General features: G+C 41.3%; 5 protein-coding genes and 1 long non-coding RNA gene across 11 annotated transcripts; 2 read left to right on the forward strand and 4 right to left on the reverse strand.

Annotated features, from left to right (window-relative positions):
- Positions 1 to 974: 974 nt before the first annotated feature.
- LOC122642739 (protein MIZU-KUSSEI 1-like) lies at positions 975 to 1,913 on the reverse strand. The gene has a single exon (XM_043836315.1). The coding sequence runs from the start codon at positions 1,730 to 1,732 to the stop codon at positions 992 to 994; it is 741 nt and encodes a 246-aa protein (XP_043692250.1). The 5' UTR covers positions 1,733 to 1,913; the 3' UTR covers positions 975 to 991.
- Positions 1,914 to 29,877: 27,964 nt separating this feature from the next.
- LOC122644071 lies at positions 29,878 to 36,990 on the reverse strand. The gene is made up of 3 exons (XR_006330226.1): positions 36,959 to 36,990; positions 35,135 to 35,138; positions 29,878 to 29,887 (listed from the first exon to the last, which is right to left on the reverse strand). It is a non-coding gene; the product is annotated as an uncharacterized LOC122644071 (long non-coding RNA).
- LOC122644070 (F-box protein At2g32560-like) lies at positions 30,300 to 34,354 on the forward strand. 2 transcript variants are annotated; one of them, XM_043837674.1, is made up of 5 exons: positions 30,300 to 31,063; positions 31,350 to 31,432; positions 31,640 to 31,818; positions 32,051 to 32,125; positions 33,767 to 34,354. In XM_043837674.1, the coding sequence occupies exons 1-5, from the start codon at positions 30,398 to 30,400 to the stop codon at positions 33,952 to 33,954; spliced, it is 1,191 nt and encodes a 396-aa protein (XP_043693609.1). In that variant the 5' UTR covers positions 30,300 to 30,397; the 3' UTR covers positions 33,955 to 34,354. The 2 variants fall into 2 exon arrangements, with proteins under 2 accessions (XP_043693609.1, XP_043693610.1); XM_043837675.1 differs by having other exon boundaries at positions 31,353 to 31,432.
- Positions 36,991 to 39,890: 2,900 nt separating the features above from the next.
- LOC122642413 (rhomboid-like protein 20) lies at positions 39,891 to 95,206 on the reverse strand. 2 transcript variants are annotated; one of them, XM_043835870.1, is made up of 10 exons: positions 95,201 to 95,206; positions 93,973 to 93,974; positions 73,665 to 73,720; positions 73,417 to 73,517; positions 69,248 to 69,388; positions 57,102 to 57,168; positions 54,504 to 54,652; positions 54,294 to 54,395; positions 49,229 to 49,354; positions 39,891 to 40,523 (listed from the first exon to the last, which is right to left on the reverse strand). In XM_043835870.1, exons 3-10 carry the CDS (start codon positions 73,687 to 73,689, stop codon positions 40,353 to 40,355), a joined length of 882 nt encoding a protein of 293 aa, XP_043691805.1. In that variant the 5' UTR covers positions 73,690 to 73,720; positions 93,973 to 93,974; positions 95,201 to 95,206; the 3' UTR covers positions 39,891 to 40,352. The 2 variants fall into 2 exon arrangements, with proteins under 2 accessions (XP_043691805.1, XP_043691804.1); XM_043835869.1 differs by lacking the exons at positions 93,973 to 93,974; positions 95,201 to 95,206 and having other exon boundaries at positions 73,665 to 73,794.
- LOC122642411 (protein LNK3-like) lies at positions 88,103 to 93,090 on the reverse strand. Of its 4 annotated transcripts, none has more exons than XM_043835867.1 (6): positions 92,979 to 93,090; positions 91,604 to 92,010; positions 91,130 to 91,415; positions 90,470 to 90,595; positions 90,083 to 90,231; positions 88,103 to 88,456 (listed from the first exon to the last, which is right to left on the reverse strand). In XM_043835867.1, the coding sequence occupies exons 2-6, from the start codon at positions 91,999 to 92,001 to the stop codon at positions 88,186 to 88,188; spliced, it is 1,230 nt and encodes a 409-aa protein (XP_043691802.1). In that variant the 5' UTR covers positions 92,002 to 92,010; positions 92,979 to 93,090; the 3' UTR covers positions 88,103 to 88,185. The 4 variants fall into 4 exon arrangements, with proteins under 4 accessions (XP_043691802.1, XP_043691800.1, XP_043691801.1 ...); XM_043835865.1 differs by having other exon boundaries at positions 90,464 to 90,595; positions 92,979 to 93,089; XM_043835866.1 differs by lacking the exon at positions 92,979 to 93,090 and adding an exon at positions 92,806 to 92,892 and having other exon boundaries at positions 90,464 to 90,595; positions 91,604 to 92,006.
- A 17,028-nt stretch (positions 95,207 to 112,234) lies between the features above and the next one.
- On the forward strand, positions 112,235 to 112,945 carry LOC122643309. Its single transcript, XM_043836943.1, has one exon. The coding sequence runs from the start codon at positions 112,235 to 112,237 to the stop codon at positions 112,943 to 112,945; it is 711 nt and encodes a 236-aa protein (XP_043692878.1).
- Positions 112,946 to 121,881: the final 8,936 nt, after the last annotated feature.

A 121,881-nucleotide genomic window follows, 5' to 3' on the forward strand; every position in this document is an offset into this window, starting at 1 on the left:
ATTGCTGTGGGATAACAAAAAGAATACTCCTAGCGAAGAGGTATGTGTTAGAATTTGCATATTGCTCATTTTAAACCATGATATATGATTCATTAAGTTGTGTTTTAAGTATCATTTACTCCCTCATTGGGATTTGTCACTGTTTTCAAATCAAGAATGTTAGGTACTTGACCAATACGCCAAATGCTCCAAAGCTAATGGAACACGTTAAATCAAACACTTTAATCTATCTCATATTAGGCTGGACCAATCTAGCGTCCATACACTAGAATGGGCGCCATTAGGCACATAACAGACCATCATGCTTTCGTAGCCATAATCCTGGACGGCTTTCACTATAGGCAGCTCTCACTTTGGTGGTAAGTGGCCCTTTCCAAGGGGCTCCACTCTGCTCCAGGATTTTTGTCTGGTGATAGATAGCCCTTTCTTGATGGCTTTCACTCTACTCTAGATAGCCCTTCTCTTAGATAGTCATTTTCGTGACTCAAACCAAGATGTGGTGACTGACTCTGATACCAAATGTTAGGTACTTGACCGATGCGTCAAAAACTCCAAAACTGATGAAACACGTTAAATCAAACCCTTTAACCTATTATATATTAGGCTAACCCAATCTAATATTCATTAACTAGAGTAAACCCCATTAGACACATATCAGAGAACGACAAGAGAAATTCAACAAACTCATGGTAATTAATGCTTCTTTTCTTTCTTTTACTTCTGATGGTCAGAGATGTTTACAACAGATGGTAAAATATCTACATTGGTTTTTTTTTTTTGAATGACAAGTTTAAGAATTTCTCAACACCTACTAACCCCTATTGAGTCTAAGGTTGCCTTGGTACCTATGGCCGATTGTAGGGTGTAAAGGGCGATTTGAAGCTGCAGCACAAACCCAAAAACAGGGAAGTGGCCTTCTCCAAGCAGATAAACAGATAGAATTGGAGCTGGGTCTCTAGTCCTCTTCCCTTCGAAATTTGGGAGAAAAATGTCAGAACCTCACAAAAAATATGCTAAGTTCAGGCCCACTATTACCATCTGGGTTCATCATGTAGAAAGTCTCAGAGTCTTTAGAGCCTATCACTCGTTCGAAGAAAGCTCGCATATAAGTCATCTCCCCATCAGGCATTTCCTTTTTCAAAGTAGGTAGAACACCTGCACCCATTGAAACAGCATGGAGCAGCTGCATAACATTCAAGTCTTCATCACTTGGTTCCTTCTTCATGCCATACCCAACCTTTCGGCCATTCAAGAACATATTCCATAGAGGTTCTTCAATGAGCTTTGTCTTCTCAACTGCTTGTTTCTCGCATTCGAGTGCTATTCTCATAAGGCCTGAACCCATTTCTTGTAGTAGCTTGCCAGTAGGGACCCCTAGCTCAAGTATCAACATGGGAAGACACCTTTGGTTTTCTTGGATGGCAAGGGTAGCCCTTGCCTTGCGGCAGCCGTAGAGGGTACCTGTCAATCGAGTTCCTCCATGTATAAGTCCATCCTGGTACTTGTTACCATATAGAGGAAGAGGCATCATCATACATGGGTGGATTATAGGGAATGATCTGAAGAGGGAACGAATTTGATTGTAAAACTTTCCTGATTTAGATCCCTTAGATCTGTTTGAAGGTTGTTGAAGAGAGATTGAAAGCCGGGAGGGTGATTGTGTTGGTGTTGAGAATGGACTTATTTGCTGTGGCTTTGGTTGCTCCAGAGCCTTAGCTACTGAATTTGGCATTCTGGAAGTGCTGGTTTCAGCAGGGATTCCTCTCTTGTTGGAGCAGAAGCTTTGTGATTATGGGAATGATTTGTGAAGGTGGTGTGTGTTTTTGAAGAGGTTTTTTGTGGGCTGCACGTTTGGCTGGTTAGTTATAATATTAGGCTATCTCCTTCCATTATTTTAAGAAGGGAAAAGAAAGGGTTGAAAATAATAACTTCTCTTTTTTATGAAGGTTTTTCCCCAGTGCCTCTAATAAGAAGGAGGTGGACCCCTCGTGGGCAGAGTGTTTGGACAGAGGTAGGGTGGTCATTGCGCCCCCTTGTTAGGTGGATTGGGGAACTGGCCGGGCAGGGAACTGAAGGGGATAAGGGGAGGGGGTTTGGTTTTAGCCCTACTTGTATGTGAGGGTGCAGCCTTCTTTTGGTCTTCAATTTTGCTGCTACTCGGGTTGTAGGAATGTTTCTGTTACCCGACTCACAGCCAAAGAAACAGAATCGAAAAGGGAATTCTGGAAAATACTAAAACTTAGGAGGGTATATGTGAACCTATAGGGGAATATTCCATTTCTTTGGCTGCAAGCCCGGGTAGCAGGAACATTCCTGCAACCTGGGTAGCAGAATTTTTATTTATTTATTTATTTTTTCAATCTGTTATTATATTATTCTGTTCCAAGCACGTCTTCTTGAAATTCCATGAATAATATTATGGTATGGTTTGGCAGCTGTTTCCATAGTTCTTGAGGTTTAAAAGAGACAAGTTGTTGTTTAAATGATTTCTTAGGTCAACACAGGAAACTAGAGGTCATTACATCTTGGTACTTGGTCTGTCCTTACTGTTTTGTTCTCTTATTCTCCTTCTATTTGTTCCTTTGTGTCAAGACATCTCAACTAATATCCTTTCCCTGGTTGTCTACTGTCTTTCCAAAAGAAAGGTTTGTGGCCATCAACTGAAACAGAATTGTTTTATGTATTGGAGTTGGATGATTAAGGTTGTGTTTTGCCTGAAAGCTTGAGTTTTTGTTTTTTTCAGGTTTTGGGGGGGGGGGGGGGGGTTAAAATGTTGGGAAACTGTTCTCTGTCCAGAAGCGTGGCATATGTCAGTGCTCCCCTTTGTCTATCTCTCTCTTCCCCATGAAATGATATCTATGCCCCCTATTAGAGGAGAGAGAGAGAGAGATCCGGGGAGCACTGGTGTAAGCCACACTCTCAGATAGATATTTCATCCAATATAATATATCTTACCTATTCCCCGCTAATTAAAAAAGAGCATCTGTATACATACATCGAAGTATATAAAATTTTCGGCTTCATTGAGCTGAAAATAAAGAGGGGAAGTATTTCCTTTGTTTGAAACATTGATGATTTTAAACTCAGAATGATGCAACTAAATAGATATAAGCTAAGTTTGGAAAAAAGAACACTGTTTGGTTGTGTTCCCTTGGTGTACACACAAGTGGATGTGAAATAACCACCCTGTCCCTCTTGTTGGATTCCCTTGTGAGACCCTTGTTGGCTCCACGCTGATGCAGGGACAGCAAACCCTTTCTCATGAGGAATTTAGGTGTTCCCACTCTTAAAGTCTGGATTACCTATAAAAAAAGGCTGAATTTGATAATTGAAAGAAAATAAGGGCCTGCATGATAACACTTTTGTTTCTGAGCCCTACTTCTATTCTTGAAATAATTTTTTTTGTATTTCTATTACTGGGCCAAATTTCTTGACAAAATAATGTTTTTGATAACGCATAGTAAATTCTATTTCTAGGCCAGAAAAGAAATAGAAACGTGTTTGTTATGTGCAGTAATTTCTGTTTTTGGATTTCGATAATTTTTTAAAAATGCCATTGAATACCAAAAAAATTGGAGGTATTGGTAGTGGTGATGGTGGTGGTGTGGTGGCGGTGGTGGTAGAGGAAGTGATGGTGGTGGTGGCAGTGGTGGTGCTGGTGGAGGAGGTGGTGGCAAAATGGTGGAGGTCAAGGTGGTGGAGGAGATGCTGGTGGTGGTGGAGGTGATGGTGGCGGTAGTGGTGGTGACGGTTATGGTGGTGGTGGCGGTGGTGGTGGAGGCAGCAACGGTGGTGGCGGTGGAGGTGGTGATGTTGTGTCAGAGGAGGAGAAGATGGTGGTGGTTGCGGTTGAGTCTCGTAGAGATGAGAGTCATGGAGATAAGTCGAACATCCCTACTCCCTTATTTTTGGAATTTCTGTTTTACTATTTTCTAACTATTTTTTTGTTCTGGTTCATTCCCATGAACAAAAAAAATGAACCGGTGTTAACAAACAAATTTTTACTATTTTTTTTCCCTCAAAAACCAAAAAACAAAGAACAGAGAATGGAAGAGTTATCAAGCAAGCCTAAATGCTGATATTTTAAGTATACACAAACATGGGGATATAAGTACTACACTTTAGTAAACACTCAGTCATCCGATCTTATATTTCATAGAAAATTGAAAAGAAGATCATTTGAGAGCGGTTAGGTGAGACTTCATGTGATAGTGGGCAGCAAGTCCATGCAGGCTGTATATAGCCGGCTATCAAATATCTCTCCTTTAAATATGCCAATGGAACATTGATTAGAATTTTGTTAGCATTATCAGCTTTGGCAAGTCAAAAGCCTTTTGGGAATTCATAATTTTCCTCTCTTTTAATGAATATTTTCTTGACACCCACCTAAAAAAAAAAAAGATGAGAGGGATTTTTTAAATAATCTCATTTTAAGCTATTTAATAATATCAGGAGTTTGTTTATTTGATTTTTCCTTTTCTTTTAATGAATATTTTCTTGAAATCCCCTAAAAAAGAGAAGAGAGGGAACTTTTAAATAATCTCATTTTAAGCTATTTAATAATATCATGTTAGTTTATTTGAATATGGGTACTAGGCTTTTACCAAAAAAAATATACATATGGGTACTAGGCTGGTATGGCTGATCGTTGTATTTGTCAACACTACTACGAAAAAAATCTTCTTCAATTCTCAAAAGTGCAGTGTGGTGCTCTTCAGGGTTGAGAACTCGATACCTGGCAAGCGTGACATCCAATGGTGTTGAGCTTGAGAAGAAAGAAAAAAAAAAAATCGATTCACTCGACCTTGGACCATTGGATATCGTGCCTGCCAAGTGTCAACCTCTCAACCCCGAAGTACATCACACTCGACGATCAAGAAATTGAAAAGGATTTTAATTCACACTACTATTAGTCTTATTTATTTATTTTGAATAACTGTTAGCAATCTAAAAGATATTGACCAATATAATTTTTAGGATTTTCTTTTGGGACTAACAAATTGAGAGATTATTATTATTATTATTATTATTAGGCAATAAATCTACCACTGAATTAGACAACAAAATAAATTATCAGGAGTTAGATTTGTTAGATATTGGCTTGGTCCTAAAATTCAAATCCATCTTTCAAAGTTAGTGTCATGTCAGTATTCTATTTTGTAAAGCAAAGAATAGAAATGAGAGAAATGAAATCGAAATTTCATATCCACCTACACGGTGGAGTTAAAGAGGAGTGTTCCAGATTGTTTTGCAAAGTAAAATAAAATTAAAGGAGAGAAGTAAAAGTAAACATAATTTCAGAAATAAAAACTTTACAGGAAATATTTTGAATTAAAGACCATGTTTTCCTTCAACCACGTTTAAAGGAGAATCTCTTGACCAAGACTTTCGGATGTTGTCCATTTAGGTATAGGAGAACAATAGAGAATATTATCAACCATTCGTAAATAAAGGACAAATTTTGACAACCATTATTGGTTGAACGGTTCCTTTACCGTATGGTGAAAGAAAATTTTCTCCTTGTATTAAAGGTTACCTTTGGTACAAACTTTTGGAACTTTTGAAATTCCTTTATTTACAAACTCTGTTCTTCAAAATCTTTTGAAAAGAAGGTGTCCCAAACTCTCAAGAAAGTATTCTTAACAAAGGTGAGCAAAGGAGAAAGGTTTAGGTTCTGTTTGTTTTTTGTTCTCTTGCTTGTTTCTCAAGGATTTATAGTGACTCAATGCTTAGTTTTTTTTTTTCCTTGCTTCTCTTGCTTTAATGTTTTGTCTTGTCCTTGCTTCTCTTCTCCTTTTATAGGCAAAGTGGATGGCTTGTTGCTGACATGAATATTCCTTGGTAGGATGTCACATATTGATTTGATAGACCACCACTTGATTGGCCACATGTCTCATTTCACCATCAAACTCAAATATAACTAGCGTTGGAGGAGTTTGGGAGGTTTATGAATGAAGCTGCTTTGATTGATGCTAGCTTTTTGGGAAATGCATGTACTTGGACAAATAATCAAGAAGGTAGGGACAGGTTAATGGCTCGTCTGGATAGGGTACTTTATAATTGTCTCTGGCTATCACACTTCCTTGTTACTTGGGTTCACCATTTGAACATGATGTGTTCTGATCACGCGCCTATCTGGATTGACTGCCCTGTGGATTCTGGCGTTAAATACTCTTCTTTTAAATTTCAACAAATGTAGTTGTCCCACCTGGATTTTTATTCATTTGTGAAAGAGAAATGGGCCTTCCCCTGTTTTAGATCCCCTCTCCATATTCTGTTTTTAAAATTAAAGTTCCTTCGTAGTCAGCTCCAAATATGGAATAGAGAGGTGTTTGGGGATGTACATCAAAATGTAAGGAATGCGAAGTGTGAGTAGGGTGGAAGTGGATTATGACCGAAATCCCAGTGTAGAGATTTTGGAGGGATTGAAGGCCCTCAGGAACCAGCTGCACAAATGTGCAACTCCAGGAGAAAGTTTTTTGTAGACAGAAATCTAGAGTGAAATGGCTAAAAGAAGGTGAAAGAAATACAAAATTTTTTCACACAACGGTGAATGTTCGGAGGAAAAATCCAAGTGTGGAGAAAATAAAATATTTTGATGGGCAATGGATTAGTGGTTCGGAGGGAATGAGTGCGGAGGTAGTCCGATATTTTTTAAATATTTTCTCTGCTCAGGGCTGTGCACAGGATTTAGATCTCCTTGGGAACATTCCGCGACTTGTTTCCAATGAGGATAATAAGATGCTTCTTGCCTATCCTTCGTTGGAGGATGTTAAAAATACAATGTTTGATTTGTCGGTGGACAGTGCCCCTGGTCTTGATGGTTTTTTGGTCACTTTTTTACTACGTGTTGGGAGGTGGTAGGTCATGATGTTTGGGCAGCAGTCAAAGATTTTTTCGATGGTGGACTTTTGCCAAGAAGTTTAACTTCAACTCATCTTATTCTCATACCAAAAAAGGAGAATCCAAAGATAATGTCAGACTTAATTTAGACCTATTAGCCTGTGCAATTTTGCCTATAAGAATATTGCAAAAATTATCTCTTCTAAATTGGCGATTATTCTCCTTAGCTTGATATCAGAGGAACATGGAGCTTTGTACAAGGTAGATGCATGTGTGACAACATTGCCTTAGTCCAAGAGATGGCTCAAGACCTTCACAAAAAAGTCAGAGGTGGTAATGTGATTTTGAAGTTGGACATGGCCAAGGCTTACGATCATATGGAGTGGAACTTTCTTTATGAGGTGTTGCACAGGATTGCTGTAATCAAAAAAACAATTGAGAATTGTTGGTTTTCAATTGTTTTACATGATGGTCCCTCTGGTTTTTTAAAATCTTCTAAAGGACTTCGGCAAGGGGATCCGTTGTTGCCTAGTCTGTTTATCTTAGCTGAAGAGGTGTTAAGTAGGGGGTTGAAGGATTACAGAAGGAAGGGTGGCATTCTATCAGCTTCCTAGAGGATGTCCAAGCATCTCGTATAGCTTTTTTGCTGATGATACGATTATTTTTACTAGGGGGTTGAAAATTTCTTTGAAGCAAACTTTGGAGTTTATTAAGCGGTCTGAGTTTGCTTCATGCCAGATGGTTAACAAACAAAAGAGTTGCTATATCTTAAGCTCCAAGGTTTCGGAGGCACGAAATCGTATGGTGGGAGAGGTAATAGGCTTCTCTAGGAAAGCTTTGCCTATTATTTATTTGGGTTCTCCTATTTACTCTGGCAGGTTGAAGGTGTGCTATTTTGAAGATATTTTGGCGAAAGTCAGAAATAAAGTATCGGGCTGGAAAGGAAAACTTCTCTCTTCAGAGAGTCGTTTAGTGCTTCTCAAGCATGTGCTTTGCTCTTTGCCCATTCATATTCTCTCCACTTTGAATGTTCCCAAGTTAATCATGGTTAAATTTTACAGGTTGTGTGCTGATTTTCTGTGGGGCGATTCGGAATGGGGGAAACGACATCACTGGGTAAATTGGCACCAGATTGCAAGCCATTGTTGGAGGGAGGACTTGGTGTTAAACGGTTCGAAGACATCAGCCTATCCCTGAGATTAAAGGGGTTGTGGAAAATCATGTCTGATTAGAACCTGTGGAGTGATTATTTCAAAGCAAAATTTTTAAAGGGGAATCATATTATTATTATTATTTTTTTTTATGGAAACATACTTATATTACCATTAGAGTGAGAAAAACATGTTTACATCATACAGTAAGGGGGGCATAACATTTCTGTTCGTTATAGAGAAAGTAGCTAGAGAACGTAGTCTGCTAGTCCATATGTTAGTTTTATGTTTAAACTGTACATTTGTATAGTTTGAGGTTTGTTCAGCTAGTTAAAAAAAAGAAGGAATCATATTATTCTAGCTGGGTCAAGAGCAGTTGGGTCGAAATCATGGAGAAGGGCGTTGGATCAGAAGAATCTCATGCTTAATAGATCAAAATGGCTTATTGGGGAAGGTAACGTTAATTTTTGGCTGGACAATTGGCTAGGCATGGGTCCCCTGATTGATTTTGTGGATGGCACCCATCGGTTGAATATCTCTCTCAGAGTTAGGGACATTCTTAATATTAGCGGGGAATGGGATCAAAAGATTTTGAACTTCATTGACTCTACTGATGTTCAAAATGGTATATTCCAAAGCAACATTGCTCTCTCATGTAGGGCGGATAGGCTTATTTGGATGTCGACTATTGATGGAAAATTTACAACGAAATCGGCTTGGAACGAAATTCGGGTACAAACTCCTTTAGTGACATATGCTAAATGGATTTGGAACAGCTCGATTCCCCCTAAAATTGATTTCTTTGCTTGGCAACTCATGAATGGGCGAATTCCAACGGATGACGCTTTGATGAGAATCGGTATTCCCTTGGTCTCTAAGTGTGTGTGTTGTGGAAGTCCTTCAAGGGAGACGGCGGTACACTGTTTAGTCATGGGAGGGACTGCCTTGATAGTCTGGGGCTTTTTTGCACAATTAATGGATGTGGAACTAGTTCCTACACATGACGTCCGTAGTACGGTATTGTCCTGGCAGTCTCATGCCAATGGAAAGAGGCTATGTGCTTTCATTATAGGTTTGTTACCTACCCTCATCATGTGAGAATTTAGGGGAGAAAGGAACAATAGGAGGCATAGAGAAAATCGACGATCGGCGTCAGCCATTATTGAGAAAATTAAAGGTTGGGTTTGCAAAATTCCTTATCCTTCCAAGCTTCAGGTAAGGCCCTCGATGAGAGAGACTTTGATTCTACAGATTTTTAACATTAATCAGCTTAGGCCAAATGTGATGCCTCCCCACCCTATTTATTGGTGTCTGCCTTTTAATTCAGTGAAATTAAACGTTGATGGTACTTGCAAAGGAAATCCTGGCTTGGGTGGAGGAGGTGGAATGGTTAGAGATAGTAAAGGTAGGGTGCTGGCAGCATTCTCAAATTTTTATGGTGTTTGCACCAACTCTGTGGCCGAGCTTAGAGCCCTAAGGGATGACCTTCGATTCTGTGAGGAGTTGGGTGTTTCGGATTTTTATATTAATTCTGACTCCACCATGATTGTGAATTTTATTGTCAAAAAAAAATGCAGTCTGTGGAGTTACTGGTATTGGTTTCAAGAGGTTAGCTCCCTTTGCAATTCTTTAAGAGCGGTTATATGTTTTTCGTATAGGGAGAGTAATCAGGCAGTAGACTGGTTAGCTAACTTGGCCTGCGCAGAGACTAATAATAAAAATTATTTTTCTGAGCAGAATTTATCGGTAGATCTTTGATGCATTATTTGTGAGGATAAAACTGGCTTGCCAGTGTTTAGAATGTAATTAATTCTTGTTTTTGGTCTTGATTGTATGGATTTTCCAAGGTGTCTTGTGTGAGAGAATTATATTATTCTTCTTGTGGGTTTGGGGTTAGGCGGGTTATGTTCCCCCCGTGTAATCGATTTTTCTGCTATTTTTTTATAAAATTTCTAGGGGTTGGCCCGGGTCCTAGTGAATATTCAGGTTTAAAAAAAAAAAAAAAAACTATACTTTCCTTCTGTATTTTGAACCATTGAATTGTTATGCTCCATTTCACTCCTCAAATTAGTTTTTAGCAAAATTTTAACCAAGACTTTTGTCATTTGCAAATGTCGATTTATACTGAAATTCTAGAATAATCTATATAATAAAAATATTTACACACATGCATAGGTATTGGTGGATCCTACTAAAATTTGAACACCACATATGCTGCAATAACAGAATAAATATTATGCTACTTATTTCCATATTTTATTACTCCAAAATTATTTTTACTATTTCTTCTTGCTTTATTTTGTCATGTGGTGAATTCAGATCAAACTCAACTTAGCACTTGATTTCTTTTTTGGATATACCTGCACTATAATTAGGGCTCCATAAAACCTACTGATTAAAGATGATAGTCCATGTTACCGTTGGAATCGGGTTGTATAGAAGAGACCTGGAGCGAACTCCGAGGGGGGACTCTTCGATGCCTAAGTTGGTCCGGCAGAACAGTCAATGAAGAGAGTACGAAAGGAGTCATAGCTGGAGGGTAAAAATGAATACCTCCCTGGGTCCCCTCCCTTTTTCTATATGTAATGGGGTCGGTTACCGAGGCGGCTACGTAATCCTCCTGGCGCTTAGCACCCTTCCTGACACGTGCCTGAGTGGATCGTCTGAGAGGGGATCGTGTCTCCCTGATTCGGGGAAGAATCCCTAGAATGGGGCGTGTCAGTTATTGGAGTTGGCTCACGTGTAGGAATGGGTTGTTCGGGATTGTGACGCCCAAGTAACCCTTTCCACATGTCACATACTCATTGGTGGTTTTTTTTTTTTTATACAATAGTCCATTTGTCTAGTGTGCGTATATTATTGGCTCAGGTATTGATACATGAACCTGGCTGGGTTTTCATTCTCTTAAGTGTGGTGCATTGTCTAGTGCATCTTTAAAGTGCATCTGATGGTGACCATTGCACTTAAGAGGATAAAAAATCAAGTCTCAAGTGCGATGCGTCGTTCAATGCATTTTAAAGGTGCACTGAGATAAATGTACACTACACTTGTACACTTGAGAGGATAAAAATGCAAACATGACTGACTGCCATCCTTATCCTTATCCAGTTGTCCTTTCACTCCCAAATTGCCAAAACATAGCCCCCTCTCTGGTTGTTTCATCTTAATCAATACTCAGGACTGCCATTTGATTTCCATTCCCACCTGAATATTCATATGACTTGTAACCCACCTATGATTTTGAGAGAGAGAGAGATGACATGAGTGTCTAGGTGCATTGAATGCAAATTGTGACAGGGAGAGATGGGGAGACAAGCATTCATGAGTTTTTTTTTCTTTTCTTGGTTTGAGCATTCATGAGTTGAAGTGAAGCACATGCTACATGACTACATCATTGTAGATTCTTTGTATGTTATCTTTATACTATTACCCAGGGCTCCCTTTGGTTGCAAGGAAAGTGGGGTAAGGAAAGTGAGGAGAAGGGAAGAATTTCACTTCTTCAGAGTGAGATTTAAAGCAATTTCTTTTTGTTTACAGAGACATCCATATGGGCTTTGAGTGAGACTGAGATCTACTCTTTCCTGATAAAAAGCTAAACTAAATCTAATTGGATCAGATTCTTAGACTTCACAACTATCCATGTTATCTACTTATCCCATCAGAGAAAGTAATTTCATTTGAAGGGTCCATGTCTATTAATTAGTGCCAGATGCCAATCTCTAAAGTTTCTCTCTATCATTCCCTTAATGAAGTGGAACTTTAACTGAAAAAGCACAGAAACTGCCAATTATAACTTGAATGACTCTCTCTCTCTTACAATCCCTCCGAGAGTGGAGAAAAGCCTTTGCTCAGTTGTGGGGGTCGGTGACACCATTGCGGCTCGTCCAGCCACGTAACCTCCCACTATGGCGACCAAAAGCAAGGTGTCATGCTTTCAAGTCTACACTCAAGCTTCCGAGTGCACAAGCCCCTACCCACCACATCAACTGTTTGACAAAAGTCCTAATCCAAAAACCCAATCTGACTCCCATGAAACCAACCAAGATGAAAGGTTTAAAAGGAAAGAATAGCCAAATGCATTGTCAGTGGTGGTGACCCATTTGACCTCTAGACTTTGAATCTTTTATCTTTAGCCCAACTTGGTTGGCTTAAGAAAACCCAAACACTTCTTTTGTTGGACCCTAGCTTTATGGATTGCCTTTACTTTTAGGGATTCCAAGTTAGTAAAGTTATTACATCAAACCAATCATAATGCACAATATTGGTGGGGTTTGCTTGATGAGGTGGTGTTTTTTTACTTGAGATTGTTGTTTAAGCACCACAAGCTAGTGCATAAAGATTTAGAAGATCATATATAGAACTTTTGTGATAATATTCCATTCAAACCTTGGCCACAGTAATGTAATCCTAAGAATCATATCATGCATATATTTCTTTTTGGATGCAGCAACCACTTTCAGCATAGTTTCAGACTATGTGTTTGGGCTATAAACATGTGTCAGAGAGGGAATATAAATAAGTATTTAGCACTTATGTAGTGAAACAGAAGAATAGCATATATATGACAATGTTCCATGACAGGTGGATTCCTTTTTTTTGTCTCAATCTTTCTTCCCCTCTCCCAAACATGGGTTTGATTTTTTTGGTAATAAAACATGGGTTTGATTGAAGCTACATATTAGTGTCTCTAAAATCAGAATGCAATGGAGGCTTATGTGCCCATCAAGAAATTAAGAAGAAACCTTTTTTTTTTTTTAACCTTTTTCCTCTGAGAAGAGAAGTTGGTGGTTCTAAAAGTGGTAACAAAAGGGTGGGTGATAATTTTGCTAATAGTATATAAATTGCTTTAGTTTTATAGGTGGGTGGAGTGGATTTTTCATCTTTTACATTATCCCCAAGTCCTCATTATCAATTCTTTTTAGAGATGAAATATTCTATTATACACGGGTGTATTTTGTTATCATCAAGTTGGTAAACTAAGAAGTTGTAACCTTATTTTTTTTTTTATCCCTTGTCTTATTCTCAGAAGTTATTTAATGCAGGTGTAATCTTGTTATTTCACATTGACAAATTGACATAATGATAAGTTACTTTTAACTCATTTTGAAAATCATTTTTTATCATGACCAAAATAAGTTATAAGAATAAAACAAGGGACAAAAGAGTAAGATTACAATCTTATTGTTACTAATTATGATTTTACAACAAAATTTTCCAAGCTTATAGAAAAGGCAATTAAGGGATTTTATGGTTGTTAGTTTTTTTTTGGTAAAATACTTTATTAATGAAAACCACAAGGGAAAGATAGAAGACATGCAAGAGTCTAGAAATAAAGCATCATAAATAAAAGGAGGGGGATGGGTGCTCCAAAAAAGTTGTTATTGAGTTGATGCACAATGAGAAACAATCAACATTAATCAACAATGATGAATTGTATTCACCAAGGTATGTTTTGGGCCCTCCCATTCAAAATAGAGATGAGTAGTAGGCTATCACTCTCTATAATAGTTGTGCGAATCCCATGGTCCTTTGCAATGCATAGAGCTCAAAATATGGCAAGTGCTTCTGCTACACAGGCATAATTTGAACCACACCCACCCGCGAAACAAAATAGGAATCTAGTTCAAAGAGCCACGTTTAAGTGAAGCCTGTACATTTGGACTATACTGGACTCTAGTTTTTGAAATGTTCAAGCTCTGCCCGGACATTTGACAATATTTATTAATGATCATTGTCAAATTCCTAACTTCAGCCCCAGACGCATGCCCAAAGAGTATAAAATCATCAGCAAACGCCACGTGTGTAATGCACTCCCCCCCTAATCCAATCAATCCACCACGGATGAAACCCGTAGTTGAACAATGCCTCTCTGAGAAATCTCCACTCAAGGCGATCATATGGCGTGCTCATTTCTAGTTGAATCGTTATCAATCCATGTCTTCCTCGCCTCATTGATTTGATGTGATGGATCATGACATATAAGTGTATTATCTTGTATATGCTTGCCTCGAATGAATCCATTCTGATTGAAGAAAATGATCTTGTAAAGCAGAGGCCTTAACCACTTAATCAAGATGAAAGTGATGATTTTATAACTAAAGTTACACAGAATTAAAGGTCTATCAACATGCTACAAATAATATGCCTGTTGCGTCAAGAAATCGTTGAGCGGTCCTGCGAGTGCCGTCACCTGCAAGTGGACCAAGGGGTCAACAGAGAGAACCGGTGTGGTTCTGGCCTGGGGCTCTCCGATGCCAAAGTTAGATCTCCTGAGCAAATAGATGAATAGTGATTATTCAATATGAGTTCAGATGTCCCCCAATGGGGTTGTGTACCTTGCCTTTTATAGTAGTGTATGGCAGTGTGGAGAGTCCCAGTTTGATGGCGATTGTGCCGTTGAGTGGATAAAGGCCCTGGGTAACGGGGCTCTATCCTGATTGGCCATCTCCCCACGGGAGGGAGTGTCCTAGTGGTTTCAAGATCCTTGGTGGATAGATACCCGTGTGTGATGATAACGTCATTAGTGCTTGAATCCGTCTGGGTGACGTGACTTCTAAACGGTGGCCTAGAGTCCTGGTGGTGACATGAGTCTGTAGTGACACGATTGGGTCATAGACGAGTAGCCCCGATGTCCGTGTACATCACGTCTGCGTCCACGATGCTGCGCCTGGGTGCAGGCCGCTCCTGGGTGAGGCGGCGCCTGGGTGCTGACCGTGCCCGGGTGGGACCCCCGGTTGGTTCTCCTTGGTTCTGGAGCAGGTCGCTCGGTGACACGTGGTAGCCACTGATTGGTCCGGTGAATCTTGGATGTATCATTTGCCCCTACTCTCTTGAGATGGGATGTCCAAGAGAGTAGATGCCTTTACATAGTGAGGGGTCCGATGCGAATAAACTTTCTTTGCGGGGCTTGCCTGTAAATCTATTAGTGAGGTAGGAGAGGTTGGGGGTTCAAACCTTTCCTCCTACACTTTTTTTTCTTTTGTTTTTTGTAGATACATGTTCCTCTCCTTCACTTTCTTTTCTTTCACTTCTCATTTCTCTTTCTTACTTTTTGTCTCCCATTTTGCTCTTCTTTAATTTCTCCTTTGCATTCCAATTTTTGGCTTTTGTCCTCTTTTTGGTGCCCACCATGTGCTTGTCTTTGGGTCACCTAGACTAGTATCCATTTTGCTTGATTTTGGATCCTTATGTTTGCTTTGTGCTCACTTGGTGCCTTGTTTACTTGGAGGGCTTGAGTGGTGCTTGGCTTGAGTGCCTTGCCTCTGGTGGTCTCTGTCACTTGATCGTGCCAGTGGTGTGACCACGTCATCGTGTGCCTGCCTCCCCGTGCAATCGCCTTCCCCCTGAGGTAAGTTCGACCCCTTCTCTTTCTTTTTCTTTTTTTATTTATTTATTTTTCATTTATTTTTTATGCAGGGCTGCGCCTAGGTGAGGCCACGCTTGCGGGTGGCTGTGCCTGTGGGGCATGAGGCCGTGCCTGTGGGGCGTGAGGCCGTGCCTGGGTCACCGTGCCTGTGGGGCATGAGGCCACGCCTGGGTCACCGCGCTTGTGGGGCGTGAGGCCGCACCTGGGTGGCAGCACCTATGGAGCGTGAGGCCGAGCCTGGGTCACTGCGCCTGTGGGACGTGAGGTCGTGCCTGTGGTGGCCGTAGCGTGGGTGTGATGGACCCTCATGCTTCTCCACTTTTCTTCTTCTTGTTTGTGATGGATCTGCTATTTATACTTTGCAGGTGGCCTTCATTTCATTTTTCTTGCTAGCTTCTCGTCTGGGAGATCGCTTTCTTGAGTAAGTAGTCCATTCCTCTCTTGTCGTTCATGTCTTTTCTGGGTGACCTTGGCCCTGCTTCAGTCGGGGTTGGATCTTCAGAGGAGCGTTCCCCAGGATCGCCTTCTTCTGTGGGTACTCCATCCTCTATACCCTCCCCTAGTGCTATTGATGGAGGTATGAGACCTTTTAGTGTCTCTGGTCCCAGTAGGGATCGTAGGCCCTCTGGGGCCGCGTCCTCAGTCGCCGGTCCTGCTGATAGGTTGGGCCATGTTGCTAGCATCTTGTCCCCTTCTGACTTGGTCTCCCTCCGTGAGGAGTTCCATATTCCCACTGAGGTCGTGTTGCATACTCCTGGACTTGGCGAGTATGCCTTCTCTCATCGTGCGGATGAGATCTGTCTCTACCGTTCCTTTTTTCTCCAGGGCCTTCGCCTTCCTATCCCTCGCTTTGTCGAATTGGTGTTAGAGCATTGGCACCTCACCCCTGGGCAGGTGTTGCCCAATTCTTGGAGGGTGATCTTGGGTTTCTATGTCTTTTTCGCCCGCCTGGGGTGTGCCGCCACTGTTCTCCTGTTCTCCCACTTTTATCTGTTGAAGAAAGGGAATCATGGATGTTATCACTTTGCTCGCCGCATGCTCAAGGGGCCCTATGCCTCTATGGAGCTTCTCACGAGGATCATTAGCAATGTGAAGTATTGGAGGGATCGCTTCTTTTTTGCCATGGTCCCCCGATGCTCACTACGGACTGTTAGGGAAGTCATTGACCTCAAGAGAGTCAACCAGGGGCTTGAGCTGAGTGATTTTGAGGGTGACTCCCTCAAGCTATGCCTGGGTCGCGATCCATTCCACGTCCAGGAGTTGGACTTGGAGGCCTTCCTATCCCTCTAGAAGCTGAGTCCTGGTAAGAGCACTGTCTTTTGTACTTGATTGGCATGTTTGTATTAGAATATATATGTCATCTGACTGGTTGGGTGGTCTATGCAGTGGATATGCGTCCGGACTTCAGTTTGCTCCATGGTAATCTGAGGAGGAAGGCCGCTTCTCAGGGTGGTCCATCTGCTGAAGTGACAGATGTTGGTGGTCCTTCTGCGCCTGTGGCTATTGGAGCGAAGCGGAAGGGTGGTCCAGGACATGCCCATGTGACAAGCTCTGGTGTGCGTGTCCTCCTTCCCTGTACTTCTCCTGATGATGATGGTGTTTCGGGCTCTGTGCCTCTGCCTCCATCTGTTGCCCCTTCCGAGTCTTCTGCAATGCCCCTCTCCAAGGGGAAAGGGGTGAGTTCCTCTGGTGGTACTGCCACTGATCTTCCCATGATGGATGAGTCCCTGGTGATCACCTTAGGCATGCCGGAGGGCTCGACCTTGGCTGGAGCCAACGAGTCGTGGGAGTGGGTGGACAAGGGTAGGCTCCCTACCGCGAGGGTGGCCTTGCAGAGGCTTAGCGATGCGTATCTGGCCCAGACTCTCTACCATGATATGGCTTCGGTGAGTTATCCCTTTTTTGTCTCGTTATGTTCGCTGCTCCACTTATACTTAGAGTGTTTTATCGCTTACCATGTTGATTGCAGGTCCATCACCGTGTTGCTGAGGTGGTGCTTCGATTGGAGAGTCACGCTTCTCGCGAGGTACAGATACAGTGCACCCTGCGTGAGGTGGAGAGGGAGCTCCAGGGACAGATCGATGCCCGTGAGAAGGCCGACGCTCAGAGGGCGTCGGAGGAGCTCGCGGTGGCGTCCGGGAAGCTCCTGGAGGTGTCTGAGGAGCTTTGTGTGACCTCTGCTGGTGCGACCGAGAGCTCGGCCAGGGTTCTTGCCTTGGAGGAGGAGCTTCATTCATTAAGGGGGAGTCATGAGGCAGAGCTGGCATTTGCAGGCGAGCGAGCTGTGGCTGAGTTCCAGGCGTCCTCGACGTTCTCGATGTTGTATCAGGCGCAGCTTCAGCCTGCCTATGAGGGAGGGGTCTGGGACTTAGCCGCTTGTGTCCTGGAGGTGACCTCCGATTATGACTTCTCTATCTTGGGGTTCTCTGAGTTTGCTGCGGCACTTCTTGGTGTAGCAGTGGTGGAGAGCTTTCCAGTGTCAGAGGTGGAGGCTGTCCTGCCTGAGGGGGGTGCTGCTATGCGCCTTCTCGAGGTGGACATGATGCCTCCTGCTGGGTCGGAGGTGACCCACCCCTCTGTGGTCCCTTGACCCTATGGTCGTACCGATCTTGTAGACGTCTTGAACTTTTTTTTTTTTGAACTTGAGCTGTAACTATTATGACTTCTCTATGTGATCGCTGTTGCTTTTCTTTGATCGCATTGTCTCTTGGTGATTGATTGCGCATTGGTGCCCTATGACCCTTGATAGTTGTGGGATTTTGGTAGTGGAGTTGCGCCTTGGTGGTCATCGGACCTTGGTGGCCTTGTGCCTCGGCGGTCATCAGACCTTGGTGGCATGACGCCTTAGGTGTAGAGCCTCAGTGGTGGCATGACGCCTTAGGCATAAAGCCTCAGTGGTGGCATGACGCCTTAGGCATGAACCCTCAGTGGTGGCATAACACCTTAGGCATGAAGCCTCAGTGGTGGTATAGCGCCTTAGTGGCACAGCGCCTTAGGCATAAAGCCTCGATGGTGGCATGGCGCCTTAGGCATAAAGTCTCGATGGTGGCATGCCGCCTTAGGCATAAAGCCTCAGTGGTGGCATGTTGCCTTAGGTATAAAGTCTCAGTGGTGGCATAGCGCCTTAGTGGCATAGCGCCTTAGGCATAAAGCCTCGATGGTGGCATGACGCTTTAGGCATAAAGCCTCAATGGTGGCATGACGCCTTAGGCATAAAGCCTCAGTGGTGGCATGTTGCCTTAGGCATAAAGCCTCAGTGGTGGCATGTTGCCTTAGGGATAAAGCTTCGATGGTGGCATGACGCCTTAGGCATAAAGCCTCAGTGGTGGCATGTTGCCTTAGGCATAAAGCCTCGATGGTGGCATGACGCCTTAGGCATAAAGCCTCAGTGGTGGCATGACGCCTTAGGCATAAAGCCTCAATGGTGGCATGTTGCCTTAGGCATAAAGCCTCGATGGTGGCATGACGCCTTAGGCCTAAAGCCTCCGTGGTGGCGTAACGCCTTGGTGTAGTGACAGTGATTCGATTGAGTGGTAGAAGAAGACAAGTACTCCTGAAACACCTCTTTATTTTGAATGAAAATTTTTAAATTGCCTTTGAAACAGTGATGTCGTCTACTGCTACTGCTACTGCTACTACTTGACTGCTACTATTGATGGAGCTATTTGCTTCTACTGGTAATACTTCTTCAGGTGTTCTGAGTTCCAGGTACGGTCTACCTTCTTGCCCCTCGGAGTCTTCAAGTGGTAGGTCCCTGGACGTATCTGCTTGGAGACTATGTGGGGTCCTTCCCAGTTGGCTGACAGCTTCCCTGCCTTCTGTGGCTGTGATGCACTTGCCCTCCGTAGGACTAGATCTCCTTGGTGGAATAGCTTTTCCTTGACCCTGACATTATAGTACCTGGCAGTACATTGTTGGTAGGCGACGTTCCTTAGTAGTGCTCTCTCACGGACCTCATCTATAAAGTCTAGGTTCGCCTGTAGTCTGTCGATATAGGTACGTTCGTTGAAGTGCAGAACCCTATGGGACATGGCGCAGACCTCTACTAGCACCAATGCTTCAGTGCCATATGCTAGGCGGAATGGGCTCCCTCTTGTGGGTGTCTGTACTATACTTCGGTACGCCCACAGGACGCTTGGTAGCTCTTCGATCCATTTTCCTTTGGCTCCCTCTAGCCTTTTCTTGACTCCTTCCAGTAGTGTTCTGTTGGTGACCTTCACCTCACCATTGGCCTGTGGGTATGCTACCGATACAGGCCGATAGTCGATGTTGTAGCTGTGACAGAATGCTTGGAATTTGGGGTTGTTGAATTGTTTGCCGTTGTCTAAGAAGAGGATCTGTGGTACCCCAAACCTGTAGATGACGTCGTTGCGGACGAACTTCTCCATTTCTGTCTCTGTTATTTTGGCCAAGGGTTTAGCTTCAACCCACTTGGTGAAGTAGTCAATCACGATGACCAGGTACTTTCTGTTTCCCGATGCTGCGGTGAAGTTGCCTAAGATGTCTAGTCCCCACATGGCAAAAGGTATGGGGTTGAGGATTGATGTCAGCTCGGTGGCGGGTAGATGGGGTATTGGGGTGAACAACTGACATTGCTCGTATTTCTTGGCATATTGGATGGCCTCCTCTTGCATTCGTGGCCAATATAGTCCCTGGCAGAGGATTTTGTAGGCTAGCGTCTCCCCTTGTGACTTCCACATATCCCCTCATGGACTTCCGCTAGGGCGTACTCTGCCCCCTTGGGTCCTAGGCACCGGAGTAGTGGTGTTGTTGCCCCCCGCTTGTACAGTACTCCGCCTAGGACGGTGTACTTTGCAGCTCTCATCCTGAGCTTCCTTACCTCAGCCTTGTCTTCTGGTAAGACGTTGTTCTGGAGGTAGTTGAGTAGAGGGTTCATCCAGCTAGGTCCCTCCTCGATTTCGTTAACCTGCTTTTTCTTATACGTTGGCTCATGCAGGACCTCAACATAGACTGCACTTGCCAAATTTTGGAGTTCCTCATTGGCTAGCCTGGATAGGGCATCGGCGGCGGCGTTCTCGTCCCTGGGAACTCGAACCATCTCAAACTTTACGAAACCCTCGATCAATGCTTGAGCACATGCTAGATATGATGCCATCCTATCATCTTTCGTCTCGTACTCCCCATTCACCTGATTCAACACAAGCTGGGAGTCGGTCCGGGTGGATAGGTGTGTGACTTGGATGGCTCTGGCCACCCGGAGTCCAGCTAGTAGTGCTTTGTATTCTGCTTCATTATTGGATGCTTGGAAGGTGAATCGGAGAGCATATTGGATACGGAATCCTTCGGGGCTGGTTAATATGAGGCCAGCGCCGCTTCCCGCCGCATTACTCGACCCATCCACGAATATGTCCCACAATCCGTGATCCTTCTCCTTGGGCTCCCCTATCTCTGGTTCGATCTCAGACAGGGTACATTCTGCAATAAAATCTGCAAGAGCCTGCCCTTTGATGGTTGTCCTTGGTTGGAACCTGATGTCATGCTCACTTAACTCCACCGCCCATGCTATTAATCGTCCGGAGACGTCTGGCTTATGGAGTATCTTCTTCAGAGGTAGGTCTGTGAGGACCGTGATGGTATGAGCTTGGAAGTATGGTCGTAGCTTCCTAGCTGCGATTACCAATGCATAGGCTACCTTCTCGATCCTAGTGTACCTAGTCTCTGCATCGATCAGAACATGGCTAACATAGTAGATAGGCCTCTGGACTTTGTCCTCTTCCTTCAGCAGTACTGCACTGACCACAACAGGGGTGGCGGCTAGGTAGAGCTGCAACTCTTCGTTAGGTTCTGGTCGCCCAAGCAGTGGTGGGCTCTCTAGGTACTCCTTCAATTCTTTTAACGCCTTCTGGCACTCTTCTGTCCATATGAAATCTTTAGGGCTTCGGAGGTTCTTCAATGTTTTGAAGAATGGTAAGTACTTATCACCTGATCGTGACACGAACCTGGAAAGGGCGGCGACCCTTCCATTCAACCTCTGCACTTCCCTGACCGTCCGAGGAGGTGCCATCTCTTGGATGGCCTTGATCTTGGATGGGTTGGCTTCTATTCTACGTACTGAGACCATAAACCCCAGGAATTTTCCTGACGTTACACCAAAGGCGCACTTTGCAGGGTTTAGCTTCATCTGGTTCCTCCTCAGTACTGTGAATGCTTCCTCTAAGTCGGTCAGGTGTTGGTTGGCGTGGATGCTTTTCACGAGCATGTCATCCACATATACCTCCATGTTGCGCCCGATCTACTCCTTGAACATCTTGTTGACACTCCTCTGATAGGTGGCCCCTGCATTCTTCAACCCGAACGGCATGACGTTGTAGCAGTAGTTCTCTTTGTCCATCCGAAATGCGGTGTAGGACTCATCACCCTCATGCATGAGGATCTGGTTGTACCCGGAGTAGGCATCCATGAAACTCAACATCTCATGGCCGACGGTGGCGTCGATCAGTAGGTCGATCCTGGGCAGTGGGTACTCATCTTTTGGGCATGCCTTGTTCAGGTCGGTGTAGTCGACACACATCCTCCACTTCCCACTGGGATTTGGTACCATGACTACGTTTGCGAGCCAGGTTGGGAACTTCTCCTTTCTGATGAACCCTGACTGCCTTAACTTCTCGACCTCTTCCTTGATTGCTGCTTGTCGATCGAGGGCGAAGTTACGCCGCTTCTGTTGAATGGGCTTCCTGGTTGGGTTGACATGTAGTCGATGCTCTGCTATGGAACGTGGTATTCCCGACATGTCGGAGGTCGACCATGCAAAGACATCCATGTTCTCTTGGAGGAGGTGTCCAAGCCCTTCTTTCTGTTCCTTGCTTAGTAGCGAGCCAGCCTGTACGACCTTGGAGGGGTCGCCCCGGCTGAGGGGCCATGGGATGAGGTCTTCCACTGGTCTTCCTCTTCTCTCTGGTCACTGACCATGTTCTCTAGGCAGAGTGCCATTCCACGGGTGTTACCATTGTTTTTTTTCATGAAGGTGGCGTAGCACTCCCTTGCTTTCTTCTGATCTCCTCAGACTTCACCTACCCCATTCTCGATGGGGAACTTCATCTTCAGGTGAAGTGGCGATATGACTCCTCTAAGGGCTGTCAAAGATGGTCGCCCTAGGAGGCCGTTGAAGGACACCACAGACTTGACGACCATGAAATTCACCATGATAGTCACTTGTCGAGGGTGTACCCCGAAGGTGACGGGTAGTTCTATGGTACCTCTGATGGAGGCGATGGCACCTGAGAATCCATGGAGATAAGTGGGCTCTGGCTTGAGCTGATCGTCCTCGAACCTGAACTGTCGATAGGCGTCCAAGGAGAATACGTCAACAGACGCCCCCGTGTCTATCAGTACCCTATGTACAGGTCGGTTGGCTACCTCCACCTGTACTACCAGGGCATCCTCATGTGGGAAGTTTAGTCCTTCCAGGTCTTCATCTGAGAAGGAGATCACCGCCTCGGTCTTGGCTATCTTGCTTGGCTTCTCTGCCACTCCCACAAACCTGGCATGGGCTTTAGCTTTTCTGGTGGACTCTTGCCTCGGTCCTCCAAGTATGGTGAGGATAGGAGGTCCCTTGGTGCCACTAGGTTCTGTTGCATCTCTCCGCTCTTCTGGGTGGTCTCTCTCTCGATCTGTTCTTCTTTCTTCTCGTCTTGATTCCACTCTGTCTCCATCGCGACCTCTGTCTCCTTGGCCTGAGCGGTTGTCACGTCTCCCCTTCACATACTTGTTCAAGCTTCCTGCTCTTACAAGTTGTTCTATCTCTCTCTTCAATTGATAGCACTCCTCTGTGTCGTACCCGTTCTCTTTGTGGAAGAGACAGTACTTGTTAGGGTTTCGCTTCTCTGGTCCTGCTAACATGGGTCGTGGCCAATGGAGTAGGTCACGGTCTTGGATCTATATGAGTATCTGGGACCTGGTGGTGTTTAGTGGTGTGAACTCAAGGGTGCTTGCCCTCTCACTTCTCTCTGGGCGACGGTCTGTCCTCCCAGATGGGCGGTCGCCCTTCTCTTGTCAACGCTCTGTCCTCGACCTCTTACCTTCTTTGGGGTCATTAGGTGCTGACCTCTTGTTATCCTGCGGCTTGGCCTCGATTATTTTCGTTCTAGCTTGTAGTACCTTGGCCATATTTGTAAACTCGTTGCACAGCTCCAGGAGCTCTTTCATAGTCCTGGTCTCATGACGTGCCAGGTCCTTGATCAGGTCCAGGTCCCTAATGCCTCTTGCTAGGGCTGCATGCTATGTCTAGTCGTCCAAGTCTCGAACCTCCAGGGACTCCTTGAAGAACCTGCTAATGTACTCCCTGAGAGATTCCCCAGGGTTATGTACCACGTTCAGTAGATTGATGGTGGTCTTCTTCTGCTTGACACTGCTTTAGAAGCGGGTGACGAACTGTTCGTATAGCTCTACGAACGAGCATATAGATCTCGGTCGTAGCCTGGAGAACCATGATGTGGCTGCTCCCTTGAGGGATGCAGGGAATGCCCGACAGGAGACCACGTCCGTCCCACCATACAACGTCATCATGCCATTAAAGTAGTTGATGTGGTCATTAGGGTCAGTGGTACCACTATAAAGTTCAAAGGTGGGTAGTCGGAACCTGGAAGGTAGCGTGGCTGACATGATCTCTGTCGAAAATGGGTGTTGTCCAAGTATGGAATGTGTCTCGCCTTTGGTTTGCTTCTTCAACCCTTCCAGCTTCTCATCCAGATCACGGAGTCTTCGATCGAGCTCCTCGTCCCGTGTCTGTTCCTCACTCCTGGCAGGACGTTTGCTACGACCCCGTTCACGGTCTCTGCTGGATGTCCCCTCCCGCCTTGAGTGTTGGCGGGATGGTGAATGGTCATGCCGTGATGAACCCTATCGTGAAGGTGAGGGGCTTTCCTCTCTGTAGGTCCGGCTTCATTATGGTATGTGACCTTCTTCAAGTCATCCATCGAACACAGACCTCCAGACTGATCTTTGCGGGCTAGACACCCTCGCCCTGGGTGTTGGCGTCCTCCCACGTTCTGACCTTGGCGAGAGGTCTCTTGTTCTCCTGGGATGCTGGGAAGGCTCCCCCCGCTGCGGAGTGGGGGTTGCCCATTGCGCAAGCCTCTCTGATCCCACACCCTTGGGAGATGATCTCCTAGGGTTCGGCTCTTGTCGAGGTACGGACTCCACCCTTACTGATGGAGACGTCCTACGACGGTGAGACGTCGCACTCTGTGTCAAGTATTCTCAAAAGAGTCGTTGTTCATCAAGGATCTGTCGTTGCAGGTCGTTGATCTGACCCACAGTGGTTGGAGCGTTGGGGTCAGGTATCACCTCCACCACCACATTGTCTGCCTCGTCATTGTTGGGCTCGTCGACCACAAACTGGTCATTAAGGGGGATCTCTTCCTCCAGAGGGACATGGTCCTGGTCATTGGCTCTGTGGCGAGAGCACTCTGGGGGTGGTGATCCATTCCTTGCTCCGTTGTTGGTGGTGGTAGTCTTCCTTCGTGCCATTGAATGAATATGGAAGCGAGCTAGTAGCTGTAATGGCTAGCATCGTTCCCACAGACGGCGCCAATCTGTTGTGTCAAGAAATCGTCGAGCGGTCCTACGAGTGCCTTCACCTGCAAGTGGACCAAGGGGTCAACAGAGAGAACCGGTGTGGTTCCGGCCTGGGGCTCTCCGATGCCAAAGTTAGATCTCCTGAGCAAATAGATGAATAGTGATTATTCAATATGAGTTCAGATGTCCCCCAATGGGGTTGTGTACCTTGCCTTTTATACTAGTGTATGGCGGTGTGGAGAGTCCCAGTTTGATGGCGATTGTGCTTTTGAGTGGATAGAGGCCCTGGGTAACGGGGCTCCATCCTGATTGGCCATCTCCCCGCGGGAGGGAGTGTCCTGGTGGTATCAAGATCCTTGGTGGATAGATACCCGCGTGTGGTGATAACGTCATTGGTGCTTCAATCCGTCTGGGTGACGTGACTTCTAAGCGGTGGCCTAGAGTCCTGGTGGTGACATGAGTCTGTAGTGACACGATTGGGTCATAGACGAGTAGCCCCGATGTCCGTGTACATCACGTCTGCGTCCATGATGCCACGCTTGGGTACAGGCCGCTCCTGAGTGAGAGGCTGCTCCTAGGTGAGAGGCTGCGCCTGGGTGCAGGCTGCGCTTGGGTGAGAGGCCGCGCCTGGGTGTGGCCGCGCCTAGGTGAGGCCATGCCTGAGTGCAGGCCGCGCCTGGGTGAGGCCGCACCCGGGTGGGACCCCCGTTTGGTTCTCTTTGGTTCTGGAGCGGGTCGCTCGGTGACACGTGGCGGCCACTGATTGGTCCGGTGAATCTTGGATGTATCAATGCCTTTTCTTACCCTTTTTTATTTTGGTATTGTTTATCCTATGGTAATCATCCTTTATCCTATGGTAATCATCCTTTATCCAAAATAGAATGCTTTTAATATAAAAAAAGGTCTCTAAAGGGGACCCATCATCATCTATATAACTTTCTACGAACCATGAAAAAGATGTAATTTAAAAAGGAAAGTGTGTTAGCTAGTAAAACACATTTTCCTTTGCACTTTGAGCTCCTACAAATAAGAAAAAAGGGTATGACAAAATCTGATTGTCTTTAGTACCCAACTAATGAAGAATAGATTTCAATACAAGATATCCAAATTAATAAAATGATGCCCCAATTAGTGCATTAATTAAATGCATGCACACTAACCCTGTCATCCCTATGGCACTTGTTATTTGTTAAGATGATTTTTTTAAATAAAAAAAACCACTTGATATTCTTTCTTTCTTTCTTTTGAGTTTTAATACTTGATGATGCTTAGAAAGATAAAGAGAAAAGGCCTGGAAAGATAAAGGTTTAAATTAAGGGTAAATTACATGTCACCTCCTGGTTTTCAAACGAAACTCAGATCACTCCCTGATTTTTGAAAAAACTAAAATTATCCCCTCTACAGTAACATCGTTAGTCTGCTGTTAGTTATTGGTGTGAAAGAACTATTTTACTCTTGTACTAACATTAGAATTAAATTTACAATACTACCCTTTCTTCATCTTCAACATTGGTCAAGGGTAGTTTAGAGATTTAAATTTATTTAATTGACTGACATCATCACTTAACAGCATAAAACTAACGGTAGAGACTATTTTGTCATATTGGGGTCTAAACCAGGGGTGATTTGAGTTTTTTCAAAAATCAGGGGTTGAGTTGAGTTTCGTTTAAAAACCAGGGGGTGAATTGTAATTTATCCTTTAATTTAATTTAAGGTTTTGATAAAAAGTCTCACTAGAAATTACCAATTATTAATGGTTGTGACAAATGAATGCACAAGCATGTTAACAATTTTTTAAGAGATCATATGCTTGTGTTTATATGATTGGAAACAGTTTTTTTCCACTCCTATTTTTAATAGTTCAATTGCAAGATTCTGATTGAGAACTTTTGTACCAACTCAACTAAAAGAGAATATTAGGCCTGAAACTATTCAATAAATGGTGGACATAGACATTCCCCATATAAGCTCTTCTTATCTTTCTTGCATTAAACTAGAATTAATCACTCAAAAGCAAGATTCTTATTTGCTTGATCAGTTCTTTCACCCTTTTCCCTTAAGTAGGTCAAGATCCACCATTCAATTAGGCCCATCTTTACTATAATGAGGCTCAATTAAAACTGAATCTATTTACTTCTTTTGAATGGTTGCCCAAAATAAACAAATAATCAAAAGGTCAAGATCTTCAGTTGTTGATTGAGGGGATGACTTCATACGTACCCATCAAATCAAATGGAGAATTAACAAACAAGTTATGGTAAGACAGTCTTTGCACGCCTCACTGTGTTTGGCGTTGCACATGCAATACGGGCAGGGTGCTGCACAGGAGCCTTTTCACTAATTACTGGTAAAATGCTTACTTTAAAGAACCTTTAACTGGCACTCTAAAAGCCAGTTCAGACTCTATATCTATTTCTTGTTTCTATCTTATTTCTGAGAAATTCTTGTTGAGAACAACTTAAGGGTAGAAAGTTTCCATTTGGTAACTAATAAATAAAATAAAACATGTTTATGTGCAGAATTAATATTGTAACCCTAATATTAACATGAACATTTGTATGTCTCGTTTTGTCACCCGAAGGGTGTTCTGATGAGAAATGTTGATTCTTGCAAACTAAGCTATCCCCTTGGTATTAATAATCAAATTTGAAAATATTCACTATCTTTCCCTCTTACTTTTTTCTTAAATTTTCAATGTGGGATTAAAAATGTGTGCATTCTCTTGGTCCTTTCTCTTCCTTTGAAACACAAAGAAGTTTTTTCTTTCTTTCTTTGATTCGTATTGAAAACTTAAGAGAATACATGGAGTATGTGAAGCCTATAAATAAAGTTAAATACCCTAAGCCATAAATATAGAAGAAAGAATGCCACCCAGTTGCGCAACTTGGTGTGTACCTATGCCCACACACATGTCATGCGTGAAATGACTAGCGTACTCCCTAGAAAGGCGAAAAGGACCAAGGGTGTGCTGGTCATTTCGCATGCGACTATGTCAGAGCACATATACATGCCACATTGGGCAACCAGGTGGCGTTCTTTATCCATATATATAAGCTAGAGATAAGCGGATTTGAACCGTTGACATCCGCCATTGGGTAAACCACTGCTTCTCAGGCCTCCCCGATTGATTCTACCATAGAGGTCAATGATAGACAATAACTCCCACACACACACCCCCAACACAACTTACAACTTTCATTGTAGTATGCTCTCCAAAGAGCTACTCTTCTCAAAATCTCAAAAAGATGTCCAATTGTAATCTCATTCTAAAGATTCTTGTTCTAGAGAATCCAGCTACAGGAGAACCAGGAATGGAGAGCTTTTCCCCTTTTCCGTCAAACTCTTTGGATGAGTTTGGGTTGGGTCAGATTGGGCCGAGCTGGGCAGGGCTCAAATCGAGCCTAACCCGGGCATAGGGATGTAAACGAATCGGATTCGGCTCGGATAGTGCTATATCCGCATCCGCATCCGCATCCGATTAGCTTTCGGACGGATTCGGATAGTATTAAACGGATACGGACACGGATACGGATCGGATATTTTATCCGTTTACATGTAAATATAGCTTTTCAGATAGCTATAGCCTATCCATATCCGTATCCGTTTAGTTTTCGGATGGATTCGGATAGTGCTAAACAAATACGGATACGAATGCGAAAATGAATTTTGGCTATTCATTTACATCCTTACCGGGCGTAGGATTCTCAACCCTGAGTTGTCCTACCGACTGAAATGGCCATTCCAGGACCTTCTGGGCTCGGGCATGTCGGGCCAAACTTGCACCTATAATCAAAACCACGTAAGGATACAAGAAGTAGAAGATTGGTTGGAGGATAATTCCCAAATTTCAGAAAGGTATTGATGTGATGTATAGCATGATAGCAAAAAGAAAATTCCAATCCAGAGGTAAAAAATTAAAAATTATTTTAAAGGTATTTAAAAAAAAAAAAATTACATGATTAGCTACTTTTGGATTTTCATTTATAAAAGTGTCCACCTTATGTTTGAGTTAACAAAAATAAACAAAAACAAGTTAAGGTTTACAAAACTGGACAAAATAATCTCTCTCCCTCCCACACTTATTTTTTTAGACTTTTTTACCCCTGTCATTGCCTTCTCTCCCAAGCATCCTCCGTTCCCTGCAATCCTACCTTTATCCCAGCCACCGCCTTTCTCTGCTACCCCAAGTAACAAGGGAAAAAAAAAGAGATTTTTTCAGAAGGGAACTGCCAAGGAACGGAGGAAGAAAGAAGAGTCACTGTTTTGTTTAGTTTTATAAAACTAAATTTGTTTTTATCTATTTTTGTTAACTCAAACATAGGGTGGACAGTTTTGTAAATGAAAACCCAAAAATAACTAATCATGTAATTTTTCATACTTTAAAACTAGCGTTGGGGTCAATCCACTGTGTGTGGGGTGCAAACCTGTTGTGAACAGAGGTAGCATCCTAAATTCCAATAATCAGGTTGGGTTGGGTGGGTTTTGAGGGGATCATAGCTGTCTTGATTCAAAGTTCAAACTCAAAACTTTTAACTGTAAATGCACACTCTGTCAGATAATAGTCGTTTTCAGTACCTTTTGTTTTGTATTCCAGAGGAAGAAAAAGAGAGAACAGAGAGTGAGGAGTGGAGGACAGAGAAGAGCAAAGCAAGAGAGGTTGGTTTTGATGAAGATATAGATGAACTGAAGGAGGACCCACCTCACGTTCATCTTCATTTTCATCAATCTCAGATCTCTCTTTACCTTGAATTTCCTGTCATATTTTATTATCTTTTTTTTTTTTTGATTGGTTTATACTTTATAAAGGTGTTCGTTGCAACTACTTGAGGCCCATCTGCAACTACTCAGATCTGGTCTTCCCCTTCTTTTACCCCCTTTATCTTTATAGTTCTATAGTTCTGTGCTGTTCTTCCTTAAAAAAACAGTGATTTGGAAATTTTTGGTGTTTGTATCTGTATCTAAATCTCCATCTCTGTCAGATTTTCATGTTCTTCAAAAACCCCTTACACATCTGATCTTCACAATTTTTTTTGTCATTGCAGGATTGCATCTAATTTCCTCTCCTTCTCCTTCTCTTGTTAGATTTTCTTTATTTACTGACAGTTGTCTTGGCTCTTTAGTGTGGTTCAATTCTCTGGATTGAGGACCACTGCAAGTAGATGCTTCTTTGATCAAATAAAAAAGCTCTTTTGATTGGTTTGGATTTGATGTTGGTTAACCTTAGCTACCAACAATCAAAGGTTCAAAGCTTGTCGCTTGGACAGCTTCTCTGTTAAGTCTTTGACAAGGCCCACTTGTACAGTCTAGTGGGCTTTGTCGAGCGAATTTAACTTATTCATCCACAGGTATCTTGCGAGGGAGGAGATTCTTGTTTTTCTTTTCCTTTTTTTCCCCTTATATATGGTTGCCATTGCTTCTTAGCAATTGGTCCTTCTTTCAGCTTCTATATTTTTTGTGCAACATTATTTGAAACTGCCCATCTGAGAACTCCTCATATCTGATGCTTTTCTTCTTGATATCTTGCCTTTCATTTGTTCTCCTCTCTAAGTCCTTCCCTCTCAAGCCTCTCCCACCATGGGCAAGTGAGATGAGATTGATGTCTCTCTGTTTCTGGAAGGAGTTATCTTGTTTCTTTTTGTCTTGGTTGAGAAAGAGTTGGCTCATTGGTTTTTACTTTGAAAACCCATCAGCTATCTCCATGAAAAGGAAGAGTTTTTCTGCAAAAGTGGAAAATGTGGAGGAGTCAGAGGACACATCTGTATTAGATTTGCCTGAATTGGCCTTGGAATGCATTCTTGGGAAGCTTCTCCCTGAAGGATTGTGTAATATGTCAGGGGTCTGCAGTTCTTTGAGGGATAGGTGTAGAAGTGATTACCTCTGGGAGAGGCACATGAAGGAGAAATGGGGAAGACTAATTGGTCGTGCAGCTTCTCGTGAATGGCAATGGGAGATTGCTTCTAAAAAGGATTCATGTGTCTTGGAAAGATGCGGTCGGAAGCGCTTGATCAGGTCCCTGTCTTGTGCTTGGCTTTTTTCATGGTTCAAATCCAAGGTGGAGAGTAGTAATAAGCAAAAGAGTTCCTTGCCTGCTGATTCATTGATGTCTAGGTATCTCTCTCTTGAGAGTGGCAAGTTCTGGTTCCCAGGCCAGGTCTACAACCGTGAGGTATTGAATTTAGATCCACAAACGTTTGTGATTTGTCTGTCTTCCGTACTCAATTGAAATTTCAGTTCCTTTTCTTTTCTATAGCTTTCCTTCTGTTTATAGTAATCTATGGTTTGCTTCAATTCAACAAAAGTCATAGGATCTTAGCTCTAAATGATATGTAAGAACTTCCTTTCCCTTTAATCTGTTTGCCTGTAGTTTAAGCCTCTCAATGAAGTGGATTTAGTTTAAAATGGCTTTCTTTTCTGTTGGACATATAACTGATAATTCTGTGCTTCTCTTTTAGCAGAATGGGCATGTTGGGTTTATGTTATCATGTTATGATGCAGAACTAAGCTATGATTCCTGCACAGATACCTTTCGTGCAAGGTAATAAAAGTGAGATGGTCTTCTCAATGCCCGAATTCTGAAATAACATTTCTGATTCTTCATCTCCTTTCACTCTTTCAGTTTATATGCAAAGGGGAAAACATGTATTTTCAAGTGGTTTTCTTGTGGATATCAGCACTTTTGTAGTGGCATTAGTGCCTTTAGTGGTGTATGTCATGGATTAGCTTCATTTTTGTTGTCTTGTAGATACCCACCACATGGACAGAGGACCATTGTGATAGAGGATGGTGTGCAATGGCACAGATTAAGGGCACCACCTGTTGATACTCCTCCTCATGATCTTTATGTCTCTGACTGTTTGCCTGATTTACGCCCAGGTGATCATATTGAGATTCAGTGGAGAAGAAACAAAGAATTCCCATATGGTGCGTTCAATAAGACCTCACATCATCTACACTTCCAGCATTTTGTAATTTATTATCATCATCACAGTGCTAGATTCAGTTTGCTTTCAACAAACTTTCGAACTTTTGCCTTGTTCAAGCATCTTAATATTCCTTAATCAAATATGGTTTTCTCTAATGATTTATAGATGAATTTAATATCTTTATATAGGTAACTAAATACATGACCTAATAATTTGTGCTCTCTTTCCAGGTTGGTGGTATGGGGTTGTTGGTCACTTGGAAACATGCAGCAGGAATGAGAATCACTGCAATTGTTACTCTAGTGGTAAGAAAACTGAAGATTTATTATCTTTCCTTTTTCTGCCCCACCCCCCCCCCCCTCCACACTTAAAGATTTCTGCTAGCTGATCTGAAAACTTCTCTATGTGATGAGATTAGTAGATAATTCATTAATGTGTTTTGGATCAGACCCAAATGTTGGGTACTTTTCTTTCTTGAAACCTCTCTAGCCTCTAGACAGATGTCTCTTTCCTCGAAAGTTACAACCAAGGTTCAAGTAATTGGAATCAGAGACGGGATCGTCCTCCACCGATTTCGATCCAGCCGGAATTTGCCTGAACATTAGAAATTTACATCAGATCTGCTGAATTGGATCGGGCTCGGCCAATTCTGATATGAAACGGTCGATCCTCTCCCAATTCCTTGAACTGTGGTGCTACAATCTCCCTCGACAACTCTTTAAGCTGTTTGAATAGACTCCATACACTCTAATCAGAGTATACCCTTCTGACTTTCCCTCATCAATAGCAATACCATATGACTAAACCAATCAAGGCTCCTCAGTACTATCCTTTATTGTTTGGCTTTAATCAGTGTTAACTGCACCCAATTTTAGCAGAAAAAATCACAAAGAACAAGTTCATGTTTTATATAAAATACCTGATAAATGGTTTAGATGCATTACTCTTAAACTTGCAGATTCTTTGCAGAGACAGCTTCTACATCTACTTGGTACTTGCAGCTTGAAATCTTTATTGTGCTGGAGACCCATCTGGACATGGACCTTGGTCCACTCAGTGAAATCTGTGAAAGAACATATAGTTACTTTTCTTTTCAATTCTAGCACCCTAGGCATGTAAACTTCGCCCTTTCGTGGATATGGCCATGTTTAAATCTTTGGGCTAACAAAAAAAGAACCCATGTTACTCCAATTTTTGATTTTCTTTACATGTTTCATTGCTGTCAACAAAGCAGTTTTCTACAGCTGTTGATTATTCTGGCCTAGCTGTTTGATTGTAGGGTTTACTAATACAAGTTGCTTATAAACCTGACACTGTAGAGTCAACACCAAATCAATGGTTCCTTTCTTGTGTGAGTTCTCCACAGGACAGTCTTCAATCCTTGGACCAAACCCAAGTTGACAAACAGATTCCAATTTTAGATTTTCTCCTCTATTTAGTTGAAAGTTGAATCTAGACATGGGTTGACCAAATGTAGGGATCAGCACCACACCTAAAGCATCTGTCTCAGTGATGCTAAATTTCCAATGACTGCTAAAGGAGATTAAATTTTCCAGCTGATTTGTTTGCTCTATGTTTTCTTTAGATCCGTTAGGTACCGAGATACCCTGTATCCATTGGAATTCTCATGGACCATTCTTCACATCTTTTTTTGGGTGGATTATTGCATAGGATAGGATATCCCTTGGTGGATCCGGAAAATGATGGGTCCTTACTGTCTTACCAGTATGTCACTGTTGGATGTTAGAACCACTTTATGGACTATCAGCAGGGGCCTTATCTCAGAAGAGATACATCCCCCTAGTTAGACACAATTTTTTCTCGTATTGACTTTCTATGGTGCAATACTTTGATGACATTCTGCAACTTCGTATTTTCCACTTAAAGTGTTTATACTGTGATCTCGGTTAATTGTTTATTAAATCTTACACAACTCATGCTGACAGATACTGTCGTCTTGGAGTTCAACCATTACACTCCAGGATCACGATGGAGGCGAGCGTCAATCAGCAGGAAGGATCATCGGGAAGAAGGAAATGAAGCAGATGGGTTTTATGGAGGAATTAGAAAACTTTACAACAAGGAGGATATCTCAATGTGGAAGCGGCTCTGGCCAACCGAAGTCTTAGAATAGGTTCCCATAGCTTAGAGAAAATTAACTATATATCCGAGCCTATTTGATTGAACCGCAGTAAAAGAATTTAATAACTCAATATATTGTTTCTTAGAAGATGGATAGGCTTTGGTTTTAGATGGATGGATGCGGAGGCCATGTTTTTTGATGCGACTGTGGGAATTCGTAGCCATTTGATGCGACTCCTATCCATGCTTGAGGCCTCCTTGTCCTTAGTCTTAGTGTCATTGCAAATACTACTGTACCATATTGACACATTATAGAAATCTAGTGTAACCTGTACAAAACTTATTCCACCAGTCCACTCAATTTATAACCTAACCTTCTTCTCCTAATTTTAAGCATTCATGCATTACTTGATTGTAGTCTTCTTGAAGGGAAGGAAACATCTTTTCTGACATGTTGGAGTCCTGGAGTGTAGGTTTATGCTGTTTAATCTAAGAGGCCTAGAAGCCTGATTACCTTGTACTTTACACATGCCTACTTGGGTGATCTATGTTTATTTTGAACTGGGCTTAATTGAGGGCAGGGCTAGTCAAGATATGTTGAACTCAGTGCAGTACATCTAGTTATTTAGGATTGGTACTAATGTGACTCCTGAAAACCTGAATTGGTGGACAATCTGGTGCTCATGGCAGGCTTTGAAAGTCATAGCTACAGAAACAGATTATATTTACCTAATAAATTTTAGCTCTAGTTTTTTAGAGCCCTGGTTTGTCAATGGAGAAATATGTCATTTTTAAATTCATTTTTGATCAAAATATAAAACTAAATGAAAGTTACACGAAGTAACTGGAGTATTGGAACATTTCAACCGTGATCCTTGTAAAATTGAGTATGAAAACCAAATCAGAATATCCAGTATGCAGTAGAAAAGGGAAGAGAGGGAAATGTGGTACACAGTCATTGCCCTTGGCATCAACCTGACTTGTTGAATCCATTGCATCCACTGCTTATATGGGGGCTGTTTTGGTTTCAGCTGTGTTTATCTGAAACAATGTGAACAGTTATAGAAGATGTGGGTCATTGCATTGGAAAGAAAGAAGATTCCTAACTCTTATCTTTGCCCCTGTTTTAGCTGCAGATATTTTTACAAGTATTCCTAGAGAGTTGCTATTTTAAGATTGGAGGAAGATTACTTACTCCTGTCTAGGTTTTGATGATAATGGGATTTCAAAACCCCACTAACAGATGTTGACAACTTAAATTTTGAAGGATGCTACTTGAGCAATTCAAGCTGGGGATATTGTTGTAGATTTGTGTGTTGTTATGTGGGACTTCGGCGTCCTGTTTGATTGAGTATGAGGGCTGATAATTGGAAATTCATACTCAATTGTAGGATATATGACATTGGACTGCAAGAGCCCCTGAATGTTAAATAATCTAACTAGGAAGGAAGATCCATCTCTTTCTTACTCTGTCCAGCATGATATCCTCATTCCAATGCAGACCAAAGGCTTGCAACTTGGGCAGGGTTTAATCCTGCCTAGGGCTTCCATTGCTGTAGTGAGTGATTCTTGGTTCATATGAAAATTACTTGTTTGATTAGTATCACTTTTGTGCCAACCCAAACATGGCCACAACATAACCGAAATTAGGATTTAGCAGCTCATGTTTGTGTTGGGTTGGTTGGTCAATTCAGATATTGCCACCCTTAGCTGTGCTACAAATAGCCAAAAGTGATATATGATTAAAAGTGGATTAGCAGGTTCTTCTGTAATACAAGCAAAGTAGCATTCTATAATAGCAGTGGAAACTGACTTTCATGCAGCTCACTTTGGCACACCTTGGTAAAATGGATCCAAGAAGATCTTGAGAAGTAAACATTGTTTTAGGAAGAAACCAAGGAAGAGTTCAACTGAAACAGTATGTGTTGTGCCACCTTTAACAATAAAAAATGATCATTGACATTTTTTTTTTTTCTAAGTAGAGCCTATTTTTAGGATCCAAAATGGCCCACCAAAGATTAAAATTATGAAAAATATATATTAAACAGAAGATGGGTTTTTTTTTTTTTTCCTTTTTCTTTTTGATAATAAGAAAAAAATAAAATAAAAGAAACTAAAGAAAAGATAAAATGTCAGTACAAATCCATAGAGAAAAGACTTCCACCTTGGTTGGTGCTTTACTTTGATGGCAAGCTTATCACAAAATAGTGAAATCCGGATATCCCCAATATTACAAAATATGATTGTTTTACAGAAGAAGAGTTTTATTCAATCATCTAGTGACAAAATCAATGGGTAAGCACATTTGTTCTACCACATGGAAGAGTGATGTAGCAATTTACACCTTTAACCTCCTCAAAATTCTGTGCAGCTCTGGTTGATTTGTTTTGCCACGTGACCAACTTCGATATGACTGAAATTTAATATTTGAATCAGGAACCTTAGGGTTTGCATGTTCTTAAAATTATAATCCCATCTAATCTGCCACATAATGGATCCAAGCGCTTAGCAAAAAAATTTCCAATAGATTTCATGTGTGGTGATATCGCGGGGAATAGAAGTGACTGCAACAGCTATCTGATTAGGGAACATGGTAGAGATTAGATTAGCATTCCATTCCCTATTAATGAGGAGATCACTAACCAACTTATATATTTAGTGTGGAGTTACAAAACAGGGAATTTTCATTCCCTCAAATTTTGGCAACCAATTGGTGTTCCAAATGTTAATAGATTGGCCATTTTCAACACTCCAATAGATGATTGTTGCAATTCTGGTATGATTTTTCATATTCCAAAATGCAAGATCCTTTGGGTAAAGCAATATTATGGCTGAGCAGAGAATGGGATCTGAAGTGTTTTGACTTGAGAATTCTGGCCCAAAGGGTATTCGGTTGAGAAATAAAGACGTCATCCCAGATTGTGGCAGTGTTTGGTATGCAATCTTGGAATGCATTCTAAGTCGATTTCGCATTCTTGGATGATAAAATAGTTGTTTTTATTGTCCGAGAATGCGAAATCAACCTAGAATACATTCCAAGAATGCATATCAAACACAGCATATATATGAGTGCTTTGTTGTGAATATGGGATAAGCGCATGCCTAATCCCTTGCTGATTTAGGGGTGTGAATTCAATTCCAAGAGATGAGGTTTAACTTGTTTTTTTTAATAGGTTTGTGTCCCTTCCAAAATTTTGCATTGATTGAATTCATTGTTAGTAGATAGATTTGAGAAGAAAAAGGTAGACATGAGATAAGTAGGGATGGAACAAAGAACAGACTGAATGAGGATAATTATGAACATTCATACTTGTAATTTGGAATTATAATAATCATACACACACCCATACAATGCAGCAACAATATTGATAGTGTTTAGCTCTGTTGCTAGTTGCAACCTCTTTCAACAAAAACATGTTTAAAATGGAAAAACAGAGTTTTGAATGTGTTCTCGATTTTTACTGTTTTAAACACATGTTGTCGTATGTTTCTCAAACATACGGGAAAACCGGAAAAACGATAAGCATTCCTATTTTAAATGCGTTTAAAACATGTTCCTATTTTTTTGGCCTTTTTTAAGACCTTGGACTTGTTGAACAATGGCTTACTTAACTGACCATATCTCTCTCCCGAACTCTGATCGACCTGATTCTTTCACCGACGTAAAGATGACTCGAAGGGCTACATTTCTCATGATATCACCTTCAAATCAAGGTCAATGCATGGACACCGAAATTAGAAGCATGTATTTTAAATAAAAAGTCCTCAATTTATATGAGAATAGTGCTGGGTTTTTTTTCCCTTTTTTTTTGAAATATAAACGTTTAAAACTCGTACCGTTTGCTCTCCGCTTTTTACCGTTCTCATTTTTACCACTTTATTTGACTGTTCGTTTGCAAGTTTTTACCGTTAAACCCAATACCGTAAGACTGTATTTTTTGTCATTCCTGTTTTTGTTAACAAAGGTTGCAACTACTTAAGGCACAACATTGGAACAATCAAATGTTCAATTAAATCAATGTAAATTAATTTTTAGGACAAGAGAACGATGTCTAGGTCTCTAGCGCTTGCATGTACGTGCTGGTCAAATGGGAGCGCACATTGAAGCATTGACCTGGATGGGTTTTCTGCCTTTCCATGGGGTCAGGGTGGTTTTGTGTCTAAGCGCAGGAGCCACGTTGGCCATGCACCCAGATAGCATTCTTTTCCCCTAATTTTTATTAGGTTTAGAGATCGCTATCTGGGCTTATGCGGTGTGCTGCCCCTGCGCCCAAACACATTGACGGGCGAAATGACCGTTGTATCTATAAGAAATTCTGCCTTTCCATGGGGGCATGGCGTTCATTTTGCCCTCTCTTGTGTCTGGGCACAAAGGCAGCACACCGCATGTACCCAAATAACTTTCTTTCTCCCTTTTTATTATTAAGCTATTTAAATTGGATTTCTGGACACATAACATTGCAGCCAAAAGACTCGACTCAAATTGCTCCCCTTGTTTGTTTGATTTTGTGGTTACTTGCGCTAGCTGATCCAAGCATGATAATTCTTAGCAGAGTTACCACCTAATCTGGCCAGCTCATTTTTTAAAAGTGGGTTCTTTGGACCTTCTTGAACTAGGTCAAGTTGAGATTAGCCCAAATTAAGGATGACCTATGGTTGATGACCCATTCCAGCCCAACCCAAGGTGCACCCCCCCTACTCTGATTGGGTTATTTATTCAGTTATTTCTTCTGGGTTAGGGTTGGTTATTTTGTCCCAACCCCACTTGGCCTACATGGACCAGTTGGTTGGTACCCTGTCAGTAGCATGCGGCCTCCTAGGAATTCCACTTCATTGCATTGAAACTTTTAGCAAATGATATTTTGAACTGAAACGAAAACAAGGAACAAAAATAGGGATTCTCTCTCTCTCTTTTTTCTTTAAGATTTGAACAATGTATAGTCACCATTTCCCTCCCACAGGGTTTTATGTATCGGGATCAGATCGGCTGTTACAGCCAATTCGTATAGGTATTCACCATGGCCGATACCAATATCTTATCAGTGGTATCAGACCAGGGGCAAAATGATAAAATAAAAAAAAACCGTATCAGTATTTTTGATGCAGCAAAATGGTCCAATCCGGCTCGGTACTGCTGGTCCATATTAGTATCGGCAGCAACCGATACCATTGCCCAGTACCAATACTGTGCACTAAAACCCTGCCATCCCATGGGAAACAGACGAAGAAACACTCATAAAATTTGATTGTAACTAGATCTGTGAATTTACTGTTGAAGATACCACAGGTTATTCAAACAATTGGTTCTTAGATTCCAAACCTGGTCAAAGCAACAAACCCAAATCGTTATCACCTCCAATTCCTGCCCGCTCCAATTCTCTCCAATCCCTCACATAAGAGTGAAAATGACCATCTTACCCACTGCCTGAACACACTGCCCAAGGTGGGGTAGGGTGGTCATTTCTACTCCTATGCGAGGGATTGGAGGGAATTGGAGCGGGCAGCGAATTGGAAGTGATAAAAATTCCAACAAAACAAACCCCCCCCCACCTTTTTTTTCTTTTTCTCCTCCTTTGAGACAAAGTGCTCCCTTATTATTACCAATTATTTGATTAATTTCAGTAAATGTTTTTTCATTACCCCTATCCACGCCCCAGAGGAGGCTACAAGAGAGGGAAGAGGGAATGCAAAGGATACTGCAAAGAGGGTAAGCAGGATTTGTCTACAACTATCACAAGACCTTACCCACTAAGCTAGCCAGCAACTTCACCCTTATTTCAGTTATTTTGTACAATTTTTTTTTTTGAGTCATGTAGTCATTTCTTCTTAAGATGAAAATTCCAAATCTAGTGGGTCAGTGCACATTCAGGAATGACGGTTATTATCCATTTAAGAATTCATAGGGCAGTTAAAAGAAATGAGTTTCTAACTTCTAAGACAGTGAACTGTATAATGACTCTTTTGTTTTTTTCATGGGGGGTGGCTGTGGGAGCTTTGAAGATTAACTTTATATCCAATGGTTCAGTCATGAGCGAACTCGAACAATGTTAAAAATGTCAAACCATATCGGCACAAGTGAACCACACTAGTACAGCTGCACATTTTTAGGCTTCAACTATACAAAGCTTCAGTGCATTTGAAGTAATGTGCAAAGCAAGTACACTATAAGCAAATTGTACAAGGCTCGTATTCTAAGAGTTACACTAGTGTATAATTAGATTATATTGAAACTAAGAGCTCAGAATAAGGAATTGACAGAAAAATAAGAAAATAATAATGGTACCATGAGTGCCTTGTCAGCTTCCAGATAGCAGATTGATCTGGGTCTTAGCAGATGGTTAGTCTTCTCTGATGTTTTTTTCGCCTAGATGGATATACTGTGATTACTCTTCACAACCCAACTTCCTTTTCTTCATCTGTTTGCAAGCAAAAATTTTCACCAGGCTTCAATCAATGGCCCTGAGCTTCGAGGAGTATGTTTGTTGCAATGTTCATGTCATTTCTAGCCTGTACGAGAGCCTGTCTGGCTGCATGTCTGTCAAAGCCCATTGAGACCAGAGTAGCAATGGAGTCCTCAAGTGGCTCCATAGTGAATGCAACAGGAACAGAATGGTAGTTTCCCTGAAGAGTGAAAGAGGGAGGGAGAAGTTACTTTGAAGGCAATTATTAATACTTTAAGAAACTACAAAATCCACAAGGAAACACAACTTTCAACTTTCAATTATTAATAAGGTTTTATAAATGCATAAGTCTGTACCTAGATATTCAAGTTGTAAATTTCCTCATCCGAACGATGAAAATGTGTGAAGTAAAACACAACTTTCAACTTTCCAACCATATTAATAAGATTTTCTAAACAAATCCATAAATCTGCACCTTGAGTTCAAATTCAGATTTCCCCATAAGAACGATGAAAATGTGTGAAGCCAAAATTACTTAAAAGATTAATGTTTTTGAATTGCAAGTAAAACACTTTTACTTCTTTTCTCTTTCCTTACTAAGGTAATATTTGTTAAGAGTAAAAACAAGGTGCAACACCTTAACAAATTGTCAATATCAGCTGGTCATTAAAGCACTTGAAAGACTACAAGAATCTTCATGTCAGAAAGGCAGAGGCAACCCTGTCTATCGTTGACAGTGGCCAGCAGCCTTGAGGCCTAGGTAAAGCCAAAGCACCCAAGCCAAGCCTAAAGTGCCCATATTTTAGCCACTTCCAAATATTTATGCCAATTATGGGAATGTTTTCTTCTTTTTCTTCTTCCTCTTTCACTTTTCTTTAAATTATTCTTCTTATTCCTCCTTCCCCCCCGGGGTCTGATCTGGTATCTGGCCATCCCTGGTCACCTTGTGGCCAAGGCATATGGCCTGGTGAGGCCCTGAAAAGTATGATTCCGTCATAAAAATCTCAAAAGAAGATAATCATGTCCTGTTAGATTCTCAAGGACTGAAAACTAAAATAATAACAAACACTTCAACCAAGCCGATCTTGCCTTGGAAACAGTCCACTGGTTTTGCTTTTTCCTGATATTGTAGGACAAAGCAAGTAGTGAGAAAATCCATACGATACAACCACATAAGAATAGAATCAAAGGGAACTACATCCTAAAGTAACACATACTTTTAGGCAATGAGAACTGAGAATTTTTTTTTGGGAGGGATGTATTGCAACCCCAGGTCAGAAAACCCTGCTTTTGGGTCACTATGGTCCCATCCTGAATGATAGAAACTCAAATAAAAGGGATGTACTGCAACCCCGGGTCAGAAAACCCTGCTTTTGGGTCACTATGGGCCCATCCTGAATGATAGAAACTCAAATGACAGTGATAGTGGCAATTTTGTAAATTCAAAAACAGTTTAGACCCTAATGAGTAAAGTACAAGTAATAGGACCAAACTTTACAATATGAAAAAAAAAGCTGTTCTGAATTTATAAATGAGTGGGTGATAAGACAACAAAATTTATAACCGATTGGGTTATAAGACAACAAACTTTGAAAAGGAGGGATTTTATGGTAATAAGCAAGAACTGTTTGCATTAGCAAATAAGAAGAATAGTCTTCTTCAACCCATGATAGGAACAGTAAACCAGCAGTAATCTCTACTGCCTTTGATCGATAGAACTCAGTCAATATGAATCCAATGTAGTTCAAACTTAGGGTTAGATTCCACAATCTTGGATCTCCCGAATACAACATGTAGCAACTTGAAAGATCAAACAGCAAGAAAATAAAATTGTTTTGAAACAAAGGTCTGGCAGTACAGTAGCAACCAGCTGTAGTTGCTGGTTTGCAACCCACAGCACAGGAATTGGTTCGAGATAAAACTTTAGGGTTTAGGTCTCCCTAAGGTAAGCATTTAACTCTCAAAATCTTAGGAAGAAATGGAAAGGGGAGGAGATCAAAATCCCACACTTGAGAGACTTCCAGAATGACCAGAAACAGAAAAATAGCAAAGAACGGACAAGAAGAAGAAGAGGAAAGGAGAAGGTAGAAGGAGAACTAAGAAAGAAACTTACCTGAACGAAGGAGGGGGTCTGAAATGAACTAGGGAGAAGAGAGAGAGGAGAGGGTCATCACACACTACTCACAACCTGTGAGGAAAATCTCAAATTTCATTCAATTCAACTGCATATCGAATCGATAGCTACAGCATACATAGACTCTTAAAAACTGAAGTTGACCCAAAGAAGGAAACTGAAACAAACTCTCCTACATATCTAGTTCCATAAAATAAAACAGAATAAAATAAAATAAAAAATTACAAGAACGACCAATACAAATAATTAAATTCCTAAAAGCTCCTATTGGAACAAAATCCAGGTTTGGACTTGGTTCTTCTCGGTCTGGTTTTCAGATTGGGCCATGTAGGAACAAGTGACCAACCACGATAATGCTACTGCATCAATTCTCCCCCTCTGAAAAGAACTCAACCCCATCGATTTCAGGTGAGGACCAAGGATGCCCTTTGATTCAACTTGCTGGAGGATAAACGATCTTGCTGTCCGCTTGAGCTCAAGTGTTGGAAGGTCCTTAGCAGGAAGAAGCTTCATCTCTAACCCTCTGTGCTTGATAGACCATGTAGTATGTATCTTCATACCCATAATGCTGCACCTTTTTGTCGATTAGCCATGGCTGCCCAAGAAAAATGTGACAAACCTTCAAAGGTAGAATGTTACACTGCACTGTATCTACCCACCAAAAGAATATATGAGCAAACAGCTATCATGGATTTTGACAATTGGTGTTCACCCAAGAAACCATGCCTGGGTTGGGATGTGGCTCCGTCTTCAACTCAAGCTATGAATGGTGACTTCTGAAACGAGTTGGTATAACTGTCTCCATCAATCACCATAGTACACAAAACGATCATTGCACTAAACCCTAGTCTGAAAAATATTGTTACGACGCCAATCTTCCTCTTCAGAGATCTTATGTGTGGCAAAAAAATGATGAAGAACGTAGCTATATCGTTCCCCATTAGTGTCACTAACGCTACCTTTAATAGCTCACATTCTACCTCCAAATAAATTGTCTCGTTCCCCCGTTGCTCTTCCGAAACAGTGGATATGAGTATAGCATCCTTATCGGTAAAAACAACCAAACGATTAGGACATTAAGCAAAAAATAAATAAATGCATAAAAAAACCTTGTACCCTTGTCTACAAAGCACTGTATCTCAGCCTTGGTGTTTGAAGTAGCTCTATCAAAACTACACCCACAATGAGTACAAGTGTGGTTTGGCTGTGAAGATGCCACAAAAGACCCACTGACCTATGTTTAACTAAATGGCTTCTGAGCTTCTCCGGTCGAAAAGGTTGCTTACTTGCACTATCACTCCTAGAGAAATTGTTTGGGAAGCTTCTCTGATTGCAAGGCTTATTCAGACTCTCCTCTACCAGATAAGCTACTTGTACCGCATCGTCCATCGTAGGCAGCCTATTGTAAGCCAATCCAGCACTGATTGTTCACAAGATGCTTCACTAATACCTCTCCGACCCACTCAAAGTCAAACCTACTGGCTAAGTAGTAGAACTTTGCCACATATTCCTCAACAGTCTCACTGCCTTGCCTCAACTATGAGAACTAAAGGTGCATACTCTGCTTGTAGTCTGCAGGCAAAATCTGGTTCAGAGCCTCCATTTTAGCCCAAGTGTAGCCAACCAGATACCTCAAGTCTGATTCAACTTTTGACACTTGATCACCAAACTCGAACCGTACCGTGCAGCTTGATTTCAGAAAATAGGAGTTTCCTATTCTCACTAATTCCGTACCATTGGAAGAATATCTCCAGGCTATGGGTCCAGTCAAGGTACTATTCCGGATTGTAATCCCCATAGAAATTGAGGACATCTAACTTGGCCCCCTTTCAGCTCCATAAAGAGGATCGTCAAGAAGTCAACCAGACCCACATGATGGTGGTGCAAAGAGTGACGTGGTGGCGGCGGGGCTACGTGAGATCTCAGTTTGGTACGAAACAATGGGTCGATAACAAAATGTTACTGATTTCGACCGAGACCTGGTTGGACCATGCTTATATAATACCTCAACTCGATCAAAACTTGTTTATTTCGACAAGTTTCAACCGACAGCTCTCTGGTTTCGCAAGTTTTGACTACAGTGACCATTTTTTGCAAGAAAACTGTATTTTTTTTGGCATCAATTCAACATCTAACACATATTTCTTGCATTCTCCAAGTCAATCAACCTTGCTAGACACTCGGTGCTTCAAGCTTAAAGTTAATAGTATTTTTTTCCCCAAATTCAAATTTTTTTGTACAATATATACAATACATAGTAGATTTCTTTCAAGTTTCTATATGTTAGCTAGAATAGCCTGATCTACAACTCTACGGAGTCGGATAATTTTTGGGTAGTTAATTTTTTTATTTTTTATTTTTTTCTGTTTTAAAAAATCCATTTTCCAACAAGCAGTTTTTGAAAAACATAAGGGTTAAATATGATGGATGGACACCTATTTAATATATGTTAGACACTATTGTCTGATCTACGGCGTGACAGTGTCGGAATTTTTTTACTATAGTTACTCTTTTATTTAAATTTTAGGATTTTTGAAAAACAATTGCTGAAATGCAAATAAAATGAAAATAAATCAGAGAAATATTCTATTTTAATTTGAAAAATGAAGAAAATTAATGAAAGTATACGGAATATGTTTTCAGCTGTATTTGATTAGTAGGTGATGTTCTTATTAAATAATTTAAAAATATATTTTTAAAAAGGCAAAAAATATCATATTTATGGAGAAATTTAGAATATGCATTATTTTTGTTTAGAAGCCATATTTGAAGTGTACATGTTAATAATCTGTGTTCTTGACTTCTTGTTGCAGCTGTGTACCAACTAGTATTGCATGGCCAAGTTGGGGGGGGGGGTCATTGCATGGCTGTATGGGAGACCCCTTTCAGCCAAGGTTCTAAATCTTGGTTTCGAGGCCGGTTCGGCCAGCCCCAAACCGAGATATACCAGGTTTCAACCATATCTCGGTCAAAACCTAGTACTTTCTCCAACCCAATTCGAAAACTTAGTTTTGAGTCCCAAAAGTTGCTCTTTTGCCCTGATTTTTGCTGTGCTACCTATTTTTGACATTTTGAATCCAATCCATGCATTAGTTTCACATAAAGAACACTCAAAATGGTACTTGTGGTTTTGACCCAAGTTTGATAGTGCATAATACTATAATGTTCTTGGAAATGGTATCGAACCAGAATTATCCCTTAATTTATGCCAATTACTCGAGATGAAAATATATTTTTAGGTATCGAATGATGCTATCAAAATTGCTCTGGATGAAAATATTTTTTTAGGTATCAAAACAAATGATTATTTTACCACCCCGTTGGTTTTTAGCAATGTTTTACCATATTAAGATTTATGAAATTTTTAGATTTGAGAAAAACCCTAGAATTAGAAAGTTGAAAATTTCACATACCGACGAAACTCCAGTTTTTGTTCTTGAACTGGGGGGGTTGACTTTAATCTTTTTGGAATTTGATTTTCTAACTACTTTATTGGACTCAAATGGGGGAATTTGCTTATTTATGAATAATCTCTTAAGTAAATGAAATAACAAATATAAAACCATTTACTTAAATAATATTTGGCATAAATAAGGTGGTTCAACCAGATTCAGGTCGAAACTCCCAGGTTTCGTCAAGTTTTTATGGGGATAAGTGAATTTATATTGATGATTCAAGTCAAAACTTGCAAAACTACTGAAATATGGCCGAAACATGTCAAAACCAGTTACAAATTGGCACTGCATATGGTTTCGTATTGGTTTCTTACGAAACCAAGATTTAGAACCATGCTTTCAACTGACAAGAAGAAATTTGTAAGAAATAAGAAAAGAATTGGGGGAGGTGGGGCCACTAGACTGAAGTGATATATTGTTGGTGGTGACAGGAATATCACCAGCTGCCCTTGTGTGCCAAGTAAGATAAAAAGGGCTATGACAACGCATTTGAGGGCGGGGTAGAAGCTAGGAGAGAGAAGAGGGAAGCCAGGGACGAGGTTAATGATGCATATCTACAGAGGATGCCTGAGTTAGAGGAGGATAATGACAGTGAGGAGCCAGACTGGGATGCACGAACACCGGCAGAGGCTGCACAATTGAGGAGGGCAAGGTTAGAGAGCAGAGAGACCTTTAGGATGAACCAGGAGAGATTGATACAGATGGCCAGGGGAACTGGTTCATCTAGACATGCTAGAGATGAGCCAGAGCCACAGCTACACTGGAGGAGGTGGTTGAAACACCAAGAGCCAGAGATTCCATTCAAGAGGAGCCAGAGTGTGAGGGCCTCAGCCCCACCCCCAGCCCATGACCCAACTGTAGAGGTCCTTCAGTCGGATCCTGCCCTCTTTCCAAGACATATTTCCAATCATTAAAGTTCAAAGCCTAGAGTATTTATTACATATTTTCTCTCCAATTTGATCAACAATGATTTCACCCCCCACAAATATTCTTGAATCTCTCAGGCCAAATGTACCAGCGTACAGCTGCAGGAGAAAGACTCCCCCATCCCTCAAAGCCAAAGCTTCTCCAAGTCGGGATCTATGGAATGTTTGCAATTCGACTAGCACCATTAAGTTTATATCCTCTCATGATTCTTGAATTAGATGGCCTTATTTTAATTTGCCTTTCCTCTTGTGACTAATTACTCATCAATAAATTTAGATAATTTATTACTATAAATATTTAGTGAGGGCGGGCCTTGGTGCAACGGAAAAGGTTGCTCCATTGTGACCAAGTGGCCACGGGTTTGAGTCTGGAAACAGCCTCTCTGCGAAAGCAGGGGTAAGGCTACATACATTATGACCCTCGCCAGACCCTGCAGTGGTGGGAGCCTCGTGCACTGGGTACACCACCCCTTTTTTTATTACTATAAATATTTAATGATTACACTAACCTGTGCCATCCACAATTTATTTAGCAATGTCTATACGGAAAGGAGATATTCAGCAAAATGATGATTAGGTTCTCGCATAGTTCTACGCTCCTTGTCACATCTATGGATGCATATTAAGGAGAAAACAGGGGAATATTTGACAATAAATTTCACAACTTTCCAAAAGTCTACATAGCGATTAAACTGGTTACCGTATGATGGTCAATACAAGGATGACTTAGAATCAAACAGGAGCCCTTAATTCTAAAAAGACAATTAAGACATCCCGGGGCAATTCGAATATTCTTTTGACACTTGTAGAGTCGGACCCTTTTCTGTTTTGTTTGTGTAATAGAATGCCTTCATCTTCACAATTTTATACTCAATACTTCATAATGAAATACAACTTAAGAAGCTTTATATCTTTCATTCGCTTTTTGGTTTACGAGAAAAACTAGAGAAGCACTTAACAAACAAAGAAAGAAGAGGGGGCAAGAGGCCCCCAAAGAAAAAGCATCCACATAAGACCACAGGCGCTGGGGAACAATACAAAATGTACAGGAACAGCGGTCTAAAATCAGAACATCAATATTCCTTTATGAAATCCTGATGCAGATCAAAGGTACTCACAGAAATACCAATGCAGGAGAAGAACCAGACCAGCAAAACTACTGGCCGTTCTGGTGCCAGTCATTTAAAATTGAAAAAGAAAAGAAGATGGAAGCATCCCCTAGGAACTGGTTGAGTTCCCCAAATCAAAAACTAGAACAATTGAAAAATAGGACAGAATAAACTTGACAAAATAGCAGTTAATTTTCTCACCACTTGTGATAAGTATGCCCAACTGTTATGCTTAAACACCATATAGATAAAAAAAAGTAAATACAATTACACATATAGATGAAAAGCAAGTACAAATATTGGAAACCTACAACACAGAAATGGGTAAAATAAGGTTGTGGATATTAAGACAAAAGTTTCTATGGACAACCATCAATATAAGGTGTTGAAGTACTGTTCACGTAACACTGTTCATGTGACACTGTTCGCGTGAACAGTGACATGAACAGTGATTTAAACTCCTAGTTCTATTTTAAGTTATTTACTTCCCTTGTTTTTAGTTTCCTATTTTCCTTTTGTTTCCTATTTTACTTTTGAGTTTGAGATGTGGATTCCTATTTGTTCTAGGAGTCTGCATTCCTAGCTCTTCCATGTAATTATGTTATTATAAATAGAGTGGTGTGTGAGAGCCTGGATATTGATTCTATCCCAGTTTTCCTCTCTTTTCTTTTCTTCATTCTCTTCTTCTCTTCTTCTCTTCTGGTCGACCTTCTTTTAAGTTCTGCTACATAAGGATTCTATGGAGAGCACACCTATTATATGTGCCACATGGAAGAATGATCTGGTAATTCCGATCATTGGATAGCTAGGAATTGTCTAGATTCACCACATACCAAATTTCAGATTCAAATTTAATTATATACCCTCACACGTTGTGGCATTACCCTCATTTATAATCATCCACCCTCTCCACAGTCCTAGACTTTTCAGTGATTTATATTGCCACTTGGAAAACTTTGTTGAGGCCAAAACTTGATATATGAGTATAGGATCTTTGGGTCCACCCGTCAGCATAATTTCAGTGCCATCTGACTGGCCATGTGGCTGAACTAGATGCTCATCTATAGATATCTTATATGGAAGGCCATTTAGAAAACCGTTCCCAGAATCCAAATGAACAGATACCAGAGGGTATAAACATGGAATTTTTATTTTTATATTTATTTTTATTTTTATTTTATTTTTTTTAAAGGGGGAAATACAATAACTAGCCACCAAAAGGAGAAAAAAAATCGAAGCAAACATCAGAAAATTCTTCACAAATGATAAGCAACCCTAAAGCAACAAATAAAGATACTTGCCTCCACTGGGCGGCCTGTGTAAGAAGGCATGTTTCCAATAATATTTCCACTTGATGCTGTAGGAGATGAACCTCCAGCAGAGGGCCATGGAAGGCTCGAAAAGAATGAAGTGACAAATTCAGGGAACTGCATAGAGCCAAAGATGCAAAGTCCCACTTATCAGGAAATACCAAAATCAGATCTAGGAATTACAACATATGAATCTACTATTAGCAATTTAACATTGCAAACGTCATGGTACTCAATTCTGCCCGAAAGAAGACCCTCCAGAAGATAAGTTCTTTGCAGCTAAAGTTAAAAGCCTCAATACTTACACCTACTCATAGGTAGGAATTATTGGTGCCAACCTGCCTTGTTTGTTCCAGGTTATGTGTTGCCTGATCCCAACCCAAGTTTTAATTGGTCTGCTTACCAGATACACAAAGCCAATTGGTACGAACTAGATCCAGATTGGAATAGCAGGTTAACAACTAAGTCATTTCCAGAATTTTGTCTAAAAAAACAACGGGACTTGTGTCCAGGTTGGATTAGGGTTGGCCATCCTATGACAAGACCCAAACCCATCATGGGCCTGATGCAACGCGGTTTTCATACACTTGTACCACACAATCCACACATTTCTTCTAGGTTATGGATGTCTAATCCCAGTCCAGGTTTAACTTATTTCACCCTCATTCTGCAGTCGGCTCTAAATCACCAGCACAACCAAACTTAACACATTGGAACTTTTTTATGATAATGTGATAATTGAAGCATAGCCAGTCACACTTTAAAATCAGTAAACCAATTAGTTTTTCAACCATTAACCTTACAAACCCATTCAATTTGAGACTTCTAATCTTCCAACCTTCAAATAATCATTTTCAGGCAGTCCTTGGAGTACGACATCTTCAATGGTCATTCCTTATCTTTTGAACATGTAACACATGGAAATTACAGTTGCCCTGCATGTAGACAAGTACTACAGAAAAAAGCACTATCGCAAACCCAGAAGAACCAGGCCCATACTTAGGTCCATGGTTCTTCAACTGGTCTTTTGGACCAGGCCACACCAAGCCCATGGTCTCTGGGTGTTAGTGAGTTCACTCAAAACCAGACTCGTGGGGGTACTATATGTAGTTTAATTTGAGTTCTATTTAGATACTTCTTAGTTTGAAGTTATTTCTTTTCTTTTTATTAATGTAACTTATTGACAAGATTCCACCATGCGTGAGACTCCTTTTAGACTTTCCATATTTTGTTTCTAGTGCTACAGCACTCTATTTAATTTTAAGAGCCTTAGAGCTCCAACCCACAATTTATTGATGAATGAAAATCTTGGTTTAATAGCCAATAATGCTGTGAAAGGTGAAAAGCCTTAGGGTTAGTGAGAAACTGACCAAGGCCATAGGTGAGAGGCCTTGGTCATATCCCCTTTCTCTTCTATCCTTATTCCCGCTAGTTACTATTTATTAAACCTGCAACCAGCATCAACTGAGAGGTACCGAGACCATCTCCTTTTCTCTATTATTGTTGCTGTTTGTGTATGCGAACAAAACCCAGTGTAAGTTGATACACAGCCCTTGGGGTTCCAACTTGTAATAGCCTCTGTACGATATGAGGAAAAGTCGCTTAGACATCGAGTAGGCATCAAATAAGATGCGCTCAACATCGAATCAAGCTTATCGCTCATCGAATTAAGTCCATTCTTAGTCGAACTTAACTTTTGCCATGAGGGCTCTTAAGCTGTTGGTTCTGTTTTGGACCGGGTTGGGCATGACCCGGCCTATATTTGTTTAAAATTTTAAATGCTAATATCTTGGGCTCTGGAAGTCAATTGAGAAATTCCAAAAGACATTTTAAAACATTTTTCAAATACGTTGACTTGGTATGAATTTCAGCCTTTCAAGGACTATTCTAGTCAATAAGGATCATCTCCAATATGGGTCCCACACTCCCACATGGCTAAAGTAGAATCTTTTTCCCAATTAAGGGTAAATGAGTTTATGTATAATGAAATAAAATGTAAAATCTATTTTATTTGGAAATTAGGTGGATGTTGGGCTCAATTTCACCATGACTTATCTACATCACTCCTTTATTTCTCCTTTACTTATGATTGAACTTAGGTACCTAAAATTTTCCCAAAATATCTCCCAAAAGATGGAGTCTTGAAGAATTATTATCAATGTGTATGATAAGAATTATTATCAATGTGTGTGATACAAGTTTCATAAGCAGACGGACTCCATATAAATCGGTCTTAAAAGATACATCTTTATCAGTTGTCAACAACTTGGTGACTGGTAAGCTCACAGGAAGATTAAGAATTATCTGTTTGTGGGGAGAAAAAAAGGCTTTTAGGAGCACCATGTGGAGGTGCAGACATGAGCAAAATGATAATGGATGTCAGGATCAGGCACTGTTAGAACTAGATGGAAGTTCAAGCCAATGAATTTACAGACACCATATAATGTCAGTATTCCCCAACTCTACCATAAGACGGAAGCAAAGATAATTCTTCCAAATTGAGATAAGAACTTGGTAGGACACACTTATGACATGACAACAATACTGGCATTCTGGGAACACAAAAAAAGCTTTGGTTGAATGAGCATAGGGATAGAAATGGCTATCCACTATGAAATAAGAGATACTTCAGAAAAAGAAAGTTTTCTTTTCTTTACTCCAAGCACATGGAATACAGGACAATTTGAGATGACCTCAATTATTTCCCTAAGAAATATCCCTCATTATTAAAACTAGGGAAAATAAAAGTTATGACATGACATGACAAACTTGGTAGGACACACTTATGACATGACAACAATACTGGCATTCTGGGAACACAAAATAAGCTTTGGTTGAATGAGCATACGGATAGAAATGGCTATCCACTATGAAATAAGAGATACTTCAGAAAAAGAAAGTTTTCTTTTCTTTACTCCAAGCACATGGAATACAGGACATTTTGTGATGACCTCAATTATTTCCCCAAGAAATATCCCTCATTATTAAAACTAGGGAAAATAAAAGTTAGCAAACAAATAACTCAAAGAAAGGAAGTGCGTAAGTAAGGGCTGAGGATATTGTGAAGAGATGGGACGAGTATATCTGTGACCTACTAAATTGAGATGAGTAGAGTAGAACTGACCCAGACGAGTACTCTATTCAACATGATACCACACATCATAGTTATGTAAGAAAGGTTAGTGTGGCGGAAGTTACAGAAGCCCTAAGAAAGATGAAAGCAGGCAAGACAACAGGCTCAGATGAGATTCCAATAAAAGTGTGGAAAACCTTAGGAGGTTGTGGGGTATATTGGCTAACCAAGTTGTTTAACAGGATTATGGAACACAAAGAAAATGTCAGATGAATGGAGGAGAAGCATTGTAGTCCCGGTCTACAAAAATAAAGGTGATATCCAAAGCTGAAATAATTATAAAAGCATAGCTAATGAGTCACATAATGAAACTTTGGGAGAAGGTTATTGAAGCCCGGTTGAGAAGAGAGACTCATATATCGATGAACCAAGTTGGCTTTATGCTAGGTAGATCCACGACATAATCTATCTACTTATTTTTTTGATGGAAGTGTAATCACACAAACCACACACCAATCCCAAAAGGTTAACCGACTTTTAGGACCGTGGAAGAAGCTATCTACTTATTGGGAGGCTCATGGAAAGATATAGAGATAGCAAGAAGGATCTCCATATGGTCTTTGTTGACCTGGAAAAAGCATATGACCGAGTCCCTAGAGATCTAATCCAACAGTTTCTAGTGAAGAGAGGGGTGTCAAGTAAATATGTGGATGTCATTAAAGATATGTACAAGGGCGTGGTGACTAGTGTGAGATCTGTGGGAGGTCAGGACAAGGAATTCTTTATTTCGATTGGGTTACATCAAGGTTCAGTTTTAAGTCCTTACCTTTTTGCGCTTATCATGGACAAGCTAACCAATAGCATTCAAGACGAGGTCCTGTGGTGTATGCTCTTCACCGATGATATCGTTTTGGTGGACGAGACAAAAGCAGGGATTAACACTAAGTTAGAGCTATGGAGATCAATCTTGGAAACAAGAGGCTTTAAGATCAGTAGAACGAAGACAGAGTATATGATGTGTAATTTTAGTCACATTATGATGGATATTGACATGGTGCGAATTGAGGAAAGAGAGATACCACAAAATAACTATTTTAGATATTTTGGTCAATCATTAATAAAGAAGATGACATAGAGGATGATGTTTCACAGAGAATTAAAGTAAGATGGATGAAATGGAGAGGTGCATTCGGAGTATTGGATGACCGACGTATTCCTTTAAAGCTTAAAGGAGTAAGACTATTGTTCGGCTGGCAATGATGTATGGGGTAGAATGTTGGGCAATTAAGAAGTGTCATTTAGAGAAGTTATGTGTAGTAGAGATGAGGATGTTAAAATGGATGTGCGGGAAAACTAGGAAGGATAAAGTACGGAATGATTGAATTAGAGCTGACTTGGGAGTTGCCCCGATCAATGACAAGTTTCAAGAGAGTCATTTGAGATGGTACGCTCATGTTCAGCGAAGGCCTAAGGACACCCAAGTAAGGAGGAGTGATATGGTTCCGATCCAAAAAGCTAAAAAAGCTAGGGGCAGGCCTAAAATGACCATAGGAGAAGTTGTGAGATAGGACATGCATTGTCAGGGATTTGTCCCAAGTATGACCTTGGATAGAGCCTGTTGGAGGGCAAGGATCCATGTTGCAGACCTCAATTAGCTGAGATTCTCCTGACTTGCTGGGCTGTGCCTCCTTCCACTTACTTTCAACTTTCTTTTTCTTTTTTTATTTTCCCTTTTCACATTTCTCACCTCATCCCCCATCCCTATTTTGGCCATCTCTTCATCCCCATTTTCTTGTTTAGACATTTGTTTCCTTACTTTGTGTTGTTGGATCCATGTAGCTGACCCCATTAAGTTGGGATAAGGCTGAGTTTGTTGTTGCTGTTGTGACCATCCAAGAACTACCACCACCGATAGATTGATCTTCCCTTCAAAATGCTGTTGTCATTCAAGCAAAGAAAGCAAATCCGGAAAACAAAACTAACCTTCATCCTACGGAAGCCAAAAAGATTAATGCGATATAGGAAGCCAGCAAGAATGCCACCCAAGCCTGGTAAGATAGATCTCTTCCAAGATGATAAAAGAAGCTGCATGATGAAAAGTCAATTTTGATACCAATATCAGAATTTGTAAGAAATAATTCATTCAAGTTTGCTAGCTAACCCATTGGGAAAAAAAAATAGATAATTTTTTACCTGAATACCAGCTAAATATATGAATGACTTGTCAGAGATGTGAATGCCAAAAATACGAAACCGTGTTGAAACAGGAATGTCAAAGAAAAATGGCACAAATGAAGAAAATATGAGACCATAGGGTCCAGATGCTAGCACTTTAGAGGGATCTGCAGAAACAAAGAACCAAAATGAATTACTAGTAAACAACCGAATGTCCACTGCATTTACCAACCCCTCCCTCCTTCCCAATCAAGAAAACAATATCGATGACAACACATGCTTAAGGAAAATGTATAACACCAACAACAAGAAATATAAAAAGCTTGAAAGTGCTGCAATATGCAAGTGCCCACATCAAGATCATATCAATGTGGGAAGAACCTTTAATCTAATTTGTACTTCCAAAGACCACCTATAATTTGTAACTACCACTCAAATTTCATAAGAAACAAAGAAAACGGTGTTACCAAATAACAAAGTGAGCAAAACCACTCTCAGCTATGTGTTGATTGCAGCTGTTTTGGCTTTTATTACATTTAATAATTAATAATTAATTGCCTTCTAAGAATTACCACATACTAATGATTGTATTAACCTTAATGGAGCCAATATTAGTAACAAAGTATTGACATAAAATTGATGAGAAATGCTGTTAGCTGACAGCCAGTTATTAGTCCACTCCATATTATTCTTAAACACCTGATCACAGATTTTAGGCCTATAAACTAGGTAAAAAGCTGCTAACCTCTATAGATCTCAGGGAAGACTAAAGATCAAGACCCATTTAGTAAGACAAACAATGATTGCACTGCCTTTTACCCTAAAGAGACTTCAAGCCTTAGAAAACTGCCAACTACTAGAACATAGCATCTTTCACATCTGCAGAAGTAACTATCATGGAGAGTATATCATTCAAATTTGACGATAGCAAACCAAGCTTTGACAAATAACACAAACACATGCAGAAGCACATACAGATTACTTTATCAGTTAAAGCATCACCATATAATTATGGAAATCCTGAACATCATGGATAGTTCGTCGAATCACCATTAAACAAACAGGTTTTGGTTTCCTGCAAGGTCCACAATTGAACCTTCTTTTACAACTCAATATCTGTGACATGCCAGATCAAGTGGGCCCAAATTTTGTACTCAGGAAAGGCCCAGGTTCCCCTGCTCACACATCAAGTTTCAACATTAATGGAGTTGACCATGTGGTAAAATAAGGCTTTTAAAAAGGAGCTATAAAGTCAAGCTTCTGGGGGGGAAATTGGTTGAAAACAAATGGACAGCTTAGAATAGAAGGGAAAATGCCAATACATGAGGGCATATGTTGAATTGGGCTATGAAATTCAACAAGTGGTGAATCCAGACTGTACACTACATGTTGAAAAATTGGAATTGCCACATCACCTTTCCACATATCAAAAACTAGTTGGTAGTATCGGAAGCTCTTCCTATTTGGGCCTAGCAAAGAACCTTTGGCCTAAAGACATATATGAAAGAGTAGCCTAAAGACATATATGAAAGAGTAATTTAAGGGTATACCCAGTGCACGAGGCTCCCGCTACTGCAGGATCTGGGGAGGGGCATATGAGCGCAGCCTTACCCCCACTTTTTGTGGAGAGGCTGTTTCCTTGTTCGAACCCGTGACCACCAGGATGCAATAGAGCAACCTTATTATTACGCCGAGGCCCACCAAAAGACATATAAAAGAGCAAACCCAAAAAATGTTCATAAACATAAATTTAGTATATATTTTATCATAAATGATATGTTCTTCTAAAAGAAAAAGGATGGAAATGTACGAAATCACCAGAGGGACCGAAATGACAAAAATCGCAAACACTTGAAAATGCAACCCACTACACTAGAACTAAGGAGGAAAATGTACAAAAATCACCCGAGGGACCAAAATGACAAAAATGCAGACACTTGAAAATGCAACCCACTACACTGGAACTTCCCAAATCGTATTTCTTGCTAAGGAGATGGCTAGAGAGTTGATCAATCTGGGCCTCCAAGGAAACAACATGTCAAATTAGTGAGATAAGTCTCTCACCTCACCAATCAAAATTGGAGCATCACCACGACTGACAGGGCTACTAACCCACCTAACAACCATTGGACAATCTCCTTCCACAAGCATGCTACATAAATCCATAATCAGAACAATCACAAAAGAAAGAGCCGTTATGCATGCGGAAACATGATATAAGAGGAATACAGTGTTGAACATAGTAAAATAAGAAATTGAAAGATTTCGTTGAAATTGTTCATTTGGGCATAGTTGTCACGGCGTCTAGGCAACCCAAGGTGTTGGAGGGGGCCTAGGGGCAAGGTGTCCAAGGCAACCAAGGCACCTGAACACCTGGGCATCGCATACGCAACACCTTGACAACTATGATCATGGGAAGAATTTTTTTTAACTTTTCTTTTACTAATAAATGAAAAATATTGTAGAAAGATACAAGGGAAATGCAATAATGAATAGCAAATTGGAAGAAATAGAAGACAATACCAAGAAGAAGGAAAAAAAAAACAGAGAAAATAAGGGTGGCCCAAAGTAGCAGTAAAGAGAAACACCATTTGAAAATCTAAAAGTATCAAGTACCTTTAACGAGAAACAATAACAGGACCTCATAAAGCAATGACACGATCATGGAGAACAAGATAAAGACCTGCAATACATGAATATGTTAAAGCAAACTGGCAATAACTAAAATGATTCCTCAGTTTACTGAGGCATAAGATAAGAACAACTAATATTTTCATTGAGAACTAAGTCTGTCTTCATTACCACACATAATATTGAATCTGAAACAAGATTTTATAATATAATATAATATATAGATAGATGTTGAGAAGTGTACCACGATAAGGGGAGTGTCCCTATTGTGGTTGAGTCCATTATGGTTTCCTTTATTGTTTTATGTCTTTAATTGTTAGGAGTTAGGAGTCAATTTCCTAGTCTAAGTTAGCTACCTATTTTAGATTAGTTTAGTTTCCTTTTCCTTTTATGATTGTAATGGTTTTATTATAAATAAGATACTTGAGAGAGGAAGCAAACTAACATATACGGCTCCTCCCCTTGCAGCTACTCTTCTCTTCTTCTTCCTTCTCTCTTTTCTCCACTCTAAGGTTACTGGTTACAGGTCCTAGGTTTTCTACATGGTATCAAAGCTAGGCAATCAGTGACTGATTCTCTCCAAGATTGCCATTTTGAGAGTCGGTTTGGATTTCTGGTTTGAAGAAGAAAACCCTAGTTCACAGAAAAAGAACTAGGGTTTCATGTACTCAATTCATTTATTCGATTCTGAAAACTCTACATCAGATTTCGAATCTGATTTCTGTTCTTCAGATGAGTTGCAGACTAAATACTGATTTGTTGATCGATTAATGAAGAACCTGGTTCTAGGCTGTAGTTGCTTCTGAAGAACCTGCTTTCGTTGAAGGTGCAATCCATTTTTCTCGATTTTTTACGGTGATCGAGGGGCTGGAGTTCAGGACCTGCCCTATTTTTGGTCAGTTTCTCTTTGCTTATCGTGAGGAAGATCTCTGATTTTCTAGTTTCGTGTTGCTGAGTGTTGCTTGACTTAGTTGTTGGATGGGCTCTTGTTCTCTGTTGTTGGCTATTGATTTCTGGTGGTATCAATTCTTTGCTGGTATTTTGTTGCTGCTGGTTCGATTGAAGCTGTTCTTCCACAAAGTCAAATATTTATTGCCGCTGTTCCCCTACCGCCAGATTGGAGTTGCAGGTTTTCTGTTTAATCTTCGACCTTCTATTTGGAGTTGCGTGGAAATCTTTTTGCTAGAATCATATCTTTTCTGGTTTTACTGTGAGGTTGAAGACGCACCTTTTTGGTTAGTGTTGAAGACTTGAAGAATCCTACTTTTTGGGTTTTCTGTTCCGTGAGTTATCCCTTCTTCGAATGGGTTTATAATTTCTTAGTTGCTGTCTTGCTAGGACAGTTGTCTTTATCTTTTTCTTTCTCTAGTTTCCTTCCCAAGTTTGCCTCTACACTTTAATATTACCCAATTTGCTCAAGTTTATTACAAGTTACCCTTGTCTTCTTCATTGTTCCAAGTTTGCCCTTTGGCTTGGATTGTGTTTCAAAGTGAATTTTACCAAATTTCACCTAATTACAGCTAGGCCATCCCTTTTTCAACTGTGTGTTATTTGCAATTCTGCCATTCTCCTTGTAATAATTCTAATTCCCTTCATATCCCCAACCAATAAACATTAATTCCCATCATGTCCCATTGCCTCTTTAACTACCAAATTGACCCCTTGCAAATTCTGGTTTATTACCAGATTGCCACTCCTTTAAATTTGGCCTTACTTATGCATATATAAGAATTTCACTTAAATTACGGTTCCGCCATTACCTCTTGCTATTGCCTATTGTATACTTGGATGGGTCCATCCCGAACGAAATTGGGTATTTTGACCCGGTTCCAAATCAATTGGAGATTGCATGCTGTAATTACAGAATTGCCATTGGGTATACATATGTGCCATATTATTGCTATGGTGGGCCCCAGATCACATCAATTTTTTTTTTGGCAAATTGGTACTTACATGACATTGAGGTTGGAGTTTGTTTTGAGGGGGAGATTGGAAATTATTGAGATGCTGGTCATATACCAAACTGCCATTGCCCTTTTAATTCCGACATTTCTTCAAAATTCTTGAAGTATAGTTGCCCAGGTGGGCCCCGAACACAAGTGGGATTTGTACTTCTTTGAAGGTTGGACCTTGCATGGTGGTTGTTGGCTCCAATGAAGGGAGGTTAGAAACTGATTTTGGGATTTTTATATCTACGGTTGTTATTTGCGGGCTCTTGTTTATGAAATTTTTTTGTGATGCCCGTGCTTTGCAATGTTGATTATTGGCTGTTGTTTGTTCACGTGTACTGCTACACGTGAGGGGGAGATTGGAATTGGATATTATTATTTGCATATCTGCTCTGCACACGTCATCAATTGGAGAGTCTTACCTTTCTCAAGAATATTTCGGTGAAGATTTCTCAAGATTTATTTCAATGAAGATTTTTACTTTTGAAGGGAAACTTCGAAGTTGCTGCCCTCCATCTTTTAAGCATGCTATGGTGTTTTTTGAAGATCGACAGGATAATTCCATTTTGTGCGATTGAATTGATTCTTACTTTGAAGATCGAGTTCTTTCCTTATATTGAAGATCGAGTCTTCTCTTATTAGAAATCAAGTTCCGCAATTATTGGAGAACATCTGTCATCGTTACCTATCTGCTGTTTTTGGATTGCAGTTGATGTTATCTATCATCCAATGCTTGGGCTGATATTTCTATTGGTTTTATCGGAGTTTCCTCTATGCCCACTGAAGTCTACAACTACTATTCAAGATTGGTGTTGAGTTTGATTTTCTATTCTTTTTAGCCCAAGCTGGAGCCTTTCTTTTGATAGCTGTATACTCTAGCATGAGGGGGAGTGTTGAGAAGTGTACAAAGATAAGGGGAGTGTCCTTATTGTGGTTGAGTCCATTATGGTTTCCTTTATTGTTTTATGTCTTTAATTGTTAGGAGTTAGGAGTCAATTTCCTAATCTAAGTTAGCTACCTATTTTAGATTAGGTTTAGTTTCCTTTTCCTTTTATGATTGTAATGGTTTTATTATAAATAAGATACTTGAGGGAGGAAGCAAATTAACATATACGGCTCCCCCCCTTGCAACTACTCTTCTCTTCTTCTTTCTTCTCTCTTTTCTCCACTCTAAGGTTACTGGTTACAGGTCCTAGGTTTTCTACAATAGATATACCCAATAATATATATACACACTAAATAAACTAATTTAAAGATGCCTTTTATCAACAAAAAAAGCATCTGCCTTTGGCAGCTATCATTCATCAATATGAGCCATGCAGATTATAAAAATTAGGAACATCTTTGGGTACATAGTTGTCAAGGAAACAAAGCAACCCAAGGCAGTGGCCAGGTGTCGCCTTGACCTAGGCGTGCATATACTCCTCCCATATCAAGTTTGAAATCTTGGGAAAAAAAAAGGGCGTACCCAGTGCACGAGGCTCCGGCCACTGCGGGGTCTAGGGAGAATCATATTTTACGCAGCCTTACCCCTGCTTTCGCAGAGAGGCTGTTTCCAGATTCGAACCCGTGACCTCTTGGTCACAACGGAGCAACCTAACTGTTGCACCAAGGCCCACCCTCTCAAATTTGAAATTTTGGATCTTCCCAGAATTACTCCTACTATTTGAAGCATATAAGATGAAACCCTGGGTCATACCACTCGAAACTCATCTGCTTCCATTTCTACTTTCCATAAGCGAGCCCAAGCTTTTTCCAGCCGTTCAATGGCCCCTTCACTAGTTCTTCTGAATTTCGAATAGTACTCAAGATCCTCTGCTGCTCTACCCCGTGCTGAAGAGAAGAACTAGGGAGGAATTGGGCATGGCCATTCAACCACCAAACCATTGCTGTGATCTTCATTTACTAAAAGCATGTGATACCAACCTTGAATTTTTTTTCAAAAAATCTCTGTTATTTTTCAATTAGTTATTACTGCAAAAACCAGTCAATGCTTTGCCTCAAAAGGCCCAAATGCTTATGCATCAACTTGGTGCTTTGATAACTTTAGCATGAAAATAACTATGATCAAGACAACCGTGTAGCCCAATAAAGTACTGGCTATCTAATGGACATTAGAAGAGTGGGAGAAAAAAAAAACAGCGATTGATAGAGCATTCACCCAATGACTGGATGAGCTGCCAATACAGCTCCAATAGTATGAGATTTGGTCATTCAATCAGCATACCGTAGGGGCCCCATGAAGGCTATAAGGATGGAAACCGTAACCCACAGTTTTTCGAGCATGCAGTTGGTAGTTTTTTAAGACCTCCCATAAAGAATTTTGAGATTACCTAATTTCTACAAATACGTAATTTAAGAGAGACAGAGAGAGTATCTAGTTTTAATTTCTGAAAATTTATGGACTCGTAACCTATCAAAAGAAGAATCTTGAGATGTACAGAGCATGCAACATTAAAGTTCCAAGATAATTTCAGAAAACCCACAGAAAGCAGAAGCACCAGCAGAATTCAGAGTAATTGTAAACATATTCTAGTATTTATCAATCTTATCATGTAATCAATTAACATTTGCAGTTACACCTTGCAATTGAATTAATACTCAATATCTCCTGTCATGCATCCATACATCATGTAACCAATTAACATCTGCAGTTACACCTTGCAATTGAATTAATACTCAATATCTCCTGCATCCATACATCTGAAACTGTGTCAACTTGTCTAGTATAGTGGCATACAAAAATATTCCGCCCCCCCCAACTGTATTTCCATTGAGTAAAAAATCTTCTACTTGTAGAAGTCCTCGTTTGCTGCTACAGGCAGTATGATTCATTAGGAAGTGTTAACAAAACAGGAATTTCGTGAATGGCTTGAATGATCAATGAGATCAGTCAAGCTCTCTATTTATAATAATAATAATAAAAGAGATTACAAAGGGAAACACTGTTCACGATACTATTCACGATACTGTTCACTTGAACAGTGTCACAGCCCAAATTACAATCCTACTCTTGTTCAAAAGTACATAAATAAAGTATAAATAAAAAACCCAAAATACCCTTATAATATCGGGCAACACATCTCAACACTCCCCCTCAAGTTGGGGCATAGATATCACACATGCCCAACTTGACTAGACTAGGATAAAACAACTTCCCACTCAACCCTTTGGTGAAGACATCAGCCAGTTGATCCCCAGACTTCACAAAAGGAATACAAATCTGCCCACTCTCTAACTTCTCCTTGATGAAGTGTCTGTCAATCTCCACATGTTTGGTACGGTCATGTTGCACTGGATTGTGGGCAATGCTAATTGCTGCTTTGTTGTCACAGTACAACATCATTGGAAGATGAACAGAACCACGAATATCAAGGAGTAAACTCTGAAGCCACAGTAACTCACATATGCCCTGGGCCATAGCACGAAATTCAGCTTCAGCACTAGATCTTGCCACAACATTTTGCTTTTTACTCCGCCATGCGACTAGATTTCCTCCAACAAAAGTACAATAGCCGGAGGTAGATTTCTTGTCAGGGTTACCACCCCAGTCAGCATCTGTGTAAGCCTCAATGCGAAGATGGTCATGAGGAGACAAAAGGATCCCCTTTCCTAGAGCTGACTTCAAGTAATGGAGAATACGAAGAACAGCAGCCATGTGAGTGGAATAAGGATCATGCATGAACTGGCTCACAAGACTCACAGCAATGGCAATATCTGGTATGGTATGGGAGAGATAAATTAGCTTGCCCACCAATCGTTGATATCTGCCCTTATCAACAGGTTCACCATCCTTCTCTTGCAGACGGGTAGTAGCTTCCTAGGGAGTGTCACAAGGGTGACAACCAAGCAAACCAGTCTCTGATAGTAAATCTAGAACATACTTTCTCTGGGAGAGAAAGATGCCTTTTGGAGAACGGGCAACTTCAATCCCAAGAAAATATCTTAGCTGTCCTAGATCTTTTATGTCAAATTACCGTCCCAAGAAAGCCTTCAGGTGAGAAACTTCACCTGTATCATTACTAGTCACAACTATGTCATCAACATAAACTATGAGAAGAGTGACCTTTTCTCCCTTTCGCTTGATGAACAGAGTGTGATCAGCATGACTCTGTTTGTATCCACAGGAGACCATGGCTTTATGAAACCTACCAAACCATGCCCGTGGAGACTGCTTCAACCCATAGAGTGCCCTTTTGAGCCTACAAACTTTCCCATGGGTCTTGTCAGAGGAAAAACCCGGAGGAACATCCATATAAACCTCCTCTTCTAACTCCCCATGAAGAAATGCATTTTTTACATCCAACTGCTGTAGGTCCCAGCCAAAGTTGACAGCACAAGACAGTAAGACCCGGACAGTGTTCAACTTTGCAACAGGGGCAAATGTCTCCTGGTAGTCAATCCCATAAGTCTGAGTGAAGCCTCTGGCCACAAGCCTGGCTTTATATCTATCCACTGTTCCATCTGGCTTCTGCTTGACAACAAATACCCATTTGCACCCGACTGGTTTCTTACCCGAAGGAAGAACAACTAGCTCCCATGTCTCATTTTTAAGTAAGGCCGTCATTTCTTCCATCATGGCTGCTTTCCACTTTGGATCTGCAATCGCCTCCTGCCCTTTCTGAGGAATAAAAACAGAGGAAAGAGAAGAAACAAATGCACGATAGGAAGGAGATAAAGCATCATAGGAAACAACATTGGAGATGGGGTGTTGGGTGCATGACCTAACGCCTTTACGAACAGCGATAGGTAAGTCAAGGGAAGGATCCTTACCAGATGATGTAGTAGGGTCTGGATCTGGATTAAGTGCAAACGATTATGGAGGTGGTATGGTGGTGGTGGTAGTCTCAACTTGTCTGTGCGCTCCCGGGTATATACCTTATCAACGGGGATTTGACTGATCGTACGCTCCCCCTGAATAGGAGCCACTATAGGAGCTGAAGTTACAGAGGGCTCCCCCTGAATAAAAGCCGGAAGAATAGCAGACACATCTTCAAAACCCTGATCCTGCTCCCCCTGAAGAGGTGTCTGGGAATAATATGACAAGGACTCATGGAAGACAATATCCATGGAGACAAAAGTACGACAAGAAGGTGGATGGTAACACTTGTATCCTTTCTGGGTCGCAGAATAGCCCAGAAAAATACACCGAATGCTCCGTGGAGCAAATTTCCCATGAGGATGATGATTGCGGACATAGCCAACACAACCAAAAACTTTAGGGGGAACCACAAAGGAGGAGGAACCCTGGAGGAGATCAACGGGGGAACGACCATCAAGGACACGGGTAGGCACACGATTGATGAGATAAGCAGCGGTAAGAATGGCATCACCCCAGTAGTGAGAAGGAACCTGCCGTGCAAACATAATGGCCCGGGCTACCTCAAGGAGATGTCTATTATTCCTTTCAAAGAACCCCATTCGGCGGTGTGTCAACAGTGTCCGATGGACAATACCATGTGAGCCAAATAAAGTTGGAACACCCTCCATGTACTCTTTGCCATTATCACTGCGTAAAATGCGCAAGGTGGCATTGAATTGGGTCTGAACCATACGATGAAATAACTGAAAACAGCGGAAGACCTCACTTTTATGGCTCATCATGTACACCCAAGTGACACAAGTATAACAATCAATAAACGAGACAAACCATCGATGACCAGAAAGGGAAGTACAACGGGCAGGGCCCCATACATCAGAATGAACCAAAGCAAAAGGAAACTCACTTCTTTTATTTAATGAAGAATAACTGGAACGAGTTTGTTTGGCCAAAACACAAGCCTCACATAAAAACTCATTCCTATTACAATGCTTAATCAAGCTCGGAAACAAAAGAGACAAAGTACTAAGGGATGGATGACCAAGTCGGCGTGTCAGAGATGAAGGTCGGGGACGAGGTGGATCGTAAATGATGAGTCGTAGAGGAAGCCGAATGCAAAGTAGAAGGCTGACCCGGTCAAGTAAGTAGAGACCACCCCGCATCTTACCACCCCCAATCGTACGCCCGTCTCCAGATCTGTATGACACAATGAGAAGGGAAAAAGTCGGTTTGCGATTCAGATCTCTAGTTAGACTACTAATAGAGAGAAGGTTAGTAGAAAAGGACGGAACATGCAAAACAGATTTTAATGAAAGGGTAGGGGAGCAGCGTATGGAACCCTTCCCATTAATAGGAGAAAGGGAACCATTAGCTACTCGAACACTGTCTTTGCCAGAAGATGGAGAATAAAGATGAAATACATGGGAGGAGCCAGTCATGTGGTCAGTGGCACCGGAATCTATAATCCAAGGACTGGATACAGCCGATGCACACAGACTACTGACTGGAGTACCTGAGGCAAAATTAGAACTAGGAGGGGCAGCAGGTGTAGATGCCGTAGTGGAGGCAACGGAAGAGGCCTGTAGCATGCGACGGAAAGCTAGGAGCTCATCCTGAGTAAGCCCAATGTCAGATGAAGGGGCAGCAGCAGCAGCAGCAGGAGTAGGAGAATCAGCCATATGAGCCTTGGGCTTAAACTTCCCACGGGCTTTCTTTTCCTCAAAATCAGCAGGCTTCCCATGGAGCCTTAGTATGATAGAGCCTGTTGCAGTGTTCACACTTGACAGGACCTTTAGGGACAGCAGGACCACCATCAATAGTGGTAAGAGAAGGAGTACTGGAAGCAACTTGCAAGGCGGAGCGATCAACAGTAGAGGAATGCAGCATAGCAGCCCGACGAGATTCCTCATTATGAACCAAGGCAAAGGCCTATTCTAGGGATGGAAAAGGGGACTGCCCAAGTACTTGCACCCGAATAGGATCAAACTCCATATTTAGTCCAGCCAAAAAATCATAGACACGTATTTTGTCAACGTGTTTGCGATAGGCAGCCAGATCAGCAGCAGTAGAAGGCTGATAGTCGGAGTAATGATCCAATTGCTGCCACATGTTCTTGAGGGCAGCATAGTATTTGGAGACAGAGAGCTCCTGTTGGGTAGTGGCATTAGCCTTCTTTCTAATCTCATAGACCTGTGCATCATTCCCCGTGCGACCATAAGTCTCTTTGGCACCATTCCAGATAGTATGGGCAGTGTCCAATAGAAGAAAATTGTCTGAGATATCCCCTTGCATAGAATGGATCAAGTAGGACATCACCATCGCATCATTCGATAACCACTTGTTGAGCTGAGAACCCTCTTCCACTGGTTTAGTTGTTGTCCCAAGAAGATGGCCAGTGAGGCCACGGCCAGCTACTGTCAAATAGGTAGACCGAGACCACTTCAGGTAGTTGGAACCATCAAGTTTGATTGGGGCAGCAAGGGGAAGAAAATCAGTCTAGGGCTGGCCATCAATGCCAGAAGAGGCCGAAGAAGAATCTGAACCAGTCATTGCAGCAGGTAACCAATCTTCAATGAAGCAGCAAACAGCCAAAAAATATCCAAAAAAATTCTGGAATCAACCCCCAATAGAAAAGGGCTGTATTAGAGCAAAAAATCTCAGATATGTAGGCTGGGAATGATGTCGAATGAAGGCAGCAAGGGTGCCAATCAGATGCAGCAGGAACCAGCAGCCCAACCCCAAGATCGATTAATGTCAGGATTTTGAAAAAAACCCTGAGAAGAGAGATCGATAAGGGGCTGGGGTCTTCAACCAATCTGATGAAGTCAATAGGGGCTAAGAACAATATCAAATAAAGATCCCACAATAGAAGATGCAGCCGAAACAGATGTAGAGGCCTGATCTCCAAAAAAAATAGGAATCTTCAATTCGCAGACAGTGCTTCAGCTCCACTCGATCCAAAAAAGAGGCATAAAAAAGGAGGTATATTGGGGCAGCAGCTAGATCATTACGATCACCTCAGTAGTGCTGCCCTAATGGGAGAAGAAGAACCGAAAGAAAGGAAGAAAGAAGAAGGGAAGAAGCTCGCTGGAGGGAAGGAGAAAAAAATCGAAGGGAGGGAGGTGGGTTTTGAAAACCTAGATCAGAGTGTATTTGGCTCTGATGCCATGTTAACAAAACAGGAATTTCGTGAATGGCTTGAATGATCAATGAGATCAGTCAAGCTCTCTATTTATAATAATAATAATAAAAGAGATTACAAAGGGAAACACAGTTCACGATACTATTCACGACACTGTTCACGTGAACAGTGTCACAGCCCAAATTACAACCCTACCCTTGTTCAAAAGTACATAAATAAAGTATAAATAAAAAACCCAAAATACCCTTATAATATCGGGTAACACATCTCAACAGGAAGCATTCTCAATTAGTGGAATTTTGTCATCTTGCCAGTGGATCTTGTTTGCTGACATTTCTTTTGAAGCCATCAACATGTACAAGTTCCTACAAAACTAATGTAGAGCTAGGTCTCAAGTAACCTACCCCAAATAGGATCACAAATATAACCCAAACTAGGTACTGGTTTCAGACTTAACAACAGTATATGGATACGTAACAAACAGTGGGCAACAATTAGATTAAAGTGTTAAACTAACCCTTAAAACCCCTAACAATACCTACCAATGATGGTGAATAGCCTCAGCCAAAGAGGACAATAAACAGCAGGAATAAAATACCTATCGAAGGCAGAACTAGGGTTCAAGAACTTGAACTGATATCAAGAATCATAGCAATAGGGGATGAAAAGGGATGATATTACCATAAAGTGGAGTTATAGAAGGATGGATTCAACCCTCAAGATCTCATGCAGAATTCATGGCCCAATCCTGACTTCTATCGATTCTTGATTTAGGGCTAAATTGGGAGATTTCTGGTATCATACACGCCAGATCTCAGAACAGGCACATACTCCAGTCAAGTGGGGCTCCTTATGAGGGAATCTGATCCTCAAAACTTGGGCCGCAACTGATGACTATGTTGGGAGATCGATGGCCTTAAAGATTTCAGCAGGAAACCTTCAAAAACATGAACCGCAGGTGGTTGAATGTCTCCTTCAATCAGGAACAATATTCAGCAGCAACTTGAGTTCTGTCATGGAGACTTCAGTATGTAAACCAGCAGCCTCAACAAGGATTCGATTGAACTCAGATGGACAGAAAATAAAACCCAGAATAGGGGTATCGATTGGAAGGAGAAGAAGGGGAAGAAAGAATAGGTAGACTCTCTCAGTCTAGAGTATCTCACCCAAAATCTCTCACCTCACCGCATCTAACAGATTCTCTTTGCACAAGCAAGCAAAACTTTCATTCAATAAATCACGAGGGGAGACGCTAAGGTCCCCTGTTACATATAGTAGCAAACTTCCTAAAAACAGAAGATAGAAAGTAAGAATAAAGGAAAGAACTAGAAGCCTCTTACAAGGAAAATTGAGGCTTGTTCCCTTAGAAAACTAAAGACAAAATAAAGTCTTGTCTAAGTACATAAAGACTGAAATTAAATTAGGAAACAAATAACCAAAAGATAGCTTGTAGCCCAAGCTATTCTATTCCCACGATTTGTCTTTGGGTGAACCAAAAACACCCAGCCTGCATGGGCTGGCCCAGCCAAGGCTGGTTGGCCCTATGGCCCATGGGCCTGGCCACCTAACGTGCATCATCGGCCAGACTTCTTTGATTCTTGCGGCCGAATTTGAGGCCCAAAAATCTGTCTACATCAAAAACCCTAATTCATTTAGAAGCTTACTCATAACATTTTGCTTCAACCAATAAACCTGAAATATTTCATTTGAGCAGCAAAAACAGAACACCCATTTCACTGAAATATTTCTTTCAGAGATTCACTGATTCTGTAATTTCAGTATGTTTCAGCAGTCATGGCACATTTCGGTCTGTTTCCACTGAAATCACTAGAACTTGTCACTTGTAATCTTTCTCATTTTCCAGTTAAATAATTGGGTTCTTGCTGGGTTAAAATGAAAGCCCATCTATTTATCAAGAAACTCATCTAAATCAATCCCAGATTACCACCTTTTAGCCCATTTCAGGAGTTTACTAAGGTCCAACCCCATAGTTTTAAATAGATAAATGTTGTGTGTTCAAGTTACAGTGCTTAGTTCAACTTAAATCTACCATAATTTACTTGAAAGTAAATAAAAAATTATTTACATGTGCCAAAAATCTGAAATCAACAAAGTTCTGGAATGTTTCATTTTGGGACCAAAACCGTAATGGCCACTGAAATGAAATTTACAACTATGTTTGGTAGTCCTACTAGCAGTTGAGGGTCGAATAGTTACTTACTGAGTATTTATTTGACCCTATCTGTCTCTCAAATACTCTGAAGTAGTAGAGCAGGTACAATCCAAACATCAGTTCTGGTGTTGATGAGAAGGCAAAACCTGATGCAAGGAACCTCCAAAAGTGAAACTTTCTGAAAACATCCTGTCATGACAAAGAAGGATATCCATCACTATTCACATTTTAGATATAAAGTCGGTTCAAAATAGAAATCCTCCTATGAAATGAAGCATTAAGAAACCAACATGATTTCCAATAACTAGTCTTTGAAGATAGGCAACAACAAATTTAAACTTTATTGTACAATATCCTTTTCTTTTACAAGAAAGGGGTGTAATCTTTTACTAATGCAGGGATACCCATATTGCAAGAGGGCCTAACTACACAAGATCAGGCATAGCAACTTAACAAAATTGACCCAAGAGCTTTCTCTGCACATCACTAAATGCTGTAGAAGCCGCTTCACTAATAAAGTATTGCCCTACTAGCCAACTGAACCAGCCTCTGAATGGTTATCAAAAACCCACTGGTTACACTCCCTCCATATCAACTAGCATGAGGAGTAAATACAGAAAATTATCCCTTTTTTATAGGGGGATGAATGGATGATCATCCTAGGTCACTCCTGCTATAAAAACAACAGTACCACATTTCACAGGAGCAAAATACGACTTAAGGAGCAAATGGCTAGCAGTTGTGTACAGGGATTGCAACAAATCAGAAACTATAGCAGGTAATGAGGGAAAACGAAGTAATAAAGAAAAGATTCTCTCAAGAAGTCCACCTTCAACTCTACCCTGCAAATGCTGATATTTCATTCATAACAACTAAGGAGAACATAACTATCGCCTTTTTTCGTAGACAACTTCTCATAACGGACTCCTTGTCAAACTAGGACAAAAAGGACTCAATATCCAGACCTCATAAACACATCAAAACACTAAATACTCCAAAAAAAGTCAAAAGCACTCACAAATGGAATTGGAAAGTATAAAATACCTCAACTTCACCCGCAATACATTCATGGGGGATACAATGATTCCCAAATGGACAACCAGAGTAACAATCTGCCTCAAGCATAGTTGTCACGGCGTCACGGCGATCCAAGTCGGTGGAGGGGTGTCACGTCGATATATCGACATGTCGCCCGCCATGGCGTTGCCATGGCGAGCATGTCGACCATGTTTTATTTTTTATTTTCTCTATTTTTAATGTGTTAATAGATGTATACTCAAGCCATGTTTTATTTTTTCTCTATTGTTTCTCAAGTTTTAAGAAGAAAATTCAGAAATCGAAGAAGAAATCGAAGAGGGAAAGAAGAAATCGAAAGAAATCGAAGAGGGAAAGAAGACAGGAAGAAGAAATCGAAGAGGGAAAGAAGACAGGAAGAAGAAATCGAAGAAGAAATCGAAAGAAATTGAAGAGGGAAAGAAGAAATCGAAGAGGGAAGAAGAAATCGAAGACAGGAAGAAGAAATCGAAGAGGGAAAGAGAGTCAGGAGGAAGAAATCAAAGAGGGTCGCCATGGCGTAGGTCGCCATGCAGCCCTCTCCAGCGCCAGGACGCCATGGCGACGCCATGACAACTATGGCCTCAAGCATCCCTCAATATTATCCCAATAAATGACTCTTAGCCAGGTTGAATGGCATTTTCTTCTAGTCTATTTTCCTTCCTGTATCTTCTTTTTTTATTCTTTCCTTTGCAAGGCCATATCTGCAAATGAAATTTTCTAAATCGCTTACAAAATTTTTAATTAATATATTTCTGTTGCCTACCAAGAAAAAAGAAGGAGGGGAAGAACAGGTGATCTCATCAGTCCCTTCTGTCCCTATCAATAGATTTCCTTATTGATAAAAATAAAAAATTAAAAAAAAAAAGCAGAAAGCAGAAAAAAGAGAATAGATGTTCTCCCAAATCAGCTCTTGGGAAGCGCTTAATAAGGTTGCATACATTATGACCCTCCCCAGACCTCGCAGTGGTGGGAGCCTCGTGCATTGGGTACGCCCTTTTTTTCGTGGGGTTCTTCTTCACCTCACAAATTTGAAAAAAAATTCTCAAAGCTGCTGTTCTGAAACTTTTTCTTCATTGCTGAAGATTTGTCTTGTGTTTGATCAAGGCTAACGGAATTGGTGTTTGATCCAATTGACACCTTGCGGTGGGAAGCTCGGGTGGTTCGAATTGGTTATTCTTTTCTCCATTGCTGCTACATTCAAGTTCTAGTTCAAGTTCTGGTTTCAAGGATTATTCTACATCAACAAAAATTTTGTTCAAGTTGTTCTTCATTACACAAGTAAGTCTGAACCAGTCACAAACCCTAACCATTCTCTTATTCTCCTCTAGACCACCCATAACCTGTCCAGCATAACTGAACCATCAGATTACCTCCAAATTGTGACGGAGTGCCCTTCTAATCCATTTGAAGACTCGATCCACACCTGGCCCTATTCTTCCCACTAAAACCCTAGAATCCCCACTGATCTCTTTTCCATAAAACCTAACGCTAACCCAACCAACCTTGCTGCCAATTCTGTTTAGCACCCCTAGACTGATTATTTGTTAACGAGACCTTCATTGGAAGACTCACCCTACTATCAACTAACCCTAACCCTACCATCAAACCCTAGACCTCACTAAAACCTAATCCTAAATTTGACTTTTCCATCAATTTAACCCTAACCGAAACTCCCTTTGAAGAACAGACCCTGATTTTGGCTTCTAGTTGAATTATATTCAATCTAGAACTACAGTACAGGGTTACATCTTCAAAAACGAAGTGAAAAAGAGGGTTCTAGACTTCCTTTTCTTTTTTTCTTCTTTCAATCAAGCATAAAAATCACACTACCACAAGGCAACATAGCTCGACTAGAGGGTAGGTGGGAGTCAATGCCAGGCCTTACGGATGACAGGACCATAGTTGTCATGGCGCCGCCATGGCGTCCTGGCGCTAGAGAAGGTTGCATGGCGACCTACGCCATGGCGTCCCTCTTTGATTTCTTCTTCCTGTCTCTCTTTCCCTCTTCGATTTCTTCTTCCTGTCTTCGATTTCTTCTTCCCTCTTTGATTTCTTCTTTCCCTCTTCGATTTCTTCTTTGATTTCTTCTTCGATTTCTTCTTTCCCTCTTTGATTTCTTCTTTCCCTCTTCGATTTCTTCTTCGATTTCTGAATTTTCTTCTTAAAACTTGAGAAACAATAGAGAAAAAATAAAACATGGCTTGAGTATACATCTATTAAAACATTAAAAATAGAGAAAATAAAAAATAAAACATGGTCGACATGCTCGCCATGGCAACGACATGCTCGCCATGGCAACGCCATGGCGGGCGACATGTCGATATATCGACGTGACACCCCTCCACCAACTTGGATCGCCGTGACGCCGTGACAACTATGGACAGGACACAGAATTTAAAGGTTAGATCCCATCTTAGATGTTGGAAACCAAGCCATCATATCACTAGCTAAAAGCGAAGACCAAATTGTTCAATTAAACTGAATCTAGGGAAAGGGCACAAACAAAAGAATAGTGGAAAGATTGTATAAACCTCATTGAGATAAAATGAAGAGAAAGTACAAAGCACAATTTATTCCAACAAAAACCCATGGTGCATTGAGAGAAGAATTAAAACATTGCAATTTCCATGACAAGGAATACCCCCAAGGATAACCCATAATTACTGTAAACTACACAACAATCAAATGAGTCAACCAACAATTGGGACGTACGCAAAAGATTGAGTCAAAGATGATAAGAACAAAATTACGATTCCAAAGAAATAATCCAGTTTGAACTTTGAAGGTCACTCTCAGTCAAAAAACTAGTGATAGAAACTAGTATGTAATTCAAGTAATGGAGTGAGAGAAGTATATATCCATCATCAGATATAATGGACCTAAATAGAGCTAAAAACTGATCGCCAGAGTAGCTACAGACCTCAAATCACTCACTCAATTAATACCCACATGACCCAATTACAAGTCAACAACCCTAAACAGGTAAAATGTCGAGGAAATTTACCAGTAGAAATAGCACAAAGAGTGCAACACAGTTCAAATTCAATTCAGGCAATCATATCATGAACCCATGAAAGCCAACAACAATTCAAATGTAAAAGAGAAAAGTTCATCTACATATCTCCACAAAACACCAAAAGGGTCCAAGAAAATCACGGTACCTGATAAGATAATCCAAGCGTCGACGAACGGCCTTGAATCCCAAAAGTGACTGTGAAGAGGGCACACGCAACAACGAACGCTTTTGTGACAGGAGAATTTTCTGAAAGAAGAAACAAAATCGAAATACCCATCAAAATTTCAGGTGAAGATGTAGAAGAAAAACAAAGATAGAGATCTGCAAAGATGGATTACTTTCCAATCCTTATATGTTTTGATCAAATTGGTAAAGAAGAAGATAAATACATACGAAAACCAGATGGGCCGCCGTTCATTTTCACGAGGTGAAGTAAGCGACGACCAACCCTCCCTCGCCTTTCTTCGTTTACTCTCTGGAGAATGCAGAGTAGAATACACAGGAAGAAATCTATTTTGGGGTCTTCTTTTTCTGTAAAGCTGTTTACTTTCCTATGTTTTTTGTTTATGTTTTTATTTATATTTTTATTTATTTTGATGGTAGCCTTTACAAGGGAAAGTAATTAGTTAAGGCTAATGTATGGATCTCTGTTTGTATTCTTCTGCTTGCCGTATCCCTTGTCACGTTCGGTGCTCTTTCCTTATAGGGAGTTTTTTTTTTTTTTTGGGTAATCTCCCTTGTAGGGTTATAGTTGTTGAGAAAGGAGTTTGTAGTCACATTTGACTATTCTTTAGTTCTGGACTCACCTTTTTAAGGGAAAATCACAACTCACACGTCGTATACTTTGCTTAAAGTAATAATAAACCCGAAGTTTCAAAACACACACTTGAGATCATTTTCTCTATTTTTCAAAAAATACAAAATTAATAGTTCGTTGGCAAATAAACGTTAAGTGATGGCGTGGGCTTTAAACTGGAAATGAAATGATTGTTTTACAATTTCACCCTATCCTTACCAAACCAAAGATTATCGTCTTTCTCAAACACGAAATCATCCCTTTCTCCATGTGAAGAAGAGGTGAACCAGTGATCCCTTGCCCAAGTAAACACAAAATCATCCTTGTCTCCATGTTTAAACTGGACAAATGGTGGCAGCGATCTATCATTTCATCCATTACATTTACTACTAAGCTTCTCCTTGCAAAAATCTAACCAGGCTAAGAAGATGGAATTGAAATTGTTGGACCAAAGGTCATTTAAGAACACTTTGATTTATGTCCTACCACTGATTACGACGTGCTCTGTCGATGGTATTGAGGATTTCTCTGATAATACCAACAAATGTATTGGGTCCAGAGAAGCAGCCGAGATATACTATAGCCCTGTTTTATGGGGTCGACCATCATTCAATTCAATCTCTTAAAAAAGTTACTCCATGAATCTTCTTAAGACCAGAATTTGAACCTTTGGTCTATTCTTACAAACTACCTTTCTGATCCTAGACCATCTCCTCATCCTCCAATTTACTTTGCCTTATGTTTTTTCTTCTTCCTATCCATCATCATCACCACCTACTTTCATCCTCATCTTCGCTGCTTCTGCTACTACCTTTGCACTTAATTTCACTCAAGATTGATGAAGAAAAGAGGGGTGTGTGCATTTAAGAGTGAGATGAAAGTTGTGGGTTTTGTAGGTGGGGTGTCCACAGCAGTTTTCCCAGATACCAATGGAGTGGAACCTAGTTTTGTTTTTGAGGAAGTGGTGTTCCACAGTGTTCGTTCCCATCTTTGAGGGAAAAAAAAATCCCCAATTTCTCCGTTCTGTCGAAAGGACGAGTAGGGATGCATGGGGGAGAGGTTGTTACGGAAGTGGGCAGGAGATAGCGGAGACTAGCAAGACGGTGGGGATTGTGTTGTGCAAGTCACAGGGAGGGTGTTGTAGAGGTGGGTTATGGGGTGATGGTCAATGCGGAAGAGGATGGGGGCGGTGGGCTGTTGGGAGTGGAATACGGTAGAAGAGGGGAGGGTGTAAGTACCACGGTCCTTGGATGGGGGGTTCCTCGGCCTTATAGTGACAGAATTGTCTTTAGTGAATAATGGCGTATTATTTCGATACATCTTCATAGGGATTGAGATCATGCTTCATAAAAAAATGGAGTTGCCACCTAAGATTCGGGTCTAGGACCCAATGGGTGTAACCCCATCCAAGGTTAGTGGAAAGAGATACGTGATTCCGTATGGTCTGGTCATAGATTATGGGTAAGTGGCCAGGTTACAAGCGTGAGAAGGTATTAGCACCCCGTCTCGCCCGGTTGAACCGGTCTTTCTACTAGATACATTATTTTGAAATTTCTCCCTTAATAATGCATACTATACCAACATATAAGGCTAAATTATGATGCATCAAACATGACAAAGAAATAAAAAAAGTCATTTACTATGTACACTAAAGTGAACTACTTTAATGATCTACATTGTGTCAAAAATGGTAAGAAGGAAATAAACAAATACCTGTCAAGAAATAAAATAAATAAAGGAAGATATACCAACACATGGGCCCAATTCATTCTCCAGATGAGTTGGGAGCCGGGACAGCCCGTGCGCGACCCAACAAACTACTTACTTGTTTAATATGAAATATGCAATGTCCCACGGCTCAAGTGGAGACAGATGATCGGCTTGCATCTCTCTTGTCGGACAGAGTAAGGACGATATGAGATGGGTTTCGTACTCAGACTTCGGACAGAGCAATAGTTGTATAAGGGATTCTCATTATCTATATATAGAGAATAACGATTGTAATGAAGGCTTATTCGTTAATTGTATGCAGACAGAATAACGGTTGGAAAAGGTAGTTAGTAGGATCACTTCTTAGGCGGGATAATCGAAGGATCTATCCATCGCCATTGCCAGAGTGACTCCCTACTCTCGGAAAAGACAAACTGGGGAAAAATTACCCTTTCTTCCCCTTTTTGGGGTAATCGAAGGATCTACCTGTGGCTTAGGAGAATCCTCACTCAAAAGTTATCTCAAAGAGGGAAAATGGGCGGACAACGAGGCTGGGACCCTCTCCCAACTCTATCTCTTAATCTATTTGGGGGAGAGGGACCCTCCTATTTATAGGGTACCCTATAAAATGCGGCACCGTGTGGGGTCCTCCACGGCATCGTGGAAGCCTTCCGCGGTGCTGTGAAAAAAACTCCACGACGTCGTGGATGACATCACAAGGCTGACATCTGTCCATTTTTGTGGTGTCGTGGTAACCTCACACGGCGCCACGCTTAAGGCATGACACCGCCCACGTGATTTTGGGCTCCCCATAGACCGTCGTGGTCTGGGAAGGTGAGTAGTACCTCCTTCAGCATTTTGTAAAATAATCTTATAAGTCATTTTTAGGGATGTCAAGGTGATTTGGCTTAGATGTAGGGACAAGAGTCCTTCTTAAGAGAGATACCGATGTTTGTTCGTATCCTGTTGTCATCATCGTCGTGGGGGGTGACAAAATTCAGTGTCTACAGAGGGTACCAGGGGCAATGTAGGGTTTTAAAATACCAGGGGAGAAGGAAAGGAGGAAGAGTAAAATAGTCATTTCATGTCCAATTTAAAGCCCACATCATCACTTAACATTTACTTCTGAATGGACTGTTAATTTTCTATTTTTTTGAAAAATAGAGGGTGTGTACAAGTGCATTTTTTGAAACTTCGGGTTTATTATTATTTTAGGCAAAGTATAGGGGATATACGCATATCTTAGATTGCATGTTTGAGCACAAAGCACTTATCGGTGAGGTCGGCGACCCTTTTGGGTATAATGGCAGTACTAATCTTGATCATACTAAAGTGGTGGAGGATCTCTAATCAGGCACGGACGAATGATGCCTAAGAGCCCTACTTTTCTCAACTCAACATAAAATGCAGTCATGGTCATCCCTAGATCAGTAAACTATCACCTTTTTCTATAAATCAACTAGGGTGGTAGGTCTTGCTACACTATGGGGGGAATCGACATTGAACCTTGTGCTACTGTCTGCCCTGTAGGTAGTGGAGGTGTTGCAGAATATGAGACAGTGGGCTTACTTGCTTTCAAAAAAATTGCCTTTAAATTACAACTTGCATCGCCCTGTCCTTAGTTTATGCCTAGCTTTTTGGTGGGAACGACCCCGACTACTCCTTGGGGAGGTTTGGTCATATCCTTAATCCACTTTGTTTGAGGTTCTCCCATTGGCCTCCTAGTATCGAGGACAAGCTAATACTGGACTGGGCCAGGGCCAACTGAAGAAGTTGAGCCCTTACATGCCCTATTTCTACCCTTTCAACTTATAACTGCTTTACTTGTTTCTCTACTGAGACTTCTTGACACTCATCCACTATTGGGTCCATATTTCTATTGCAAGATAATTGTTACTCTGAACTCTGTTCTATATAGCTAGGAGGGGAAATATAAGGGTTGGTCTACAAGCTCTGGCTTAAACTAGACTATTTAAATGGGAATGGGACGGAGCTTACACTGGTTAACCAAGTTGTATGACGAGCACACGCAAGTAACAAGTACTCTATTTGGTGCGGACTTGTACCCTAACATAGCAAAACAAATTGCAATCAAAACCCGAGGGATGGTCTCTCACACAAGATGTTTCCATAGATGAACATAGATCCGAGAAAAAGAATGTACAATGGTAGGGTATATAAACAAAAGATTTACAATAAAGGGTTTAGTTTGCGACAACATGCTTTAACCAAGTTTTGCCTTCAGCTTGATGATTGACAATGGAGTAGCAACCCTATCTTGTATACCCTTTTAGGAGGAAATGTAAATAGCTGAGCATGAGTGCTGAGCATGAGTATTGCCGAGGTAGGCCTCCCTTTGTACCATGGAAAGCAATGCTTTGCTTAATTAAGACATGTTCACATATTCCTTTTTAAAATGTACACAAGGGGGTCACACTATGGACACCTCATTAGTAGCAACACTAGTTTAACCGACAATTGTGACGTGAGCATCAATCAAGGTGGATCAAGTAAGAACAAACCTCACAACTGGTTTCACTTTGACACAATCATCAGGAACCATGCAATGAACTTGGTTTATCCTTGATATCGACACAAAAGTGTCGAACCTCTACCAGGTTGAGACGTATTCTGCATCGAACTAGTTGTGTGCTATAACCTTACAATACCAATTATAAAGTTTGGGAGTATGAACCAACATCTAATGTAGCTATAAACATTAATATCTTAATGTTAAAAATAAATCGTGTTTGTGTCTTGGTGGATGACATATTGCATTAGGTATAACTAATTAATGAGAGTTCTAACTTAAGTCTTAAATAATTTATAAGGTTAATTTGTAGTTGTAGACACCTCATTTTGTCTTTCCCCTAGAGGTTTCTCGTAACAATGATGAGCGGCCTCCAAAGCCTAGAGCCGGTGTATCTATGGATGTAGCGTCAGTGTACACTGCCTGAATCCGTTTACCAATCATCAATTCCCCTTATCGGAGCCCAAATCAGAACCTCCAAGCCCTCCAAGAACCCCTGAAAAGGCTAGCCTTGACCTAGACCCTTGGAACCAACCTGGCCCAAACAGCCCATTTCATGTCTATTGACACCAAAGCCTAGGTCGACACTCAAAGGCCCCGAATCGACATCGAGCCATCTTATTTGACTGTCTAACAATGCATTCCTACTATCTAACTTAACTTGACATTTCGAAAATAACCATCGACAGTCAAATACCACCCCTCGATGTTGAGTGTTGTTCATCAACAACCACTCGATGTTGACCTTACCCCTCTTCGATGTCAACTCGACCCCAGTTCACTGTCGAATCTGTGTAAATTTGAGAAACCAAAACTTACCATTTTTTACTTCGATCTCGATTCCTTTCGCGATCAAACTCGAATTTGGCAACTTGAATCTCAATCTTGACTCCCTTAAGCCCTAAGAAACGTTCCCTAAGGCAACTAAACACATGCTACCCTCCCATTGGTCATAGCCTTGACTTTACACCCACCATCCCCTTCTTTGGATGATTCGGATCAACCCCAACATCTCTACACGAATTTGGAAGTGTACACACCCCTCTACATCTATAAATACACCCCCTCTCATGTTGAAGAGGGTTACTTGGTGATTCCTTGGTTCCTAGTGCATTGAGATAGTCCTTACATGCACTTCACATGAACCATACTTGACCCCTATTCAAGAGCTTTGAGTTCTAGCCTTTGGCCCCTCACTTGGCCTTAGTCTATTGCCCCTCCTACCTCTTGAGTGCCACCATCCAACTTGAAACTTCAAGATCAAAGCCTCAAGATATCCACCCAGTGATCTCAGCTTGACGATGAAGTACTGCTTGCGAAGAGATAAGAGAAGCTCCCACAAGCGGCGAAACTTACTCTGCGTACACATCTCCTGAGTTACAAAAGGGAAACCTCCCCACCTTCGTTTTATTCATCATCAATCTATATAGGTTCCTTCATACTTGTGCATTTTATTTATTTACGTGATTTTCTTTAGTATATCTCATTTTACTTCTCTTGAAGAGTGTGACCCCATTTTTTAGATGGCGGTCACACCCCTTCTTCTTCATCCCCTTTCATATTTACTTATCTTTTTCTTATGATGTTGTATGTTACTTCCATGCATACATATCTCCATGATCCTCATCCCCCGTAGTCTAAGACTCCCTCATGCAAAACATCTACATTAATCTCTTTACATGCCTTGCATATGCTCCCATTGTCTTCTTTAATTCACAAACCGCTCCATGTATTTAATTACCATCCTTGTTTTCGCATGCTCATTGTCTTACCCAACTTAGTTTAGAGTCACCCATGTTTGGGTCTTATAGGTTTTAAGTCCTTTTCTTTATTTTCATGTATACTAACCCCTACTATACAGCCAAGCTTCCAGATATGTTTCCTTCTCTTTTCTTATATCTTATTAGTTTTACTTGGACTTTACATTCCACCTGAAAGTATATTATGACCTTACTGTGCCTAGCAAGAGAAAGACCGGCAAGTCCGCGGATTTGGGTGCTTAATACCTTCCCCGGACCGTAACTTGACTCGTACCCGGACCAATGGACCATTTGTCCCCAACAGGGTGTTTTATAAGAATCATTACATTAGAATCTTGGGTCCTAGACCCTCCTCTAGGTGACGACTTTTCACATTCACTTTCACGCACCTCTCTCTCCCATCTCTCTAAAGAAGGGGTACGAAATGGAGGATACGTGGCGATCCCCTGCAGTGTCCCATTTTTTGTCCTCATAGTGGCATACCCTAGTTGTAATGACCCCGATCTCAACAGACCTGGCCACGCCCATGTAGCCAGACCTAGCCAAGACCACAAAGGGAATTCTCTCGTATAACCTCATATTGGCAACAAAGGTCGGGCCGTGACAATGCACAACCAACTAAGCATAAGCATAAGTCTTAAAGAAATACCATAATTCGATTGTTCCATAAGTAAAAAATCAAAGTTCAATGAGTTCATACTTGGATGGATCAAATGGTACTACTGAAAAGTAAATCAGATTCTAATTTCACAGTACCGATAATTGTAAAATATTTACAATTTGATATCTATTTAAATAATTTATATGAGTATAAGAGCATATTGTTTCTTGATTACATCATCTTTCCCATGATTATACTATAAACATATACAAAAGGATGACCCATTGATCACAATTACTTGACAAATATCTACATATCACATGTTCCTTCAAAATAATGAAAACAAAATATCATCATGCATCCTCAGTTCTGACAACTCCTTTGCCCTTGTCATTCTTTCCATCATTTTTCATAGAAAAATTGGGCAATAGAGGGATGAGCTTAAAAGCCTAGTGAGCATTACCATAATAACCATGCTAAACATTCATTTCATAATCATATGCATTTCATCACTCACACACTCTATGGTTCTTTCTTTAATACGATAGTCTGATACATAGAATTGATTCAATTTCATCATTTGTAAAGGTATGAGACTTTGCCATTTGGCACGACCCTGACTTGCCTGACCATCTCATCTCAAGCCCACAAGGGATGAGGCATTCCACCTAAAGGTAAAGAATTATTCCTTTCATTAAGTCTCATCTCAAGCCCACTAGGGACGAGGCATTCCTCTGGCTAGGTGGAGCATCCTACCCAAAAATAGGGCATCTCTAGTGTTTTCGTGAGGCTTTCGATTGGTCTAACTAAGCACCCTACTACTAGAGTGCGATACATTCCTTTGAGCCTCACCCAACATACCACCCCTGTTGGGATGGGTTACAAATTGTCATAAGATTCATTTCATTTATGCATTTCGTGGCATTTCATTTCATTTAGTATGATAAGATATACAATCATGCATTTGTCATGCCAATTCATCAATATCATAGCAATGCATTCATACCATATAGTACATCGTATTATTCCATTATATTTCATGTCATACAACAGTCATCTACATTCATATACCATAACCATCGATTAATACAGTCCCACTCACCTTCAAGTTTTGCTTATCCAACAGTCCTAAAAAATACTTCAACAAAAAGAGATTCCTGCATAGGGGTAAAATTATCCATTCAGATGGGATTCTACAAGATATCACGGTCTACAAGCAATCCCCAAACATCCCTCGATCAAAACAATAAAAAAAATCATCTTTTGGGGTCTTCAAGTCAATGCAACCAGTCAACCACAATCAGATCGACCCTACCGATCGATCTCCAATCTTCCGGTAGATAAGTCTCAGTAGCTCCAATTTTTACAGGGTTGGTTCCAGTAGCCTCCTGATTAAAGTTCAATTGACCAACCATTCATTCAATAATTTTCGGTTGACCGCTAGCCAAAAATCCCCTGCTGAAGATAGAGCAGAGTTCCAATTGGGTCTAGGGGTTCACCATGAGGACTTTTTCCCATGCCAAGCTCAATAATGCTACAAAGTTAATTCTCAAAATAGAGCTTCAATCAATACTTTAAATCAACAACACAATAATCAAACTACAGAGTTACAAGGAGCTCACCTTGAATTTCTCAACCCTAACTTGAAAGGGTTTCAAACCTAGTTCTTGATTCAGCTCTTCTTCAATCTCTTTTCAAAATCCTCTATGGACTCCTGAACTTATGAATTCGGTACATGGATTCCAGAAACCATTTATTTTGGAAATGAAGCTTCTTCTTTTGGGCTTCCTTTTCTTAGCAGCAAATTCCTTTATCTACCCACTGTCGCTTTACTTATAGTCATTATCACCACCATTGTCATCTTTGCTCAAGTGAAGATACTTGATTGCAACAAAGTGTCTCATTCCTCCACAATTAAAACATTTAAATGGGAGTTTTCCTTTATATTTTCCTCTGCCTCTAGTCAGCTTTCTTATAAAATTTGCAGCTCCTTTATCATTACTGTTGTCTTTCTCATTTGATTTTTCTTTGATTTATAATTTTTCGAGGCATTTAAAGTTGCCTCCTTGTCCATAGATTTGCCTTTTCTCTTGCCTATTCCCATATTATAAATAATGAATGTTCCATGAACCTCATCCAATGTGATGGTGTCCAAGTCTTTGGCCTCCTCAATGGTTGAGACCCTTACATCAAATCTAAAGATTAGAGATCGAAGGATTTTCTGATATATATCTGAGTCAATCAGAGCATGACCTAGTCCTTTGATGGAGTTCAGTACTTCTTTGACTTAGAGCATGTAACTCTCAATATCGGTTTCATATTGTTTTATTTCAATAAAGCTTAAGGGTTGCCCCGGGTCCTAGATAATATTTAGGTTTTTTTTTAAATATCTTCATCCTCTGTCATTTTTAAGCTCTCAAAGTAAGCTCTGTGAATATGAAGCTTGGATTTCTTGATTTTTGCATCTCCTTCATGAATAGCCTTCAACTTGCCCCATATTTGCTTTATAGAAGTGCATTCCATCACTTTTACCAACCCACTTTTTACATTAGGACTTTAGAGGGCATTCATTGCCTCGAAATTGTACTCATACTTTTTCTTTTTTTTTATCATCTAAAAGAGCAATACCAGCCAAGTTAAACTCTGCCTGAACTGATGCTAACATGTCATATCCAAGGAATTTTTATCTCCTCCAACTCCCTCCAATCCCTCACATGGGAGTGAAATGACCACTTACCCACTACCTTGGGAAGTGTGTCCAGGCAGTGGGTAAGCAGTCATTTCAGCTCCCATGTGAGGGATTAGAGGGGAATTGGAGGGTATCAGAATTGGAGGTGATAATGGTCCATATCCAAGGGACCAAATATGTTTCAATCTTGTTCTTCCAAAACATATAGTCAGTGCTACCAAAAAAAGGTGGCTTTCGTGATGAAGATCCTTCTCTTGAAGCCATTACTATTCAAAGGATCTCTCTGTTGGTTTGAAACCAAAGGCGCAACGAAAATGGATCATAGAACATTGCTTTTGTATTCGAATTCGGACAAATATAGTCAACCAAAAATTACACGAAAAATCTTTGGTTACCTTAGAGCCGCAAGTGAAGCTCCTCCTCCAAGTAATAGCTCTTCCACACTGATGCAATAGATGGATTGACTTGATCAACGTCTTATTGTCGACAATCGTCCGTAAAACAAAGTAGAGCACCAATCACCAATTTCTTGGGTTTCTCAACATCCTCACATACACACTCACACCTCAAGAGAAGAGAAGAGAAGAGAAGAAAAGAAAACTTGAGAGAGAGAGAGAGAGAGAGAGGAAAGACCCCAAAATCATGGAGTGCTCTCTCCCTCTCTTTTATATTTTTGTTGCTTGGCCAAGTACACTTTCCTAAATTCATACTTGCCAATTTTTCTCTTTCTCAAGTGTGGTTTCCAAAAATCAAAGTGTTGCTAAATTGGTGAAACTCTCTACTTTCTAATTTTGTGCAACACTTTTACTTCCATAATGGGAAGAGGTAGAATCTTAAAGGGATTGCTATCTCTTTAATTATGGTCAACCATATAATCTAATTATATTTTATTTATTGTCATAAACAAAAAGATAATTAATCAATTTAATATTCCCAAATATTGTCATGCAAATTAAACTCTTTAATTTTTATAGAAGACCTTCCACTAATCTAATATCTCATAATGAGCTATAGGGTATTTAATTAAATACTGCTAACCCCCAACCCATTGTATAAGTCCATTTCAGAGATTCTGTGATAGTGATCGGACGCCCGAAAAATATTTTAAATAAATTTAAATACATAAATAATTATTTTTTATATTGCAAAATAATTTTGTAAACAATTTACAAAAATGACACTGATACCAGATTTCTGTCTGATCCATCATAGACTTTCTCTCTCCTTGATATTCCCGAATTAACAGCAGTGGATTCCATGTTGAGCATCTCTTTCATTAACAATGTGTGATCACGTGTCCAACGCCAATATATAGTTTGTAGGACGACAACCATTGGCTTACCAAAACAAGTGACCCAGCACTGCAACGAATGGGATCTCTCAGGTCAAATGTCAACCGATGGGTATTAATCTCGTTCTCAAACAAGTGGTAGTAGAACATGCAAGATTCTTACCAGATTCTTTCTATACACACACAGTATGTGTACCCACATTTATGCACCAAAAACTCATTTTTGGTAACATACAATGTGACGACCATATGAACAAGATGTCCGGTCCTATCCCTAGCCGAGAATCGTTTTGAGTGAAAACCCATGGAACAACTTACAAGCCCAATAAAGATATATGTCATGCGTAAAAAGAAATAAATATTTTATTATTAAATTGGGTTTGATGGACACATATCCAACTCTTAACTATTGATCAAACCGTCCCCAAGCCCGATGCTATGATACCAATTGATGAACTTGGCTTAACACTAAGAGAAGATGAATCAATGTTTTTTAAAATTTATTTTCTAATTGCTCAAACATATTACAAATTGCCTACTCAAATTGCTTGACTGCTAATTGTAATTTTCTACATCCTGTGCAATTTACCACATGGTCGTGTAGTATACCCACTTCTCACTCATAAGCAAATAAACATAAACAATCCTATGGCGGACCCCAGTTGTACACACCCATCCTACAATAGATAACACTTTAATAGATGCACAAATAATAATACCCACAATATTGGAATTTTACGTGGTTCAACCACAAGCTTACGTCCACGGAGCAATGCCCAACACTCAACTTAATGATTCAAGAGCACCCATTGCAAGGGGGCACCCATTTGATAGCCAAATGTAATGATGAAAAATAGAAATGGGCTTATAGACAATGCCCCAAATACAAGCATGAGTTGGTACAGACTATTATTTAAGCACCTAGTTTACCAAACACAAAACTAAGTTACAAGACTAAAATCTGATATGCAAGTAATGAATAATAAAAGCCAAAGATAAAATAAGCTTACTACAATCAAAACTCAATCTCTAGAGAGTCAATAAACTTCAATCAATGCCTTTGATGTGAACTTGATGCAACCAATATGACATCCCCAAATTGAAACCCGACCTTTTTTCCCCCCACTTTTCTACTCCCTAATGCAAACCCAACTCGAATATCATCACAAAGCACTCAACAACTAATCTTCTTAAGGGGCCTTTCCACTCTCTTTTCTTCTTTTCTTTTCCCAAAACCCACTTTTGTTTCTGGTCCGTGCAATGGAAAATACTTCAAAAATAGCTTAAAAATGCTATGTAGGGCTTCAAAACATGGGTCGAACAAGAACCCTCAATTTGGAATCTTTCGCTTTAGGCCTTCTACTACTTTGCGCACCAATAAGAAAATGGTAATATCTCACTCGTATGATGTCATAATGTTATCATGGTGTCATTGGAAAGAAGACATTAATATTACAACTTTTATGTTATAAGATTTTAAAGATTCAAAATAGACGGTGACTCAAAATGCCAATGAAATTTCTGTATGTATTACAACAATTTGGAAATTCTACATAACAGATAATGTTCAAGTCATATCTCCCTCATATGAATTATGACTCCCAAAGCTAATCGGAAGATGATTTGAAGGGCTACAGTCCTTGAGTTTTGAGCCAGCATTTGGCCACAATGTTTGAGAATATGTAGGGGGGGACTTTAGCAGCCGAAAACACCATCGTTTTATTATGGGCAGGCTGTACTGCCGTGCGCCCAGCTTTGCCCCACAAACAAGGCGGGTGGAAAGTACTGCCTTGCCCCCACTCTGGCAGGGGCAAGGCGGTACTTTCCGCTGCCTTGTTTGTGGGGTAAAACTGGGCGCACGGCAGTACTGCCCGCCCTGGAAGTAGAGGAGTCGGATCCTTTATTATGCTGTTGCTTCTCTTCCACAAAGAGGAGATTCAATTCCAAGAGAAATAATTGCTTTTTAGGGACGAGGGAGTGAGGAACTGGGAAGACAAGGCCAAGTTGAGCGATTTTTCCGTCATTCATTCAGATTTTGTCTGGTGAAGCTGTAAGGTAGAGATCCAATACATCAACGATCAATCATGATCAAGGTTGGTCCATTCCGAACTGAATTGGCCAATTCCGACGATTAGGAAGTTATGGGTTCATAAAGGCTCCAGTAATATTGGATAGTATTGACCCCAACCCTCTGTATTAAGAATTGGTATTAGAATTGACAATGCTGATCCGGATTATGGTCGATTTGGATCGATGAATCTGGATAGATTTCTAAGGTTAGGTAGGGTTTAAAAGAATGGAATTGGGACACAGGATTGCAGGCGCTGGGGAGACGGAAAGGCAGGGAGGGAGCAAGTGTTGGGTAGGGGACATGAGGTTTAGCCTGTAGCAGGGGTGGGGGTAGGGTTGCAGGGAAAGTGGGGGTGGTGAGAGAAGAAATAATGAGCAAGGAATGAGTGAGTTGAAGAAGATGATGTGGGTCTCACTATTTTTTTTTTTTTTGTGATATTTAGAAATAAAAAATAAAAAAAATGTAAAAGCAATTTGAATTGGTTTGATTTAAATCATTTTCTTTTGAACTAGTTAGTAATTTGAATATTTAAAACCATGAGAAGGAGAGGTAAGAGTCTAAATGTTGGGGAGTATAGAAACAAAGTTTAAGGTAGAAGAGTATTAATAAATATATGCCAAGTGTAGGGAAGTGATAATAAATGCCTCTTTTTAATATCTTAAATTTGATTCGACTTACAGTTGATCCAAGTATTTACAAGTTGTCCTGCCAGGGGTTCCCCATGACCCACCTTTACATGGCCAAAAGTGGTGGATGTTGCTGAATTCTTAATCTATCTCTGGTGTTTGTGCTCATGTTCAATCAGGAGATGTTTTAGAGTGCAGGGAATGTTCACGTACGTGAACGATTCAAAGCCATTTAGATGGAATCCATTCTATAGGAATGTTCCATCTGAACGGCTGTGAATCATTCACGTACGTGAACATTCACCTGCCTCGATGTTTTAGAGGGTCTGTGTAATCATTTTATGAACCTTATAATGAATTTGAGGTTTCTTTTAATAAAAAAAAAAAATCTTTGGAACAGCTCTAAGGGCAATGTTTCAATCCTAAATATATTCTATTTGATTGACTAAAATTTAATTTAGTAATTGTACCAGAAAATATAAATAAGAAACAAGTGATGATTTCTTTCTTCAGAGAGTTTCAATTTTTAAACTTTAGACTTAATAGCCACATCCACTGCTGATAATTGATAAAACACTGAAGCTCACTCCCATTAATTTTTCCTTTTTTGTGAAAGCTCAATCCAACTGATAATAGAACATAGAACACAGAGTGCTTTACATTAAATAACCAACCATATATGTACATGCATTTCGCCGCCGCGGGGGGGGGGGGGGGAGACAGTAGCGAAGCCTCTCTCATTATGGTGATGACCTGATAAACAACTAGATCTTGGTTTTAAGGCTTCTCATATTTCATTTACAATCCAAACCTAGTACTGGTTGTATGCTTTAGATGTCACTAAAAATTAATCATTATATTGTTCTCTCCACCAAGGATCAAATTGCCAGCATCTTGTGGTAGCAGTGAGCAACGAGAATATTGAGGGATCGATGTCCAATTCAAACCATAGCTCGTTGATCCTTCCATCATGACAGTTTCCTTGCTTAAGTTTACTGATACATCAGAAGAAAGATCAGCTGTGTCACAGTCCAGCTTATCAAACATGAGCTTCTCAATGGTCCAATCAATGGTGTTAGTTTGATAGTCTGTAGCATTCACACTTTGGAACCTGAAAACAAGTTCAAATGAGCGATTATGAAATGGCAAAGACTGGAAAATAGAAGCTTATGTCTACAAAATGACAAGAAACAAAAACATTTGGATTTGAATGTCAGAAATGAAATCCCATATGATTGTCAGCTACAATTCATTTCCTGTTAAATGACTCTGGAACAAATATTAATACAAAGAAGTCTAGGAAAAACTAAGAGAGAATGCTTGGATCAAGGTATTCATGCACCCACCTCCAGTTCCATCCAAACTGGTCAGAGAAAGAAGGGTTATTACCCAGTGCTGGGCTGGCCTATGCAAGTCCTAACCTTTGGCATTTTTGCGCAAAGTGTCCGCCCACAAGACTCAAACGTGGGCATTTGCCCTGGCAGCCGTACCTTTTACCCTTGCTCTAAGCAAGAAACATAACAAATAAAAGGAGACCACAGTTTAGAGGTTCCATTAAGAAGTTCCTACGGACCAAAACTGAACCACTTTTTGGCCTTATTATTTTGTATTTCTTTTGACAATTCCAGACATTTTTCTCCTTTTTATTTGATATGTAAAAAGAAAGTGATTTCTGCTGAAAAAAGTAATTTGGGTAAGTACTAAGGATTTCAATAGAAAGAATGTAATTTATTGGGAAGTAAATTATCATCAAATCAGGTTACTATTTCATCAAAGAGGTCACCTATGTGGGAACAGTCAACTGGACCACTCAATGTATGAAACTATGAATATCGGCCACGTGAAAAGAGTTACAAGACATGTAGGTATAATGGAAAACAGAAGTTTAACCTAGTATTGCTTCTCCCTCAATTGGATAATTAACAACTATTTGAAAATATGTAGGGGGGAAATTTTCTTGAAATAATTGAAGGGTTAGACTGGTCGCTTAAGTAGAATGCAGATATCCTTTTGCCCAAATCCCTCTGGATCAGGGAACAGTAACTCATCTTCATGGATGCTAACAGGAAAAGCCAAGAAACTTTGGTATAAAACGAAGCTCCAAGGTTTGAACTGGTCAATATCTTTTCGCCCTATGAGGATACAAGGAATATTAAAGGTCTTTGGACCAAGGAAAACTAAAGTTACATAATGTCCTTGGACACCTCTAAACTCTAGAGAGAGGCATGGGTTGTGGATTCTAAATTGATCTCTTGCCAAAAGTGCTATCATTAGGTATTCTTCATATGGAGATACAGATAGTGATGGTAATGTGGGGGTTTAAATGGTGCTCACCCGACATGGTTGGGATATAGCATGAACCTATCGGATAAGTCAGGTATGGTACATGAAAACTCTGGGTACCCACTTCACTCGGTAGGTTCAGGCTGTCCAGCCTATTAACCATAAAAAATTGGTGAGCCTCATGGACGTTCATGGTGCAGGTTAAGTTTCAGGTTGAACAATATCTAAGAGGGTCAGGTATGTGATTAGTGAAACCTCCCTGAACCTGCCTCATTGTCATCCCTCATGGATGGGTTCCGGGCTAGTCTGAGCTTTGGTCTATTCACATGCATTTTTTTCTGGTCCTAGTCCTGCTTCCAGATTGAGTCCCTGTTATCATACATCTATAGTCATTCTCTTTCTTGGATAAAATCTTCTTGTTAGCAATCTAAAGAAAATCCTGTGACTACAGTACCTGGATGTTCTGTAAGGAACTGGTGACAAAGAGTGTTTTTCCATGGTAATCTCTCCACTTCGAGTCTGACTTACTACATGTGGTTGTTCCGAGCTCTTGGCAAGGCGGTACAGGGCATCTCGAAAGCAAAGACGTGTTCTCTTGGTCAACTGTTCAAAACAAAACAAAGGATCATTTGATTTAAAAAGGACGTACCAGTGCACGAGGCTCCCACCACTGCGGGATCTGGGGGGGGGGGGTGTCAATGTACGCAGCCTTACCCCTGGCTTTCTCAGAGAAGCTGTTTCCAGACTCGAACCCGTGACCACTTGGTCACAATGGAGCAACCTTAATGTATAAAATTAATAATAACAGAATTGTTAAAGTTTTCAGGATTCCTACTTTAACCTGTGCCATAGCCAATTCAAGCTCCTGCAACACAGATTCTTCTAAAGATCTCCCGGCATTCAAATGTCCCTCTCCTTTGTAAGGGCTGCTTAGTTCAGCTGGGATCAATCCTGGTACAGCTGGTTCCTAGGAGGTACAAGCATTACCGAGATTAAGGGACTTTGTTATCTAAAATATGGTGGTAAGAAGAAATTTAATGGAATATACATGAAAACAAGAAAGTATATGACATATTATTTGTACAGATGAATCAAAAATAGAATTAGAATCCTCAGTAGCTTTCTTTCAAAAAATCACTTTCCATTAGAAAGGAATTAGATGTCTCCAACCAAATGAGAAGTAATTTTGAAGAAAAAAAAAGAACAAACAAAATATTTGTGGGTCAGACATCTTACTGTTTTTTCCACTAAAGCTGCCAAGGACCCAACACAAAACTCAGGAATCCTAATCATAATTAGTTTTACTGTTAGTCTCATTATGAAAAACCAAGCCACCTTCATTGTGATTCCAGAGAAGTAATATGCTCCTTCTATGACACCCGCTAAGACATGCAGTAGGTCTTTTGTGACATTGGAAGAACTATTTTCATATTTTCTTCATTTACGTGCTTAGGTAGCATTACAGTGCTGCACCAACTTATTGATGAATTGAAAATCTGACCTTTTTCATTGAGCAATCTTCCATTTTTCCTGAATCGGCTGGCATGAAATTTGGCATATTTTCCACTCTGTCCCAGTCTGCTGATGAAGGAAAGCAGTGTGTTAATCTATTAAGATTCTTTGAGCTGTTTGTAGTAGATGTGTCCACTGAGATACTTTGTGAATCCACTATCATGCCTGTCAAGATATTTTTCGACGGCATTGCGCTGCAGTCAGACACAGGATACATGCTAACAGATCTGTATGGATTTTCCATGCCAGGTGGAGTTTCTTCAAGTAATGATCTTCTGCAACCAGAGAACAATTTGAAGACTGAGAAGCAAGACGGGCCCATTCAATTGAGACAGAAAAAATAAAAATAAAAAACAGTAGTACATCTATGACAGATAACAAGTTAAAGCATCATAGTGAGCTACATAATATCCTACAGGCATTAAATCAAGTATCATAAGAACTCCAGAGGTAATGCTTGTACAAGAAAATGTCATCTGTTTGATGATCTATCCCGCCAATGCCATCAAGCTGGTAATCTGGCCGATTGTCTAAATGTCTGGTCCCATCCAGAGAAGCTTCTGGATTCATTCGGCTGCGATCAACAAAGGAAAACCCTTCACACCAACTTGACTCAGTGGATGATTCTCCAGGAATGGAGGTTTCAGCCTCAAATTCATTAGGGGAGCCTTTCCCATTAAAGTTAAGTTCTTCGCTCTTCAAATTTGTTGCACCAATGCAGTACTCGTTTGGGGACCCAAAACTTTCTGAAATAGCTACTCCCCATGGCAAACAATATTCTTGTGATGGATATCTAAGTGATGGTTTTTGACGTTTTGAAACACCAAAACTATCAGCTTCTAGTCCAACATAGCCGTCCATGTTATCTACCTGAAAAGAAAATAATCAAAGAGATGCCATTACCATACTAATTTCATTTTCAGCCCAAACAATACCCTGCTAGAGTTAGAGCATTCAACACTAGCCAAGACTAGAAACAAATGTATTTTTGATGTACAATGTAAAACAAAACATATCTACATATGAAACAAATACATAAACATAATTAAAAAGATCAACACATTACACAAGTACTCGAAATCATTCCACCCCCCCCCCCAAAGGAAAATCATGGTAGAGAAATTACAGAGAGAGAGAGAGAGAGAGAGAACCAATCCTCAGTCAATAGTGAATATCAGATCAAGAATATAACAGAACCACTTAAGCCAGTCTCTACAAATATTTGCCCGTATAAGTTAGTAAACAACTCCAATTTCTTGCTCCTATCCAATAATCAAACCAAGGAAACCTAATGGCAAAAAGACAATTTTATATACGGAATTCCATATCCCTCAAACCCCTGCAACCATACCACTGCAACAGAATTCCAGTATCATCCTTATTGATCACTAGTCCCCAAACAAACTCCAAGAATCACTTCAACTGAACATAGATTTCAAACTAAAGCTGTAAACGGAAAGAACAAATAGGTAAAAAAAGAGCTCCCTAATCTTCAAACAAAAAGACAATGAGAACTAAAGTCCTCAGGAGTTTTCCAAGAACAAACAAATATAGAGTAAAATGCTCTGCAAATCTTAAAAATGGTGAATACTCATCTCTTACTTCTTTTTTTTTTACTTTGCAGGTTAAATGTAGATCTGATTTGATAGAAAGTCGATAAACAACAAAACTTTGATACATTCAATGCTTGAAGAAAACCCAGTTCTCGATTCCCAGTAAGAAAATGGTTGAAGCTAACAAATCCCAAATCTTAAAAATGGTGAATACCCATCTCTTAAATTTTTACTTTGCAGCTTAAATATAGACCCAATCTGATAGAAAGTCGATAAAGAACAAACCTTTGATACATTCACTGCTTGAAGAAAACCCAGTTCTTGATACCCAGTAAGAAAATGGTTGAAGCTAAGAAATCCAAAATCACAGTGAAGAAAGAGCTATTAAATTTCTTGAGCAGTAAGGTTTCAAAGTTGAAGCAGAGATGCTTTGGATTTGAAGGGCCTCGCTGTTGTGTGTAGTTTGTATGTAAGAAGAAGAGTGACTGAGACACAACTTTCTCTTTGTATAAGAAATGCCTTTATAAGGTGGTTTCTGTGTTTGTGGCTGAGAAGTCGTGAGTTGGAAATTGGATTTCGTGGCTGAGAGCCCTCCATCTCAATCTCTCTTCACATATTCGTTCACGTGGCATCAATTTTACTCGCAAGCCGCCGGGGGTGTCCAGTTGTATTGGATAAAGTTTTGCTGCTACCCGGTTGCAGCAACATTCCTGCTACCCGGGCCTGCAGCCAAAGAAATGGAATAATCACTTCCTCTTTAGTATACAAATACCTTTTTAGATCATTTTAGATATCATTTCTTTAGCGGTAAGCCCGGGTAGTAGGAATGTTCTTAGAACATGTCTAACAGCAAAATTTCGTCAACTTGTATGAACCTCTCGCCTCAACCCGTAGTTTAGTTGTAAAGGGGATTCTTATGTTTCTTATTTTTTTTAGGGCAAGAGATCTTTACTTGGTCATATAGTCTCTACATAAGCGTCTGAGCCAATGGATGAGAATGTCTGGGTATCTACTTAGGGGAAAGAGACATCATTTCATGGTGCCCTATGAGAGGGCGTAGGAAACACCACCAAGTAGAGATTTTTTCCCTTTTTTTTAATATAAGAAGTGAGACAACTCCATCAAACTTTCTCCCTTTGCAACTTATCGGCCTTCCCTCACTAACACTGTACCTAACAATTCCACCCCTACCCCATTTGTAATACCGCCCCATCCCCTGGACGATAGAAACATCGCTTCAACTTCCCCATCCTATCCTCCACATCTGCGACACGAGGACAACTGCCTCCACCTCCCAGACAAACAAAAAAACTAGAGATTAATGGGAGAGAGAGACTCTAGTGGTAAGCAAGCAACCATTCCTTGTCATTGATGAGACCGGATTGTGTCCTTATACAAGTATCGTCCAAGCCCTCTAGGACTCACATGGAATCAACCCATGAGGGCCTTAGACTTGAACTGTACTTGCACAAAGACACAATCCACGCTCTAACATTGTGACATGTCGGCTAACCATCGTATGCGGAGAATAATTACTCTCCACACACACGCAGTTGATCCAGGGATCTAGATCTTCTACTGTCGAGCTGCTCGGTAGGACCGTACTACCCAGACACGGTGTTACCCACAAAGACTGTCTTACCCCCCACTCGGGCAAGATGTTTGGATAGAGATAAGGCAGACATTACGCCAGCACAGTGTCTGGACAGCACGATCTTGGCAGTAGAAGATCCAAACTCCCAATCCAGACTCTACAATTTGTGGTTCTCATTCTCACTTGGAGTCCTTGTCGGCAGTTTACTGTACACTCTCAGTCAAAAAAAGAAAAAACGAAAAAGAAAAACTACTTCACATGATGTCTTGTCATTAAGATGCTATTACTGAAATGCCCCTGATATTTTAACTAATGACATGTGAAAAGTGGCGTACTGAGAGAGGTCTACGCGTCATAGTTTTTGCAGCCACAATTTCTTTAATTGACTGCGCCTATTAGGTGTTTCTATGTGACACGTGGCAAGCATGCCCAACAGATCAAACTTTGGTACTTGTTGGTGGACGTATGATTCTCGTGATGATGAAGACGTATCAAGAAATTGAGAGCCACAAACAATGTGGACTATTATTATATTCAAAAATTAAATAAAGATGTTAGGTTAGACTGTGGGTCCCATGAAGTATTAGCAGTTCGATTGGAATCTTTTTCTTTGAGGATGTTTCCTGTGTGATTCATTTGTAATTATTATTATCGAAGATTCCATTAATCCAAGTCTGAGAAATTTCTCCTGGTTATATGGCCGAGGAAATCTAGTATTGTAAGTACTAGAGGACAGGGGAATGTCACTATCAAAGAAGCGTCTCTTAGACATTTAAAAAAAACGAAAAAGAAAAACAAAGAATGTTAAATGATTGTTTATGCAGAGCCGTAATGCGTTTCTCTTGTAAATGGGGCTTGAGGAAAGTTCCAAGCACAGTTGCATGGTCAATTCTGATCAGGCATCTCTGTGGACCCCACCTCCCTCTCTCTTATCATACACAAACATGGGTGGTCCCTATCTGGGCAGGGTGTTCAGGTAGGGGATAGGGTGATCATTTTGTTCTTGTTTGTGTCTGATAGGAAGGTTGTAAGTGGGGCAGGTCGTAGGAGAGGAGCCGAATGCTATGTGGGAACTGGGAAGTAACCACTTGTTTGTTTATGTGTATGTGAGAGATAACCACTCTCAACAATATCATAAGTAGCACCCATACCTATAATTAAATCAATTAAGGTTAACAACTTGACATAGAAAATAGAAGAAACTATAAACTTAAAATTCAAAGATTGCAAGGAAAACATAGATTTACAAAAGAATACGAGAGTCGTTAACGGCTCCAAAGAAGCCAAAGAAAGGAGTGGTTTCATCTCTGTTGAAAGTTGAAGACATTTGCTGAAATCTGAAGAAAGTTTAATCCAAATTTTAAACTAAGACACTGTCACACTAATTGAAGCTTCTGAAGAAACATGGCTCAGTCGTTATTTGGGATCCAGGCAAGACGAGGAGAAGAAAGAAACATTGGTTCTGGCAGTCGCATGTATCGGCTTGGTTTTGTCCTGAATAGGGGTGTCAATGGGTCGGGTTGGGCCGGGCCTGCCTAAACCCTGACCCTGACCTTGACCCAACCCTGGTAGGGCCAAGAAACCCTCAACCCTGATCCGACCTTGCCAAGGTTTTCCCTAACCCGGCCTGGCCCAACCCGACCCTGATAGGGTCGGATAGGGTCGGGTTGGCCCTGATTGACCCTGTCTTGACCCTGATTGATATATATAAGAAAATATATCTAAAAAACACTTGAAAATTTCTTTAATTAAAGATGAAGAATAAGAGGGGAAGGAGAGAGGGAGAGAGGGACTTATAAATTTAAATAAAAATAATTCACAAGCAAGACTGCAAGCTTATCTCAAGTACCTCAATTACATTTTCCTCAAGAACTCAAATTATTGAACACATGAGATAAAAAGAACAAAGCTGGCAAAAGAATAAACATTAAAAATTCAAAAATCCTAAGAGCTTAATTTATATATTGCAAGAGGCTTTAATTTTTTATCAATAGCCAATACAACAAATGCAATATTTTGACTTGAATTTAAGGGAGAGAACTATCTACCCACCATAAACAGAAGAACATATACTATTGGTTCTGTCTATGATATTCATTTATAGAATAAAGTTCCAACTTTCAATGGGTTGAAGATTTATAAGAACAGTAGCAGGATTGTAAATGAACAGAAACTAATAGTGTATTTGGGTAGGCAAGAGTGAAAAGATAAAGAAGGGAATGTAACTAATGTGAAGGGTCACACTAGGAACAAAGCAAAATAATAGACTAAGTAGAGAATAAGGAATAACGGGCAAGGGTATTAAGGAAAATAAAACAAATAGGGGTTTGAATTAGACTCACGATTGAAGTCTTCTTCAACCTCAGGCTAACAGAACCAGGCGGAACAGGGCTTCAATCTTCTTGAGTGATAGATCTCTCTCATCTGGAGGTCTTTTGTTCTGAAATTTTGAGAGTAGCAACCACACCCCAAGGCCTCTCAATCCTCAATAGCATAAGCAACCAATAGGAATAAACGCAAGTAGCAGCTGGGTAAAAGAAGAAGGAAATCAGTGGAGGGAGGAGTGCACGCAAGGCTCATGGCAACCATCGGTTAACCCAAAAAAAATTTCATTCCAAAACTCTCAAATCTGAGTATTGGTGGATTACAATGGTATTTAAAAAAAAATAATTGAATACTCTTACTCTAAAACTGAAACAAGAAACCCTAATTAAAACATAAATAGAATTAGACTCTACTATGGACTCAACTAAACAAACTTCGGCTCAAACTCTGCTTCTTATCCAACGCCTATCTGCATCATTGTACCTTCATGTTGTACTCCCTAGTATTCTACTAGAGTACTCGCGACTCTCCTCTCTCTCTCTCTCTGTCGAAATCCATGAACAAACATTGTTGGAAGCAAGCCAACAGAAGATGAACGTAAGAACTCGACGTAGGTAAGCAGCTTCCTTGATCTTCACTGAAGCTTGATAGCAGGGAAGGAGGAAGATGGAGGCACGATTGTCGAGCGGTGGCTTTTCGGATCTGGATAAGTGAAAAAATGAAAAGGGATTTAGATTTTAGGGTTTACTATTGGCTTTTTGTTTTTTCCTTTATAATATATACATTAATATATAATATTATATATCTATAACTAATACAGGGTCGGGTCCGGGCCGGGTCGGGCTAAGCCCGAGGTCTTATCCCGGACCCGACCCGACCCTGCCAGGGTCAGCCAAAAACTTAACCCTAACCCGCCCTTCGGACTGGTAGATTAGGGTCGGGTCGGGTCCGGGCTCAGGGAGAGTTCGAACGGGTTCGGGCCAGCCGGGCATTATTGACACCCCTAGTCCTGAACCAAGGAGGCATTTTATGCGTGTGAAGGCCAACGACTATTTAGTGCTAAAAGACTATGACTACAAGTTTCTGTCTAGTTGAGTTGTTTAATTGGGAAATTGGGGAATGAGGTTACCTTGCCAATTTCTTTTGTCTTGTTACTGAAAAAATTCCCCCCTTTGGTGAATTTGGATACCAAGCAAGTATATCCCTAACTAATGGAAATCCCTATTTATGATCCGGAGATGTCGATTAAGCCTGTTTAACTGTTTAAGTGAGAGGATCGAAGGGAGCTGAAAAACGTGAGCACTCTAAGCGATACGACTTGATGACGCAAACAAGCTCAGACCTAACACGAGAAATTGATAAAGCTTCAAAGTCTGGGTTCCAAACCTTCATTCCTTGTGCTCGGTTTCTATTCGATTTATAAGTACAGTTTTCCAATTTAAAATCGAATCAAACATGTAATAGAACCTATGAAATCAGAATTGCATCGTTTTTATATGGTGTGATTCGATTCAATTGTAAACGGTTTGTTTCGGTTCTGATAATCGGTTTCAAATCCATTTTGACACCCTTTAATGTTGGTTAGCAACCGTATGCGGAGAGTAATTATTCTTCACACACAAGCAGCTGATCCGGATTCCGGGTTCTTCATTTTGTGGTTCTTATCACCTGTCGCCTTGTCGGTAGCTTACTGCACACTTTAAAAAGTTCACACGTCTTGCCATTAAGATGTTATTCCTGATATGCCCCTGTTATTTTAACAAATGACATATGAAATGTGGCGTACTGAGAGAAGTCTCTGTGTCCTAGCCTTGAGTGTTTTTTGGGGGGGTTTCTTTGCAGCCACAAATTCTGTGACTGATGATGGGTCTATTAGTATTACGTCTTCCATATGACACGTGGCGGATATGCATAAATTGAATATCCTATTAGCTCAGACTTTGGAATTTGTGTGGTTGACAGGTGTCACGTCTACATTTAAAGATGCGTGCACGAGACAAGAGATTTCAGTACGGATGATTTTATTTGTCTAAGGTTGGTAAAATGGTCTCCTCTAATGAAGACGTAACAAGAGGAGAGCCACAAAAAATGGGTCCCATGAGCATGAGGGTACCGGAAGAATTTACGTAGACAATCAATATTAGCAGCTCGATCGGAATCTTTTTCTTTGGGATTTCTCCTGTGTTATTAATTTATGAGTATCAATGTTGTTATCTATGATAGAAGATTCCAATCCAAGTGTAGATGCAATAGTTGTATGATTGAAGATGTAAATCAAATTTACTTTGAGGAATTTCTCCTGGTTGTATGGCCGAGGAAATCTAGTATTTGAAAGTACTAAGGTCTTGGGATTGTCACTGTCAAACACTTTTATATTAAAAAATAAAAAAAAAAAAATAAAAAAAAAAAAGAAAAAAAGAGTCATGCGTCATGGCACCGAATCGTTATCACCTCCAATTCCTGGTCGCTCCAATTCCCTCCAATCCCTCACATAAGAGCAGAAATGACCACCTTACCCACTGCCCGAGTACACTGCCCAAGGTGGGGTAGGGTGGTCATTTCTGTTCCTATGTGAGGGATTGGAGGGAATTGGAAGGGGCAACGAATTGGAGGTGATAAAAATTGGTGAGCAAATATATGATAACATGGTGTTTCTGTAGAGGTTAAGAACGTTCGGAGTAGTGCGCCTCTCTTGTAGATGGAGCTTCTAGAAAGTTCTCAGTACAACTGCATGATCAATCCTGATTGGATATCTTCATGACCTTGAGTCCCTCTTGTAACTTTAGCAGTAAGGGCATCCAGCTCCTCTCTTGGGGACATGCCATTCAGTCATCAGGATGTGTGCGGCACAACTCAACCGTTGGATGTCCCTAGGGAATTTCCTTGGGGTCCAAGGAGCCGGATTTGGATCCACTTTAGCCTCGTTTATCTCTTTATCACTTGATCGTTGCTCTATTTTGTTGAACATTTGTGCTTCATTTTCTTTTTCAATGTGGGGTTTTTTCGTATCAAATGATCTTTGGCTCATAATCTGTCACTTCACTGTCTTTTTATTTGTATTTCTTATGGATTTATTTTAATTTTTCTTTCCTGTAGGAACTGAGAAGCTTTGATCTTGCTCACAAAAATTAGGTGAAAGACCTTAGGAGAAATATGCATGCGCTTTGTCATTCAAAGCTTTTTTTTTTTCTTTTTTTTTTTCCCCTTTCTTGACCTTCGGTTTTGGAGTTCGGGGTTCTAATCTGAAATGAAACAATCCAGTTTTCAAGGATCTCAAATTATTCATTTTCATTTTTTTTTATCTGAATACTACTGTAGACCTCCTTCAGGTGTCAGCCATTTCCTTCTTTGTTTTCCTTTGATAACGATTATATTGGTCAGCACTTCCAGCTTTCTTTCATTCCTTCTTTTGCTATTTCATTGTCACTAGTGCTTTTGTTGGGGGGCGAATAATCATTTAAGGACTCCTACATGAACCTAAGAAATTTACATAATTTTCATGAAATATTATACTTCAAGCCATGCTGGAAATATATTACTTTGATTTCTTCATGTTATGTGTACTAAGTAGATTTGTTAATCAAGGAATTGATGCCATTAATTATTCAAGCAAATTGTAGGCAAGTTATAGCAGAGATTAATCAAGGATTATTCAACAAATGTAGTTCTTTTTTTAATGGATTAAAGCTGTTAGTTACAATTTCATTTCCTCTGTTCTTACTTCTTAGTTGGTAGAAAGATGTTAGTTAAAGTTTTCCTGTTTTATTTCTCCTAGATCTAAGCACAAAAAAAAAAGATTCGGTTAGTTGATCATTTAATCATCGAAGCCAATTAAAGAAAGACTCTGTTTTGAACTTTGAATTAGCTACTGGTGCTCTATTTGGTCTTTATATCATTCCATGTGTGATTCGTTAAATTTTTATTATAGACTTTAACTATAATGGTTTATGGAGGTAGGTGAGTCTTTAGCTCCAAAAGGAAGAGCACCTGGGTTTGTTCCCGAGAGAGGATGGTTCGAATCCATCGGGACTCGTACAACCTTTTCCTCTCATCTTATTCTAATCCTGTTATCATTTTCTTAGGGCCACTGCTTGTTATAATTTTGTGCTATCCATATGCTTTAATTTCATATTCTGATGGACTGTCTTAATACATTTGTTCCTTCTAACCCAGTGTTCCATCTCCAGTTTGCATGCATTATATGGATCTCTGCTTTTGTTCCTTCACACCAAGATCTGATTAGGAAGAAAGAATCAGTGATGTGCAAGAAGCTAGATAGCCTTTGTTGTATCATTGTTTGTATTACTTCTTAGATTAAAACCATGTAGTGGCTTAGTTTCATATAATTGCGCATAATATATATTTCTTAGCCTGCTATCTCTTCATTTAATTATCTATTTTTCTTGTTAATATTCTTACTGTAAGTTTTTTTATTTTTCTTCTTATATTTGTTGAACAGGGTAGGAAATCAGGAAGCAGTGGATATTTTGAGGAAAATCCTCGAGTCCATGTTAATGTTCCAAATCCTCACTTCCTCTGTAGTGGGCTGTTTGGAGCTGATGTGCTTTTACATAATAAATGATCATAGAAGGCTTGAGGAAAGCTGGCATTGAGCGTTTGAAAGGGAATGGAGGATTGTTTTGGTGGACGAATTTGAGTCCATTTTTGGAGAAACCCACAAGAGAAGGAGAATTGGAGCGGTGGAATTCGATAGTGCAGGTAGCAATGCTGATCATATCACTAGGATCTTCATGCCATTGTTCTCAACCAGGCTGGTTTAGGTAGCAAAGCTAAACATATCACTAGAAGTTGCACTGAAGAGAATAAATGCTTTCATGGAGAAAAGAAAGACAGAACAATGAAAAGAACCATATCTCTTATCAAAATTTTGACTTCTTCTTCATTATTTTTGTATTCTTTTTTATGTCGAAAAAAAAAAACCCATTTGATTGAATACTGTAAATCCATCTAAAAACAGAAATATGTTTTGTTTTCCCGTTCTAGACTTCACTTCAGTTTCTGTAAACTCCACCTTTTTCATGATTGCAACTATTCTAACTAGTAAAATCTCTTGAGTTCCAAGTTCCAACCAGAGGAAACATCTCTTGAGTTATTATTAACTGGAGTTCACTTCTGTTTCTGTAAACTCCACCTTTTTCATAAAAACGGAAACATGTTGTTGCGTCAAGAAATCGTCGAGCGGTCCTACGAGTGCCGTCACCTGCAAGTGGACCAAGGGGTCAACAGAGAGAACCGGTGTGGTTTCGGCCTAGGGCTCTTCGATGCCAAAGTTAGATCTCCTGGTGCAAACAGATGAATAGTGATTATTCAATATGAGTTTAGATGTCCCTTGACGGGGCTCTATCCTGATTGGCCATCTCCTCACGGGAGCGAGTGTCCTGGTGGTATCAAGATCCTTAGTGGATAGATACCCGTGTGTGGTGATAACGTCATTGGTGCTTGAATCCGTCTGGGTGACGTGACTTCTAAGCGGTGGCCTAGAGTCCTGGTGGTGACATGAGTCTGTAGTGATACGATTGGGTCATAGATGAGTAGCCCCGATGTTTGTGCACATCATGTCTGCGTCCACGATGCCGTGCCTGGGTGTGGCCTCGCCTAGGTGAGGCCGCGGCTGAGTGGTGGCCCCTCCTGGGTGTGGCAGCGCCTGGGTGGGGCCACGGCTGGGTGAGAGGCCGCGCCTAAGTGGTGGCCGCGCTTGGGTGTGGCCGCGCCTGGTGCAGGCCGTGCCTGGGTGAGGCCGCCGCCTTGGTGAGGCCGCGCCTGGGTACAGGCCACGCCTAGGTGAGGTCACGCCTGGGTGAGGCCAGGCCTGGGTGAGGCCGCGCCTGGGTGATGAGGCCTCGCCTAGGTGAGCAATGTTTGAAAACCCACCTTTTTCATAAAAACGGAAACATGTATTGTTTTCCGGTTCTAGGCTTCACTTCATTCTAGATTTGTGAGCAATGTTTGAAAACCCATAATCTGAGATGACAGCGAATGGAAGTTGGGAGCTTGGGTTTCTCAAGAAGGTATTCCTGCTGCAATTTATGGTAAGGTTACCTCTCTGTTGTCTCTCTCATCTCCCCAACTATGAAGAAGGATATTAGAATTCACTGTTCAGTTAATCAGAACACCCTATTTGGTGATTTGGTTTGGTTTGTTTTCTGTCTAGAACTCAATCAGACCATTGCCATCTTTGTCTAATCATAACTTCAGTTTGAATATTCTTTTGTAAACTGTTAGTAGATGGTTGAGTTCCAAATCCTCGGGTCCATGTTACTCTGAACAAGATGTAAGGATGGATAGTACTAAAAGCATAAATTCAATGCATTCAATCGAAGACAAGAAAAAAAGATGTGATAACCACACAAACCATAAAATTCATAGCACACTATTGGATATGTAGAGATGTCATAGAGCCAGCTGTATATTTTTAAATAAAATTCAAACAAAATTCAATGATGTGAATAAAAGGGCATGCAACATCAAATAGAATATATTGCAAAACTTAAAAAAATATCTAATAGTAAAACAAGAAACTACTAATCTCTTAAATTCCAAATGGAAAAGGTTGTATGAGTCCTGATCAGGGTAAGAACCATCATCGCCTAAGAATAAACACAGGTGCTCTTCCTTTTTGAGCGAAAGACTCACAAAAAGAGGTTTTCTTCCCCCTCTCTTCCTTCTCAAACTCAATATGTATTTTTCTTCTCTTTATCCAAAACCAGGAATCAAGCTACATTTCAATCTAGCCAATAAAATATACCCTGCAATCTAACATGAAAGATGGGGACTCAATGGATCCTCGATAGCCACCTGGTTTAACACTACTGGCTAGTTGTGTAAATCTCGTATTTAGTGATTAAAAATCACAGTTTGTCACTTCTAGCTATCACCCTTTAACCGGTTCTACATATCAATAACCCAACTCCTGTCCTATATATATTGGTAACGGCCTTGTTTACTACATTTTTCTATCTTGGTCTTTTCTTAACTGAATTTGGGTTGAAATATGTAAGTAAAGTCTTCCATCTGAAAATGAAACTTATATGATCTCATGCAAGCCATTAGCCATTGGTTCTATAATTTTGGGTTCAGTCATATGAGAAGCTTTTTTTTCCTTTATATCTCAGTCTTTGTGCTAATATACACATTAATGAAGTCTGCCTTCATTTTCTGGGAAGGAAGGCAGACTTCATTTTCTGGGAAGGAAGGGATATGCATCACCATAATGAATATCAACAACTGATAATTTTCATATTTATATGGACATAAAAATTGGGGTCTACAGTGTAATCAATCACAATACATTTAATCCTTCATTTTAGGATGCATTGAAGTACTAGAGCCATAAAGCTCTTGCGAGCATCACTAAACACTTCATTGGAACCCATCACATCACCAAACACTTCATTTCAAAGCTTCCATCAGATGGTTGATGTATTAAGTTTAGTTTTTTCACAAGATTCAAATCCTTAAATACATCCAATTTTGACTTGGTTGATGGTCATACAGAACCCTAGTTTTTCGAAAGCACAGAGAGCACATAATACGCCTCATGAATTTTTCCAATACTGCTGAGGTCATAAACCAACAAATTTGAAGTGGGTTTGGGTATATAATTCTCCAATCTCAATTTGACAGAATTTTTTTTATCAACAATATAGACAAAAGACTGAATGATAGTATATCATTTTTGTGCATCTCCGACGTGAAACAAAATGCAATACTCCAATATCCCTAAAGAGAGAAATCCAATCAAAAGTGTACTCTAAAGGAAGGCATATTCAAAGGCGGCCCAAATCTTCCCATCAGACATACACTTCAACAACATTTTTAATTCAAGGCCTTTCTTGAATTAAGACAATAGTACATAAAAGGAGTTATAATCATAACAGTTGGCTTGTGAACTAACAATCTATGGATTAATTGAATCCTAAGCCTAGGACGATATTCTGAAAACCCATAGGGCAAATAACATTTCAGTATACAAGCAATAATCTCAAAACCCATAGGCAAAACAAAAATCTTAGTATACAAGCCATACAAGCAGTATACACGCAATACTCTGAAAACCAATAGGCCAAACAAATATTTGATTGATTATCCAAGCAATCTCAATATTAAGTTTACAAGTAATAATCAGTATACAAGAATCTTAGTTAAAAAAAAAATTCTGATCTTTCTATATCCCATAGGCCAAACAATTGAAATAATCAGGATACCCTCAGATCTCCAGAAGTCAGCAGCAGCATAGTTCTATTTACACCCAGTTTTCGCTATGCCTTATCACGGTCAAGAGGGGTTCCTCGGTCACGAGGAAGCTCGGCCAGGCAGAGTGACGGATGGCACCTTGGCACCTTCGGTCAGGTAGGGATCTATCGGCCAAGGTAGGGAGCGGTTACCTCTATGGGTAGTTTCCTTTGCAGTTGGAATTGAGAAGTGGTGGTTGCTAGAACATGGCACATTCATGGCCGAAAATCCAGGAAACCATTTCTTACGGTTGTACTTACCATAAATAAGCAGGAGGAGCAAAGAGACGGCATCAATCAAACCCATAATCAACCTGCAGTTTTACTTATCTTTATTTTCTTTGCATTGTCTTTCCTTTACTTTCATGATGGTGTAAACTTAAGGTTTTTCTTGTTTTGCTTTATGCACCCTTTTGATTTGCACTGTAAATGGTTCACGTTAAGTAATTTCCTTGCATTGTCTTTCCTTTACTTTCATGATGGTGTGAACTTAAGGTTTTTCTTGTTTTGCTTTATGCACCCTTTTGATTTGCACTGTAGATCATTCACGTCAAGTAATCCAAGTGCAATTCCATCCCAGTGTTTGGGACATTTGTTTGTTTGCTGTCCCTGAGAAGTCCTCGGATTATCGGGGCACAAGTAGAACCCTACACAGCCACGACCGGTCAGAGTGTCTTACTCCATTCTAACCATACTATGCTGGTAGAAGGAATTTTAGCATAACATTTTTGGCACACCCAGTGGGACACTCAATACCGATGATGGAAACCAGAGCGAGTCAACGTAACAGGGATAGCAATTCGGATGAGTCTGTCGGTAAAAATGCTGATTAGTTGGTTGTGCAGGGCGAGCAACAGTTGGATGCTGCTGTGGCCCCTTACGTGGCTGCGTTGTTGCAAGGGCAGGCCCGCACAGCCGCTGAGACACAAGGGTGCCTGCAATTAGGGATAGAGGACATGAAAGCCATCGTGGCTTCCATGGCACAGGCTTATAATGGAACCCAGGCCCGTTTCAAAGAGTTGGTCACGATGTTCCTCGCCCAACAGCGGCCACCTCAGGTTGCCCAACTCCGTATTAGCCAAACTCCAACTGGTCAAGTTGGCAACATGGTGGGAACAAGAGCCGGCATGCCGATGGCTCAGAGATCTTATCCTGGAGTTTTCGGTCAGGCAGGAAGTTTGTCCAGCCAGTCGGCACAGCCAAACGGCGCAGCGGTTAGGACTTCGCTTCCCCAGAATAGAGCTTCAGCTTCGAAAGTGCAGGTAGGGAACCCAGCCGTGTCGGTCACCACGGTTGGCCCAGTAGCTAGACTTCAAGATGGAGGAGGAGAGCACGTTGGCCGCGTGAGTACAAGTTTTTATCAGAGGCCGTCAGTGCCCAAGATGAATCTGCCAGAGCCAGAATGGACGTATGCCGGTCATTTCCCTCCACCGCCCAACGAGGGGCAAGCAGAGGTCCGACTGAGGCTAGTGGTTGTGGAGCAGGCCAATCAGGTACTTGTTAACCAGGAGGATCTGACTCGGTTAATCCAAGAGCAGATTAATCCCTTGTTCCAACCTATAACCCGACCGGTGTATAGCAAGCCTTACCTAGAGTATTATGACTAGTTGGACTTCGGGTACACTCAGAAAATTCCACAGTTCGCTAAGTTCTCGGGAGAAGATAATACGTCGACTGTCAAGCACATAGCAAGGTTTGTTGCCTAGTGTGAAACTTTAGGGGCTAATGAGGTCATGAAACTGAGGCTGTTTCCAAATTCCCTAACTGGTTCAGTGTTTACGTGGTATATTAACTTGCCAACTGACTTAATTCAAATTTGGCGCGAGATGGAGGATCAATTCCATGCCCAATTCTACCGGATTGACCCCCACGTCTCCATAGCGGATTTGGTACGCATGTGCCAGTTGCCTGATGAGTCAGCCGTAAAATTCGTTAATAGGTTCAAGTTGGCACGATATAAGTGCCCAACTGTTTTACAAGAGCCAGAGTACGCTAAGATGGCCTTGGGCACGCTTTCATTCGAATTACGAAAGCGTTTTGTCAGTCAGGAGTTCCTAGACCTCGGTCAGCTCGTAGCTCAGGCAACCAGTTATGAGTTGCTCCTCAAGGAGGAGGAAGACCGAAAGGCTTCGTCCTCAAGGACTTATTATAAGTAACCAGCCTTGGCAATCATGGGGGCTATAACCCCCTGTCTAAGTCCAGTTAATTGCACAGACTTCGAGGTCAATGAGGAATGCGAAGTTAGTATTATCGAAATAGTTTCAGGGAAGCCCTATGTGTGCAAGGCTTTGTCTCCCATGGCCGAGCGAACAGGGGTAAGCCTACCACCAAAACCGACTCCCGCCAGGAATCTGGATAGTAGGGCTCGATACTCTTAAGATATATCCAAGGTTAAAGTCAATTTTCAACCATCTTCTGAAGGACAAATAGATCAAGTTGTCGGAGGGGCATCAAATTCCCTCGGCCGAGGAGATTAAGGGGAAAAGGTATTGCAAATGGCACAATTCCTTTACTCATAATACTAATGGTTGTATTGTCGTGCGCATGGCATTGCAGAAAGCTATTAATGATGGGCGCCTGAAGTTCCCTGACAAGGGAAAAGGCATTATGTTGGTGGACGAGAACCCGTTCCCGTCGGTCAACATAGTGGATGCTGACTTGTTAAAGCTATGTTTGCTCAAGAGGAAAGAACCATTGGTCACGTTGAAGCATCTTCAACACTTATCTGAGGGGAGAAGAAGGGAGTTGATACAGAGGCCATTGAGCCGTTACTAGATCAACGTTTCTAATGGGGGGATTGTGTGCATTGCAAGAAATTATACGAGAATAAGCCCTAGGCCGAGTCAAGCGCTCTTTTAGTGGATGATCAACCAAGTGGTAAAGAGGCAAAGTCGCTCGGCCTGCAGGAACCACTAGACAAGTTAGGATGAGATACCCTGCCATTGCGTCTGACCGTGGATGGGTGAGGGAGCCCCCGCAGTAACCAAAAATGAGGATAGGACGATGACTCGTGGAAGAAGATCCAGGCCATCAGTTTGCCAATAGAAAGGAGAGAAGGCCATGGCCATGGCCGTCAGCCAAGGATCGAGTAGGAAGACCATCAATGTTGGCACCGACTCGTCTGTAATCAGCCGTTAGCTCATTACCATACCAGAGCAGGAAGCACGAGACGAGCCACCAGGAGGTGTCTCCGCACCTTATCCACCCAGGATGGTGATTCCCCGATCAAGGGTTGAGAGAGATTACCATTGGAATGTGGCGAGGCACCCAAAGTTCCCTTTCGACCAGGGGAGGAGGATGACCAGAACTCAGAAACGCAAGCAACAGAGGCAGCAAGCCGCAACATGTCGCCAACTTGAGGGCCGCCTGGCCGAACAGATACTGTCCCAGCCAAAGAGGAGCAAAGGCGACAGGTACGCAGGCTCCCGAAGGAGAGGGATGACCGTAAGACACCTCACTCTCCACGGGTCAGCCGGAGGCTGACAGGGGAAGCAGCCAACAAATGGTCAAGCCCCTTTCAAAGGGGAAGGAGAAAGTGTTGGCCAAGACAGCCTGCGACCGTAGGTAAAGAATTTGAAGTGAGTTTCGAGGTGGATCAGCAGTCGACCTCAGGGTGCCTTGCCTCGGCAGGAAAAGAAAAGGGGTTGACCGAGTCTAAGCCATCCTCCCCCAAGAGAGGAACTTCCAACTATTCGGAGCAGGAGTATACTGATGATTCTGAGCTTTAGTTCTATATTCAAACCATGATGGTCGATATAATTTTGGTAAAGACACTAGTTCCATTCAAGGCCCCCGCCAACATGGTCTACGTGCTACCACAAGTGTACCAGTCGAACTGTGAGTTTGTGGACGTCGTTGATGAAGAGTTTGAGGAGGAAGATGGTGGCCCTATGATCATAGGTGATGACCCCAAAAGCGTGGCTGGGAGCCCTATCCCTCACAGCTTATTGTCGATCGATGTGATTGATGCAGGGGCAGTGGTCAAGGGTCAACAGTCTATCCAGTTGAGTATGAGCTTCGAGAAGCCTAGCAAAGAGATGACACAACATCTGAAGCCTTTATACATCAACGTCCAGATGAATGGGAAGTCTGTGTCGCGAGTTCTGGTCGACAACGGGGCCGCGGTCAACATTCTCCCCTTAAGGATGATGAAGTGTCTGGGCTATGATGAGGCCGAGCTCTGGTTAGCAGACGTCTCGGTCACCAACTTCCTTGGTAGGGCTACTAAACCAAAGGGGATACTCCCAATCGATCTCAGGATTGGGGGCAAGGAGTCCTTAACCGCCTTCTTTGTTATGGACGCTAATGCCAATTATAATGCCTTGCTGAGACGAGATTGGATCCACTCCAAAAGTTACATCCCTTCGTCTCTCCATCAGTTTCTGGTCTTCTGGAAAGACAAGGGAAAGATTGAGTGGGTAAATGCTGACAGCAGGCCTTTCCTAGTCAATGTGAATCACGCAGAGGCTAGGCTCTACAGCGAAGAAATCACCCCTATTATGTACGTTGGACAAGACAAGGATGGGAGACCGACAATAATGGCCACGGCCTCCACAGTGGTCCAAGACGCTGAGCAGTTGAGCTATGCCCTCTCTGGGCTCCTTAGGCCGTCAGGTGTTGATGGGCCTACGCTAAGTAAAGTTGGGTTTGATGGATAGAAGGCCTGAGAAGGAGGGCGTAGCGACAGATATGATAAAGAGGCTGGGTCTTTACAGCCTGGAGCAACATTTAGAGCTAGATCAGGCCCATATGTCTGAGTGCTTTACCCACAGTGAAGACTCATGCCGAGGATTGGAGCTAAAGCATCTCCGCTGGCACCACCCAAGGTGGAGGAGACACTGGCCGAAGCCCAGGATCTGCTCAAGGAGATCGATCTGGGCACCGGGGACATCAAGAGGGCAACATTTATTAGTGGCCTGCTCTCCCCAGACTTCCGGGTGTCTATTGTAATCTTGTTAATGGAATATAAAGATTGCTTTGCTTGGGACTACACCGAATTGCCTGGTTTAGACCGAAGACTTGTCGAGCCCCATTTGCCTATCCTAGACGAATGCAAACCGGTCAAACAACTCCCGAGGCACATAGCACCTGAGGTTGTAGTAAAGATAAAGGACGAGATTGAGAGGCTTCTTAAGGCAGGGTTTATTTGGCCAACTCGCTATGTCCAGTGCCTGGCAAACATCGTTCCCGTCCTTAAGAAAAATGGGAAGTTGAGAGTTTATATAAACTTCTGAGACTTGAATGCTGCAACCCCCAAGGATGAGTACCCAATGTCGATGGCTGACATGCTGGTTGACTTGGCCACAAAGCATCAGATCCTATCATTCATGGATGGGCATTCAGGGTACAATCAAATATTCATCACTGAGGAAGACGTGTCCAAAACGGCCTTTAGGTGCCCTGGAGCTATTGGGACATTTGAGTGGGTCGTGATGCCTTTCGGCCTGAAGAATGTTGGGGCCATATATCAAAAGGGGAATGAACCTCATTTTCCATGACATGATTGGCCATTTCTTAGAGGTGTACATCGATGAAGTTGTGGTTAAGTCTATGAGTCAGGAGGAGCACCTCAAGCATCTTCGGAGAACCTTTGAGCGACTGAGGTGTCACGCCCTCAAGATGAATCCCCTCAAATGTGCTTTTGGGGTGTTAGCAGGAAATTTCCTTGGTTTCCTGGTGCATCAAAAAGGAATTGAGGTCGATAAGAACAAGACTAAGGCAATCATGTAGACGTCGGCCCCTAGGAATAAGAAGGAACTACAAAAGTTTTAGGGCAGATCAACTTCCTTAGGAGGTTTATCTCTAACTCTGTTGGCCGAGTAAGGGCTTTTTCTCCATTATTACGGCTTCGGTCAAGCAAAAAGTTCCGCTGGGGGGCTGAGCACCAGTAGGCCTTTGAGGAGCTAAAGCGCTATTTGATCGAACCCCCTGTATTGATGCCACCATGAAAGGGGGTGTCGCTCAAGCTATATGTCTCGGCCTCAGAAGAATCGATTGGGAGCCTACTCGCTCAAGACAATGAGGCTGGCTTTGAATAAGCTATTTACTATCTGAGCCGTGCCTTGATCGACGTGGAAAGGAAGTACGTGCCCATCAAGAAGCTCTGCCTGGTGTTGTACGTTGCTTGCACAAAACTAAGGTATTATTAACTACCCACATCAGTGTTGGTCCTTTGCCAAACAGATGTTATTAAGTATATGCTCTTTAGACCAATTATAACAGGGCGGATAGGGAGATGGATGGTGGCCTTAATGGAGTACTCGCTGCACTACGTAACCCAGAAATCGGTCAAAGGCCAGGCTTTAGTTGACTTCCTCACAGTACATCCTCCACTCGAGTTAGGGGAGGCAGACATGGGTGAGGGGGTGAATGGCGTCGCACAGATACCCTGGAAATTGTTCTTTGATGGATCCAGGACTCATGCCTCAGCAGGGGCAAGGATAGTATTGGTGTCTCCCGTCGGTGTTGAGACCCACCTTACCTTCCAGCTTTGCTTTCCATGTATAAACAACCAAGCTGAGTATGAGGCCTTGATAATCGGTCTCAGGACCCTTAAAGCTTTGGGAGCTCGGAATGCTGAAGTCGTTGGTGACTCCCAGTTAGTCATTAAGCACCTGGGTAAAGAGTACTGTTGTGAGAGCCAAACCTTACTCCCATATTTGTCTCTGTCTCAACATTATTTAGACAAGTTTGATGACAGCACGATCAAGCATGCCCCACGAGCAGAAAATAGTGTGGCGAATGGCCTTGCCTAAGCCGCTTCAAGTGTTTCGTTCTTTAAGGGAGAGGTCAAGAAGGTGTTTATCATCCAGATGAAAACTTTCTCATCCATCTTGGAGGAAGGAGCGTTTGAAGTTAGAACTTTGGATGAGGTTCGACCAGATTGGAGGTCCCCGGTCGTCCATTATCTCTAGAATCCTAATGCTAAAGTACACCGAAAGATGAGATACCGTGCATTGAACTATCTCCTGCTTGGACATGAGTTGTTTAAGTGGCGGGGCCAAGATGATCTTCTACTTAAGTGCTTAGGATTGAATGAATCCATTCTTGTCATGGTCGAAGCACACGAGGGGATTTGTGGCTCCCATCAGGCTGGAATTAAGATGAGATGGCTACTCAGGCGCCATAGTTATTACTGGCCAACCATTTTGTAGGACTGCATCAAGTATACGAAAGGGTGCCAGGCTTGTCAGAGGCATGCGCCCGTGCAGGGAGTGCCTGCAACACAACTTCATCCCATCGTCAAGCCATGGCTATTCAGGGGATGGGCCCTTGATTTGATTAGGAAGGTGACTCCCCCATCGGCCTAGGGGCATGCGTTTGTTATCGTGGCAATCAATTACTTTACCAAGTGGGTGAAAGCTGTGCTAATGAAGTCGATCAGCCAGGCTGACATGATTAGGTTTGTGAAGCGTAAGATAATACACCGCTTCGGCCTGCCTAAGACCCTCACCTGTGACAATGGGTTAGTGTTCTCTGGAGGGGAAGTGTCTCAGTTTACGCAGGAGTATGGCATGACCATTACCTTTTCAATGCCCTATTATGCACAGGGCAACGGTCAAGCGGAGGCGAGCAATAAGGTTATTAAGGTAAATTTATCCAAGGTTATCGATGACAACCCAAGGTTCTGGGCGAAGATGCTGTCAGAAGTGCGGTGGGCCTTCAAAACTTCAAAGAGGACAACGACGGGGACAACTCCCTATGCGCTGACCTTCGGTTATGATGCCATCCTACCCATGGAGGTGACCATGAAGTCCCTATGGGTGGCAAGACAATACGAAATGTCTCCTAGTCAGTACAAAGATTCTTTGATGGCTGAGCTCGATGACCTGGATGAAGAGCATCTGTTGGCTCTTGACCGAGTACAGGCCCAAAAAGCCAAAGTAGCTAAGGCCTACAACAAAATGGTCAGGCCCAAGGCATTCGCTGAGTTGAACCTAGTCCTAAAAGCCGTGTTGCCAATTGGACATAAGGACCCCAAATTCGGGAAGTGGTCACCCACCTGGGAAGGACCGTTCATGGTGCATCAGGTCTTAAAGGGTGGGGTATATCGCTTGAGAACTCTGGATGGCCAAGTGTAGCTAAGGCCGTTAAACGATAAGTATTTGAAGAAGTACCACCCAATAATGTGGGAGGTTGCAAAATGATTAAAGGCCGAAAAAAAATAATAAAAAAAGAAATTATTCAAGCCGAGGCACATCGACCACCACAAAATAACAGGCACCAGGGCCAGATCATCAGAGATCAGCCGAAAAGAGAGAGTTTCCTTTGATGTCATGCAGATTTTGGTTTGCCCTCCAGGTCTCCTCGAACCTGCTCCAGCAGTTTCCCAACCCTGTCAATCTCCAATCGCGAAAAGGCTACATGGCGTGAGAGTTTCTCCTCCGTTGATAAGATGATACAGAAGGCTTCCATTTTTACAGTAGCAGATGAGACCCCAGTAGCCAGAGCAGCTTTGACCCGCTCCAATTTCTCAGAGACAGCCTTCCTGCGGTGCTCCAAGTCAGCCAACTCGCTCTTGAGATCGACTTCCTCTTGTTGATATCCTCGTAGCTTGGTCGAGAGGGTTGCAAGCAGGACCTTTTCGGCCTTCAATCTTGAATTGTCCCTTTCATCTCTTAGCGCCTAGAAAGCCGGGAGTAGACTTTAGGCTATCAGGCGAAGGAGTTCTATGTAGCTGAGGGCTGTCATGCGTTGTTTATGGTTGGAGCTTGGGCTGACAATGATTGTTTGAAGTACATTAATTATAGGCTCGGCCTTGTTTTGGTAAGAATTTATTCCACCGTTAGAAGGCTATCTTCGCCCATGGTCCACCATGCTACTTCAACCTTAGGAGTACTTGGCGGCATGAGTGCGACCTCTTCGGCGGTGAGGGCAGTAGGAGAGCCTGTGACAAGGAGGTCATCCAAGGAGTCTAACAGCAGAGCTACGGAGACTTCCTTCTTTCTGTGAGAAAGTTTAAAGGTTAGGAGGGCTTCGGTCACGTTGTTAAATCTGAGGTAAGGACGAATGACGTACTTGCAGAGCGGGCCCTAGGGGAGGTGTGGCCCTGCTTTCTGTTTCTTCTTTTTGGATGGGGGGCAATGGAGGGGATCACTTTTCCAAAGATGGGGCAAGCTGCAAGGCTGCAACCTCTATTTCAGCAGGCTTGATGGGCCTTAGTGCAACTACAGCAAGGGGGGTGATGGCTTCAGGTGCAGCAATGGTCGACCCCGGTGATTGTGAGACCAACTTCAGAGGGCTTCTTTCCCTGGTACTCTTCGCAGGGGAGGCAACACAAAAGTCTACCTTGGGTGGAGACACATGAGAGATGGTTGGCATTGAGAGCTCTCATGGCACGATTGGACTTTTTTACCTAATGGACTTTAGAGGGGAGACAGAGCTTGAGTCTTGCTTGACTGGAGTAGAAAGTGAGATAATTGGTGCAGCAGAGTCCTTTGGTGTGCCAGACTTGAGGGTAGACGAGGTGGACTTGCTCGAACTTGATCGAGAAAGCTAGGACAGGGAGGCTTTGCCGGTCTCTTCACCTTGTTGCCCTTTCACATTTGATTGGCTCGGCCGAGGGACAGGCCTGAGCTGTGACCGACGGGTCATCACGGTCTTGAGGGGGACGTGGTCCTCACTGTCATTGGCATCTTCACTTGCTGCCTTCTTAATCTTGGTCGTTTCCTGGTGAGTCCTTTTAGGGGCTTGTTGTTGCTTGCTTCCTTTGGTTTTTCCTTTTCCTTTCTTATCTTCCTCTTCTTCGCTTGCGGAGTCTACAATCATTACATCTGTAATTAGAGACTAATCAACGAAGGTTGGAGTAGTCAGGTAAAGAAAGAAACATGTTGCAAAGGCCAGAGGCATTACCTTCACTGGGCGTTGGCCGTTTCTTTGATTTTGACGGCAATTTTGAGCTCTTGGAGCTAAGCTGGCTGGATGTGGAGGACTGTCGTTCCTCCCAGGAATCAGCCTCATCCTCACTAGATCGAGAGAAGTATTGGGACCACCATGCATCAAAACTTTCAGTGGTCATAAGCAGAGGGGAAAAATTGCACGGCTGAAAGGCCGAGAGGGCCATGCCACTTAAGGTGGTCACGTCTACAATTTTGTCATAAGCCTTTATGAGGTTCCGTGTAGGGCCACCATTTAAGACAGAGAAATAGCAAGGAACTGGAATAGCTTGTGTGAAGCCAAACTGACGGGCCAAAAACTGAGGGTTGTAGGGCTCTGTACTGCACATGTTGTTCTTGTTGTGCTCAAGGAACACTCCATAGTAGAGGTCTCGACAGGTCAAGTAAGAGCCTCAGAGATCCCCATGGGCGGCTAGATCAACAATCGCTTCACCAAGCCAGCCGAGTAGACTGTTAGAAGAGTGGAACGGAGTAATGGAGGTCGAGGGACGGACATCCTTAAGGTGAAAAAAGAGATCAAAGCATTCTATGGGAGAGCGTAACAGCGGTGGCCGAAGTAGCTTGAAATCTACGATCGAAAACTCGATGGCCAGAGGGGCTGGACTGAATTCTGGGAAGTAGGCACTCAGCCACAGCTGTAAGACCTAAAAAGGGCCTCCGCCATGGGCGAAGCCAGATTCAACCAGGTCATTGCAGCCTTGGTACAGGAAGGAGAGAACGAACGCTACAAGATTTACGGGGCGGCTAGCAGCCAAAGCATTGGCAAGGCCGAAGTAGGCTTTTGTGACCTTATCGGCCCGGGTACAAATAAGGCAACGATAGATCCAAGACAACAGAAAAGCAACATTCTCTTATTTGCTTACCGGACCACTTAGCTTCCGGCACTGAGAGAGGTAGGAGGTATAGCTAGCATTCTTCATGAGGTTCATCTCCCAGTCAATCCTAGAACAATTGGAACTGCCATTGATCTCCTCGCCGGCAGACTTCAGGCTCAGGAGTGCCCCTACATCAAGAAGGGTTGGCCCCATCATCCCGAAGCTAAAGTGGAAGCAGTTGGTCGAACGCAACCAGAAATGAAGAGCGACATGAAGAAAATCGGCGTCGTTGGGATAATAGGCAGTGGACATCAGGATGGCATCATAGATGCCAAGCTCCAAATCTCCTCTTTGGCAATGGACATTCTCTTCACCCAATCGTTCCACTCAGGGTAGTTGCCGGCCCAATGGTACTTCACGGTAGCAGGTCTATACTTCAGAGTGGTCAAAATGCCTTTACGAAATAAAAGGCGCTTGCTTGGGTGAGCAGGGAAGTCCTTAAGGTACTGAGTAGTAGAGGGGTCCTCGAAGATGGGGCCTAGTATGAAGTGACCGGGTCGTGGGATAAGCACCCCAAGGTTCACAGTAGGGTGCAAGCTAGCGCGTTTAGCCTCAAGCTTCTCGATGACTGATCGAGTGTCAATCGCAGCTTCTTCGGCAGCCATGTACCCAGAGTTGATGAGGGATTGGGTTGGAAGGTGATACAGAGAAGACGAGAGAGGAGATGAGGGGTTGTCACTGTTGCTGAAAAATTCAACACCTACACACAGGGGCACAATGTACGTGGTGGAGGTACCACGGGCGTGCCAGAGCCTTTGGCGTAGGCCTAAACGAAACTAGAAACGACCTGTCTAAGCTTCCAACCAGGATAAAATGGCCCGTTCTAACTTTAGACCGAGATGAAATGGCCTGTTCTAAATGACTAAACGGCCTGTTCAAAGATGAAACAACCTGTTCTAACTTCCAGCCAGGCCAAAATGGCCTGTTCTGACTGGCGAAACGGCCTGTTCTAAGAGGCCAAAAATGGCTTGTTTTGACTTCTAACTAGGACAGGAAGGGGATCTTTTCGTGCCTGAGTAGCTGTAAGGTCTTTTGGGTAAAAGCAAATCGCGATGGACAAAGCAAAGGAAGAAGATTGAAGATCAAATTGCTTACTTGCAGTGTGTATCCGATTGGAGTCATTACAACTTGCGAAATCCAACATTGATGAGATTTACAACTTGACGTTTATAGTACAATTGTTCTACGACCAAATCGCATAATCTCACAGAAATGAATTTGATGAAGCTTCACAACTCTGCTAGCCATGGATTGATGAGCTTACAACTTGATATTAATGGTCGCCTTCTAAAACATGGGCCAAAAGATAAGATTGCTGGAGTTGTTCTCTAAGCATCTCCCAAAAACAGTTTTGATAAAGCTTCCATAACTCTGTCAGCCACGGACTGATGAAGTTTGCAACTTGATGATGATGGTTGTCTTCTGAAACACGGGCCAAAAGATATGGGTGGTGGAGTTATTCTCCAAGCAAGACCTACATGAATGCCCCTTGAAACACAAGCCAATGAGGCATTGGTGGCTGGAACCCAACTCCAGCAAAAATTACAGAGAAGGATGAAAGACTACATCCTGAAAGATAAAAAAGGAAAGGGTAAAATAAAGATAAAAACTAGAGTGTGTTGTTGATCCGTTGGCTCTCCTCTCTTTTGCTTGTTTTTTGTCTTATATAGAAGATATTCACTTGGTAACTCCCATAACCAACACTTCCACCTGCTTCCTTATATTGGGGCCACTTTCACTCCAAAGTGCTAATCTCCTGTGCCATGTGGCCATATGGGATTTGTAGTCTCCCACCATCTATAGTCATGGAGGGTCCTACCTTTCCACTTGGTTATTCAAAATCAAAATGGAACTCTTTGATGGTATCATGCAATGCACGGCCTTAGATTACAAATAACTGAATCCCCATTTGTGAAATTTGGGTGCAAACAGTCACGCAACCAAGCAAGGCTAAGGGTTTAAGAAGGGTTTTCATCCTTTTTGAAACTCAAAAAGGAATTATGATTGCCTTGGGAAATGGTGAGGATAACCCAAAAGGTGCGAGCGCCGAAACGTGATTGGGCCACATGTCCGTCACTGGTGACTCTTCAACAACCACAGTCACATCGCGTTACGGTGGGGCAGAAGATATTTTGAGCAAAACTGGGACAGTCACAAGTTTCGTGGGCTCCTCTAATTGACCTCCCAACTCGTGAGGGGCATTGTTTACACCCAATTTTCGCTATGCCTTATCACGGTCAAGAGGGGTTCTTCGGTCACGAGGCAGCTCGGCCAGGCAGAGTGACCTATAGCACCTTGGCACCTTTGGTCAGGTAGGGATCTATCGGCCAAGGCAGGAAGCGGTTACCTCTATGGGTAGTTTCCTTTGCAGTTGGAACTGAGAAGTGGTGGTCGCTAGAACATGGCACGTTCATGGCCGAAAATCTAGGAAACCATTTCTTACGGTTGTACTTACCAAAAATAAGCAGGGGGAACAAAGAGACGGCATCAATCAAACCCATAATCAACCTTTAGTTTTACTTATATTTATTTTCCTTGCATTGTCTTTCCTTTACTTTCATGATGGTGTGAACTTAAGGTTTTTCTTGTTTTGCTTTATGCACCCTTTTGATTTGTACTGTAGGTCATTCACGTCAAGTAATCCAAGTGCAATTCCATCCCAGTGTTTGGGACATTTGTTTGTTTGCTGTCCCTGAGAAGTCCTCGGATTACCGGGGCACGAGTAGAACCCTACACAACCACGATCGGTCAGAGTGCCTTGCTCCATTCCAACCATACTACGCTGGTTGAAGGAATTTTAGCATAACAAGTTCTTACCTTTTACAGAAGTTTGGGATTCTGCCTCTTCACGCATACAACAATAGAATTCCTGTATCTCAATCAAAGACACAGAGATCCGACAATTAATACCAGAGGTTAGGAGGATAAATAAAGAATTGATTATTTAGAACACTCGCCTTATAGAAATCTTCATGGAACAGCAAAAAAGAAAAAAAAAGACCACAACTGGGGTCTGTGTCTACGCATAAGAATTGCAAAGATAAGAAGGAAGATGATATTAATACCAATCCATGGAAAGCCGCAAAACCAGGAAATGGGGTTGGTTTTTGACGAGAAGGGAATTGGGAAGGAAGGAGGGGTGGAGAGAGAGAGAGAGATTGATGAAGTGAGGTACGCCTATGCAACTTCTAGACTGATAGTCGTGGAGTCTCTAAAATTTAACCCCTCCACTCTCTTTGGCGGGAATTTCTATTATTTTTCAAATTTTCATGTTTCAATTTTGAATTATAAATGTGAAAATAGCACACACTAGTCTATAGGACTCCACGTGGCATCATCATAGACTTGAATTATGGACCTCCCCTATAGATTTGATGGTAATTTGGGACCATAAGATCTATAGACGTTAGCAATCTCATGAATCAAATGGTTAACACGGATCCTATTAATAAATGATCAGCTTCTATTATATATAGATATACACCATCATGTGACCATATAATCGCATGTGTTTGATGTGCCGAAAGTGGTCATATTTATAAAATAAAATGCTGACATAGTAATGTACATCACAACATGCATTGATGTGTTAACTAGGGAAACCGATCCAAATGTCCGACCTAAGTGGATCCTATGACCCCTCCTCTATTTAGGAGTAGGGATGTAAATGGAATGGATTCGGTTTAGATACTGCTATATCCGCATCCACATCCGATTAGCTTTCGGACGGATTCAAATAGTGCTAAACGGATACAGACACCGATACGGATTGGATATTTTATCCGTTTACATGTAAATATAGCTTTTTGGATAGCTATAGCCTATCTGTATCCGCAACCATTTAGCTTTCGGATGGATTCGGAAAGTACTAAACGGATACGGACACGGATTTTGGCTATTCATTTACACCCCTATTTAGGAGGAATAGGTTATTCTATTTTTTTGTTGACCCGAGTAGATCATACGATGCCTCCCCTTATCATCTTGATTAACTTTTTAAAGAATTATATACAAATCAATTTTTAATCTACATACACTTTTCAATCTAAGGAATCAAATAGATATTTTGGTAACCGTAAGTGCAAATGCAATGACCTAAGAATAATCATGGGAAATAAAATCAAAATAGATATTTTGGTAACTGTAGGTGCAAATGCAATGACCTAAAAATAATCATAGGAAATAAAAGGAGGCTCGATCTCGACTCAAGGGGGAGGCCAACTCTCTCTCTCTCTCTCGAAAAGACTTACTAGAATAGGGCAGAGGTAGCTCGGCACCATGCCGACTAGCCCACCAAAGGGAGGAACTCCCTAGTTTTTCTTCCCTTTTCTTGGAGTCTCTTTGATAAGCAAAGTGTATGTGAAGGTGTCAAGGTGTAAGTCTGGTGGGGATAGGGGGCTATTTATAGCTTCTCCCCACTAGTCACTAAGATTGGGAAGGATACCATTAACCGGTTGTGTTGGAGATTTGTCATGCATTCATGCTTTTCAGTGGATGCGAGGGGTGCATCAGGTGGTCTGGTGCTTTTTTGGACTCATAATATTACAATTGATGTCAATTACTCTGATAACCATGTGATTGATTCCAAGGTCTGCCAAGGTGATGGTTCCTTTTTCTATATGACATTAGTGTATGGGGCACCAATTAAAAGCAAAAGACAAGAGGTGTGGGATCGTTTAACTCAAATTGGAGGAGGTAGACAGATGGAGTGGTTATGCTACGGTGATTTTAATTCTTTTTTAGCTTGGCATGAGAAGGAAGGAGGTAATAGGACCGACCAAAGAGACATTGAGGGGTTTAGGGACATGACTGTGGCTTGTGCTTTGGAGGATATTGGCTCACATGGCCCTTGTTTCACATGGAGTAACAAAAGGAAGGGCGAGGCTAATATAAGAATTAAGTTGGATAGGGCCTTGGCAAACGATGCTTGGAGAACTTCGCACCCTGATGCAACTATTTTTGTAAAGTCAACCTTGAGTTCTGATCATGATCCTCTCATCATAGACTCGGTGGGGGGTCGTTTTAAAGGGAAGCGTCTCTTTCGTTTTGAATCAGCTTGGTTTTGCCACCCCGATTGCGAAGGGGACTGCGAATGCAGCATGGACCACTCCTGTACCAAGTACTTCCCTTCCCCCCTTATATCATAAAATGAATGGTATACAGCCGACCTTCAAACGCTGGAACCGAAAGGTGTTTGGACATATCCAAACGAAAATCAAGGATCTGCAGCTGGCTCTTACCAACTTGCAAGAAGGACCGATCAGTGAAGATTACCATGTACAAGAAGAGAATCTCACCGCTCTTCTAAATGAAGAATTGGAGAGAGAGGAAGAACTTTGGCGCCAAAAGTCATGCATTAGCTGGTTGCAACAAGGTGATTGTAATACCAGGTTCTTTCATATGACCACCATCCAACGCCGTAGCCACAACAGGATCTTGAAGCTCAAAGATGCCAATGGGTGTTGGACTCATGATGAAAATAAGATTCATGAGCTGATGACCAAGTACTACCAAGACATCTTCAAATCTGAAGGGCTGGACTTAGTGGCTCTCAATCATGTCCTTTCCACCATTCAGCCTCAGGTAGATGCGAGCATGAACTCTCTTCTGTGTGCCCCTCCCTCATTAGAGGAGATTAAGGACGCTTTATTTGCCATGTCCCCTTTAAAAGCACCCAGGCCGGATGGGCTTCCCCCGACTTTCTTTCAGAAATATTGGGGCTTTACCCATCCGGAGGTGGAATCTTTTGTCTGTAATTTTTTTAATAATGGTGTGCTTCCACAAGAGTGTAATGAAACGTTACTTTGCTTGATCCCAAAGGTTTCTAACCCCTCAAGTGCAGATCAATATAGACTTATTAGTCTGTGCCCTGTGGTTGTCAAGGTCATCACAAAGATAATGGCTTCTAGATTGAAGAGCGTTCTGGATCAGATTGTGGCCCCTAACCAGTCTGCTTTTATTCCAAGCCGGTCTATCTCAGACAACATTCTTATGGATATCCTAAAGTTGGATATGAAGAAGGCTTACGACCGTGTGGAGTGGGATTTTCTGGAATCAGTCCTCTTGAAATTTGGTTTTAGAACCAAATGTGTGAACATGGTTCTTTCCTGCTTAAAGACAGTTTCGTACAACCTTATTATCAATGGTGCGATCAGGGGGAAGGTGGTCCCATCTAGGGGTATCCGCCAGGGAGATCCTCTATCCCCAGCTCTTTTCATACTCTGTTCACAGGCTTTAAGTGCAGTG

The sequence above is a fragment of the Telopea speciosissima genome, chromosome 10 (assembly GCF_018873765.1).
Source record: "Telopea speciosissima isolate NSW1024214 ecotype Mountain lineage chromosome 10, Tspe_v1, whole genome shotgun sequence".
Taxonomy (NCBI): domain Eukaryota; kingdom Viridiplantae; phylum Streptophyta; class Magnoliopsida; order Proteales; family Proteaceae; genus Telopea; species Telopea speciosissima.

Coding starts and splice junctions, on each gene's coding strand:
- LOC122644070 (XM_043837674.1), top strand. CDS start 30,398: ATGCTTTTCTTCTTGATATCTTGCCTTTCATTTGTTCTCCTCTCTAAG. Junction 31,064..31,349: donor GCCAGGTCTACAACCGTGAG/GTATTGAATTTA, acceptor CTTCTCTTTTAG/CAGAATGGGCATGTTGGGTT. Junction 32,126..33,766: donor CTGCAATTGTTACTCTAGTG/GTAAGAAAACTG, acceptor TCATGCTGACAG/ATACTGTCGTCTTGGAGTTC.
- LOC122643309 (XM_043836943.1), top strand. CDS start 112,235: ATGAAGTCGATCAGCCAGGCTGACATGATTAGGTTTGTGAAGCGTAAG.
- LOC122642413 (XM_043835870.1), bottom strand. CDS start 73,689: ATGAACGGCGGCCCATCTGGTTTTC. Junction 54,396..54,503: donor TATATTTAGCTGGTATTCAG/GTAAAAAATTAT, acceptor TTCATCATGCAG/CTTCTTTTATCATCTTGGAA. Junction 49,355..54,293: donor TTGGCTTCCGTAGGATGAAG/GTTAGTTTTGTT, acceptor GGCTCTATGCAG/TTCCCTGAATTTGTCACTTC.
- LOC122642411 (XM_043835865.1), bottom strand. CDS start 92,001: ATGGACGGCTATGTTGGACTAGAAGCTGATAGTTTTGGTGTTTCAAAA. Junction 91,416..91,603: donor CAAACAGATGACATTTTCTT/GTACAAGCATTA, acceptor CTCTGGTTGCAG/AAGATCATTACTTGAAGAAA. Junction 90,232..90,463: donor TGGCTATGGCACAGGTTAAA/GTAGGAATCCTG, acceptor TGTTTTGAACAG/TTGACCAAGAGAACACGTCT.
- LOC122642739 (XM_043836315.1), bottom strand. CDS start 1,732: ATGCCAAATTCAGTAGCTAAGGCTCTGGAGCAACCAAAGCCACAGCAA.